Source organism: Phycodurus eques, chromosome 10 (assembly GCF_024500275.1).
Source record: "Phycodurus eques isolate BA_2022a chromosome 10, UOR_Pequ_1.1, whole genome shotgun sequence".
NCBI lineage: Eukaryota > Metazoa > Chordata > Actinopteri > Syngnathiformes > Syngnathidae > Phycodurus > Phycodurus eques.
Window position 1 is genome coordinate 3,834,138 of NC_084534.1, and position 120,236 is coordinate 3,954,373.

A 120,236-nucleotide genomic window follows, 5' to 3' on the forward strand; every position below is an offset into this window, starting at 1 on the left:
CAGCCCATTCAGTTATTGGTGTTGACATATTTAAAAACAGTTTAAAAAGCATGGTCAGAAACCCCAAGGGAGCAGTGAGCATACTTGCTCGGCATCTTCGGACGAATGGGTAGGCCGCGAGGTGTTCGCCAGTGTTTTTGTCCTCAGTTCATGACAGCTCAGAATCGTCATCTCTCCGCATCCACACACGTTTTCTAAGGGGAGTGCAATTTCCAGTTAAAGCATGCCTTTGTTCATGTTTATACTTAAAATACAGTTTATGAGATGGACTGCATGATATGTTTAACCTTGGGCACTTCTGCGAAACACCACCTGGATTTAAAACAACTTGAGAAAAAAAGCCCGCACGGCTCTTACAGTTATCACGCTCATCAGATGCTCAATGATGTATTATGAAGCACACGGCACACATAGCCCTCATGTTGAATATTGCCTTACTGTAAACCGCATGATAAAAGCAAAGGAGGGCAGAAGGGGATGGGCTTCGCTTTATTCCGAACAGGTAGCCATTCGTGCCAAGGCCAAAATGACAAGCAGCTGTGGTGGTTTGTGTGCCAACAAACACAGGCACACATGTGAAACTTCAACACACGTTGGGCTTTAGCCGTAAAATTAATCAATGTCTTCTTTTAGCGGGACTAACGGGTACAGCAACATCAAGCGACCTGATTTCACTTTCACTCCTGCTCACTCAAATCTCCCAGCAAACAACTTAAAACAGAACAGCTAATGATGTGATCAAAGCAGACTATATACTTTCATATTGTGTTGCATTTTTATCATGTTTGGTTAGTTTAAGGCATCCAAAACATCTCGGAGTGATTAGTCAGCATTTTTTTTCCTGATAAACTTAGCAGAAGCAGAAATTCGAAAACCCGAATCCAGGACAGAAATTCAGAGAGATGGCAACATGGTTTTGACCATGTTGCCATCTGGAAATGGAACTTCAACTTCAAAAGCACAAAGAAGCAAAAAAATCCATTTGTGCTAGTTTGTGTATAAAAGGTCAGAGTCTTTCTTTTTGTGTTGGTTCCCTATTTGTGTTTTGAGTACTGAGTTTGGTTAGCTTTAAAGAGACTAAATGTGAAAATATGCTCCGGTGAGATTTCAAGTGGGAAACCATCAAAATCACACCAAAATGAATATTAAAATAAAAATACACAAATCCCAATTGTGCTTATGTTCAATATGAATCATTTTACAATTCTATGCAGGGGAAAGTCCATGAAGAAAGTCAATTCCATTTGCAAATGAAATGATATTGCTCCGTTTTGCCGAAAAATGAGTAATCACAGTTTTGCTCTACTCATATCAACTGCAATGGCAAATTTGTTTGAAAATAAATAATGGCATGCTGTGGCGAGATGACGGGAAGATAGTTCCACTACCGTCAGAAGGTGGGAGAAAAATACGACTGCACATCTTTACGGTTTTTCTGGGAAGATGTCCATGCAACCATCAATCCATTTTCTATACAGCTTGTCCTCATTAGGGTCGCAGGTGAGCTGGAGCCAATCCTAGCTGGCAGTGGCCAAGAGACGGGGGCATAGCCTGGACTGGTTGGCAGCCAGTCGCAAGACACATATGCTGTAGACAAACAACCATTCACACATATGGACAAGATAAGAGCAAGAGTTTTCAATTCACCTAACATGCATGGAATGTGAAGAAAGAAAGCCCGGAGAAAACACTCGCAACCCCAGAAAGAAAATGCAAATTCTACACAGGAAGGCCAAAGACGAGATTTAAAACCGGAACCTATGGAACGTGAGGCAGACGTGCTAACCTCTACTGCAACGTGCTGCCCATTTCTGTACAACTGTTTGTTTAAAAAATATATGTATTTTTTTTGTGTTTGCAAATAGGATTATATGGGTAAAATCCCCATTATAGGGCAGGCATCCATGGTCCCGACCATGTTGAAGCCACCTATGGTTTTATGGAGATCTCAGAGATGATATCTTGTGAAGTTAAAACTTGACACTAGGGGCTGTTAGCATGCCTCAGTGGCAAATCCCTCAATGTTTGTGTGTGTTTGTCTCAACCTCAGATTGAATGAGTGGCCTGCCTGTCTCGCACAAACATCTTTTGAGTGCCAGTTTCATGCTGAACGCCATCAATTCACTTTATCAGTTAATTTGCCTAATGGGCCTCCTCACATTTCATGTTGAAGTATTTATCTGGCTCTCACCCAGCCAACTCTGCTCTTGCACGACAGAGCCGACAGTCAGCAAAATATGGCACGTTTGATGAGCTTTGCAATCGCTCTGAAAGGGATGTGTTATCATTTTTGCTATTCATTTGTTATGTTGTTATTATTATATTAGCTATAATTTTCAATGGTTTTGTGAATGCACATGCAAACATTTTATATGCTGAATGCCCAGTCAGGTCTGTGGTTCAGGTGAAAGCTGGGCCAAGAGAATCTGTCTGAAGCAGCTCCAAAGGAACCATGACTAACATGAACCACCTTAACCATTACTGAACTAGCAACCAGGAAATAAGACCATCAGGAGAAGACCGTGGGCCATATGTGTTTTAGTCCCATGCAAACATTTACGCTAACACGACCATCAAAATATATAATGAGTTCATAAAACGTTATGTGAGCGCGATAAAATTGTATTGCAGGTGACATAAGAAAAAAGATCCATCTTTTACAAAGTTGAACCACCAAAAGTCAAACATAGTCCGATCCAGGGTGCGGGTTGGCCTCCAAGTTGCGATTTCAAAACTATTTTTCCCATTGCAAATGACGGAAACAGACGCCATTGTAAAACCAGTATTAACTGAGAAGGCACCTATAACATGATATTATTCATAACTGTCAATTGTAAAAAAAAAAAATTTTTTTAAAGTTAGCCTCTATGTAATCACACGTAATTAAAAATAAATTAACCTAATGCATGCATCACTTTTTTTTAAACATAATTAGCTGACATTCAAGTATAACAATATTTTAACTGCTTCATAGTAAAACGTAACAAATTACGTACACATGATTAACCGTTTGAGGATGCAGGGACGATTACTGTGATTTCATGGGAGGTGAGTCTCTTCACATTCTTCACAGTATAGGCCTACACAGAGGATTTTGCCATAGAGCACAGGTGTCAAACTCAAGGCCTGGGGGCCAGATGCAGCCCGCCACATTGTTTTATGTGGCCCACAAAAGCAAATCATGTGCATCTACATCATGTTTCATGTGCTAAAATATTTTCCAAAATAGCAAATTGTCTTCACTTTTAATAACATTAAGATATTGTAAGCATTTCTTTGCTACCAAAACACTTTTAAAAATAAATCGAACTATAGTTGAAGCAATTGTTTACCTTCATATTTCGAAACTATCCATCAGTTTGGGTATATGTAATTATATGATGAGGTGTTCATACATTTATATGTTTTCATAGTCATAACGGCCCTCGAACTGAAACAATAACTACATTGTGACCCACGACAAAACTGAGTTTGACACCCATGGCATATATTGTCAACATTTAGCCATGCCAGATTGTCTCGCTTTTCTACATTGCGATAAGTTCAATTCTTCATTCTACGGTGAGAATCGCGTTTCCTCTTTGCCACAATCTGCGTAAAAGTCAAAAAGTAAAATTTGTGGAGTTAGTCTTAATAACTCTAAACAGTTAATATGCTGATGCCTCACATGATATTATATACTGTATGATGACTGTTGGACCTCCAAGTGTTTGTGCAATTTTTCAGGCACACTTTCACTGACAAACTATATTTTGAGACTTTTGAGGTTCCACTGTAAATCAAATCAATGAGTTGAATGGGGGTAAGGTTATTCAGGTCTCCACCCTTCATTATTTTGAACACTGTCACTAAGTTGAAAGACAGATCACAGTTTCATGCCAAAATGAGATTTTTGTTAGGACATCAGGTTTCTAAAGTGATTTATTAAACCTTTGCTAAATTATTCCGGCCTTTTTTGACCAATTGCTTCTCAGACATAAAAAATGGTGAAGGTGTTGAATTGTTGTACAAAATGGCAAAATACAGTGTCTGCATTAAATGTGCATTAACTAAAGATGCAATGTTACAATCAATTGAAACTTATATTCTTACAATTGTGTAGTAGTATCATATTTATCATGGTCTGTGTTTTTGTTTAGATGGGATAATTTTTGTTTCTTGTTTTCCTGTGTCCCATCGAGAGGTGGGTAGAGTAGCCCAATATTTGTACTCAAGTAAGAGTACTGTTACTTTAGAATCATATGACTCAATTAAAAGTAAAAAGTAGTCCTCCAAATACTTACTTGAGCAAGAGGAAGGAAAGTACACAGTGAAAAAACTACTCAAGTATCAAGTAACTAGTGAGTAACTTCAGATTTATTTTTCAAATCAGAGCCTGAATGTCAAATAAAACAAAAATAAATAAACCATTTAATCATAAAATATGAAACCGCTAATTCAGATATTGCTGAACAATATCACTTAATCTAAAACATAATAAAATCTTCATAAAAGAAAATATTTGTAAAATAACAAATTAAGGCAAATCTTCTTTCTACTTGTTGAACAGCACAATACTGTAGGCTGGAGGATACACATCCCTCTTCACATGCCAGGGTTTTGTGTTGTGTTGCAAAAGAATATTGACCAAGATAAATCATTTTATAACTTTTTCTACCATTAATGTGACCCAGAATTTGTACAACTCAACTGATTTATGTTTTTGTATCTTTTTGAGAGGGGAGGTGAAAATAAACAACTGAAATAAACTTGAATGTGATGATGACCTTCATGGCCAGGTCACACTTGCAAAGGGGATGTGTTTTAACTGGTCTTTTACCTGGTAAATAAAGTTTAAATAAAATGAAAATAAATCGTGTTGCACAGGGATGCACTCCCTCTTATAAATGGCATGTAGCTGTGTTCAGAAGTACCCAGTGTTACTCCAGGTGTTCCTCATTTTCTCGTCAGTTTGCTTGTATTTAGTTCTTTCAGTCTGTGTTGCTTCATTGTCGTCAGTTGTCATAGCTCGTGTTTCCTTATCCCATTATGTTTCTTAGTGGTCAGTATTTTGGTTTCTGTGTTTCTTTGTTACTTTGAATTAAGATTTTTGGACTTTGTTAATTGTCATGTTCAATGGGAGTCCACACACACCTGCCACCATTTCCATTTTTAAGTGGGGGGGAGAAAAAAAACACATGCATAGGGCTTTACAGAAACATTATTTGCTTTATCCACTAAAATGAATGAATGAAGAAGCTGTTTGCTGACCAGACTTATTGATAAAAATGTGTATGTGCGAGAGAGAGAGGGAGCGAGAGAGAGAGAAAGAGAGTACAGAACGTACCCCAGAAGATGCCTGTTTTACGCTTACTTGTGACAAAAAACAAGAGCTAATATTGCCATATGTGCAGTCAAAACAACAGAAAAAAGCTACTGCAACTTACCGCAAGGTGTTTTTTCAAGTTAGAAGTGGGCTGAAATGACCACGTTTGGGCAGTGACAAAACTACGCTGCATGTTAAAGCAGCTGTCACGACTCACCTTGATTGGCCCACAAAGCCGAATAGAAGACTTTGTGTGCGGACATGTGACATTCTTGTATGGTTTGATTGGTGAACTTGAGTCAAACATCACTGTGGTAATCACGGTGGATTGGAGCAACGGGCCCCCGATGTGAAAATCGAAAACGAAAGTCAAAATGTTTCTTGTGTTAATGTAACAGAGTAAATGTAACAACGCATTACTAACCACCTCTGGTCCAATGTTGTTCATGTCTTGTGTGCTTGTTTGGTTATTGTGTCCACCTGTGCCCATCAGCCCGCTACCTTGTGGCAACCAATCAGTTCCCTCCAGCCACTGGTTTTCTTCTCCAGGTTTTTCTCATTGTCTCATGAGTTTCCATGTATTTAGTTCTCGGCTTTCTTTCAGTCTGTGTTGGTTTATTGTCGTCAGTTGTCATAGTCCATGTTTCCTTATCCCTTCATCTTTCTTAGAGGTCACTATTTTGGTTTCTGTGTTTCTTTGTTACTTTGAATTAAGATCGTTGGACTTTGTTAATTTAGCGTTTGTACCATGACCCTTGTTTGCCTTTTTCGTTTTTGAAATTAAAATACCTTTTTTTTTTTAGATTTCTGCACTCCTGCATTGCCTCCCTATTTTCCTCCACTTGGGTCCTCCACATCGCCTACACCACAAAAAGCCCATAGCTTCACAATATTCACATTTAAAAAAAAAAAAAACACACAGCCACACAACAAATAATGAATGAGGCACGTCCAAACTGGGTCATATTCTGGCACTATTGAGCTGCTAGAAGTTAGTTATCACTTTACAATTCTTCCTGTCCCTCATGAAAGACATACAATGCATAAAAACTAAGGGCCTCTTTTACAAAAACAGTGGGCGATAAATTGCCTGTTCGCGCTAACAGATTGCAGGTGTTTTACTTTGCTTTTGATCTTTTACTAAGTTCCCAAAAAGCAGCCAGCCGCTAAATTGCATTCACTCACTCTGACAAATTGTTAGCAACAAGTTTAAAAAGGGGCTACAAAACTGAGCAGAGGACATGAGACCAGAGTTAATAATTGAAATGTTCCCACTGAACGACATCAACACAATGGTACTGCTTTTTTTCCTTCTTTCATGGTGAGTTCAAGTATACATAGCGCTTCAAACAAGTAGCAAGTTCTCCTGGGATGGCTGAGCCGTTTATGTCTGTACGGCCACTATATTAGGGAATTGTTTGTCTAGTTGTTTTTGTGATGATGGTTATTGCACACGAAACATCCTGAAAACTAATTTTGGCCAAGATGTAACATTTGGCCAAGATGTAACATTTGGTTACACACATTGTCAATCACAATCACATTGTGCCTTTTAAATGCATCTATTTGCACAGATTTATTGTGTAATTGTTTGTTTATTATTAATATTATTATTATTATTAATTTTGTTACATAAAAGAAAAAGCAGACATGTTTACATGAAAACACAACATTTTAATGAAAAGGAGCAGAGAGAAAAACAAAGCTGACATTTTCTGACCAGTTTTACAGGAAATATTTATATGTCACATTTAAATTTCCCTTTTAGCATCTCTATTTATTCAAATAAATTTACCATAATCTTCTAAATTATTTTAAACCATTGTCGCAGACCACTTATGTGAACTAACCCTTTCAGAATTATTTAATACCCTTGATTTAATGAGCTTTTAAAAAATTAATTGACATTGACTCTTGTTTCTTTGTGGAAATTGTTCCATAATTGCCCCTTTTCACTGCACCACACTCATTTCCATCACTTAAATTCTAAATCTTCTGTTCCTTTAAAACTGTCGTTTCTTTTTTAATATTTATTTTAATAATATCTAATATTTTTTAATTAGCCTTTTATTAACATTGTTCATAATACTTTAAAATCAACCTAAATACATTCTATTTTATAAATAATTATTTTTAAAACCCTTTTATGTTAAGGAGGTTGTTTATAAGTTTTGCAAGTTGATCCCCAGATTTCTACAGTTGGTTACGTATGGTTCAATCGTTGCATTGTATGATGTTAACAATGCATATGTGTTTCATGTAAATTTTACTTTTATTAATACCATGATGGTGTTTGCTATTTTCTTTATATAATTTAGATATGCCAGGTAAGATCTTCATCAATCATTATTCCTAAAAATGTGTTTCTTTTATACCTTGAGTAAACCAGGCCCATAATCTATAAACGTCAAGGACAGAATCTACATCAGAATCGGTAGTCAGGTTGAGACTGAGCCCGTCTAATCCACGGCCCATTTGCGCTGCCTGGTGGTGCCTAGGCCTGTGTTCCTGTGTTGTTCTCCGTGGGCAGAGCATAGACATTCCAGGATCTGTCACGCTCCCATCCTTAAGTAAACCCTGCTGGTGTACTCGTCCACTGGAAGCAGCAGCCAAAGGAGTTGCTGAATACACAGGAATCATGCACTTATAGTGCATAACAGAGCCTGCATTGAGCAATGTTCAGCGAGCAAAGCTGCCTGACGCAGATCTACTACACCTGCACCACCTGTGCCATTTCATAATCCAGTTTTTAAGTCAAATATGAGACTCCTGAAGACTTGAGCCTTTCTGAACCAGAAGAATTCTGGGTCTAGATATAACAAAACACTTTTACATATTTTGACATAAATAAAATAAAACAGGAAAATAAATATGTTGATCGTGTTCCTAGTCATTCTACAGCTTGTCAAAGACTTAATGGAAAAGCTGACTAAGTAGACCAAATACTGCTCAGGTATCGCATCAATGGGGATACATTCATGGATGGTGGATATCTCGTTGTGATCATCCTGTCGATAGATGTAACCAATTTAAACCACTTGATCGTTAACGTACATAATTGGTTTATTAGTTTCAATTTGTAATATCCTTCCATGTCGTTTTGTTTGAAAGTATAGGTTTGCTACAGATACTCTACTTTGGAACTAGTTTACCCCAGATAGGTCAGAAGAAAATAAAACTAAACTTAGCGAAAAACAGGGATAGGTTGATTCAAATTGCAGAACACAAAAAGGACATTGGAAACAAAACCATTCTGTGAGCTGAGCTTCAGTAAGAGTCTGAGAGTCTGATTTGCGAAGATCCCAAATAGTGTAGCATGTGCTAAATTGCATGTTCACTCTAACAGATTGCACACACAGCTGGTATGCATGATGTGCGTGATCTAAAATCAACAATCTTTTACTAAGATACCAAATAAACTGCGTGTTGACTCATTCTAACAGATTGCACCCATTGTTGGCAACAAGGTTTAGGGGTGGTGGAGACCATCATATTTAAAAAACGGTTTTGCGTGTTAGGTAGCTATGTAGGTTTTTACAATTTGGGATTGGCTCATTAAATAAAGTTTGAAGTGATAGAACTGAAAGTATTAAGAGAAGAAGTAAACAAACATGACTGACATGAGTGACAGCAAAGACATTTATCACTCTGATAATTTTGGGGAAGACAGCAACCACATAAAAGCCATGTTTTGTTTGAGTTACATGATTGAGTAAGTTGGATGTACTGTACTGCATGTCCCATCCTGCTAACATTGTGTCTAAAACAGCACATGGGCTAAAACTACTCTGGAGAGAGACTAGCACTAATTGTTACAATGTGCTGAAATGACCCAAATGCAAAGAAATACAGTGTTCAGAGTAGTTTTATTACAGGTGATATGGCCTGACTCCTTCTTGTGACTGGCTCTAAGTCAGCCCCTTAGATCTTTCGAAAGCTCCAAAATTGCATTGCTGAAAAGATGATATGATGCTAGAATTTTGGTTTTCAAACCAGTGACCTAGTGGCTATAAGACAAACCACTAGCCCACTGTAATCTTTTATGTTTACATTCTGCAATTAACTCTGGAAGGTCACTGAGGCATTTTTGACGGCATGTACCGTAGCGAGACTGAGTTCTCCTCATTTCACTAATTTACATCTAACTCACACTTTATCAATCTCTTCAACACACGCGCACACACACTCACACACACACACATGCACACACTCACACACACGCTCAGATAGAGGAGGGCCTGTAAGCATCCTACTCAATTAACTGTGCTTAGCTTCAGCAGTGTCGACATCACCTCCCTTGAGATCAGGCGGCCAATATAACTGAGCAGACGCATGCATACGCTGTCTGCTCAAGATAATGAGAGTGAGACTCAACAAAACAAAAAAACAGAGACAAGTACGGCTCAACTTGTAGAGGCAAAAATATGTCTTATCTTGCGAATGTGAGACATCATTGCCTACGCCGCCACCCCGTGCCCTCACTTCAGGTTATTGACTTGACTTGTTTGAATTATAAAATGAAATTAGTGACTGTGTGTTTATTCGTGTCTGTGTGTGCAGCTGGCTTATGCTACAGTCATTTATACAAAGACACCTGGTTGTCTTGGAGTACCTAGTTCTTTGTGTGTATGGTCGCGTGTACATGTTTTGACAGCTGGGTCGAACCAGGCAGGCCCGTGTCCTCAGACATCCTACAGACACCATAACCTTTTGACCTCACACTTCAATCTCCACAACACACTCCCAGCCACACACTGCTCTCAATTCAGCTGCAACTTTACCAACCCAAGCTAAAAAGTATACAACGGCTAGATTTAAGGAGCATGTGCGATGGAAGGAGCAGGACAATGCTGCTGCAACTAAAGGAATTCTGTTATGGTCAAACAAAAGGTATCAATAATGTGTCTTCATTGTTGATTTTCATCAGACAGCTGGAACTATTGGAAGCACTTAGAAATACATTTCAGAAGGTAGAGAATTAAGTTTCTTTAATTTTGAGTTTTCTCTTTTAACTGTCAACAAATCGATACAATTACTCGGGTCTGCACCGAAATGTAAAGAAAATACTCACTAACACGTAAACAGACATGAAAACACATGAAAACATAATAAGGTTGCGACTTTCAGCTTGTTGTTCCAGCAAGGGTTCCCACAACAAGTCACTCGTATGGTCTGTTGGCAGAGTATTTACGCCGGATACTCTTCCTGACGCAACTCACCCATTTTTCTATGTGGGCTTGGGACCAACAGTGGATCAGTTGTGGGGCAGGAACTGAACCCTAGCTGTTTGCACCAAAGGCTAAAGTGTGATGAAAACATGATACTTCCGTTCATTCTCAAATCAATTTCATTTTTATTTAATTCAGCTTTTTCCTCGTCAATTGCAATGTTTTTTGTTGTCCATTTAACATTCTTAACTGAGATACAACTTTAACAATAAATTACCCATTGTTAATATTAAGACTTAAAAACAATAAAACACTTGGGGGTCTATTTTCATGACAGGCGTAAATCCAGTGCTGCACCTGGCGTAACTCTGTGAGGAGGTGGGTCGGTAATTTCGTGGACCGGCATACATCAGCGCATTTAAAAGTGGAACGTCTGCGCTGGTCTGGGCGTGTTCACAGCCGACTTCAATACTGTCCAAGCAAAGCAACGCAATAGTCTCACATGGAGACATCTCTATATGCGGAAGAGAACGCAGCCATCTGTGTGTGACTGGAGGGTTGAACGTTAGCGGGTACCCTAATTAAACAGAGAATCAGCTGGTAAAAACTGTTGGCGACTTGAATATGTCCGCAGACCTCATGTATCGATATATCCTACCCAACGATCGTTGCCCCCCCCCCCCCCGACCCCAAGACCCCCCCCCCCCCCACACACACACACACACACCCCATAGCTGCATGCCCGCCAGTATGTGGTATTGAAAAAAATAGGATAATAATAATAAAAATCATGCGGCCGACTAGTGAGCACAGGCTGGCACGGTGGACTGCTGGTTAGCACATCTGCTTCACAGTTCTGGGGTTCAAATCCCGGCTCTGCCTGTGTGGGGTTTGCATGTTTTCTCCGTGCCTGCGTGGGCTTTCTCCTGTTTCCGCCCACATCCCAAAAATGTGTGTGGTAGTTTGATTGAAGACTCTAAATTGCCCGTAGGTGTGAAAGTGAGTGCAAATGGTTGTTTGTTTATGTGTGCCCTGCGATTGGCTGGCAACCAGTTCAGCGTGTACCCCGCCTCTCGTCCGAAGATAGCTGGGATAGGCTCCAGCACGCCCGCGACCCCAGTGAGGATAAGCGGTACAGAAAATGGATGGATGGATGGATTATAATAATAATAATGCGGGGTACACGCTGAACTGGTTGCCAGCCATTAATAATAATTAATCATTGATGCCCCCTGTTGAAATCAGTCTTTCATCCACCACACCTGTCTTCCTGTATGTGCGGCATCTATTAAAATAGAGCCTGCCTGTCTTTAATCATAAAGTTGTTCTTCTTGTCTTAATTCTCCCTTGTTGAGACTGGTCCTTCTTTTAGGAATAAGTGCATCCGTAACTGGAAATTTGGATTGTGCTCAGAATGTGGTAGTTTAGTTTCAAATGGTCAGACATAACCAAGTGTGCCTTGAGGCAGGTGCACACAAGAAGATTCACATGGTTTTCAGTAATGCTAACCTGTCTATTTTGGTTTTAGCTTGTGGTGGCCAATGATGGTGCCTTGAGGGGGCCCATCACACCTGCAAAATTATAATAATATAAAAAAGAGGCCATCCTTTTTACAGTTTATAAAAATTATCACTCGTTGTAGAATATGCGCTGGTAAATTACACTTACTTCTGACAACAGATCCTATTGTCATATTTCTGTATCGTTTGCTTTAGAGAGCCGAGTGAGCGCCATCGATAAATATTTGTTTACAATCACAGTGATGCTGTGCCTGTGGCAAAAAGTGCTGAATAACCAGTATGCTGCAAAACTGCATTGCACAGCCAGCTCTCAGGCCTTATACTGCCTGTATGTGTCTGTGAATGTGTGCATGTGCCAGGTACTGAGAATACATGTATTGTTTATCACATCCCTGGTGTGTGTAGGGAAGCAAGCAGGGAAACTTAAGCCTAGCACGGCTGTAAGCTTGCTGTTTTCCACAGGCTGTCCCAGACAGAAAATTGGGGAGAGGAGGGTCCAAATTGCACTCGCTGAGAGAAGAGAACGCTGCATTTGTCTCCTGCAGTGTGTGTTAGGCATGTGTACAGTAATGAGAGTGTGTGTTGTGCAGTGGAAGGGCTGTGTGGCATATGTTTTCTCTGACTTGGCCCACTGTGGGCTAGAGCAGCCTCACAGTGACAAGCTCTTTAAGGGTTATTATTGATTCTATCTAGACTAAACGGGTTTCACTGTTCAGTGGAACATAAACACAAGAAACACTGGCTCTGTGTGCATTTGTGAATGTGTGAGAGTGCGTGCCTGTGTGTGTATTAGGATTTTCACTTCAAGGTGAGGATAGACGATAGTTGAAGTTAAAATGCTTTACAACCTTTCTTGTCCTTTAAAAATATTTAGTCTTCTTGCTCTGACATAAAATAGAAATGAATATAAATCAATGAAAAATAGAAAGATCCTGGGACAAAAGGGAATACATAAATGGCATCTTGTTTTGCATAACATTCATTCATCACAGAGATAAATGTATTGGTCCTTCTTTCAATTCAATTCAAGAGAGAGAGCGGGAGAGAGAGAGAGAGAGAGAGAGAGAGAGAGAGAGAACCTTCTGTAATATGTACTGGAAAAAATACACTACCGGTAATTACATAAAAACATTATGTTGTTTTAAACTGAGTGTATTTTACTAAATTGATCCATCCATCCATCCATCCATTTTCTTCCGCTTATCCGAGGTCAGGTCACGGGGGCAGTAGCTTCAGCAGGGAAGCCCAGACTTCCCTCTCACCAGCCACTTCATCCAGCTCTTCCGGGGGGATCCCGATGCGTTCCCAGGCCAGCCGAAAGACATAGTCTCTCCAGTGTGTCCTGGGTCGTCCCCAGGGTCTCCCCCCATTGGGACGTGCCCGGAACACCTCACCAGGGAGGCATCCAGGAGGCATCCTAAACAGATAACCGAGCCACCACATCTGGCTCCTCTCAATGCGGAGGAGCAGCGGCTCTACTCTGATTCCCTCCCGGATGACCGAGCTTCTCACCCTTCTCACTCATCTCTAAGGGAGAGCCCGGACACCCTACGCAGGAAACTCATTTTGGCCGCTTGTATCTAGGATCTTGTTCTTTCGCACAGGACCCACAGCTCGTGACCATAAGTGAGGAAAGGAATGCAGATCGACCGGTAAATAGAGAGCTTCACCTTTCGGCTTAGCTCCTTCTTCACCACAATGGACCGATACAAGGTCTGCATCAATGCAGACGGTGCACCGATCCGCCTGTCGATCTCCCGTTCCATTCTTCCCTCCCTCGTGAACAAGACCACAGGATGAACTCCTCCACTTGGGGCAAGATCTCATCCCCGACGTGGAGAAGGCGCTCCACTCTTTTCTGACTGAGGACCACGGTCTCAGATTTGGAGTTGCTGATTCTCATCCTGGCCGCTCCACATTCGGCTGCAAACCGCTCCAGTGAGAGTTGGAGATCACGGATTGAGGAAGCCAACAGAACCACATCATTTGCAAAAAGCAAAGATGCAATCCTGAGGCCACCAAACCAGACCCCCTCTATTCCTAGGCTGCACCTAGAAATTCTGTCCATAAAGGTTATGAACAGAATCGGTGACAAATGGCAGCCTTGGCTGAGTCCAACAAAGCAAACAAACGACAAAGAAAAAGGCACTGTAGCAAAATAAGATTAGTTAAACTTTGACCATTACTTACATTGGTTTTCCCCTTGTATTATGAGTGTCGGGTAAGGTTAGCAGGCTGTATGTGCATTTAATTTCATAAAACCATGTTTGTGGATTGTATGGAAAACAATGATTTCTTGAGCATGCTCACCAAAATATGAAGGAAAAAAGCAGAGATTGTGTGTGTGTAGGCATCCCACTGGTTGGCCAGTTGAGTCTTTCTGTAAGTCTTTTGACACTGCACTTGCTTTTAAAGACTTGACACTGCCAAAATAGGCAGACTTGCATCAGTGAAATAGGTATACAACGAGAAAACGTGGATGTTGAGGAACACAACGTATATAAACTATAATGTGGGCGTCACATGCATGGCTGTCATCCAGAAGAAGCCTTTTCTAGAGCTGATGCACAAGACAGCCCGCAAGCAGTTTGCTGAAGACAAGACGACTAAGGACATATGGAACCATCTTCTGTGACCAGACCTAAACCCTGTTGAGCATATGTATGGTATCCTCAAATGGAAGTGGGAGGAGCACAAGGTCTATATATCTTCCAGCAGCTCTGTGATGTCGTCATGGAGGAGTGAAAGAGGATTCCAGTGGTAATCTGTGAAGCCGTAGAGAGTTAAGGCAGCGCTGGAAAATAATGATGGTCACACAAAATACTGACACTTTGGGCACAATTTGGACATTTTCACAAAGGGGTGTACTCACTTTTGCGGTTTAGACATTAATATTTGTGTGATGAGTTATTTTGAGGTGGCACGGTGGACGACTACCTCACAGTTCTGAGGACAGGGGTTCAATCCCCGGCCCCGCCTGTGTGGAGTTTGCATGTTCTCCCCGTCCCTGCGTGGGTTTTCTCCGGGCACTACGGTTTCCTCCCACATCCCTAAAACATACATGCTAGGTTAATTGACGACTCTAAATTGCCCGTAGGTGTGAATATGAGTGTGAATGGTTGTTTGTTTGTATGTGCCCTGCGATTGGCTGGCAACCAGTTCAGGGTGTGCCCCGCCTCCTGCCCGATGTTAGCTGGAATAGGCTCCAACACGCCTGCAACCCTAGTGAGAAGCGGCTCGGAAAATGGATGGATGGATGGATGGAGTTATTTTGAGAGGACAGTAAATTTACAGTTCTAGAAGCTGTACATTGACTCTTTTACATTGTAGCAGTGTTATTTCTTCAATGTTGTCCTGTGAAAAAGCATATAAAATACAAAAATGTGTGATGTATACTCACTTCTGTGAGATATTGTATAAATTATACAAGCGTACGTTTCAAAAAAAAGATTAAAAACGCACTTAAGCACATGAACATCAGATCACTTTTAATATTGTGACTTAAATGGATTTTATAAAGGCTCAGTATCACGAGAGAGCGAAGACATGTACAGTATGGCTTTCTGGGGGACATTTTAAAATGTTTGCAATATTTTAACTTTCATCTCATCTTTTTTTTATAAATCTGACAATATTCTTGTTAGATTACGTTTGTTTTCTAAAACAAATATGACCTTAGTCCCATTGTATTTATTTGTGTCCTTTCCATCGCGTGATGGAGCCTACCACATGACGTGAGAGAATAGGTAACACAGCAGTGTTGGGGGCAAATGCATTCCAAAAGTAATGCAATTAGATTAAAATAATGAATGTAGATTACGTATTACAGACCCCAGGTCATATTATTGTGTATACGGGACTCCCAATGCCTCCGCTGTAACTTGAACCCTGAACACTGATGTTTAGAGGCTCTTCTAAGTGGTACCTGATCAGTGCCAAAACAAAATACTGTGTGTGCCTGTGCTATGCGTGTACTCGTTACTTGCCATGTTGTTGCATAGTGCCGCTGTGTGGTGGCCAAAACAAATAGGCTTAATGAGAAGCAACACTTGGGACAGAGAGTGAGAAAGAGAAATGGCGGCAAAAACGAGCAGGCTAAACACACTGACCCTGCTGTTTGTCACACGTGGGCTTAAAGGATCCACTGTTCCCCTCTGTCCTATAGCATGGCCATCACCTTCATCAGCCTGCCCTCCTTCCTGTCACAGACGTTTTACCCCTCTTTTCACTGTGGCTCCCAGTGGTGGGTGAGGGGTTGAACGAGGTGACTGACAGCAATTAGAGGTCAATTTGTAACTGTGGGGACAAAACAGTGCATTTATAATGAAAGCAAGCTCTTTATTAGAGGCGTAAGCTTGATCCCAGATGAGAAAATGAGAGAACCCACAAGTGAGCTTGGATAGCCTAGGATCTATCTATTCACTAATAGTTCTATAGATCCGTGTGGGCTGGTCATTCCTCCTCCATCTGGTTATTCAGAGACCACACGCAGTATGTGCATTTTTTTTTTTTTTCTTACCAATGATTAAATTTGCTGATTCAACACATTCTAAACAGCCCAATTTGTTACAGTGTACTGGTAGAGTATACTTTGTGTTCCGCCTCTGATTGATATACACGTACAATTCGTGTCCTTATATTATTAGATTCTTAGGCCTTGTTCACACTCTAGGCAAACTTTAATACACACAACCTACAGTCACGGTTTGATAATGACATAGTCGTGCTTCATAAATCAACTATAAATGTGACTGGTCAATAAGACACACATTCAACTACTGGTAACATAAACTCCCATTAACAACAAAAAATGAATGTCTTAATTACAGCAATAATTCAAATTTGCATGTCACAATAAATTGTGGGAATCACGTAGCTTTACCGTCATTATGCTAGCGGCTAGCCCAAACTGGAGCGTCCCTATTGTCGCCCAACCTCGCTGGTTTCTGCTGTTCGGCTACTAAGGTCGTATGCTTGTTGCATGCTATTTATTTGCGCTGGCCCAGCTATCTAGGAGCTACAGCTAATGCGACTAAATACGATGCCGAACCACGAAAGCGAATGTGCGTCTCACGTCCATGGTCAACGCAGCTTCAGTCACTAATCGTCGCCTCCATGACAGCAAATAAACTACATTTTGACAAGTATTGTTGTAACGAAGGGCGATGGGAGGATAAGACAGGAGACAGATGGCGGGGATGCCAATTGCTAAGCTATCGTGACATGAAGTCGGAAAACACCAAAATAAGTGATTGAGTCATACAGTGCACTTGTCACATAGGTCTGGCTAGAACTGCATTATAGCTGAGATTAGCCAACTTTGAAGAGAAAAACAGCAGGAAAATTACTACATGTCTATAGAGGACACTGAAATACACGATAAATACACAGGGACCGGAAACTGGAAATTAATTAGTACGTCACTGGAGAAAATGTGCCTATAAATTTAAAAGTACATTAACATAATACATATTTAATAAAAGTCAACCCATTTTAGTGCCACAATGGGGAATCTGCATTGTGCACACAGGAAATACAAAAAGAGCATGCCAGAGAAGACATTTGGCTGCAAATGTGTCCGCAATTACATGGTCGATGCAGTAAATCCATTAAAATAACAAATATGGAAGCCATATTTGATTAAGAATTGGAGAATAATTGCAAAATAACAATAAAATGAATCAGATTGAACAATAAATATCTTGTCATTGTATACTGGTCACATAAACTCACCTATATATACCTCATATACCTCATATTTAAATGAGTATAGGTTGGAAAAGATTTGCAAATCATTGTCATCATCATTGTCATAATTTTTATTTCCGTTTTCCACAATGTCCCAAATTCATAGGAATGGGTGTTTGTACAAATTGCACGTAATGACCAGCAAGCACACAAACAGCTGTGTCAGAATACTTTGTCACACGGCCCACAATGGCAGGCTCAGATATAAAATATAATATAAATATATGAATATTGAAAATAATTATGACTTTGCTACTGCATAAGTGAAGGTCAGTGTTACATAGCCTGGAGCATGTTCCAACTTAAGTACAAATTCGAGTTATGCTGCTGCCATAAGAATGTCGTTGTGGTGACCCGTCCAGGTATGCCGAGTATCAGCTGGCATTGGCCCCAGCTCACCTGTGACCCTAATGAGGAAAAACAGTATAGAAAATGGATGGATAATCTTAAGGGAGTAATGTTTCTGTCATTTCCACGGTGTACAGTAAGCATATATTTACCCATGTGGGTCTGTCCAGTTATTTTAGGCACAGTCACCATGGTCACTTATTTTTAGTTCTGAACGACTTAGATACTTGTAAATGTCTATGGGGATTTGTACACCGCACTTGCGTATGAGTATGAATGCTGTGTGTGTCTGTTTTGGTGGTGGATTGGCGAGCGGAGTCGGAGATTGTGGTGAGTTTGTGTGTTTAGGACTGCTGGTGTGAAAGAGCAGTCAGAGCTTAGCTTCCCCCGGCAGCAAGAGTTTAATTTAGAAGGATAAAGGTCCTAACTCACACGCTGCCATCCACATGGCCCGACTCCACACACCTCATCCCTCCCCTCACCAGAATGTCTCTACCACTTCCCCTACCAACAAATCATCACTCTACTTTCTCATCACCTTCCCTTAAGTCGGAACAACTGACAATAGAGAGACTCATTGGCCACATCTGCAGAATCTAATTAGATCTAATACAAGGGGTGTTGATCTCATTTGTGACAGCAGTAGCCATCTATGTAGTGCCAAGTGGAGACCTGTGTGTTGCATGCTTAAGTCCCAATGCACCCTATAATCTAGAGCACAGGTTGCTGGAGATATGCCAGTTCCATTTCCAGAGGATTGTTGGTCCCGTCTTAAGATAGACAATCAATTGTTAATTTTTAAATTCTTGAACTGTTCATTCATGAACATTTAAATTCATGAATTTTTAAATTCATGAATGTAAATGATCTATTTCAAGGTGAATTCTCTCAATTTAGGTCCCTTGCTCCAAAAGCTCCAGAAAGAACAGAGATAATAAGGATTTACTGTATGTCCTTTGCTCTTGGGAAAGTGACACAATTCCAATGTTTATCTATCTAGTGGCACAATGTGGATATGGGTAATGGCAGTGTTAATACGTTACAATCGGAGCAGGCCTCTTGCGATTGTAGATAAAAATCTGATCGGTAACTCATATCTGCCAATGCAAGTGCAGCGTAAACAAGCAGATCTGATATACCCAGTCAATACAAGCTGTATACGTCATGGAAATACATCGGTAGGTGATGTCTGCCCAAACAACAGAAATAGACACGATAAGAAACACTCACTATTAATTTAAACTACAGCGAAATCATAGCGCGTTAAATATTATGTAAATATGATACAGTACATTACATTCACATCCATCATTAAATAAGCAACATAGTTACTGACAGTGACTGGTGGAGTAATGTGAAAGTTAACATTTAAAATAACTGGGGGAAGAGTTATCTCAGGCCAACTAAACATTCTGTGACATTTAAAATTTGTTTTATTCATTATTGTTTACTTCCGTGTTGTCATTGCCCGGTGTGGAGACTTTGGTAGTTATGTACGTACAATTTGGGCATCTACACATCTGAGTTGTTTCATGTGTTCCGTCAGTGTAAACACAACCATATTGGATATGTGTACGGTGAATCCAGCAATTGGGACGAAGCCCTGACAAAAGTAACTGACGCCCACCCAAAAACTTTTGCAATTACCACAAGATAGCTGCAAAACATTATTTTCAATTAGAGAAGGCTATAATGTGACTAAATGAAGCTCCTCCCGTCACTTCAACATAGTTCCTTGGCACTAATATCCCACAAGGTGGCGCCAAAGCAATATTTTATATCAGACATGGCTTTGACCTGAATGTAAAAACAGTTAATAGGTGCGTTTTTAAGATAATAACAGAGGATAGCCCCCCACCCAAAAAAAAAAAAAAAAACTAAACTGTAATAGGCGAATAAGCAAATGACGAGCCACCAGTATGCAGGGGCTGAAAATTACAATTGGGCACTTGGTCCTGCAGTGTAAATCCTTACTAAGTGGTACCAAAATGCATGTTTCTTTCATTGAAATAAATTAATTAACCTTCACCCCACTACCTGAGGGAAAACAGTAGTAGTAGACTGTTTTATCTACAACCACAATTCCAATGAAGTTGGGACGTTGTGTTAAACATAAATAAAAACAGAATACAATGATTTGCAAATCATGTTCAACCTACATTTCATTGAATACACTACAAAGACAAGATATTTAATGTTCAAACTGATTAACTATTGTTTTTAGCAAATAATAATTCACTTAGAATTTTATGGCTGTAACACGTTCCAAAAAAGCTGGGACAGGTGGCAAAAAAAACTGAGAAAGTGGAGGAATGCTCATCAAACACCTGTTTGGAACATCCCACAGGTGAACAGGCAAATTGGGAACAGGTGGGTGCCATGATTGGGTATAAAAGGAGCTTCCCTGAATTGCTCAGTCATTCACAAGCAAAGATGGGCGAGATTCACCTCTTTGTGAACAAGTATAAATAGTCGTACATTTTAAGGATAATGTTCCTCAATGTACAGTTGCAAGGAATTTAGGGATTTCATCATATACGGTCCATAATATCATCAAAAGGTTAGAGAAACTGGAGAAATCACTGCATGTAAGCGGCAAGGCCGAAAACCAACATTGAATGCCCGTGACCTTCGATCCCTCAGGCGGCACTGCATCAAAAACCGACATCAATGTGTAAAGGATATCACCACATGGGCTCAGGAACACTTCAGAAAACCAATGTCAGTAAACACAGTTCGATGCTACATCCGTAAGTGCAACTTGAAACTCTACTATGGAAAGCAGAAGCCATTTCTCAAAAACACCCAGAAACACCGCCGGTTTCTCTGGGCCCGAGCTCATCCAAGATTGACTGATGCAAAGTGGAAAAGTGTTCTGTAGTCCGACGAGTCCACATTTCAAATTGTTTTTGGAAATTGTAGACGTCGTGTCCTCTGGGCCAAAGAGGAAAAGATCCATCCAGACTGTTATGGATGCAAAGTTCAAAAGCCAGCATCTGTGATGGTATGGGGCTGTGTTAGTGCCAATGGCATGGGTAACTTGCACATCTGTGAAGGCACCATTAATGCTGAAAGGTAGATACAGGTTTTGGAGAAACATATGCTGCCATCCAAGCAACGTCTTTTTTTGTGGATGCCCCTGCTTATTTCAGCAAGACAATGCCAAACCACATTCTGCACGTGTTACAACAGCCTGGCTTCATAGTAAACGAGTGCGTGTACTACACTGGCCTACTGCAGTCCAGACCTGTCTCCCATTGAAAATGTGTGGCGCATTATGAAGCGTAAAATACGACAACGGAGACCCCTGACTGTTGAACAGCTGAAGCTGTACATCAAGCAAGAATAGGAACGAATTCCACCTACAAAGCTTCAACAATTAGTGTCCTCAATTCCCAAACATTTATTGAATGTTGTTAAAAGAAAAGGTGATCTAACACAGTGGTAAACATGACCCTGTCCCAGCCTTTTTGGAACGTGTCGCAGCCATAAAATTCTAAGTAAATGATTATTTGCCAAAAACAATAAAGTTTATCAGTTTGAACATTAAATATCTTGTCTTTTTAGTGTATTCAAGTAAATATAGGTCGAACATGATCTGTAAATCATTGTGTTCTGTTTTTATTTATGTTTAACACAACATCCCAACTTCATTTGGAATTGGGGTTGTAATGTAATGTGATGAAAAGTTGAGACGCACATTTGCATTGACTGTAATCAACTGTGAATGTATGTACGTAAGTCCACTTGAGCCATCCATGGGGAGTTAAGAAATAACAGTACCTCTTTTGCTTAGTATCAGTTTCTTTAAAAACATTTTAAACAAATACAATTATTTACAGTAAGTAACTGGTTTCATAGGACAGCACTGTGGTATTTCAACATTGCTCTTCCACGAAACTGCTTGTCGATCAAACACAGTGGTCGACACAGTGACGTCTTTCACTTTGGATTTTCTGAGTGTGAGGCTTTTCTGACCACGAAAACCTGCAATTACCCAGCAGTTAGTTTTGCGACTGAACTTTGCTCCATGCCACATTTTACAACCAATGGATGCATTCACTCAATCTTCAGTTTATGAACTTGATCAAGTCTTTTAATCACAGATAAACAGAGAAAGCCATTTATATTATTACCTCCAGAAATGTGTCTTTGATGTATATGTAATATAAAATTTAATACACTATAAGATTACTTGCATATATACTGCTCAGTAGACACATTTGCTGCTCATGAAAGTTTTGCCTTTATGTTGATAATACATAAATGCTTCAGGGGCACTTGTTGGCCTGACAGTTGTTGGTTGGCAATGCATTTTTCAGGATATTATTCCAAAGCAGCGCACTCTCCTGCAGTCAGAGGATAAATCCAGGTAAACCTTTGGTATGCTGCACCATAAATCCTATTGTGGTACAGCACTGCCAGATGGCACATATGCACACATTCAGACTTCAACAACAAAAAAATATCAGCTCAGTTCGTCCTGAGAAGACATTTTTAGTTGTTCTGTACCCTATAATGACTGTTTTTATTTCTGAAGCGATAATTATGCTGCGGACCACTGTGGCTGGTGTCAGGCCCACTCCATATTCCGGTGATACAGCTTACTGTACACACTAAAAACACTGTATGTGTACTTTATGTGAGTGTGTGCGTGTGAGCGTACTTGTGTGGAATAAAACAATCTGTACTTAAATGGTAAAATTTAAGGAAGGACACACAGCGCATTAAAAAAACAAAGTTAAACCTATAAACTGAAGTCAACTGCAGCCATCAGGTTCAAATGACGTCACCAAGACTAACTTTTCCGTGGATAATGATGTGAGGCTGACATCTTGTGGTCAATCGTAGGCCGGCATTTAATCAAACGAGATTAATAGAATATGTAGACTATTATATAATTCAAATTATATTATCTGCGTTCAGTTTGTGCGCGCGCGCGTGTGTGTGTGTGTGTGTTACTAAAAAACAACAAGGATATACGTTTGACAACTGACCTATTTTTGTTTAACCTCCACCACCGATAATAGAAGCCATATGACAATATTTAGTCTTGCATTTGTTTTCGTTTATTCGTTTTTTTCCTTTATTTAAGGTCGGCCGTGTTCAAATATCTAATAAATAATGCCGACAGTGTATTGTTAACGATGAGAAGACAAGCAGCAGTACGTGGAACTTTGTGTCGCGCTCGAACAAACTAGTAGACGGACCTGTTTATTTGTAACACCCATGTAACAGTTGTTTTTCATTCATGGGCTAATAGCTAGCGTCACTCTTTATTGTCGTTTCAGCAACTGTCTGTATACTTTTACGTTATTCTCGCCATTAAGTATATACGCGTTAATATATATGTTTCTCAGTAAGCCGTGTCCTGTCATAATCATAGCCTTGTCCTCCATTAGGGTCAGCAATTGAATGGTAGCTGGCTAAGATTCGCGTTCGCTTACCTGACAAATAGTAAGTAAACGCCACCATCGTGAGACGTGTTTAATATTTGTTTAGTTGATGGGACAAATGTATTTCCATCAACAGATGCTGAATTTATCGTGTATAATGGACTTTTTCAGTGGTTTTCATTTAACTGGCATGTGTGTCAAATTTCAAAGGGTAATATTACTAATATACCTGTGACTTAGGAAAGTTATGGCTCTTTAATATTGGTGAAAAGACACCAATCTCTGGCCGGCATCTTAATACAAAGTCAATGGCGGTCGAGGTTTTAGGGATGACTTTTTTGTTGTTGTTGTTGAATCAGAGTTTCAAATTTTAGTAACTTTCTTAATCTTCATCCAATTTTGAAAAGCCTGGTATCATTGGAAAGTTACTAAACGCAGAAACGTATACAAGTAATTTGTAATTAACTAATTAACTGTGAGAAACAATTGGTAAATCCCGAGATAACAATATATCATAATTTGAAAAGTACAATGAATATGCAGTTCAATTTTCAACACAAAATCATCTGAAAGCCTCTTTTTAGTAAAGCAATAAACTGTACCAATGTAAAATAATATAAATGGAGTCAAATACAGCAAATAAGGCTAAATAACATTTTGTTATAATCAGTGCCATGCTTTAAAAAAAATTAGTCAAGAATGAACAAACACTCCGTAAATTGATAAAATACATATATGAGCCATCATGGCAGGTTGGAGTGATATCACAAGGAACCTGGCCAGCTGTTCATTTAAAAATATCTCTGTTGACCAATTTACATCAAATTTGGCAGAAGCATAGAAAATAAATAATAAAGACGGACATGTATGGAGTTAAAAATGGCCTCACCAAAAATGGTTTGAAGGGGGTTTGTCAACTACGAATTCGGAAAAAGTTGTGGTTGTGGAAAGTGGGGAAATTATGCAAAAAGATCAGAATTTGAGAAGGGGGACAATATTTTTTCATGGCACTGTAACGACATATATCTTATAAATGCGAAATAACATTATTTACGGGTTAGGTTGTTTGAGCAGAGAACAATCACAATGGAACCCGCCTGCCGTAAGGACAAGCCAAAGCTGAACTCTACTCCAACCAGAGGAGACAGATCAAAACAGAAGTCTGCACAGCAGGAACTCAAACAGCGGCAGAGAGCAGAGGTAACGGAGATCAGTGGATCTATTTTTCATGTAGTTATAAGTAGTACAGATGTGTCTTGTTATTAACTGTCCACTGTGTCACCTATCTTCACATATAGATATATGCTTTGAACAAGGTGATGACGGAACTGGAACATCAGCAGTTTGAGGCCTTTTGTAAACAGATGCAGCCACAAGGAGAATGAATATGCTGTCGTTGCTGCCTTCATCAGGGTTTTTCATGGCTCAAACTGAGGCAGAGGTTGTAGCATTCTTATCACTTGCACATATGCGTATGCCGCGCCCCCCACTGGCTTGAACAAATACATTTTTCTGTTAAGTATTTGCATGTATTGTTTGACTTTTCTTAAATCATATATTATACAGTACTACACCTCTTCAATGGTTTTAGGACCGACTTCCAACTGTTTCTGGGACAGTGCCCTATAATACTACAGTAGCTATCAGTATTTGTTTGTCCGCCATGTTGGTGTTTGAGATCAGGAGGATTCTCTTTTCAAACATTTAATAAGCATCAGAATAAGACAGTGTGTTGACCTCCAACATGGTGGTGTGTGACGGCACGGGAAACCTGTCTATTGCAGTTTAAAATGACACCCAACGAGTACAGGGCTGGTCAGATAGCAGTTTTTATGATAGCATGTGCTTTATAGACTTCCCCACTTCTAACACACATGGTGAAAGACAAACTTATACAGGTTGAGGTTGTCTATATTGAATCATGTTATCATGCTATTAAATTTGTAGTCTTGAATATGCCATAGAGTATTACTAGTCTAAGTGTTATCAATGCACTGTTAGCATGGTGCGGAACATATTTGAGGAAGCAGAATAGATTAGCAGAATAGAATATTTGGTACACAACCATCAAATATGTGTTCATGTGTCCTTTATTAATGTCATGAATTGGTTACATTGAGCCTGAATGCTCATTTCAGTCACGTCATAAATCATTTGTGTTTAGTATGTAAAGTATGTCTACTCTGAGCAGGAGACTTTGTGACAGTTCCCATTGTAGTGTAAACTGTATTGTGTATTATTTGACCACTTGAACTACCGAGTAAACCTTTGCCAAGAGAAAAGACATCTTATTGAATCCCTCCTCTGCATTTGAAAGTGTCCAGTATTGTTTCAGACTCTTCTAATACAGTATATCTAGTTTTGTTTCTTCTCATGAACACACTATGTGCACCAGATATGTTGCGTGTTCATGTAAAACTTTGCAATCAAATGTTTTTTTCCTGTTGGATTAATTGATTTAACACATTCACTGCCATTGACGGCTTTAGAAGTCAAATGTCCATGTTAACTGGGAAGGCTGGCAGTGATTGAGTTAATGTGTGTGTATCCACACGCACGGGCCTCAGCTGGCACAATCTATTGAGATATATAAATAATATAAATATCTTACCTGTAAAAAAGGTACTAATGCTATTTTTTTAATGACAAAAATGTGTGGATAATAGGGCTTTACGATACTGGGAAAAAAGACAGATTTTTATTTTTATTTTTTTAAACCTGCAATATACCAGTATATTGCAATGTGAAAATACAGGATCAGTGTTGGGAAAGTTAATTTTCTACGCAAACTAGTTCAAAGTTCAGTTCACCATTCCAAAAATGAACCAGTTTAGTTAGTCAGTCATACATTTACTAAATTTTGAAGTTCACTGGTTCAAAAATGAACTAGTTCATTGTCCACCATGCCACCCCAATTCTATCTAGAGGTGGCTAAAGTATTTGAAACAACTCTTGTTAATGTGCATTTCAACACCCCTGTAATCTACAACACATAAGCCTGTTATCAATTTATTGATAGAAGATTTGTATCAGAGTTCTGCATTTGCTTTCATTATGTTGTACATAGTATGGTGCAGTGAGTATCAGTAACTTCCAGTCAATGTGGGAAAACGGCTAAACCTCAGCACATTAGCTACAGCAATGCATAAAATTTCACCAAACATTCAACCACTCAATCAATTCATCATTCAATTCTACAATCTTAATCATTTCATACACTGCACTTGCCAGAGATGATGCACTTTATCGTTAATTCAGTCTACTTGTAGTGGTCCATTTGTATTTCATATTTATTACTGCTTGGAACCCCACAAAAATAGGGGCAAGTTTTTCCCAACTAGCTTGCAACATGTACAGTATGATGTGCAGTACTCCGGTTTAGTGGTGGATACGACAAGTGGTCATCTTGAAACCATCACACGTTCTCTCCATTTTTTTATTCTTGCCTAGAGCTGAAGAGTAACAGAGCTCCCAGTAACCCGCACTCCAAACCACCCCTCCCAGTACTTTGTGTCTTGCCCTCCATGTTCAAAGGAGATGAAACGCAGACCAGGGCCATACTCCGAAAATGTGTGGTTGACCTGGAGATGAGACCGAATTACAATACATTTGGGCAAATGCAAACACTTAACATACTCAGCATACTAACATACTTTCTTGTCATGTTCACCTGTTTCCATGAACAGTCGTCACACTCTGGGTCGAGAGTCACAGGTTCTGGTCTGAACTCCTGCATGACCACATGATTTTCATCCAGCAGATATACTGTTATTTGGTAGGTGCAGCCACAGTCCTGCCTCCCACAGTACCTGTGGGATGTGTACAATACTAGTTTGTGGTGGGCACAAGCCAGTTAGAGGTTGAGTGAGTGTATTTGCTTTTTCTCACCAGTCCTCCACTGATACGACAGGTTGGGCATCGAGCTGTTCAGAAGTGAAACCTTCCTCAAATAAGTCAATCACCTGTCTCTTCAGACAGAGCCTAGGATGCAAAAAGACTTAATTTGATATTGACAAAATATATTTTTCAAAGAGGGGCATCATTGCGGTGCATGTACTGTAGGTAGCAGGTCTACCCCACTGGGCTTGAAATTCAGCTCTGACATTTTTTTTTTGCATGTTTCAGTTGTACATATTTTTTCTGGGTACTCCAGTTTTCCTTTTACAATTCCGAGTGTGCTAGGTTAATTGATGACTTTAAATTGACCATACCAAAGATGTGAAATGGCCATATTCATTAAACATTAAAGTTTGTGGAAGAAAAAAAATAAAACATTTGAACAGCCATCATGTTTTTCATTATTTTAGTTTTAATATACGATGGGAGTCGCAAGTGGTATAGTTGGATACCTAACTTCCATGCAGACATATTGGGTTCAGTTATAGTGACGATGTGAATGTTCACGTGAATGGTTGTCTGTCTCTAAATGTGTTGGAGAATTGACTGGCGAGCGGTCAAGGGTGTAGTTCGCCATTCTCCCAAAGTTAGATGGGATAGGCTCCCTGAAACCCTATACAGGATAAGTGGAATAGAAGATGGGTGGATTGATAATTTACAGTGTTGAACTTTTCTTGTATAACAGTTGGGAATGTATAAATGTGCGTCCATTTCTTACACCACTGGTCCTCATTAGGGTCGGAGTTGCAGTTGAACTGAAGCCTATGAAATTCGGAGAGGGGCGGGGTATACCCTGCGCTGGTCAACAGTCAATCACAGCTTACATATTGAGAAACATGCAGTCACGCTCACATTCACACCTATGGACAGTTAAGAGTCTTCAATTAACCTAACAAGCATAGTTTCGAATATTGGAGGATACCGGAGTAAATAGAAAAAAAACGAAAAAAAATAGAAAACAAACGAGAGCAAGAACGCTCACACAGGAAGGCAGGAGGTGAGATTCGAACCTCTAATTCTGAGAACTGTGAAGCAGACAAACTAACCAATATCACACCGCAATGCCCATGTTAAATATTTATTAAAAATGTATCTGGATCACTAATCAAGGTTTTATCTGGGAATAAATTGATTCACTTTACATTCTATTTATGGACAATTTGTTTGGAAACTGAACTAGTTGGAATAGCATGTCAACCAGCGTCATGGAACTAATTGTATTCGACAATGGGGATTCCACTGTATTGTGATAAGCTCCTCAGGCCTCTTGTTGGAAGCTGAAAATGCATTCTCAACGAGTCATGCTTATGGAGACAATTGTGTAATTTATACTCACTCAAAGGAGGTTGCAAAGTATTTCATCACAGCTGCATCACTGAAGTCATGGCCACAGTCCCCTGGCATGTCCTCCACCATCCACTCGCTCCCACCATTCTCTGTCAGCTCCCAGAAATTCAGTTGCTCTGGGAGGGAAACTCAGTCTTAGGATGCTCACTACAGTATTATTTCATGCATATTTCAATGTTATTGACCTCACGCCCACAAGATCAAGTTGAACCAGTTCTAATCCATCACAATTTTATTGTATATGGACATAATTACCACTATGGATATAATTTCAGTATTGTAAATTGAAGACTGAATTGTTACATGGGAAATTATGATTGCAAAGCTAATAAGGTATTAAGAATATATACTATTGTAAGTGTATATATATCCATCCAGTCATTTTCCGTACCGCTTATCCCTACTAGGGTCGCGGGCATGCTGGAGCCTATCTCAGCTATCGCTGAGCGAGGGGCGGGGTACACCCTGAACTGGTCACCAGCCAATCAGAGAGCACATATAAACAAACAACCATTCACACTCACATTCAAACCTATGGGCAATTTAGAGTCTGCAATTAAGCGCTTATGCATGTTTTGGGGATGTGGGAGGAAACCGGAGTACCCGGAGAAAACCCACGCGGGCACAGGGAGAGCATGCAAACTCCACACAGGCGAGGCCGGATTTGAACCCGGATCCTCAGAACTGTGAGCCAGATGTGCTAACCAGTCGTCCACGGTTCCGCCATACACAGCGGCTGAAATCAGCAATTAACACGTCACCATTTTTCTCAATAAATATATTTCCAAAGGTGCTATTGACATGAAAATTTCACCAGATATTGGGAACAAGTCAAGTAATCCATACATACAAAGAAAATGGAACAAACTCAGAAATTAAGTTGTGTGTAATAATGTGAAATGAGACAGGGAAAAAGTATTGAACACGCTAACTGGTATTTATTTTATACTTTGTACAAAAGCCTTTGTTTGCAATACAGCTTCAAGACACCTCCTGTATGGAGAAACTAGTCGCATGCATTCCATTGCATTTGCCCAGTCATCTTTTTTTTTTTTTTTTTTTTAGAGGGGAGTCAGAAAAGAAGACAAAAGACAGAGCACTAATTGTAAACAAGATGAGAAAAGTAAATCATTATTTATCTAGAACAATTAAACTTTAGATATGTGTTGTATGGGGCAGTAGTGCTACACCCTGTAAGGGAAGGACAGGACAAGATAGGGCAGGAGAAGAAGCATGGAGTACAATGCTGTACAACTCAAGTGTGGTGGGAGTGACAATGTAAATTACAAACGTCTTTAGGACGAGAGTGTGTGTCAGGGGTTACCCAAGCAATTCACATATTCATGAGTTATTTGTCGCAATAACTACACCCAGCGAAAAAGTCCTAGAGTTTGTGCCTGCGGACACATGGAAGTGAATTGACACAGTTTCGCATGCACAGTGACTGACAGAAGTGTCCCGTAATTGCTGTGCCTGCACCACTGTGGCTGAGGACCCCACCCAATCAATCGAGGGGCGGGATCAGGCCCAGGAGTCCAGCCGAGAGCAGCTCGGCAGACGGGACACGTCCCATACCAAGGGACCCATGGTAGGTCACCGGCCCCACCGAGGCGCCATGGCATCCTCCCTTCAATAATTTGAAATTTACCAGTACCATTTGCTGAAAAGCAGCCCCACACCATCATGTTCCCACCTCTGAACTTTATTGTTGGTATAGTGTTTTTAGGGTGATGTGCAGTGCCATTACTCCTCCAAACATGTTGTACACTATGGTATCCAAACAGTTCAATTTTGCTCTCATCTGACCAGACTATATTCTCCCAGTATTTAACTGGCTTGTCCAAATGTTGTTCAGCAAACTTTAAACAAGCTTTGACATGCTTTTTTTTTTTTTTTCCAGCAATGGGGTCTTGCGTGGTGAGCGTGTATACAGGCCATGATGGCGGAGTACATTACTCACTGTTTTCCTTGCGAGAACAGTACCTGCTAATTCCAGGTCTTTTTGAAGCTATCCACGTCGTGCTTGACTCTACGACAATTCTTCTGATAATTCCTTTCACTCCGCTGTCAGAAATCTTGTGAGGAGCACCTGATCGAGGCAAATTTATGGTGGCATGATTGGCTTTCCACTTACGTATTAGGGCCCCAACTGTGCTCCAGGGAACGTTCAGAAGCTTAGATATGCACCTGGAACCAATGCCATCGTTATGTTTTGCAACAATTACTTTGCGATGGTCTTGAGACAGCTCTTTGCTCTTACTCATCATAAGATGTGTCTTGACTCACACCTTGGCAATGAGACCTTTTTGTAGGCCATTAATTAGGACTGAACCAACTGATATTCATTTGCACTGACAAGGGGCTGGATTGCTGTTTGATTATTGATAGATTTTAGGTGTTGTCTTGGCTTTCCATGCGTCGCCTCCAAACGTATTTGAACGGGAAGGTCAACACCTGACCATCTGGAAACAACCATCAGTCACATGTTCCAATACTTTTGCTCACTTGAATAGTGGGTGGCTTCAAACAAAAGGTGCTCAGTCCTGAGTTGTTTAATATGGGGAGAGATATGTCTCAAAATTATTGGCGCGTGTGTTTTTCAAATACATCCGCGGTTTACACGTGTTTTTCAAATCCACAAATATATCCGCAATTTACACGTTTTTTTTTTTTTATCTTGTGTGGACATTTATCCTAATTTATTTTTTTAAATATTCCATTTTGCTTGTGAATTGTCGTTTGTGGATCAGAGGGCACGTGCAATTATTTTTTTGGAGACCAACAACACAGCAAGACTCACACATGTAGGAAGGCCCTCCCTACATCCGGAATCACCTTCCTCATCTGTCAGCAAGATACAAAAAAACAGCTTATTATTACAGTGTTTAAATAATAACAGTGGCTCGCTCTCAAACATTATATATATATATATATATATATATATATATATATATATATAAACCTTTAGCCACACTCAGGCGACTGCGAGGATCAAATCCGGCTTCGACTGTGTGGAGTTTTAGTGTTCTCCCCGCGCCTGCATGGGTTTTCTCCGGGTACTCCAGTTTGCTCCCACATGCCAAAAACATGCATGGTAGGTTAATGGAAGACTCTAAATTGCCCGTAGGTGTGAATGTGAGTGCGAATGGTTGTTTGTTTATACAGTAGGCGCCCTGCGATTGGCTGGCAGCCAGTTCGGGGTGTATCCCGCCTCTCGCCCGAAGATAGGTGGGATGGGCTCCGGCATGCCCCGCAACCCTAGTGAGGAGAAGCGATATGGAAAATGAATGAATGAATATATATATATATATATTTTCTGACCCAGAACCTTCTATCACCGATAATACATTGCAGTCTTTGAGACTTGGGAAATGTTCTTGTGTTGTTTCTAGCCAGAATATCCAATCACTAAATAGAAATGGATTTTAAATTTGGAGCTTAACTGACAATTTCTGGGGTAAATCAAACCAGGGGCCCTTTGTTGACTTTCTGACAATATCATCCCCACCTTATAGCAGCAGACAACTTACCTTCACCATTGGGATTCTTTATCAGATTATTGGTCATGATTACAGCGCACTTAGTATGCAGCGCCTGGACAAAATAAAAAGCAATTTAGAGGATACATTGCATTTGCCTAACTTTATAATCCCATCTCGTACTGTTTATGAATCTCGAGCAGCCTTTCGCAGTTGTACCTGAAGTACAGCCTCAAATCAAATCGAATCAAAATTGCCTGTGTCAAAACTCCAAAAGGCCTTCCTGATGAAAGTTAAAGTGAGCACGCTCATTCTGCGGTGTGTGAACAGTGTTAATTGTTTAGTTCCCCCCCCCCCCCGCTTTGTAAAATTAGTCAATCCGCTATCCAGTGTAAGCAGTCAGGCTCAAGGTCTTCCTCGGGGAAGACAAGACCCGATGCCTCTTGGCGGCGAATTGAAGCACGCATATTTATTACCCCAACGTACGTTTAAAGAGTCAGTGGTGCGTAATTAGAATTCACACATCGTTTCCAGGCAGGACACGCCGCCGGTGCAACACGATTGGGAAGGACAGGCTGTGCAGATTTAATGAGATGACCATCCCAAACATGTATGACATTTGTACGAAAAAAAAACAAAGAGGTTTGATCTGGTTAGGTTTAGGGCTAGGCTGGATTAGGGTTAGTGGGAAACATATTAACACTGCTAAATGTAAGTTATGTCATGTTTTCCCGGGATACGGCGCTTGTCCTGGAGCCAGTAATATTCGAGGAGGGCGTGTCCTGCCTGGAAACTATGTGAGAATCCTAATAACGCGTCGATGGTCAATGTGTCCTGCAATTCGCATTCGTTCTAGCAGCTAGCTAACTGCCTTTTTCATCAATGCATGAGCGGGCTCCAACCAGGGCCGTACGTAGGGGCCCACGGCAAACATAGTCAGGACCTCCCCCTTTGCCCCCTTAATGTAATTGAGAGAAATTTGTCCTACTTTTGAAGTCCGTTACAATTATCTACTTACCAATATTTACCACCAAAGAATATTGTTTATCTTCAACTAAAAAGTTTGAATTTGTGAAAATTCTACATCAAGTTCTTACGATCCTTCTTAAGCATTAGCAAATAACAGGGGAATCAATTTAACAGTTTTACTGGAATTGATAAGAAGATTAATCAAGATTGAGCATAGTTTACCATTTGAACCGCTTTTATACTCACATCTTGGTGATGAAAAGCGCACTCGTGTCTCCACTTTATCTCCACACTTGGCTGACACTGACAGCAGTGCTACTGCTACTGACAAGCGCATCATTATGCATTGCTACATTTTTACAAGACACGAAGTTTAATCAATGTCCATATTGTAATGTGATTGAAGATTTTTTTTTTTTTTTACAATTCAATAGTAAAATAAATAATTGTTCTTAATATAAATTCATTGTAACATTTAGGCAGGGGTTACAGGAAAGAGTTATTTTTTGGCTATATCGATAGCTGATGATGATTAGGTCGTTTTAATTGGGCACACATCATTAAAGCTTATTGGCTTCCCAGAGACGAGGACTGGCTGAGTGTGGCTAAAGGTTTAGCCACATAAAAACATGATTTTGTGACCAACTACACATAAATGTCGTTAGAAGATTTCTATACTGTTTAGCCACATTTGGTAAGAGGTTTCATGATGCAGTGGCAACCCTGTAACCCTACGACATTTTGAGAATCACTGCTGTAAACTATTTTAACAAAATTTCACAAAAAAAGACACACTTTCTCGGCAAAGGTCTTTGTAATGAATGTTTGTTCTGTTAAATCCATGTCTGTTATGTCCTTCAACATTGCATGTACTGTATTTTAGTAAATTTGCATGAAAGGGAGTAATTATTAAGTTTTCTGATGTGGGCCTTGAGCTGAAAAAGTATAGTTAATACACTACTACATACAGTGCTACTTGGATGGGTTTACTGAAAGCTGAAAAGGTGACTTAACAAAAAAAAAAACAAAAAAAAAACATTGAACGTCTGCAATACGTGGACACAATATTTGGTCCTGCATTGATGAAAGCACTAATACCCGGTCTGCTGACTCACTACACAACACATGGAGCAAATGCAAAGCCAGCCTCATTCCGTGCTGAATAGAGAGTATCACAGAGGATCAGTCATCCATCAAGATCAAGCTGACAGAAGAGCGATCAGCAAAAAAAATCGCCTCCGATGAGTCATCGGAACCGGTGTAGAGTACATACTGTATATTTATTTTTACTTTACCTCAACATTACCTCTCTTTGGATTGCTGTTGATAATAGTCTCCCTCCTTCACTCATGTTCTCTCGGACTAAAAAATACAGTTGAGTAATCCACCCTTGCTCACTCAATGTTATATGCACATGCATGCATACTAAAATATACTTCAGAACTCATCAATTTCTGTCATAACATGTACAACAGCATGTTACTCACAGCTCCAAAGGGAAAAGCTGGTGTTCCGTCTATTTCTCAGGACACTTGAGCCCCTCTGCAGTGACGCGCCCTTGTGCCAGCTGGGTTTTTATTGCAAGGGTGGGGAGGGAGCATGCATGCAGTCAAACTCAACAGAAACACACATGCACACACTCAGCAGAAATGCCAAACACCAATGATGGAAGAAATCACAAGTACGGTTTAATGAATAAGAATAAGTCCAGGCAATAAGAAATGCCTGGACTTAAAGATGTTGACATCAACACATCAACTCAATAGAGCAAAAGAAAACAAGACAAGTTGCTAAGACACTTTTACAGGTCAGAATACTGCTAATTTAATTAGTACTCACAAAATATTGCCAATATACATTTATGAATCGTTTAAAAACTAGAAATACATGTATCTCAATGGGCACCTTTTAATGGTCTATATACAGTATAGTACGCTTGTAAAATGTAAACTCAATTTGAGACTTTTGTAATTCGTTGTTTTTCGATTTAATTGCACCTTGCTGACTGAGAAGATAAAGTTTTTGTTACCTCCCCATCTCAAAATCCACTCTACTGCTGCCTGCTATTCAAATGAAGGTGTCTTTTCAAGAGAAACAATCTCATAACTTCACCAAAATTAAAGTTTACAGGTTCGGCTACGAGACTTTGAGAACTCTTGATTTGAAGCCAAACAGTACGAAACCGAACTGGAAGCGACGTCTGCATTACTTCCGGTTTAGCATAATTTTAAGTTTGATCGTTAAAATCAAACTAATATGTCTCGAAAAGGGACACTATGTCACTTATGTGGCTAAAATTTAGGGAAAGGGACGAAAAACCTTTTTATCAGTCTCGTAATCTGAAGGTTGCGACACTTTATGAAATTTTGAGTTCTAGATGACAGAGGTTTACTTAAACTCAGAACACACACAAAATTCAACCAAGAGTGGAATTTTATAGTATATTTAATGACATCTACAAGGGATCTAGAAGGAAACACACAAAGAGGGGTCACGCTAAAGAAATAAAATAACACTAATAATGATAAAAAGAAGGAAAATAGGCATACGAAAAGGGATATAGAACATCGTGTGGACTAAAGTTGGAAACGTGAGCGTTTACTGCGTCCAGCGCGGGCGGGAGAGAGAGAGGACAAAGTTGAGATTTTGTCAGAAGCTAGTAATTTCCCCGAAATTATTAGGCACTAATATTGTACAGTCTGGCAAAAGCTTGCCGTGTCTACTCACGAGCATAGGTTCAAGCTGGTGGGTGGTAGTCTCTCTCTGGGCACGTCTCAGGGAGCAAGGAGACAGATTTGGTTGAAGACGAAAAAGATGCAGAAAAATAAAACAAGAAACAAAAGAGGCAGAAGACGAAAGATGGTTGGTCCTCACACCTCATAAGGGGAAAATGACCATGTCTCTTCCTGCCTTTTTTTGTGGCTCGCTGGCAATATCAGAGCGATGACGCTTGGCTGGTACCTGAGGAGCAGCTGCTCTGATCGCCTAGCGGTGGCCCACGGATAGGCTGGAAAGACGAGTCTCCATCCTCAAGGTTCGCGGTTTCCGAGCCGTGTGCCCGAACAAAACAAAGAGGCGGGCCACCCCGTGGCTGGGAAGGAGAAGACCATAACCCTCAGCTTGAATCTTGTCTACAAATTTGATAAAATTGGGTTAAAATCATATATTCATATAAAATAATCTCAACTTGCTTCTCTCTTTACTCAGAGGTCAAGCATATCAGTTTATACTTTAGTATGTTTATACTTTAGTTTTGGCAAATCAACTGCTTGTGGTTCAAATCACATTTCATGCTGCTTGGAGTCAAATCAAGACAAACAATTGTCAAATCCTCAAACTTGCACTTGTTAAGTTGACACACTGTCACAGACATCAAGGCATACATTTGGAAAAATTCTGCAGTTTGTGAAATATCAAAACAGACATTTATCCTTGGTTAAACTTCAAATGAGAGTTCCCGCCAGTTCGACTTTGCAGTTCCTCTCGACGCCAGCGGGTGTCACCTTGTCCCAGCAATTGTTCCTATTCCCATATAGGTGGTCCGGTGGGAACATCTGGCTTTTGCTGCTTGGTACTAAAGACTTCAAGGGTAAATGTTAATTAGTTTTGGGTCCACGAGGAGTCTCCTTGGGGGCAGTCTAACAGCAGGGCCGCTTGGAAGAATGCAGTTTATCACGCCACTGTGTAACCTCAGTTTGCGGGGAGCATGTCCGCTTCACATTGAACAATTAGTTGATTTGCCAAGACTAAAGTTTAGACAATCCTTCTATGTGCTTGATCTATGAGTTAGAGTACAAAGTTGGGACTATTTTAGATTAATATGTGATTTGTGAACCCATTTCTTTTATGAGCCAAATTGTAGACTAAATTCGAGTCGATGGCCGTGGTCTTCTTCACTTCCCCTGTCCCTTAGACACGCCCCCCGAGTATTTAACCCTTTGACTTCCACCTTCTTCTCTCTTGTCTCTTCTTGGTTCTTGGCTCTCTGTTCCTCCTAGCTAACATCTCTTCAACTGTGGAGCGGCGGATGGCGACTCGACTTCCCGGCCTCTACTTAACCACCGCCAGGCAATCAGAGAAGCTGCTGATAAAAGTTAGTTACGCTTCCAGCCAAGCGTGAACTCTCTGATCTACCAGCGGGTCCATGAAAAAGCCAGGAAGAGAAACGGTCGTATTCTCCCACCGAATGCGTGAAGAACAACTAATTTTTCCCTTTTTTGTTTTTACTTTTTGTGCATCTTCTCCTTCAACTAAACCTGCTTCCTTTCCTCCTGTGATGCTCGGAGACAGACCATCCCCAGAGCCAACTGATCTACGGTCGTAAGTAGACTATGGCAATCGTTGCCAGAATGTACAAAATTAGTGCCTAATAATTTTGGGTTAAAATATCAGCTTCACCCAAGTTCCAACTTTTTACTTCCGCTACACGCTGTAATCTATTCACGCTACTTTTTAGTCCAGCAACACACAATATCCTATTTTTCTTTAAGTATGACTATTTTCTTTCTATTACCATTATTCTTTTTTTCATTTTTTTTCATTACATTTTTTTTTTTAAATTCCACTTCCTATTGTGTTTTGTGTGTGTTTAAGTTTAATATTGAAACCGCTGTAATCGAAAACTCGTATTTCATTCATGTAGCGAGCCTTCTAAATTACTGAGATTGATCCAGGTTTTTCATCGCTTTTCCTAAAGTTTACACAAATAAAAAGAGGCGTGGTGACTCTTTTCGAGACAAAGATAGTTTGATTGTAACATTAAAACGTATGTCAAAGGACACCGGAAGTAAACCCAGGTGTTCTCTACCGGCGTATTCTTTTCCAAAATTAATTACGCTTTTATCCAAAACCAATGTACGCTACAATAGATAGATCGATACAGGTGTGGCATATCAAGATGCTGATTAGACAGCCTGATTATTACACAGGTGTGCCTTAGGCTGGCCAAAATAAAGGCCACTCTGAAATATGCAGTTTTATCACACAGCACAATGCCTCAGATGTCGCAAGTTCTGAGAGAGCGTGCAATTGGCAGGCTGACTGCAGGAATGTCCAACAGAGCTGTTGCTCGTGAATTGAATGTTCATTTCTCTACCATAAGCCGTCTCCAAAGGCTTTTCAGACAATTTGGCAGTACATCTAGCCGGCCACAAAACCGCAGACCACGTGTAACCACGCCAGCGCAGGACCTCCACATCCAGCATGTTCACCTCCAAGATCGTCTGAGACCAGCCAGACAGCTGCTGCAACAATCGGTTTGCATAACCAAAGAATTTATGCACAAACTGTCAGAAACCATCTCAGGGAAGCTCATCTGCATACTCGTCGTCCTCATCGGGGTCTCGACTTGACTGCAGTTCGTCGTCGTAACCGAGTGTGGGGGAATGCTCACATTTGATGGCGTCTGGCACGTTGGAAAGGTGTTTTCTTCACGGATGAATCCCGGGTTGCAGTGTTCAGGGCAGATGGCAGACTGCATAAGTGGCTTCATTTGGGGGAGCGGTTTGCTGATGTCAACGTTGTGGATCGAGTGGACCATGGTGACGGTGGGGTTATAGTATGGGCAGGCGTATATTGCGGGCAACGAATACAGGTGCATTTTATTGATGGCATTTTGAATGCACAGATATACCGTGACGAGATCCTGAGGCCCATTTTTGTGCCATTCATCCACGACCATCACCTCCTGTTGCAGCATGATAATGCACAGCCCCATGTTGCAAGGATCTGTACACAATTCCTGGAAGCCGAAAACATCCCAGTTCTTGCATGGCCAGCATACTCCCCGGACATGTCACCCATTGAGCATGTTTGGGATGCTCTGGCACAGCCATTGAAGAGGAGTGGACCAACATTCCACTGGCCACAATCAACAACCTGATCAACTCTATGCGAAAGACATGTTTTGCACTGCGTGAGGTAAAGATACTGACTGGTTTTCTGACCCCCCAGACCACCACAATAAAGCAAAACTGCACATTTCAGAGCGGCCTTTTATTGTGGCCAGCCTAAGGCAGACCTGTGCAATTATCATGCTATGGTATATACAATGGTATATACCGGTAATTATACAATGATGAGTTATAACACACCCTATACGTACAGTACATTTAGTCATTTATATTTATTTCAGCTTAACCCTCCAACCCAAGACATCATGTCAAATTAGGATGGGTATAGAAAATTAGGCTTTATTCTGAGTCAAGATATAAACATCATACAAATACAATTACAATACACACATAGTACCCCCCAATATGGGAGAGGACATTTTCAAGTTAGAAATTGCAGTTTGATCAGGATTGTCCTGCAGGCAGTACAGTACATTTCACAATCAACATAATGACACCGTGGCATAAATAACGACAGCGCCATTATTGGTATGAAATTCTTTTACAAGTAACACCAGTGACATCAAAGAAATACCAAACTGAAACTTAAATTAAAAATTGGACTTAATCTTTTCAGAGAGAAGAAATACCAGAGCATTAGTGCCTTTTGTTTGTGTTTCCTGGACTGAAACAGGCCTGTAAAGGACCAGTGTGTATCATTGGTTGAGCAGGAAAAACAGAAGAAAATGCTCTTATCGGCCATTTACTGTAGCTTGGTTTATGAAGCTAGTTGTGACTGTAATTGGATTTTTAAGCTGTTGATATGTATGCAACATCCAGCCATCCATTTCTTTTTTCTTATTCAGGCCGCCACTGAGCTGATGGGGTATACACCCTGGACTGGACACCAGCCAATCACAAGGCATATACTGTATAAACAAAAAAAAACACTTCCACTCGCATTCTCACCTGTGGACAATTTTGAAGCTTCAATTAACCCAACATGCATGTTTTTGGACTGTGGGAGGAAGCCCGAGCACGGGAAGATCATGCAAAACTGCTGAACCACGGAATGAATCCAGAACTTCTCAACTGTGACCACGTGCAACACGTATATTTGTTAACAGGCAGACCGGGGAGATTTACCATTAAATAGCCTTGTAACATTTATTATTTAAGCTTCCTTTTTTTTTTCCACACTCCTGACATGGAGCACCACCCACTGCATTCACTAATTACTCCCTTAGCAAACATCTGAAGACTATCCATTATGTAACAAACTCAAAGCTGTATGCAATGTAACCACACGGTCAGACAAAAAAGTTCTCAATGCAACACACTGATACTTTTAAATTCTTCCTATTCTCTCTTGTGTGACACAGACAAAATTTAGTATCCTTTCAGAAGTGGTTTTCTCTGAAGAATATCCATATCACATGTTCATATTCTGATTGAACAAAATGAATGTCAACAACAGCTGTGCCTCGTTAACTGCACGGCCTCCTCATCTTTGTGGTTTAGATTTTAGTGCAGCACCAGGTCATCCGTAGTCCAGTGATCCAACACCCAAAAATGTCCACCACCAACTACTGCTCATCATTAGTAAGTCTCATAATAATTTAGGTACTGCATGTGATAATATCCCAGTGGCGTTGAATAGCTGCTCCATTTTGGATTTAGGCTTCCGATGACGCCTGGGGTCTGAGCTGGGCCTTCTCCATGGTGGTACCATATGGATCTGACCTTTTGAAGAAGCCCATCTGGAGGAATAAATAATGACAACAAATTAACACATTTCTTTAATTTGAAACAAAATATTGCCTTTATAATTAGTAATACTGCCTATAATGTAAATGGTGTTATGTTACAGTACAGCTGTAGTGGGTAACAATAAAAACATTCAATATACTGTACTTCTGAAAAGTATACATCATTACTATTGCCGATCATTAATTCAGTCAGTCCGTGCGTTCAGAGTAAAAACAACACTTTATACACTGTACTGTTGAAATTTTTTTTTAAATTATTATTATTGCCCATTGTGTCAGTTATGTTTGTTTACCATCTTAGCTCCTGTTGAAAAGTAGTATTTGGAAGAGATATGTTTCGGTCACAAGCACATTAGCATTTGTACAGTATGCACCTGTACTTCAAAACCCTAAATTCAAAATAAAGTTAGCTTTGGATGTTTTAAAATGTAAGCGTTTTAACAATATTCTATATGAGCCATGAAGTGGCAGTTAAGCGCAAATACAGTAATTATGTAGCAACACAAAAGAGTTGACAGTGTGATCTTGAAAATTGAGTCCAAAGACCGCGCAGGAAAGAATCTAGGGGTTTGGGCCCCTTAATAAAAACATTGATGCCCAGATATGATTTGGAAGATTGTTACCTTGTACAACAGATATATTAGCAGTGAGAGTAAAAGCATCCCAGCCAGAACAGCGAGGATGATAATCCACACAGGAACATAGAACAAGCTGTCTGCTTTGTTCCACAGCACAGCTGTCACCACCTGAACAACAGAAAGCCATCCCTCTTTGACTTCCGTATGTCTTCACAAATAAACTGAACAATCTCACAACAGTAAGTGAAAGGAGCTGCCAAAATGAGTTACCTTTTTCGATCCAGATTGTTTGGATTTTGGAGCAATGGAGTGGGGCATCTTGTCGACAGTGAACTCAACAGAACACTCCAAAACATACTGTTTGTAAGCACTCTGGTGACAAGGAGAAAAAAGGATGCACATGAACACCTAAACTATACTGTATACTAATAAATCTAAACACAATCATGTCATATGATATGAAACTGAATGATAGTGATTAGTCATCATTACTGACTGCGTATCTCTGGAACTTAACAATGAGTAGGTGGTTCAACTTACTCCAGAATGATGGGAGAAGAGTGTTTGTTTGCAAAGTGTTTAAGAATATATTAGAAGGATGTTTGCTCAGTTATATATTATTTAATTAATCATTTAATACATAAAATTATTATTGAAAGTACAAGTTGTATGATGAAAAAGAATCCTCTCTGAATTTTTATGTTGGTTTGCTGCACAACCTTTTAAAATTGCACGCTGAATTTGGGTCAAAAGACAAAAGCGACTTAAATTGTTTAGCTTTTTCAACTTAGCTTTAGAATGAGCCTGGATTGCACACTGTGAATTACTATTTATAGGATAGAAGGGTAAACGTATTAAAAAGGCATACTAGAGGTGTGTTTATGTGTCATAGTGGTGCATTACATCTGGGGTGAGAGTTCACATTCTCCACCAAAGGGCAGTATAAATAAGTGGGCTTTGGGTTTTCCTCATACTGTAGTATGTACACATGAAGGAATACGATTAGGTTACCATGCTGAGGAAATTGTAGACTCACCTCGAGGAAAGTCTCTGCCCAAAGTCTGGAGTGAACACTCAAGATAACGCTGGCTCCTCTCTCCAGCAGTCCAATGTTACACTCAAGTCGCCAGCACTCCACAGTTGCTGAGCACGTCTGAGAAGGCACAAAGAACACAGTTCATGTGGCATTCAACAACACTGTACTGTATTTATTTTGTCACATAACTGAATGACTTCCTTGGCTTCTCGTCACACAACTGAATTATGGAAATGTGTTTTTTCTCCTTGCTGGGATCTTTAATGTGGTTGAACAACACAACAGACGGACAGTTTAAAAACAGATGTGATGTAAGCTGTGCAACAAACAGCCCAGTAAACCACAAAGATAATTAACTTCCTCTTTTCAACACAGCAGACAGCAGCCCGTGTGGACCAGTGCTCATTATATTCCCATTTCCTCTGTTAATTGCAATGATCTCATGCAAATTCAAATACAACCCCAATTCAAATGAAGTTGGGACGTTGTGTTAAACATAAATAAAAACAAAATACAATGATGTGAAAATCATGTTCAACCTATATTGAATTGAATACATTACAAAGACAAGATATTTAATGTTCAAACTGATCAACTGTATTGTTTTTAGCAAATAATCATTAACTTAGAATTTTATGGCTGCAACACGTTCCAAAAAAGCTGCGACAGGTGGCAAAAAAGACTGTGAAAGTTGAGGAATGCTCATCAAACACGTGTTTGGAACATCCCACAGGTGAACAGGCTAATTGGGAACAGCTGGGTGCCATGATTGGCTATAAAAGGAGCTTCTCTGAATTGCTCAGTCATTCACAAGCAAAGATGGGGCGAGGTTCACCTCTTTGTGAACAAGTGTGTGAGAAAAATAGTCGAACAGTTTAAGAACAATGTTCCTCAACATACAATTGAATTTGAACAATTGAACAAGGAATTTAGGGATTTCATCATCTACGGTCCATAATATCATCAAAAGGTTCAGAGAATCTGGAGAAATCACTGCATGTAAGCGGCAAGGCCAAAAACCAACATTGAATGTTCGTGACCTTCGATCCCTCAGGCGGCACTGCATCAAAAACTGACATCAATGTGTAAAGGATATCACCACATGGGCTCAGGAACACTTCAGAAAACCAATTTCAGTAAATATAGTTCGGCGCTACATCCATAAGTGCAACTTGAAACTCGACTATGCAAAGCAAAAGCCATTTATCAACAACACCCAGAAACGCCGCCGGCTTCTCTGGGCCCGAGCTCATCTAAGATGGACTGATGCAAAGTGAAAAAGTGTTCTGTGGTCCATTTCAAATTGTTTTTGGAAATTGTGGATGTCGTGTCCTCTGGGCCAAGGAAGAAAAGAACCATCCGGACTGCAATGTGTGCAAAGTTCAAAAGCCAGCATCTGTGATGGTATGGGGCTGTGTTAGTGCCAATGGCATGGGTAACTTACACATCTGTGAAGGCACCATTAATGCTGAAAGGTGCATACAGGTTTTGGAGAAACACATGCTGCCATCCCAGCTTTTTTGGAACGTGTTACAGCCATAAAATTCTAAGTTAATGATTATTTGCTAAAAACAATAAAGTTCATCAGTTTGAACATTAAATATCTTGTCTTTGTAGTGTATTCAATTAAATATAGGTTGAACATGATTTGCAAATCATTGTATTCTGTTTATGTTTATGTTTAACCCAACATCCCAACTTAATTGGAATTGGGGTTGTACTTTGCGAGCACAGAAGCTTGCAGTGGGGCTCAACTACCCTACTTTATATTTAAGTGAATGTATTTATGTGAAAAACACACTCAGGAGGAAAAAGGCCACAGGCTGATAAAACAAGAACTATGCAGACTTACAATTTCTTTTTCATTTTAAAACAGTTCTCAGGTGTCTTAATAAAATGTGTTTGATGTTATTCTGTCAAAATACACAAAAGGATAAATATTTGCAGCGCATTATGATCTACATGGCACATTGGTTGAAATCACTCGGTTTTGTTCTGTCTCATGCTAACCTCATGTTGAAGCAAGCAGCTATTCAATGTTGCCAACTTAAAGACTTTGTTACTTTGTTACTAGTGATTACCCGATGCTTCTAGCGACGAGTTTTCAAAAAAAAGAAACAAATCTAGCATGTTTTTGTGGTTTCTTCTAGAGACTCAGACTCCTCCCAGAGAAGCAGATCCATTTCCACTCATGAAGGCAGCATCGACAAACACAAATACCCCAGACCTCAAGTTGACAACTTAGCCGCACATTCAAGCTATGTCACATATCACACAAAGCAAAATCACGCACGGGCGTTAATATGATACAACGCGCTTACATCACCAAGGTGGAAGTGAGGTGAAGCTCGGTTGGTGCCGCGGGAAGACGGCAAAAAAATAAGTAAAAATGCAAGAGCAAAAGACAGGAAATGGCAAAAGTATAGGACATTTCATACTGAAATGAAAGGCGAGCACCCATGAAGTGTAACACATTGTAACACGGACCTTCCTCTCCGCCAAAAATGCAGAGTATGAAGCCACGTCATGGGACCCGAGACAAGCAAAATTAACATACCGCACATCAGTGAGATTAACGTTCTACCTTACAAAACATTAGCACTGCACAGGGCTGTCTCTGTCAATTATGACTACCGTTGAATTTGTGGCTTGTTTATTACTGTAGTGACTCTGACCCAGTTGCCAAAACCTCCCCCACAACTTGATAAGGTGCATTCTTCCAGGCCGCCCTTCTGTGAGATTGCTACTGAGAGGACGCCTGGCGGAGATCAAGTGGACTCAAAAGTAATTAGCAGGTCGCCTCGAAATCTTGGTTTGCAGTCATCAAGGAGTCCTGCTCTTTGTTTCAACTGACAGCAGCCAGGGGTTTGGGGATCCTCTCTGCGAGAAGGCCAAACTAGGACAGATCGACAATGGAACGCAAATACAGCAATGAACTATTTGCTTAATATTCAAACATGCACGCAAGGCGCCATTTACTGGCGTTTGAAAGTACTGCAACCCATGGACTTCAATTCAGGGTTGTTTTTAACTGAAGATAAAATGTCCCTTTTGATATTTCACGAACTCTGCAGAAATATTCCAATTGTATGCCTTGATTTCTGTGTCAGTGTGTCAACTTTAAAGGTGTAGCTGTGAGACTTTGAGAACTGTTTGTCTTGATTTGAAGCCCAAACAGCAGGAAAAGTGATTGAACCATAAACAGTTGATTTGCCAAGACTAAAATGTAAACAGTCATTCTATATGCTTGATCTATGAGTAAATAGTACAAAGTTGGGAGCATTTTATATTAAGATATGATTTTTACACAACTTTTATGGAAATTTGTAGACTAAATTCAAGTCGACGGTCGTGGTCTTGTCCGGTCCTCCGTCCTCTGGGACACGCCACTTGGGTATTTAACCTCTGACTCCCGCCTCTTCTGCCTCTTTCGTGTCTGGCTCTCTTGTTTTGACAGTGGCCGCCCCTCCCCCCTTTCTTGTCCTTGTCCTTTGTCCTCCGGCAACACGTGCGCAAACGCCCGCCTCAACTAAGCCGGCAGCATTTTCGATAGAGGAAGCTGGCCATGCGGCTTCGATCACTTTCCCTAGCCGCGATCGGCTCAGCAAGCAACTACTTGCATCCCGTACCGGTCACCCACGCACCTGACACCAGGAGGTTGGCCCACCACCAGTTCAATCGGCAGGAAAGTTAAGGGCGCACCCTGAGGTGGTAACAATCGTTCGTCTTCCGCCTCTTTTGTTTTTGCTTTATTTTTCTCCACATTTTTCTACAACTAAACCTGGTTCGTTTTCCTCCTGAGATGTCCGGAGAAAGACCACACCCACTGACCAGATGACCTACGGTAGTGAGTACCACGCAATAAGCGTTGCTAAGATGTACATTATTCGTGCCTATTAATTTTGGGCAAATTACTAGCTTCGCACAAAATCCCAACTTTGCTCTCGCTTTGACTCAGCGCATTAAACGATCAGTTTCATCTTTAGCCCTGCAACACACGATGTTCTATTTCCCTTTTCGTATGCCTATTTTTCTTTCTTTCACCATTGTTCGTGTTTCCTTGTTGGAGTTTGACCACTCTTTGTGTGTCCCGATAGATCCCTTGTAGATTAAATATTCTATAAAATTCCACTCCTTGTTGTGTTTTGAGTTTAATAAGGAGACCTCTGTCATCTAGGACTTGTATTTAATAAAATGTAGCAACCTTTAGATTATGAGACTAAGAAAAGGTTTGTCATTGCTTTTGCTAATTTTTATACATATTAAAAGTGATGTGGTGCACTTTACGAGACAAAATTAGTTTGATCTTAACGGTAAAAACGTAAATCGGACTAACCAGGAAGTGAACGCAGGCGTTCAACTTCTACGAATTTATTTCTTAAATAAATTACATTTTATCCAAAAACCAATATATGCGACATTACGAAGGTGACAAGTACAGAATAACGCAACCACAGCAACCATAACGTTCATACAGGGTGCGTGTAAGTTTTGCTGAGTGTAGGCACTGTGTGACATATGGCCAGTATAGTACCATCTGTAAGGTGCTAAACTTTGAGTTATGTAGGTGAAAAACGTGGCAAAGGTGGTCAGAGAGGAAATAGAGTAAAATGGATAATTTACCCAATCAAAAGAGGGTTTTCGTGATGTCAAATGAAGGAAATATTTGTTTCCTCTTTCGGTCTCTTCATTTTAGTTTGAATAAATTGAACACTTCCAAAACTTCTAGCAGTGTAAAAAAATATTTGTCTTACTCCTAGTCAGCTGGTCTAAAACTCATAAATGCACAGCCATGACTTTAATGTGTATTCCGATACCACCGCTTTATCTTGTTTTATCATACACTGTCAGGGGGGCGTGACCAGAAATTGTGTCACCTTTCACCGCATCCGGATACAACCATTACCATGGCAACAACAAGTTGTTGTCAACCCATAGATTGCTGCGGCATCTATCCATCCATCCATTCTCAACACCGCTTATCCTATTCAGGGTCGCGGGGCACTGGAGCCTATCCCAGCTTACTTCAGGCGAAAGACAGACTACACTGTGAACTGATCGCCAGTCAGTCGCAGGGCACACATAGAGACAGACAATCGTTGAGACTCACATTCACACCGTCACTGAGTGAGAACCAAACCCACACTGTCTGCACAAAAGTCAGGCGAATGTACCACTAAACCATCAGTGACTTATCGCTGTGGCAATATTGGAAAAAAGGAACAAAAGGAGGGGGGAAAAAATGGCGGTGTCACCGGGTGCTTGGGAGACGATGTTTTGGGCTATCCATTCAAGCATTGCTTGAGGTATTTTCAAGTACTTTTAATACGATACGGCTCGCAGGCAGGCAACAAAACGTGATGTAGTCTAGCAAGCTAGTGCTAGGACAAATGTTTGTCTGTTGTTTGTCTGTCAAATCATGCTCTAAAGCTTTGGTAAACATTGGATAGTGTGCATAAATAATTGTTCACAACGGGAATCAATTATGTTGACAAAAGCAAGCACGGGAGGTGATGCCCCGGTCTATTGGTCGATGTCAAAGAGCAATATCGGAGAGTTGTCGTTAATATGTCACACTACACGGAAGATATCCCAAAAAATTAAACATGCTCGACTTTTCATTTTAGTGTCGTAGGGCTATCGTAGGGCCAAATTGATGGTCGTGGATTATGCCACACTACAAGAAGTTTTAAGTATTTATTTGTTTAATTGTACATAATTTGGGGTTCCAGCTCATAAAACCCTCAAAATCAGGAATTAAAAAAATTAGAACACTGTGAAGACATCACCATTCACTTCTCAGTTTTTGTCGAAAAAAAAAAGAAAGAAATTAGGGTCAAATTAAATCAATCAAAATATGGTACTTGCAAAGCGATATGCTAATCTTCATTACTTGGTTGGGAATCCCGTTCCTTTAATCATTGCCTCGAAATTCTGGTAGACTGTTGTGGTGATCTTGGATTTAAAAAAGCAGAGTTTACCAACACCTGCACTGGACATTGCAACCCAAATCATGACTGACTGTGGATATTTCACACTGCACCTCAACCAGCTTGGGTTTTGCTCTTCACCCGTCGTCCTCCAAACACTTGGTCCTTGATTCCCGGAAGAAAGGCACACTTTAGTTTCATCGGAAAACTTGGCCCAGTTGAGACGCTTCCAACGTTGGCTTAGGCTCAGAAGTGACTTGACCCGAGGACACCCGACAGTTGTAGCCCATCTGCTGGATGTGTCAATGTGGTGGTTTTTGAAGCTGTGACGCCCGCCTCATTCCACTCTTTCTGGATCTCTGCTAGATTCTTGAATCTTATCAGTTTGATCTTCAGCTGAAGCCCACGGTCATCTACTTTGCTGGTGCGTCTTCTCCTGCCACATTTTGACCTTCCAGTAGACTGCATTGCTATGCTTGGACACAGCACACTGTGAACAGCCAGCCTCCTTAGCTGTGAACTTTTGTGTCTTACCCATCCTATAGAGGGTATCAATGATGGTCTTCTGGCCTGTTGCCAAGTCTGCAGTCTTCCCCATATTGAACCCAACTGAGACAATTGAAGCAAACTGAAGCAATTCAATGACACCTGGGGAAACCTGTCCAGGTGCTTTAAGTTTAGTAGATGGTTAGTGTGTGACACAGCTTAAAACATTTATGGCCTGCAAAAATAGGGCTGATTTCTTCACAGTATTCTAATTTTTGGAATTCCTGATTTCGTGGGTTTTATGAACTGGAAGCCCAAATTATGTAAAAATAAACAAATAAATACTTGAAATTGTTTAAATTGTGGGCCCTGAATCTATAATCTATGAAATTTAAACTTTTTGAATGGAATTATGGAAATAAACATTTCCATGATATTTTAATGTTTGGGAAAGGGTTGGTACTTGATTATTCGATGGAATTTTCAGTAGGATACTTGAGTACTAAAATAATGGATAGCTGCAGCCCTACATTCAACTTCTTTATATTGTCATATTGTTTATTGTTTAATCAAATCCTTGCTTCGTGTCCCTGTGGGATTAACTTGCAAAAAATTGCTCCTCAAAATTAGAAAGTTGCTCCTCAAATGAAGAAATGATTAGCAAACCTGATACTCAAAGAAAAAAACAAGTATTTCAAGCCTTGTTATGCTATATTTATCCCTTACTATTAACTTGCGGAATGCGTGTTCATTCTCAGCACATTTTTTTTTCTATGCATGTTTTGTGTGCAGAATTCTCCAATTTAACTTTGGAATGAATGAAAAGTGATTAACATACTATTTTGTCAGTTTCTGTGTCTACCAAGCTTTTTGATGATACAAACCTTTTGAAAATAGGATAAAGATGAAGAAAGTTATGATTGTTTTTGGGGCCATGTCTCGCAAGTTCCAACCTTCATGTATTGGCTGAAATGCAGACGCCCTTTTATAGGAAAATGGGGGTGGGGGATTTATACAGATTGGAGCACCACTTGCATGAGCCCATCATTTAGAATGAATTCTGATAAAGTAACATACACACAGTGGTGTGACGAAAATTGCCCGAAACCCACGTGTCACGAATCCGACGGTGATTTTGTGTATACTATATGGTCAACTAGTGCGCAGATTTCTTTGCATTTATTAGTGAATGAGGCCCAATGTCTCTAACTGCTGCAGAACAAATGTCCCCCAGATGAGGCATAATTTAAAACAAACAAAAAACAAACAAAACAAAAAGAAAACCCACAGTGGGCTCCATTTTCGTGCATTGTGCAACTGTAGCGGAGTGCCAAAACTTTTCATGCAAGGCTTGCTGCGCATTTGCGAATTTGGCAGGCCAGTCTATACCAAGATGGATGTACTGGCACAGCAAAGGTGTGTCCTTTGACTTGCCAAACGGCACATTGACAATTTGGTGGAAGAATGTCATTCTAAACTTACTTCTGAGACCAAGTCTAACTATTGGTGCAGTTAGTCTAACGCGGCTGGAGCAATGGCAGATAGAAACACGAGCACATTGAACATGTATGGTGGATGACAGAAGTCACCCGCAGTTATCACCAGCTCAAACGTTGCCTGTTGCCACACCGGCCAAATAGAGCCCAATGTCTTGATAATTTGTCTTACTGTCAAATATTTTATACATCCCTTGGAAAACTTGTGGTAAATGAAATGACCACAGATAGGAAAAGGTTTCCCCACTCTTATTTTTAAGGGTTACACAAGTAATAAAATTTTTAATCACCAAGTTTCCTTGTCCAATCATGGGACCTTTGGCCTCCCTCTTCTGGATATGATGCTCCATGCTGGACTTCAGAGTTGAGGGACTTCTTGAAGCTGGAGACTGAAGCTGTGTGCATGAATACATGAAGAGTCATTAGCAGACATAGGAAAGGACTACTGAACATACAGTATACAGTAGTTCAAGTCCGAAGTATACATTTATTACAGTAGTCTTGCCATTCCTGACCTTGAGTTTCAGAGAATTCAGGACATGTTTGGAGGAGCATCTGAGTGGCCCCTCAGTAACCACGTCGACAGGGTAGAGCAGGTCGTGGCCTTGAGCCCTGAGAGGACATCTCACCTCTAATGTGGACTGACTCACAGTACTGGGGCCATTGTTGACAAACTGAGAGTGAGAAAGTCAGTTTGAACCTGTCTGCATGTGACTACAGTAAAAGATCATTATTACCATCTCTAAGGTTTCAGATTCAGATTAGCCTAGCTCCCCTCTGAAAGTAGTAGAAAGGAGAGGTCACTTTATTACATTTTGGCTAGAGACTGAAAACGTAAAAATAAGACAAGAGATCAACATTTTAGCTTTGATTTTGAGACATTTAAATTGGGATCTGACAGTGCCTATTGTTTGAACCCTGCCATTTTTCATTTGAACAAAAGCGTATGACTAACAGGTGCGTTTTGTTGCCCTGATTTGCCCTATTACATCCATCTTCTTCAAGTTGTGGTGGCCCTGTCAGAACCTGTACTGCCCCTGTATATTCATGATATAATACATTAAGGTTTTGTGATTAGTTCATATTAATGTCTTTATACAGTATTATTTCAGCCCCTTTAAGAAATTATTTGTACAAGCGCATTCATGGCGATGACTCTGGAGTCATCTCACTTCAATAAAGGCATTGCAATAGCACAAATTAATAATAAATCCATCCATCCATCCATTTTCTACCGCTTATCCGAGGTCGGGTCGTGGGGGCAGTAGCTTTAGCAGGGACACCCAGACTTCCCTCTCCCCAGCCACTTCATCCAGCTCTTCTGGGGTATCCTGAGGTGTTCCCAGGCCAGCCGAAGGACGTAGTTAAAGTTCTCTCCAGCGTGTCCTGGGTCATCCCCAGGGTCTCCTCCTAGTGGCATGTGCCCGGAACACCTCACCAGGGAGGCGTCCGGGAGGCTTCCGAATCAGATGCCCCAGCCACCTCATCTGGCTCCTCTCGATGTGAAGGAGCAGCGGCTCTACTCTGAGATCCTCCCGGATGACTGAGCTTCTCACCCTATCTCTAAGGGAGAGACACAGTGCAGAGGAAACTAATTTCGCCCGCTTGTATCCTGGATCTTGTTCTTTCGGTCACGACCCAGAGCTCGTGACCATAGGTGAGGGTAGGAACGTAGATCGACCGGTAAATCGAGAGCTTCGCCTTTCGGCTTAGCTCCTTCTTTACCACAACGGATCGATACAAAGTCTGCATCACTGCAGACGCTGCACCGGTCCGCCTGTCAATATCCCGTTCCATTCTTCCCTCACTCGTGAACAAGACCCCAAGATACTTAAACTCCTCCACTTGGGGCAGGATCTCATCCCCGACCTGGAGAGGGCACGCCCCCCTTTTCCGACTGAGGACCATGGTCTCAGATTTGGAGGTGCTGATTCTCATCCAAGCCACTTCACACTCGGCTGCGAACTGCTCCAGTGAGAGTTGGAGGTCACGGCTTGATAAAGCCAACAGAACCACATCATCAGCAAAAAGCAGAGATGCAATACTGAGGCCACCAAACCGGACCCCCTCTATGCCTCGGCTGCGCCTAGAAATTCTGTCCATAAAAGTTATGAACAGAATCGGTGACAAAGGGCAGCCTTGGCGGAGTCCAACTCTCACCGGAAACGAGTCCCACTTACTGCCGGATATGCGGACCAAACTCTGATTCCGGTCGTACAGGGACCGAATAGCCCGTATCAGGGGGTTCGGTACCCCATACTCCCGAAGCACCCCCCACAGGACCCCCCGAGGGACACGGTCAAACGCCTTCTCCAAGTCCACAAAACACATGTAGACTGGTTGGGCGAACTCCCATACACCCTCGAGGACCCTCCCAAGGGTGTAGAGCTGGTCCACTGTTCCACGGCCAGGACGAAAATCACACTGCTCCTCCTGAATCTGAGATTCAACTTCCCGACGTTGACCTTACCAGGGAGGCTGAGGAGTGTGATCCCCCTGTAGTTGGAACACACCCTCCGGTCCCCCTTCTTAAAAAGGGGGACCACCACCCCAGTCGGCCAATCCAGAGGCACTGTCCCCGGTGTTCATGCGATGTTGCAGAGGCGTGTCAACCAGGACAGCCCTACAACATCCAGAGCCTTGAGGAACTCCAGGCGAATCTCATCCGCCCCCGGGGCCTTGCCACCGAGGAGCTTTTTAACCACCTCGGTGACCTCAATCCCAGAGATAGGAGAGCCCGCCTCAGAGAACCCAGACTCTGCTCCCTCATGGGAAGGCGTGTCGGTGGAATTGAGGAGGTCTTCGAAGTATTCTCCCCACCGGCTCACAACGTCCCGGGTCGAGGTCAGCAGCGCCTCATCCCCACTATACACAGTGTTGATGGTGCACTGCTTCCCCCTCCTGAGACGCCGAATGGTGGACAAGAATTTCTTCAAAGTCGTCCGGAAGTCTTTCTCCATGGCCTCACCGAACTCCTCCCATACCCGAGTTTTTGCTTCAACGACCATCAAAGCTGCATTCCGGTTGACCAGCCGGTACCCATCAGCTGCCTCAGGAGTCCCACATGCCAAAAAGGCCCGAAAGGACTCCTTCTTCAGCTTGACGGCATCCCTCACCGTTGGTTTCCACCAACAGGTTCGGGGATTGCCGCCACGACAGGCACCAACCACAGCTCCGGTCGGCTGCCTCAGCAATGGAGGCGCAGAACCTGGTCCAATAGGACTCGATGTCCCCCGCCCCCCCCGGAACATGAGCAAAGTTCTGTCGGAGGTGGGAGTTGAAAGTCTTTCTGACAGGGGATTCCACCAGACGTTCCCAGCAGACCCTCACAATACGTTTGGGCCTGCCATGTCGGACCGGCATCTTCCCCCACCATCGGAGCCAACTCACCACCAGGTGGTGATCAGTTGACAGCTCCGCCGCTCTCTTTACCCGAGTGTCCAAGACATGCGGCCGCAAGTCCGATGACACGACCACAAAGTCGACCACAAAGTCGATCATCGAACTGCGACCTGGTGCACGTGTGGACACCCTTATGCTTGAACATGGTGTTCGCTATAGACAATCCGTGATGAGCACAGAAGTCCAATAACAGAACAACGCTCGGGTTGTGATCGGGGGGGGGGGCGTTCCTCCCAATCACGCCCTTCCAGGTCTCACTGTCATTGCCCACGTGAGCATTGAAGTCCCCCAAGCAGAAAGATGGAGCCCCCTGCGGGAGCGCTCTCCAGCACCCCCTCCAAGGACTCCAAAATGGGTGGGTACTCTGAACTGCTGTTTGGTGCATAGGCAGAAAAAAAACAGTCAGGACCCCTCCCCCCACCCGAAGGCGGAGGGAGGCTACCCTCTCGAGAGGACTGGTACCAGAGACCAAGCTGTGCTTGGAGGCGAGTCCGACTATATCTAGTTGGAACTTCTCGACCTCACACACCAGCTCGGGCTCCTTCCCTGCCAGAGAGGTGACATTCCACGTCCCTAGAGCCAGCTTCTGTAGCCGGGGATCGGACCGCCAAGGTCCCTGCCTTTGGCCACCGCCCAGCTCGCACTGCACCCGACCCCTATGGCCCCTCCCACAGGTGATGAGCCCATAGGAAGGGAGACCCACGTTACCCTTTCGGACTGTGCCCGGCCAGGCCCCATGGGTGCAGGCCTGGCCACCAGGTGCTCGCCTTCGAGCCACACCTCCGGGCCTGGCTCCAGAGGGGGGCCCCGGTGACCCATGTCCGGGCAAGGGAGACCTGAATTTATTTCATTTATATGAATGATGATTTATATGAATATTCATTTTTATGAATTTATCATTTATTGTACTCGTCATATAGGTTTTTGGAGCCGTGCTTTGTCTGGTCCCTCACCTAGGACCTGTTTGCCATGGGTGACCCTGTCAGGGGCATAAAGCACCAGACAACTCAGCTCCTAGGATCATTGGGACACACAAACCCCTCCACCACGATAAGGTGACGGCTCAAGGAGGGGTAATAATAAATCCATTACCAAAAATATTAAAATATTTACTTAGCACTGACATTCCATTCTTGTGCCTTGATGTTGTGCACTACTGTATTTGCGTGTATTATATTTTTATATACATGTACATTCATATCGTAAAATATTGCCTGGTTGGCAAGAGGCTAAGCTTCGGGGAACATTGTGTGTCATTTTTCTCTGTGTGTGTGTGTGCGTAAAGATTTTTATTTACCTTAAATTATTATTTTATATATTGGTGATTATCTCTATGTGTTGAAAGGACCCTCTTGAAAATTAGTTGATACATTCAAAGTGGCTCTCCTTGAAATAAATAAATACGGGTGAATAAACAAATAATGCACAATATAAAATATTTTTTTTTAGCACCGTTCCCCAAAGTTTTTACTGGCTTTGACCGTTTTCATGTGAAGGCATTATTGGGTGTTTTACACCATAGAGAAAAATAACCACGTTGTTACAATATCTATGTTTTACACACGCCCACAATCCGGACGTATGCCGTATTTCGACAAGTGCTACAAGAGCCCATCTGAAAAAAATCTGGAATAAATGATTATGGACTGAAGAGACAAATATAAACCTTTACCAAAGTGATACAAAGAAAAGCATAATCTAGTAATGGCATGGCATTGGCTTTTTTTTAAACAATAAAGAGGTTATTCAGTGGCAAGAAGTGGAAGGTTTTAGCAGGTTTCTCTAGATTTAAACCCGATAGAGCATGCATTTCACCTGCTTAAGAGGAGACTGAAGGAGTAAACCAATAACAAACAACTGAAGCATCACAAAGAAAGAATGCAAGTTTGGTGATGTTATAAAATATTAAGTTGGCCTATAACCTTAATCTATTTTATATCTAACTGTTCCAAGACTTTTGCTGAAAAAAAAATTTGTGTTTTGTTCCAAATAAGGCAGTCTTATAAATTGAGCATCGGATCCAGATGAAAAATACCTGATTATAAAATCTTAAATGATGATCTCTTGTCCCATATTCCTCTTTTGATGTCAAAACCAAATGTTTGTCTCCAGCAAAAAATAAATAAATAAATAAAAAATTAAAAAGGCATTTTCCCCATTGTTCCAATACTTTGGCAGAGGAGTGTACTAGGCCAAAAATGCTTTATGAAAAATAGCATTTCCTTAGTGATTAGTAGAAAATTGTATCAGGCGTTTAGCACATTACATGAAGAATTGGATGTTACAGCAGTATATCTGTGTGTTGGGCTATTTTTCTGAATGGATCATAGACTTGAAAACAAAACATTTTAAAATAAGACCAGAAATAATTTTGTTTTGTACTTATTACAATGCATTACTTTTGGGATAAAATTCTGCCAATTTTTTTGTGAGAAGAGGCTGGAAATTGTGGCGTACTTCATAGACCTGTTGAAGCTCAGGGCCGATGTCCTGCTCATCTGTCAGACTGTGACTAACACCCCAGTTGGGGGGAGGGAGGAAGATTTTGTCTGGCCGAGAAACACTGAAACAAATGATGTAAAAGTTCAGTGGCAGTCCAGAGGAAGAATGAATGCATGATGCATGATGAGGGTATAAAATAATCACTTGTCTCACCCCTGCAGAATGATATTAGCCATCGCAGCTACCTCCAACTCGAACACAACTACTTCACTCTCTGAGTTATTTGCATTTTTACTACAAGACACATAAGCAGAGGAACATTTCAGGGATTAAGATATATTAATTGCAGTGAACAAATGGCTATCAATGTAATGTATCCTGGTGGGATGCAACTAACTCACAACAGAACATTGGCAATTCACTCACTCTGGACAGATCATATAAGAGTAACTGATTACAATATGGATAATGAATATGCAATAATTCTTGTGATGCTTTGAGTAATGGAATTGATTGCAAACAGTATATTTCTAGAAGTAAAGCACAGAAATGTGCATTTATCAGAATCAGAATCAGAATCAGAATCATCTTTATTTGCCAAGTATGTCCAAAACACACAAGGAATTTGTCTCCGGTAGTTGGAGCCGCTCTAATACAACAGACAGTCAATTTACAGAACACTTTGGGGACATAAAGACATTGACAAAAAACAATTGTGCAAAAAGATGCAGAGTCCTCTAGCACTTAGAGCAGTTCGAATGACTAATATTGCAATAGTCCGTTGCAATGATCATTGTGCAAAGGGCGCTGAGACTTCAAGGAATGTATGCGGTTTAAAGTGACGAGTAGTGCGATCATCTGGGAGAATGTTGGTTGTGCAAATGTTACAGATACTCCTCAATCAGTGTGCAAATGGAGCAGATGCTACTCTGGCATGAGTGGCCAGTATATGCAAATAGTGCAGCATGGCGAGACAACTACAGTGAGTGCACGAGTAATACATAATTGGCCCCACAGAAATGTGACAACGAACTCAAGTCAAAAAATGTCCAGCTTGTTGTAATGGAATTATAGGTTAGGTGTTTAAGAAGTTGATCGCAAGAGGGAATAAGCTGTTGGAATGCAATAATAATTGCAATGGCAACGATTTGCCGACTTTACGACTCCACAATGATGTTTAGAGTGTGACATCAACTAGTCGCTAATCACTTATTTAATAAGATAAGTGAACTGAATGAAATGTCCATCACCTTAATTGATTTAAATTTTGTTGTATTTCGAAATGTGCAGCTTTGGTAAGTACGGAAGAACCAGTGAAGGGGAAAAAAGCCAAGCTCGAGCAGAACAATTTTTCAACCCACGCTATCAAAGTGGAAGGAAAGTAGTGTATTATTCCACCTCTAACTAAGAGGTTCGTGATTATTTGAAACACCACAAATTCAAACCATGCAGTTTTGGTGGGCCCAGAACAAGGACCAGGTTCAGCATTTAGCCAAATTGTGCAAACGCAAACTGGCTGTACCAGTGGCAAGCACACTGTGCAAGAGGCCCCCCCCCCTGATTTTAGCTTTACATGTTTCATCACACAGTGGTTAACTTCTATGTATGATCCGGTATCTGACCAACCTACTTCCACATTCAGCAAACCAGGAAAAAGCACTTCCTCCTCAATCGGGTGAATGAGAAAGGGGACCGTTTCAAAGCACCCAAAGGAACTTTAAATGTCTACAATGTCTTTTTTAAGCACAAGATGTCGCCACAGACCCACCAAAGATGACAACAGGCGGTGTTTAGGCTTTGTTTGTGTTTTATAAATAAACGATGTACATGTTTTTAACTTTTGTCCGAAGACACTGACCATAAAGAAAACCAAATTTTAGCAAGTTCATCTTCAACATTCATGTCATCAATCATAGTTACTATGCTCGTTAGCTTTTCATACAAGTGACGAGTGTATCGATTCCGTGGTATCAATATATCGATACTCTCACGAGTATCATTTGGGTCTTGGTTACGCCCATAAAGTATCGATACTAAATAATAAATGAAAAAAGTGCATGTATCACTTGTACGATTCTTAGGATAACTTACTACATAGAAGCTTTTGTGCTAATATCTCAAGACTGCACATCCAGAGGCTCATGACATAAAAAGTGAGAAAGTGGAGAAGGCAGCATCAACTGCACCATCAACTGCACCATCTGCACCCAAACAGAGGTTTCTTCTGGAAGGTTTTAGTCAAGGCAGCGTGTACCCAGGTATGAGGAATGTGCTTGTGACCGTTCCAAAATACAGACAATTTTAACATAAGTCGTAATGGACACTATAGTCTCTTTTAAACCTTTCCACACACTATATATTATTTAAATAAAGTGTGTGCATGTGCATGCATGCGTGCGTGTGTGTGAATAGAGAGAGGGGCATCATGCTCGATGCCATTTTAGCAATATGATGAAGAGGCTTGACATGCATGACGCAGATAGCAGATAGATAATATTATTTATGTCATATAAGTAAATGGCTAAAGCTGAGTTTTTTTTTTTTTTTATTATTATTATTGGGTTAAAAAAAAAAGTATCGGAATTGGCATCGGAAAAAAAATGCCCAAATAGTAATTAGTATTGTATCGAATCAAAATTGTCTGGTATCGCCCATCACTAACAGGAAGTTTGCTATCCTGTGTTCTGCGTTGGTCACATGACATTCCGTATATAGCGGATTGTATGACAGCTAAAAGTAGTTGAGACGGAGATAGATGGAGGCTTGAACTGATTATTTAACTTTTAATTTTGGTTCCTAAGGGTGGGGAAAACAATATTTAGGAATTTGAACTAATTGGAGTTTTACCACCATGTTGATCAAAATCAAGATGGAGGTCAATCTTGAAAAAGGCACCTACCTTCTCAATTGGAGCTCAAATTGGATAGTGTTATGTGTGTCTGTGAGTCTGGGAACAGTGAACCGGAGACCTGCCCAAAACTAGGAAAGAAATGTATGTGATTAGGCCTAAGCAAAAATGACACACAGTTTAAAAAATGGATGCTTTTCACTTTCATATGTTGCATTAGTTCATTACCAGGCACCAGAAACTGTTTTACACTTCCTTAAAGTCCCTATAAAGTGAAAAGCAAGAATGCATGAAACCACGACCTGCCAAAAAATGGATACTACTGTACTTCGTCGAACAATTGATGCATACACATTCCTACATGTATTAGCTACAAAAATATAGCCACTTAAAGCCTCTCGTGGCTGGAATATATCCCACCAAGTCACCAAGACGAGTGGTGCTAGCCAATGGCAAGCTTGCAAGCTAACAGACTTCCGGGGCTCCCTCGTTCGGCATGTAACTCGCAATTGCGCCGGATAGCCGGTGACACGAGAGAAGGCGTCTTTTACAGGGTGCCACGTCCCAAAAAAAAAAAAAGAAAACTGAAATGCGGAAAAACTGTTTAATGCTGTTTAATTTAATTTACCTCCACAATTCAATACTTCATTGTTCTCAGTCTTTACACGTTTTCAGCAATTATCTTTAAACATGTATAATGTATTTAGAAACAAATGCATCTTTAACAGCGTGCACCCAATCATGAAAGGAGACTGGCTCTTTTTCCTGTTTTTTTTTTATTCTATTCTTTCTATTCTTTCTTCTTTCTTTCTTTTTTAAATATCCTATGCAGATGAAAGTTTGAAGTATGTTATGTCACAACAGTATACAGTGTGAGTTCTCTCTGCTGTATGTTGGAGAAGAACAACTTTTTTTTAACTTAATTGTTGTGAAAGAAAAAAATGTAGAATATGCTGAAAGACATTGTGTGGACGACATCAGTTCTTACACTCGTGCCAGGTTTCATGGGGTTTCCCAGATCGCATTTGAGGAAGCACGTCTCGTTTTCTGCCTCGTAGCTGCATGTTAGCTGAGTCAGACTCTGGAAGACAAACAGGAAACTGAATGTTTAGTGTAAAAGAACGAAAGAAACACAAGACAGTGCATAAAAGAAGTACAAGGAGTTACATAAAATAATGAATTACTCAATGCAGTATAATCATCCACAAATATACTTATCTGAATGTTCTTAATATAATCGGCACTACTTAAAAGTACGTAACACTGAAACACCACAGTTTTTTTTTAAGGTAAAAACAACCAAAAATATAACAACAGTGATGAGTTCTTGAGACATAATTATTCCTGTATTCTGACTTTTTCACTTTTCTTTATGTCTCCTCCTTATATTTATAAACTGTATTTGTTGTTAAAGATGCCATAATGACCACATTGCATTAAATTGCAAAGTTAGAGTTGAATTTCATCTATTCTAGGTTGACCAAACATGCGGACTCTGCCACAAAGTGATGTAGATTCAACACTTAGTTACCGAAGTGTCTTTCTCACCTCATTGTTGCGAGTGATCCCACTGTAGTCAGCCTCTTTGGGAAGCAGTACGTAGAGCTCAGCCTCGTAGGCACCGCCTTCTCCTTCGTTTCTGGCATTGAAGGTGAGGCTCAGGGAGTTTTCATCACCCAGGTAAACTTCTTTTTTGTCACTGGGTGATGGAAAAACAACATCAACATCATGCTCATTGTAATTATTTTCTCTTCGCTTTTTTTAAAAGAATGGGGACAGCTAATCATTTCATAATTTCATGGTTTTGGGCACTAAGTTTTTCTTTCTTGCTGAAACCCAGTCAATAATTTTATATCTTATTGAAAAGGTGAAGCATTGCTGCCGTTGGATGGGCCCTTGTGGGATCCCTTTTAGAAATGAACGTGATAATTTAATATAGCAAAGCAAAGCAAAGCAAAGGAAATGTATTTATATAGTGCATTTCATACACAAGGTAACACAATGTGCTTTACATGATTAAAAGCATTTTAAAACAAAGAAAAATGAACAGCTTATAAACAGTTAAAACAAAGAGAATACAATACAATTAAAACAGCGTACAGTGCAAGAAATATAATTTCAAAGTGGAAAAGCTCTAAAAATCATGGGAAAAAAGAAGAGGATTTAAGCTGGACATAAAAACATTCACACTTGGGGCTGACGTCACTTCTGTTGGCAACTTATTCCATTTGTGTGCAGCATAATAGCTAAATGCTGCTTCACCATGTTTGCTTTGGACTCTGTGATCTACTATTTGACCTGAGTCTGGCGATCTCAGAGCCCTACTGGGTTTATATTCCATTAGCATTTCATTCATGTATTCAGGACCTAAACTATTTTGTGATTTATAGACCAGTAGCAGAACATTGAAATCTATTCTAAAGCTTACTGGAAGCCAGGGTAAATACTTTAGAATTGGAGTAATATGCTCTGACCTCTTTGTTCTGGTTAGAACTCGAGATGCAGTATTCTGAATGGGGTGCAGCTGTTTAATGCTCTTTTTAGGGAGTCCAGTCAGAAGACCATTACAATAGTCAAGTCTACTTGAGATAAAAGCATGGATGAGCTTCTCCTGGGGCCTCATGTACAAAAGGTACAGAAACGTGGCGTACGTCAGATGTATCAAGAGGGAAATGACCGTGGAAATGTGCGGTGCCTCACGCCAACTTCATGGCTGCCGTACGAATGTTTCTATAGCTTTTGGTGCTTTGGCGACACTTAGAGGTGATGCTGGGAAACTGTTATCATAAAACTGTACATCAGAGACACATGAAAAATTAGCACTGATGAACAATTAATGCCCGGCAACATTTGATTTCAACAATGTAATTGAGGCAAGGACTCAGAATTCATTTGTTAACCAGTGTATTTAATGAACCACTGATATTTGTGAGGACACCTCTTAATTGATCGAGGCGATCGTTTATGCCACCTATTGCCCTCACAATCGTTTCGTAACTCCAGCACATGCACTGAAAAAAAGAGTCCTTTGAATGTTCTTAATTTGAACATGTACATTGGTTGCACATGATTAAAATGTGTTAAAATTAGATTTTTGGGGGGGAGAAGAGGGGTAAATCATGTAATTTTAACACATTTTAATCACATGCAACCGATGTACGTTCAAATTAAGTACATTCAAAGGACTCTTTTTATCAGTCAGTTTGACACCCTTGATTTAAGCAGACTTGGTGTAATAGAAGAAATGTAATGCTATATCTCTGAGTCCCCAGCACCAACACCAAAGCGGTTATTGGAGTATTGTGGGGTCCAAAACCTGGAAAAAATTTTTTTTAAATCTGGGTATTTAGGTTACCGCATGGCTGAGGCTGAGCACAGCAGTAACAGTTTCATACCAAGGTTTTCTGTCCTAATGTGAAAGCCTACGCATCAATGGTTGGAGAGGATAAGAAGGAAGGAGGCAGAGAAACAGAAAATGGTTCTATGATATAAAATGTCATGTTTGGTTTTTAGCAGATTCTGCTAAAATCTGCAGATCCTGCTAAAATCTGTGGTTGTTACTCCACAAATAGCAAAGAGTTAAGATAAATATAAACCAGACAAAGATCAAAATAGTCTTTTAAAAAAACTGCACATCAGATTTACTGTTTGAGTTGATGTGGATTTTGCTTTTTGAACTGACTGAAAAATAAAACCTCTTGCCTCACCACAACATATTTCAGAGAGGAAAACATGATCATTTGATAATTATTTCATCTTTACTATATTATTCATTCATTCATTTTCTGAGCCGCTTTTCCTCACTAGTGTCGCGGGCGTGCTGGAGCCAATCCCAGCTGTCATCGGGCAGGAGGCGGGGTACACCCTGAACTGGTTGCCAGCCAATCGCAGGGCACATAGGAACAAACAACCATTCGCACTCACAGTCATGGCTACGGGCAATTTAGTCTCCAATTTATGCATGTTTTTGGGATGTGGGAGGAGTGCCCGGAGAAAACCCACGCAGGCACGGGGTGAACATGCAAACTCCACACAGGCCTTGCCGGGGATTGAACCCGGGTCCTCAGAACTGTGAGGCTGACGCTCTAGCCAGTCGGCCACCGTGCCGCCTTTACTATATTAGTTTATACTAATTTCAAAAATGATAAATTGTGGTTAATCTAAAATGCTGTAGCCCTAATTTGTTGTTATTGTGTTTTATTATGTTGGTGTCTGCTTTGGAACTTTTTTGTTTGTTTTGTAATGAATGTACAGCTTTTTTATTTCTTAAGTAAAGAGTTAATTATGATGTACTGTATATGATACTATGGTTTGTAATAACTGTATATTGTCAATGGTTGTTAATATATTTCATTGTTATAGTTTTTATAGGCGGTACGGTGGACGACTGGTTAGCACATCTGCGCTACAGTTCTGATCCGGCCTCGCCTGTGTACAGTTTGGATGCGTGGATTTTCTCCGGGTACTCCGGTTTGCTTCCATATCCCAAAAACATGCATCGTAGGTTAATTGAAGACTCTAAATTGCCCGTAGGTGTGAATCTGAGTGCAAATGGTTGTTTGTTTCTATGTGCCCTGCGATTGGCCGGCAACCAGTTCAGGGTGTACCCCGCCTCTCGCCCAGAGTTAGCTAGGTGCCAGGACGCCTGCGACCCTAGTGAGGATAAGCGGTTCAGAAAATGGATGATGGATGGATAGTTTTATATATTCCATGTAAATATTTTATAGACATTAAGGTTCCAAAACTGATTCGTGAGTAAACACAGACACAACCAAAAAGATCAGTGGTTAAAAAGGATGTACCCTTGTGTTAAACTCCTCCTTTTTTGAGTTAGTGGTACCCCTCAACAACCACTGCATCCTCCTCCACTGCTGTGTTCTTTTGAAGCCACTTTTTGTACGAAGCATGACCCAAAGTAGTTATTGTAAAATGTAATAAAAAGCAGGGTTCCAAAGTCCTCACAATTGGTCTTTGTGAGGAGCGATTCCCAGAGACCACATATATGCATAACTGACCATGACCGACCAGGGAAATGATCCACATCTGATCACATTTGTCTCAGGAAACTCACTCCACCTTCTTGTGCATGTGAAAAACTGTGACCTCCCTGTGTGCAAACACACATTTCAGTTTCATGATAAATCCCATAGCCTGGTCAAACCCTGCCCCAACAGCACATTAATGTTTCTATTGAGTCGCCAGACCAGAAAGAAAGTCTGGTTGAGGCTCAATATCAGGGTTCCTCTTTGATTTTACATTTCCTTCATCCCTTCCCCCTCTCTACAGAAGGTCTGAATGGAGCAGCCCCTTGCAAGGTAAGACCACCAGCTGAATTGAATTAGGCAATGCAAAAGAACTAACACTGATTCTATCACACCATATAGATGCTGAGAATGGGCAAATTTCTGCAGCAGAGATTTTCACTTTACAATAAAGCATTACTGAAGCCACAGGGTTACTGTGATTTGTTTGTATGCTGCATAACCTTTAGGTGAAGGGAGGTTGTATTCCATGAAACTGCTGAATCATTTCAGTGTGGTCCCATGGCAGCCACGATAGATGATATACGGTCTTCGTGGGAACATTTTTGAAAGTGATTGTGTTTCTTTTGCTAAGAGAAATGGCGTGACCATGTAATGATCCTCATAACTGACCTGAATGAGACAAGAGTGTGTTTGTTTGCCTTGTGAGATTCCTGGCTCAGAGACTGCCAAATGTATGGCTGGAGGACAGTCACAAGCCAAGTTAATTAATGAACAATATGGGCCTGTCATGTGCGTGCGTGCGTGCATTCGCGTGTGTGCGTGTGTCTCCAGCTATCAACTGTACATCATCTTCTCCATTCATCCATTCATTTTCTATCGTGCTTGTCCTCATTCAGCCAAGGGAGCCAATAGCAGGGCACATCATCTTATCCTTAGTCAAAAAAATATTTCTCCGCTTTTTTTCCTTTGCTCATTTAAAATGTGTATCACAGTGATTTACCTCTATACTCCTCACAAACTCAATCTTATTTTAACCCTTGTACTTAGTCGACTTGCATGGTTTACTGTTAAATAATTTTTACATGTGGTGCTCCCAAGCAAAAAAAAAAAAAGCACTGTGTGCATGCATCCTTCAAGTCTGGGGTATTTGCTGAATGTGTTTTCTTGGCCATTCAGCCATGTTTGAATTACTATTCTTTGCCGTGCACTGCCAGTGCAAGTGGAGCATGACTTTGTTAAGTGTTAAAGCCATTAACTTTCTCCTACACATGGGAGTGTAAAATAATACACATGGCCAAGGCTTCCGTTAAAAAGTGTAAAGCCACAGGCAAATATGTGATGCGAATATCAAACACCATTAATATACACAATTTTGATACTATGAGGCATGCATCCATCCATCCATTAGCTACTGTATAATGTCTTCACTTGGGTCATGGGTGAGCCTGTCCCAGTTAGCTTTTGTTTGCGAGGCGGCGTACACTATGGACTGGTTACCAGCAAATCGCAGGCCACAAAAAGACAAACAACCATTCACACTGATATTCACATCTAAGGACAATTTAGAGCCTTCAATTCACCAAAGATACGTTTTTAGAATGTGGGAGGAAGCAGGAGTACCTGAAGAAAACCCACGCAAACCCCACACAGGATGAATTCAAACCCTCAATCACAGAACTGTGTGGTGAATGTGCTAACCACTCAGACACTGTGCTGCCTAATATGAGCCACATTATGAATAAAAAGTTTGAAGAAAAATACAAATATTCTCTTTGAATGACATTTTGATGTGAGGATTCCTGATACCAAAGTGCTAGTACGGGATTTCTTCAGGCACAACAGTTCCCTCCAACAATCCTCTTATGACAGTGTAACTACAATGGAATCGCTGAGATCAAAACGACAATCTTTTACGGAATACTGGTTGAAGTTGATTCGAGTCATGCATCTAAGTTTGTAATTTTAGTCAAATTTGTAATTGTCACAAAGGATGTTAACCACAATAGCAATACACTTGAGTCTTGGTGCTTTGAATCTGAGTGTATTTGCTTGTATGTATGGATGGATGGATGGATGGAGGTGTCAAGAGTGGTTATCTCCCAACCCAAATGTTGTGGGTTCAATCCTGAGCCCCTGTAGTCATGCCACAGTGTCCTTATACAAGACACTGAACCACGAGTTGCTCCTGATGCAGCGTCATTAGTAGCTCAATGACAGACGGCGTTTAGTACCTTGAAGGCAGAAAAGTGCTATACATAATCACATATACAGTATATTCATATTCATCATATATTCACTGGATCAGAACATTATACAACTCACCCAAAGCAACTGTCACCACGAATGGGGTCACATCACAAAGTTTCTCTTTACAAAGAGGAACTAGACAAGGATGCCCACTTTCGCCTCTGGTATACGCACAATTTATTGAAGCACTGGCAATAGCAATACGGCAGAACACTAATATTAAAGGTATCTGTACTCCTGTGTCAGAACAAAAAATTCAACCGTTACACAAACGATATCCTTCTTTATTTACAAGAACCCAAGGTATCACTTCAAACAGTTTTGAAACTCATTAAGACATTTTCGCAATTATCAGAATATGCTATCAATTGGTCAAAATCAACAATACTTCCTATAATGACTATCTCATGGACCAAAATCCAAACTTTCCTATTTGGACTAGGAATATCAAATATCTAGGCAATAATATATTAGCAAAACGTACCTCTAATGGAAAAAAACATTGTGATGACTTAAAACGTTGGAACGGCCTACCTATCTCACTTTTAGGGCATATAGCTACAGTAAAAACAAAACATTACCACAAATTAACTATTTATTTTCAATGATCCCATACCAAGCCACATTAAAATGGTTCCAAATGCTAGAGTCTGCCAGAGAGAAAAATAGAATCAGCCTAGCTACCCTTCAGAAAGGTAAAACAGAAGGGTGCCTTGACGCACCCAACTTCAACCAATATTACTTAGCTAGCCAAATACAGTACCTCATTAAATGGTTACATCCAAATGTTGAACAACAATCTTGGCTGGAATTAGAGCAGATAGACTGCAATGGCACCAAACTTTCAGACTTCCCATTTATCAGCACAAGTCTCAAACACCACAATTGTTTGAAGAATCCGATTCTTGCAGCCACTTTATCAGCTTGGTGGAAAAGTCTAGAAACCACACTATCTCAGTCAGCACCATATCATTGCTCCCCAATCTGGCACAATCCTGATTTTGAGATGAACAAAATATCCTTTTACTGCAGCACATGGGAACAAAGTGGAATCGACCACCAACATCACTTTTTCAAAAATAATGCATTCATGTCACGTGAACGCTTATTCCAAGAATTTCAAATTAGAGATGGTAAATTCCTTCAATACTATAAATTTATAACAACAATCCTAAAAAGATTCTCAACATACGTGAATACTTTAGAAATACCCATTTTTGTTCAGAAAATAGAACTACTCCCACAAAACAAAAAATTCGTTTCAAAAGTATATAAATTAATCTCAAGTACTAATTCAGTACACTTACAAATCAGAAAATGGGAAAAATACCTCTCAGTGTCTACTGACAATGATTACTGGGCACAAATCTGTAGAAATACATTCTCAATGACAGCTGTAATTTACAGCTAATCACAATTACACAATAGAGTATGCATAAAATGGGATATTCAAAAACAGACTTAGAATTTTATGGCTGCAATTACATTCCAAAAAAGCTGGGAAAGGTGGTAAAAAAGACTGAGAAAGTTGAGGAATACTCATCAAACACCTGTTTGGAACATCCCACAGGTGATTCACAAGCAAAGATGGGGCGAGCTTCACCTCTATGTGAACAAGTGCGTGAGGAAATAGTCGAACAGTTCAAGGACAATGTTCCTCAACGTATGATTGCAAGGAATTTAGGGATTTCATCATCTACGGTCCATAATATTATTAAAAGGTTCAAAGAATCTGGAGAAACCACACCATATAAGCGGCAAGGCCGAAAATCAACATTGAATGCCGTGACCTTCATCAATGTGTAAAGGATAACACCACACTTCAGAAAACCAATGTCAGTAAATCCTGTTCGGTGCTACATCCGTAAGTGCAACTTGAAACTCTACTATGCAAAGCAAAAGGCATTTATCAACAACACCCAGAAACGCCGCCGGCTTCTCTGGGCTCGACCTCATCTTAGATGGACTGATGCAAAGTAGAAAAGTGTTCTGTGGCCCGACGAGTCCACATTTAAAATTGTTTTTGGAAATTGTGGACGTCGTGTCCTCCGGGCGAAAGAGGAAAATAACCGTCTGGACTGTGACGGATGCAAAGTTCAAAAGCCAGCATCTGTGATGGTATGGGGCTGTGTTAGTGCCAATGACATGGGTATCTTACACATCTGTGAAGGCACCATTAATGCTGAAAGGTACATACAGCCTTTGGAGAAACATAGGCTGCCATCCAAGCAACGTCTTTTTCATGGACGCCCCTGCTTATTTCAGCAAGACAATGCCAAACCACATTCTGCACGTGTTACAACAGCATGGCTTCGTAGTAAAAGAGTCCGGGTACTAGACTGGCCTGCCTGCAGTCCAGACCTGTCTCCCATTGAAAATGTCTGGCGCATTATGAACCATAAAATACGACAACAGAGACCCCGGACTGTTGAACAGCTGAGCTGTACATCAAGCAACAATGGGAAAGAATTCCACCGACAAAGCTTCAGCAATTAGTGTCTTCAGTTCCCAAACGTTTATTGAATGTTGTTAAAAGAAAAGGTGATGTAACACAGTGGTAAACATGACCCTGTCCTAGCTTTTTGGGAACGTGTTGCAGCCATAAAATTCTAAGTTAATGATTATTTGCTAAAAACAAGAAAGTTTATCAGTTTGAACATTAAATATCTTGTCTTTGTAGTGTATTCAATTAAATATAGGTCGAACATGATTTACAAATAATTTTATTCTGTTTTTATTTATGTTTAACACCAAGTCCCAACTTAATTGGAATTGGGGGTTGTAAATGCCATGTAATGTGACCAAATCATATCTTGTCATTTTAGACCCCTGTGCACGCCATAGGGTCACTTGCATACACTTGAACCCTTATCCTTCTGGATCTGGGAGGCGGGCCTCTGGGGATGCTGGGCCTGTTTCTCCCTCCTCCTCTTGGGACTCGTTGTGTCCGTGTTGCCCTCCTGGGGTATGTTAGTGCTGGGGCTGCTCTCCCACTCCGGGGATCTCGTCCTGGTCTCCGGGTGGGGGGTTGTGGGCCGTGATTCTGCATCCGGGTCTGTGTCCTCCTCTTCCCTCTCCTCGGGGTGCTCCGCCATGCTCGTCGCCCGTCTCTCCCTCGGGCAGTGTGGAGTCCCCGGCTGAATTTGGACTCATGGTAGAGCGCCTCCTGCCTCGGTCAGTCCCGCCTTATGGGCTCTTTTCTGGTCACTGGGCTATCGTCGATATTTGGGGGGGGGGGTGATTAGCCGTAGTGTGGGGAGGGGCTTCCCCCATTTTCTCTGTGGTCTGCCAGTCAATCGGGCCGGGCTGACTGAGTTTAGCCTCTTACTTCATACACACTGCACATTTTTAGTACTCACACTGTACATAGTCCGCACATTGGGCACACTCACATCTCATTCAGGGTCCCCTGGGGGACTGGCAATAGGCATGGTGGGGTAGGCGCCGGGCCGGGTGTTGGCACATCTGTGATGGTTTCCGGTCTGGTCGCCCCCAACCCACCCCTTCTCTGTTCTGCCGGTCCTCCAGCTTTAATGCATCATACACCCGTCTGTGGGGGGAGGGGAGTGTCGGACACTCGGTCAGATGTCCCGGCACTACAGCCTGCTCTCTGGCCTGCCATGATCCCCCCACCCACCCCCCGGATTTTTAATGCACAACATACATTTGCACATCCTTTGGGGAGCTGGTTGGCCTGAGTGGGGGTGACGATTATGGGTGATTATTGCCCTGTAACCGTCTCGCCTCACTACCAGCAGTCTCCCCCCCCCCCCCCCCCCCCCCATTTGGTTGTCGGGCCTTGGAGAGATGGGGGTCCGCCCCGTCTTTTGGGCCCCACCTTCCTCTCCCCTCTCTTGGCACCCTCGCCCCTCCTTGCTTACGACGAGCACTTAACATGGGATCGCTTTGGCGGGCTATAAGCGTTTTTTGGGGGGTGGCGGCTAACTCCTGCATTTGGCTCTCTTGGTGGCGTGCTCTATGGGGGTTATGAGGGTGATGGCAGTGGTGGGGCTCGCTGGTGGCTGGTGGTCCGGTGACCGTGCCCCTCCCTTTGGGTTCGGCTCGGGACCTCCCTGGGTCCTGGGGGGTTGGTGGCGTCCCCCTGGTTGGGTACCCTGCTGGACGGGCTTGCTGGCTTGCCCCCCTCCCCCCCTCTTGTGGGTGACCCACCCTTCCAGTTGTTGCAGAACCATCTGGACTGTTATGAGTTGTGCCGGCAACTCCATACACCAGTTGACGAACAAAAAAGGACAAACTCCGACTGCAACGGACAATCAAAACTGCTGAAAAGATTGTCGGTACCCTTCTACCAAGCCTTGAGGACTTGCATGCTGCCAGAACTAACACAAGAGCATTCAACATCCTCTTGGACCCTCCACATCCTGTTCCCCAGCTCTTCCAGCTCCTTCCCTCAGGTAGGCACTATCGATCAATCCAAACTAAAACAAGCAGACATTCCAACAGCTTCTTCCCTCTTGCCATTAACTTCTTAAACAGTTAACTTACAATTCCATTGTCACATGCTGCCAATTTTGTCTTGAGATTATTGTCACATCTCTGTCGGGCCAATTATACATTATTCGTGCACTCACTGCAGTCGTCTCGCCACCCTGCACGACTTGCATATCTGTTGTTGACAAATACTGGCCACTCATGTGCTTGAGAAGTCTCTGCTCCATTTGCACAATTGTCACTGCACCAGACAATTGTTCTATTAGTCATTTCAAACTGCTCTAATTGCGAGAGGACTCAGCATCATTTTGTGGATGTACTGGCATTACCACATTACTGATAAGCTTTTCTTGCTAAGTGACTGTGTTTTTATGTTTTTATGTCTCAAATGTATTCTCGGTCAATTGGTCAATCGTTGGCTCTAGTATTGCCGTACTAGAGCCAACGACCGCAGACAAATTCCTTGTGTGTTTTTGACATATTTGGCAAATAAAGATGATTCTGATTCTGATGTGATATGGTGTTCATTCACTAATAAGTTTGATAGACACGCTATAGGCTTTAATTGCTTTTGGTGAGACCACAAATAACAACACAGGTTATACTAACATATCAACTCACAGGTTCTTACAGGTGTTTCGACATTAAAAAAGAATCCCACCGCACCACTCGGCAGAAGCACTGCCTTGCTCATTTCCCACATCCTGTCCTGCCCTTTACTGTCCTCTGTCATGTTGTAATGTTAGTTGTGTTCAAATATCGAGACTGTCTCATTATTGTTCTGCTGTGGTTCTCACCCCTATTCTCCTTGTCCACTGTGTCCCTCTGTCTGTCCCCTGAAACCCTTTTCTGTCCATCTGAATTTTCACTAAACATCAGAATAATAAAAAAATTAAAAAATAAGCAGAGGGAGTACTTCAACCTCCCCTGTTGCACAGCAAAACTGTTCCAGCACAAAGGCATACAGATCCACCATTCTCTATGGCCATGCAGCTGAACAGGACAGGTTAAAAGAAAAGGAAAAAAAAAAAAAAAAAGTAAAGAAAACTGTGATACAATTGAAAGCCAATTGCCATTACTTTATGGTCAAATTCAATGACACATGACAACAAATAAATTCGTCCTCTGGGTGGCAACCTAAAAGCGTACCTGAACCCACATAGTTTTATAAAGATTAAATTAACTACACATATGGATTGGCGACTGAAATATGTAGCTGGAACAAAACATGCTCTTGGTTACAAGAAAATTAAAAACATGTCTCTTAATTGCAATTAAAAATAGGAACAATTATGTAATTAAGTCAACAGAACTGACATTTACTGCACTGAAATTTAGGTACGGCATGCTGGATTTGAATAATGTGGTTGCTTCATGAAGTAACTGGCAGTAAGAAAACTAATGAAAACACAATGTGTTTGCCACTTGTTTAATTGTCCTCATGTTGTCAAAACATAATTCAAACTAGACAGTTTTAGCATCACAATTATTGCCTCTCTTTGATTCCTGTAAGTGATACTGTTTCATTTGTGTTGTGGTTATTCAATTTCTTTGACATTTTCATGGTAATCAGGAAAAAATGAAGCACTAAGTGCAACAGAGCAACTACAGTGTGTGCTCCACATGTCTATTAAAGAGATCTCTGAGGGACAGTGTGAATCTGTCAAGCAGGAGCACAACAGCCACAGTCACCCAGAGGCTTATTTTAAATTTGTCATATCAGCCAAAGTAATAGAAAGGTGATTTCCTCTCACCCGTAAACAGACAACTTCAGGTCAGGGACACAGATGTTGTCTTCTCCACAATCCAGTTGAATCTGGGCCTGAGAAAGCAGGGGTATGAACAAATGGGATGAGAAGGGGTTAGATATATGCAAGAGAACAGAGGTCAAACGTTTCATCCTTCTCAAGGGCAAAGAAAACCTTTCGAGGAAGTGGATATTTACAGACACAGGGACAGTAGAATCATAATTTAATGAAAGGAAAAATGAGGATAAAGGCAACCCACAATCAGCTAAATACTACATGCAACAGCCACAATCCAAAATGCTGTTGGGAGGCATAAGTCTTCCATGTTGACACAATAAGGGTGACGTGCTTTTGTGGGAAACACAATTTGAAGAATAGAGGCAATATGACCAAGGGTAAGGAGAATGAAAGATGATTGCAATCTAAACAATTATTAAAGTTTTGAGGGAAAGATAATCTTAACCATAACGTTCAAATTAATTAATTAATAAATAGCGTTAAAGGATTAATTTGTTTCAAGGTCTTAAATGACAGATTGCTGGGCAAAAACTAAACTAAGATGAATGTCATTTCATTTGACTATAGTGTGCCATATGGACTTTCATTCCTTGTTCTTTATTTTCCTGTTTTTCTGCCAACCATCCGTCTCTGTGCCGGACCATACTGTTATTGTTACCCTCTTCTCTCCAACATATGGGAGACATTAGATTCCAAAAGAATGTTACAGACGCCAAAGAATTAGACTGGCAATAGTTAAAATTGTCTCAGGGAAGATTCACTTTCAAGTCCCTGGTTTTATTTACGCTCAAGGATATTGGCCATTTAACACCAAACACACAGGGCTGCAAATATGCTCACCATAGTCTCAATTTTAATCATTCCTTGTTGACATTCACCCCTTCATCTTTGCAGGCGAGCCATTTTTCCCAGCTCAACAGACTGATGTACAGTATATGACAAAACAATGTGGATTGCTTGTCCTGCTCTTTCATTATTGTATTATTTTCAAGGGCGAGTATTCACATTTCACACAATGTGATCAGTCTCTGGCTGCATGAATGTGTCTAAGATTGTTGGAAAAAAAACAATTACAGTATGTCTGTGACGCTATGAGAAACAGGTTTGCTGATCCCCAAAATACTGACAATTATTAGATGAAAAAAGTGTTTGGTCTTATACAACCCCAATTCCAATGAAGTTGGGATGTTGTCTTAAACATAAATAAAAACAGAATACAATGATTTGAAAATCATGTTCAACCTATATTTAATTTACTACACTACAAAGACAAGATATTTAATGTTCAAACTTAAAAACTTTATTGTTTTTCGCAAATAATAATTAACTTAGAATTTTATGGCTGCAACACGTTCCAAAAAAAGCTCAGACAGGTGTCATAAAGAGGAATGCTCATTAAACACCTGTTTGGAACATCCCACAGGTGAACAAGCTAATTGGGAACAGGTGGGTGCCATGATTGGGTATAAAAGGAGCTTCCCTGAATTGCTCAGTCATTCACAAGTAAAGATGAGGCGAGGTTCACCTCTTTGTGAACAAGTGTGTGAGAAAATAGTCGAACAGTTTAAGGACAATGTTCCTCAACGTACAATTGCAAGGAATTGAGGGATTTCGTCATATACGGTCCATAATATCATCAAAAAGTACAGAAAATCTGGAAAAATCACTGCATATAAGCGGAAAGGCCGAAAACCAACATTGAATGCCCGTGACCTACATCAATGCGTAAAGGATATCACCACATGGGCTCAGGAACACTTCAGAAAACCAATGTCAGTAAATACAGTTCGGCGCTACATCCGTAAGTGTAACTTGAAACTATACGATGCAAAGCAAAAGCCATTTATCAACAAAATCCAGAAACGCCGCCGGCTTCTCTGGGCCCGAGCTCATCTAAGCTGGACTGATGTAAAGTGGAAAAGTGTTCTGTGGTCCGACAAGTCCACATTTCAAATTGTTTTTAGAAATTGTGGACTTCGTGTCCTCCGGGACAAAGAGGAAAAGAAACATCCGGACTGTTATGGATGCAAAGTTCAAAATCCAGCATCTGTGATGCTATGGGGCTGTGTTAGTGCCAATGGCATGGGTAACTTACACATCTGTGAAGGCACCATGGGTGGACAGGCAAACAGACATAAATGGCAGTAGAAAACTACACATTCCAAAACCATGTATTTGTGTCCTTGGGAGCATTACTGCATATGTGACTGGGCCTGGTGGACGTCAAGTGGACCTTAACCTAATTAGCAGCTTCCCGTCAAATCTTGATTCCTATCTTCGAAAGACCCCTTCCCGGACCAAATGGTCGGGGAAGACTATGTAGTTACTATCCACCGATGCGCGTGAGGCTCCACCCACTGGCGTTGAGAGGAACTGCAAACGCCAGAATTTGTGGATGTGCCGCTGATGTTTGTTAACAGAAGATAAAATGTCCGTTTTTATATCTTGAAAACTCTGTAGAAATATTCCAAATGTATAACTTGGTGTCTGTGACCCCATTCTCACTTTGACAGGTCCTCTGCATGATTTTGAAAGCTGGTCATGATTTGAAATCAAACAGTACGAAATGTTGTATTGAACAATAAGCAACCCATCTGCCACGACCAAAATGTAAACAATGATTCTATGCGTGAGAGTACAAAGTTGGGAGTGTTTGAGAATATAGTTTTAAAATCCATTTACTCAAATTTGTAGACAAGATTCAGGCTCATGGGTGTGGTCTTCTCCAAGTCCCTCCCCCGTTTCCCCTTTTTGTGCGGATCGAACGGACATGGCTTCCCAGCCTAAACCTGGGCCTCCGCTCAGCAATCAGAGCCGCTACTACGAAGGTACCGGGTCCGCTCCCAGCCAAGCGGGATCGCTCTGAAATTGCCCAAAAAGGCGTGATGACCAGCCATTTTTCTTCTCCCTCCTCTCTTGTTCTTTTTATTTTTCGTCTGCAACCAAATCTGTCGCCTTGCTTCCGGAGCCGCTTCCAAAGGAAGACCATCCCCAAAGACCAGCTGATCAGCGTTCGTGAGTCGACACTGCAATCCTTACTATGATGTACAACATCAGTGCATAATAATTGTGGGGACATTACTAGCTTCATACGAAATCCCAACTTTGCCTTCTCTCGCTCTGACTCATATCATTCATATCACTTTGTCCTTCTTACGCATATGCTGGTACTTGGTTCTCTCTGGTCTTGTGCCAGTTGTTTTCTCAAACATGACATATTTTTCCAAATGTGACCTTGAAGCGCCACCTTGTGTTGCAATCTTTTAGTTTGTCTGAGATTTTGAAAAGGTTATTCTCATATTTTCACTTCTGAACAAATAAAATAACATTGATTTTTGAACAGTTCCATCTTTACAATTTTGGACTCATGGAACAGTATTTTGAGGCGCTATTGTCTCAATTTTGCACATTTGTCATTAGGTCAGCATGGTATGGCAAGGTGGTTTCGCACATGTTAAGAATCAGAATCATCTTTATTTGCCAAGTATGTCCAAAAACACACAAGGAATTTGTCTCTGTTGTACACATATAATCCAACAAACATATTTTTATTATCTGTTTACATTTCACCATGTTTTGTTATTAGTTTATTATTTGTGTCAAGAAACAACATGTTTTTAATTCTAAAATCTATGGTTTTAATCCACTTTCTTGGAGGAAACATCTAAGGGTCGTGTTGATGCATTAATTCATAATTACGATAAGTCATCAAAATGTATTCAAATGTAATTAGTTTTATTATTTTGAGAAAGTCATTTAATTAGATACACAACTAGTGCATTTTCAACAGAGTAACTTGTAATTGTAATTACAACAACTACATTTCCATCACTGGAAATAAGACTATAGCCATCCATCCATTTTCTGAGCCGCTTCTCCTCACTAGGGTGGTGGGCGTGCTGGAGCTTATCCCAGCTATTATCGGGCAGGAGGCGGGGTACACCCTGAACTGGGTGCCAGCCAATCGCAGGGCACATACAAGCAAACAACCATTCGCACTCACATTCGCACCTACGGGCAATTTAGAGTCCCCAATTTATGCATGTTTTTGGGATGTGGGAGAAAACCGGAGTGGCCGGAGAAAACCCGCGTGGGTCCGAGGAGAACGTGCAAACTCCACACAGGCGGGGCCGGGGATTGAACCCAGGTCCTCAGAACTGTGAGGCAGACGCTCTAACCAGCCGCCCACCGTGCCATCTAAGACTATATCAAATTTTTAAAAAAGACAAATACCTGGCTGAAGATATTGTAATTTTCATCCTTCTCAAGGGCAAACAGGCCTTTTTGTACATTTTATAAGAAACATATGTGCAGTTATATTCTTAGATGTGAATTCCTGATTCTATGTCCAAATGGAGATGTAATTCCACAATGCAATGATTTCAAATGGCGTGACGTTCATTAATTTTGGTAAAACGCAGCCCAACTCAAAATCTGTGTGGTCACTTTTGCACTGTGCCATTTGTGTCATCTGCAAAACCAACATTGATGTTAAGTGCATCTTGTATACTACAATACAGGTATGACATGGTATGATTAGTCAAATAAGTGCATTGATACACCATTGTCACAATGTTTAAATGCTTAGATGGTGTGAGCATGTACAATAGTTTCATCCACAAACTTGATTTTTTGAAATTTTATTTTACTGACAATACAATGCTGTGCAGTCAAGCATCATGCTGCAAAGTGCAGTAGTATTGGCTCTCTATTAAGAAAATGAGACCATAGAGGGGATGCGTGCTTCTGCTCAATGATAAATGGATCAGAAAGCTGTCATGCCTTTTTAAGTGAAGCGCAACAACAAATGACTTTGACTGTATTTCCTTGAAGGTTTCCATGGATTATTCTGCTCAACTGTAAAGTAACAAGGCTATGATGTGATTTACAAATTTACATATGCACATCACATGCACAGATCACCTTATATCACATGTGTTACATGTTTCACGTGCTGACACTCAGCCTATTGCCTCATGGAGGAGAGCACTGGCAAGATGTACAAGCAAACCACATCCAGAGGTCGGAAATCAGAGCGTCACCCCACCCAAACACAACGTTCAGTTTTCCTTGTGTGTTTTTGTACATCCAAAGCTCACCAGTCCTCCATAAACCTTCATCATATGTGGAGAGGGACAAAAACTACTAATGGAGAGTTGGAGACCAAAGTCCGGTAATCAGCTCTTGCTCTATTGGGGTTGACCCTAAACCTCGCACCATATGGACTTTAAAACTATAAAGGGAGCTGTATGTTTAATGTCAGATTCAAAATGGTTGCCTATAACTGCCTGTAAATTTGCACGTTACTAAGTGCAAACAGTGGGAGATGAGCTTCAGTGTTGCTAAGGTACCCATCAGACCATCTGCTTCAGATTGTCTCTCTCGCTAGTGGAAATAATTTTGAAGGCCATATGCTTAGATTATAGAACACAAGGTATGCGGCCATATGGGAAGCATAGTATTGCAGAGATGTTTAGTGTGGTTATGCAATATATAGATACCCTCTACAATTTACACAGACGTATTTCTACGTCATGCTCAAATAGACCACACTGTAATGAACTATAAAGTAAACATTACAGTGTCCCAGATCATTTCATGTTTTTTATATACAATTCAACTTCAACTTGACTAGAATTATGCATCTTATGCACACAATGATGCATGTTCCTCTTAATATCTTGGACAATAGGAGAAAGCAGTGCATACCTTCTTCTCTATTAGTTGTTGAGTCTGATAATTCAAGATTGGTCTGAGGCCATGTCGGTCTACTGGGGCTTGGGGATCCAGGCTGAAGGTCAGACTGATGAATATGGGGGAGAGTTTATCCCGAAACTCCTCTTCTGCCTGAAATCAGTAGAGATGTACTTGCATGAGTAACAGATGACAAGAAAATGAAAAAAAACAACATAACACCCAGAGTTTCCCTTCAGTTTCCTATGCATTAACACTACGCCAGCATTTCCACAATGAGGTTCACTCCAGGTGTGTTGTGCAGTGACATAAATGGTTCAGGGAAGGCCCTTTTCTGCTCCCGTGGGCAAAGCAAGGGCTTTAAAAGCTTGTTTGGATGAATTTGGTGAGGAAGAACTTGACAGAGAGCACTGACCTCAACCACAAAAAACACACAAACACAACAAACAGAACAGAGATTATGAGTAAGGCACTCTCATCCAATATCAGTGACCTCACACAGGCACACTACAAAAATATGCAAAGGAGATAGTGCAATGAGGTTTTTTTTGTGTTTTTTTATTTGTTGGCTTGTTTTTTCCGTTTCCTGACACTTCACAATCTTTCCAGACGTAGGTACATGCAAGTATAATGGCCAGCTGTCCAAATACAGCATATAGTTATCCTGTATATCAACGTTTTTTTTTGTCACATCAGATATAAGGAAAGGTGCCATACTTCAAACATAGTTTGTTTTTTAGAAGGTATTCAGTTCCTCCATATGCAGGCATGTATGTAACAAAGAAAAGTGCACGAAGAGATACATGTTGACTGACAGTAAGAGGGGATGGATGCCAGTTCCAGGTCAAACCATCTCTTATGCTGTCAAAGAGCAAAAAAACATGCCGTTGATTGCTTTTGTCAGTGATGCCGTTTGATCAGACCACCAATGAGTGATGAGATGATTGGTACTGTAGTCGTTTTAGCTCGGTAATAAGTGCCTCTAAAAACAGCGCTTCAAACAAACTTCAAAACCCCTCTATTAGGAAATGACTTTAACCTTTGTCCTATACCAGAAAGGTAATTGCATTCACCTGGTGCTGCAGGTGCAGTCTGATTACATGACAAGATAGAAAAGGCCTATGGGCCTGCAGAATGGTTACAGCTTATTGCACACTACGTCTATTTATCAAACAAAATCGACTTCATTGAAAACAATTGTTTTTGTCAAATATTTTACTTGGCTGAAATTATATTAATTAATTGCATGACTTCATATTTTAAGAGTCCCAACACTATTAAATATATCACTGGTCTTTTAAGTAAATTTCATGGGGTTTTACATACATGAAAATTACTGTCACTTTGGTTGTTGTTGTTTGCAATGTATAAAATCCAAAAGTATGGAGGATTTCTGATTTTGTATTTTTGGTATTTAAAATCAAATGTGTTGCACTGTTTTGGGCGTGTGATTTTTCTTTGTTTATATGTCTTTCATATCATAGCAATATTGTGACACAACCAATAATCATGATCCTTTTGGCCACGATAACCATGATATGACCTTTCCATACAATTTCATCTCTGTATAATGGGTGGTGTTCTGATAAATTTGTAAAGCATTGTACATGTACAAAACTATTATGAACAACTTTTATATCAGAATGTACTATGCAAATAAAAAGTGAACAAATATGAATGGGACAACACTGCCTATTTCAATTTAGGATTAATATACACTGCATAAAGTCCCTGCGTAAAGTTCCTGCAATAAGGAAGGGCCTTTTTGAGAAGAGGCTGGTTCATATCCTCTGTTGACTCAAGTCACGTCACCTATTAGTTTTGTTTGGGTATTTTTCCAACGTAAAACTTTGAAGACTTGAGTGCCATACGGCATGTCTTCTTTGTCCTTCGTGAGGACAGGACGGCATAGCAACAAGCAGCATATCATGCATCAATGAACTACTCAGTGATGATAAAAATCACTGATAAACAATGACAGAAAGAAAACCATTAAAGCACACCTATCCATCTATATCCAATTTTTCTACCAATTATCCTGTTCAGTGTTGCAAGAGTCTAAGCCTTTCCCCGTTGACTTCGGCAAAAGGCGGATTACACCCAGGACAGGTCAATGCATACCTATCCATATGTTCTATATTTTCCTCTAATGAACAATGTTCCAATCTCAACTACTAAATTCAGACAGGAGACAGGAGATGGACTTCAAGTAAAATTTGATGCTGATCCAAAAAGGATTGTTTGACCTTGGTGGAGGTCTGCAGTCGATTGAGAACAAATTCCATTTTATGAGTTAGTTTGCTTGCTGGCAATCTTTGTCCTGACCTGTACCAGACCTTTCCCATATTTCTTGGAGTGTCACCAACAACAATAACAGTCAAAACTGTTTGTTGAGCTTTGTATGCATTCACTGCACACCATGAAACATTATTTCTTGACAACATTGCTTTGTGGTATGTTTCTCTGGGGTCCAGCCAAGCAAATCTACTGTGCCCCACAGGAGTTTGACCCTGTGGTTTAATGTTGTTTTATTCAAGGTGGTTGGAATACATTGGACCTTCAATACATTCTAGAGGTGAGGTCTTTTCCACACTGTGCACGCTGATTTTTCCATTTGTTAAGAATATGTCAGGAAACCCTCAGATTGTGTAACAACAGAATAACCTCAGTTAGTACATAAACAAATAAAATTCCTGGCACACATCCATCCATTTTCTGAGCCGCTTCTCCTCACTAGGGTCACAGGCATGCTGGAGCCTATCCCAGCTGTCATCGGGCAGGAGGCAGGGTACACCCTGAACTGGTTGCCAGCCAATCGCAGGGCACATAGAAACAAACAACCATTCACACTCTCAGTCATGCCTACGGGCAATTTAGAGTCTCCAATTAATGCATGTTTTTGGGATGTGGGAGGAAACCGGAGTGCCCGGAGAAAACCCACGCAGGCACGGGGAGAACATGCAAACTCCACACAGGTGGGGCCGGGGATTGAACCCGGGTCCTCAGAACTGTGAGGCTGACGCTCTAACCAGTCGGCCACCGTGCCGCCCCTGACACACATATTCAAATAAATACTGAATTATTACCTTGCAAATTAGTATAAACAGGCACACCAATTTATTTGTACAAAAGATCTAGAACCTGTCACTTATGTGAGACAATATTTCAACATAGTCATACTGAAATGCTTAACAAAATGACTACTCCTATGATCCAGTGCTTGTCTGTTTGGATGACAATGTAATATGGTATTTTATCATATTCCGTTTTGTCAATGTCGCCCAATTGGGGAAAAAGGAAAAAAAGATGCTCGTGACTGACTGACTCGTAGATAGATCCTGGTGTCATGGCACAGACGTTGTCCATCGGCGAGGCTGAAAGTCTTCACCAAACTGGGCTGCTGACTATTCAGAAACAGAGTCCTCCTGACAGATTCCTTCTGGTTCTGCTTCATACTGTCCAACTGAATTTCCACCAGAAAGTCTAAAAATATACACATGCAAACAAGGCCAGACAGGGTAAATCTGCATACAATGTCTCTATATGCAAGTACAGTATTACACACAAAAAGTGTGTTCAAAAACACTTACATGCGTGTCTCTGCACATGTAAAAATAATCGTGTTACAGTAAACATGCTTTTCGTGTTCTGCTACAGTATGTTGAATCACAACGCACTCATGCAGCCAAGATGACAACGACAATGAGTACAAAGACAATACATGCCTGCAACAAACACACATTTCTTAAACGTTGGAGCCCAACTGGGTACCCTCTGTTTACACAATTGCCCTTTTATCTTCTTGTGAGCAGCCAATTTGACCACAGTTAAGTCCAGCATACTTGTGGGCACACAAAGAAAGCAAAGTACTGTAATAGGGACCATCTGTGTGCGTACGTGTGTGTGTGTGTCTGTGTGTGCATGTTTCACCTAGATGAGATGGGAGGTGCTTTCCTTGAGCCAGCAAGCAGAAGGTGATGCTGACACTGAAAGTTGGAGAAAATATTATCAATAAATGTAACACATGCATACAAAGATGAGAAACACACTGACGCGTTTATATTTTTAGAACGTAGCCAAAACATTGTGTGCATTCTTATTTACTTTCTTCTAGCCATAAAAAGAATATATTAAAAAATATATTTCTTTAATCCACCTGTTTGAAAAACACTAGGCAGCTGGCTAATGCTTCCTAGTCTAAAATACTACATGTTTAATAAGGCTTAAACATGACTTTTTGGAAAGCTCAATGTATTTCCCCCTTTTTCCTCTTTGGTCTCAGCATTCTGCGTTTCTAGTTAAGAACAGCTTGGACAGGAAACTGGCAAACATGAAGTCATTTGACATTCTCATGAGGGAAACTTTAAAGAGCTGAAATAGAACTGTGATAGCTGTTACATAACAACAGGCATATTTTCCATGTTTGGTTATTTTCAGACAGCTATTTAAACACTTAACTTTTTTGCGTTGAAGAAGTAACGATATTTCCACAACAGAGGAAAAAACATAATAATGTGTAATCATCCTATTACTATATTAGCAGCAACTCGAGGTTGTACATGAAAGGAGTGGGCGGTCATACCAAGACACGACAGTGGTTCCATTCCTCGTGGGAAGCTCACAAGGCTTCTCTTCTTGGTTGAACATCGTTGGCTGTACTGTGAGAGATGCGCTTGCAGTTACTATAGGTCGAGACCTGAGTGAAGACACAGCAGAATGATGAACCAAATAAAAAAAGTAGTTATCTGCTACTATATATCTATTACACTGCTATATGCCTTAAACACACCTATACAGCACAGATTTGTCAGCCCCAAATGCACCAACAATAAGGTCTGCAAGAGAGGAAATTTGAGAATTAAAGTACGTTATCAAAGAAGGAAATTATGTTTAATAGCTCCCTGAGATTGGAATGCAGTACCTGGGTAGCCATTTAGATCCAGATCTGTGTTGCCTCGTAGCGCAAAACCAAAGTTGGCAGGGAAAGAGCTGGAAGCCCAGTGGCCAGAGAGAATCTGAGTGGGCGTGTCCTTCAATCCCTGAGGATAACCATTGTAAATAAGAACCAGTCCCTGTTGGTCTTCTCCTCCATAAGGACAGCCGATGGCCATATCTGATTGTAAACACGAACAGCACACAATATCAGAATCAGAATCATCTTTATTTGCCAAGTATGTCCAAAAAAAACACACAAGGAATTTGTCTCCGGCAGTTGGAGCCGCTCTAGTACGACAACAGACAGTCAATTGACAGAGAACACTTTTGAGACATAAAGACATTGACAAAAAAAAAAAAAACAGTCACTGAGCAATAAAGGGTTGTAGTTGTCTGGTAATTCCGGTTCATTTTATTTTATTTTTTTAAGCAGATTGTGTGTTTTGGTTGTTTTACAAAATTTACATTCTCAACAGAACAGCAATTTGCAGAACAGTTTCCAGTGAGCAGCAGAATCAATGCCATGCATTAGAAGTTGAAGTTATGCAAAAAAAAAAAAAGAAAAAAAAAAAAAAACAGTTTTGATCATTTGCTGTATTGCATGTGTATGATGTATTTTATTTGACTTTCTGTCATGTCACTGGAACAAACTGTATAATGATCTAAAACCAGCAAGCAAATTATTGCACGACTAGTAAACAGAGAGAAGCTTTCCACATTGAGTAGATGACATAAAAACTATTGAATCATAATCCAATGGCAATTCTACAGTGCTCTATTAGATTGCACAGTGGCTCCAACATCTATTTAAATACAAAGTAGTGCTTCAACTGAAAAATGAATGTCGAATATAGTTTATATTTCCTCCATTTGTGAATCTTCTTACCAGCACTTTAGGGGCACATTCAAACAGCATAGTGGGCAGTCTAGCCTATGCCGATATACTGTATAAGGTGTGGTTTTGACAGAGCCCAAATGAAAATTAAGATCAAGTGGCCAGACAAGTGTGTGTAAATGATGGTTAGACAAAGCACTGTAGTTTTTCTGGTTGCTGCTTGAGGTATTTTTGCAGCAGACTTTAACAGCCAAGTCCAAGAGCCAGTAGAGCAATCACCCACAGAGAGTCTATGAGCCCTATCGTCACATCACTCATTACAACAGTTTGCTTCGTATAGTACCCTTCGCACCAACAATGACACTTTTTGACACCTGTTAATGACCTCCCACTCAAAGGTGACAGTCAAACTTCTCCATAAAGATCAATCACATTTGTGGTCCATCATTTTACACTCATACCATTGAATCCATCCTGGTTCAGATCACCCAAAGGCGCCAGTGATGTGCCAAATCGACCGAAAGGCTGCTGGCCGAGTAAATGCTGTAGGCTGGGCTCGAGCTGAAAAGGTTCCTTCTGGAGGTACACGTAAACTTTCCCAAGCTCCTCCAGGCGCCCAGTGGAACCTCGAAACATGAACATTGGAGCTCCCACCACTAGGTCATCCAGTCTGGAGAGGAAGTCAGAGCAAACATATACACATACAAAAGACGTGGGTAATAATATTAAAAATATAAGACCTGTAACAAAGAGGGCGGCACAGTGGGCGACTGGTTAGCACATCTGCCTCACAGTTCTGAGGACCCGGGTTCAAATCCGGCCTCGCCTGTGTGCAGTTTGCATGTTCTCCCCGTGCCTGCGTGGGTTTTCTCCGGGTACTCGGGTTTCCTCCTACATCCCAAAAACATGCGTAGTAGGTTGATTGAGGACTCTACATTGCCCGTAGGTGTGAATGTGTGCGCGAATGGTTGCTTGTTTATATGTGCCCTGCAATTGGCTGGCAACCAGTTCAGGGTGTACCCTGCCTCTCGCCCGAAGATAGCTTGGATAGGCTCCAGCACTCCCGCGACCCTTGTGAGGATGAAGCGGTACAGACAGACATTGAAATGAGTGACAGCATAAAGTGAATCAGCGTGGGAAATTCCAACATGCGTGACCTCGGTTATAATGACAAAGGTCTTAATTTATATTTCTAATCCCATCTTAAATTTCTCTCCCTTCCCTCATTTCCCCTTTTTTTCTCCGCTTACCCATGTTTCCGTCATCTGTGCACAGTCACTCCATGTACTCACCCGTCATTGTTGATGTCGGTGGCTGCCACTGCATAGCCAAAGTAAGACCCCATCTGGAACACATTAAAAACAAGACTCAGTTAGTCTCTAATTACATCACTCTGCATAGATTTCTTTATTTTCTTTCCATGTCCTCTCTTTTGTACCCTCCAACTTCAACGCAAGAGGTTTCCCTCTAAATCTCTCAATCCCACAATCCCGTAGGGTGCCCATGTCTCCATTTTCAACGAGCTTCTGTAAAGCTCGTTGAAAATGGAAAGATGGGAAAAGGTGGGGGTGTCCTTACGCTCTTAACTCATTTAACTCTGCTCTTCTGGTTCAATTTCACACTACACATGATAAATAAGGGTTACATTACATCCCTCTGTGACTCAACTCAAGGTGATTTGTAGTATTAGTACACACAAATCAGATTAGGGGCCCCAGGGAAAGACAAGCCTTAACACGAGAGATTGTCTTATTGTAGTAAATATGCAGAGCATCTTATAGTAGTCGAAATGAAAAATGGCAAAGGGCAAAGTTCAAATCTACTGAGACATCATATGAGCACTGTTTACCTATTCAAACTCACTCAGTGAAATATCAAAACCACTTTTCAGTTGTGTCATATTTATTGTCACAGTGAGACAGTATCACTTATTCAAATATCAGCTTCATCTATATTGTTCAAAGTCAGCTGGTACAAGCGGTAGAAAATTGAAAGATGGATGGAATATTGACCAAAAATTAAGTATTCTCTATCGAGTTCAATTAGGGCCCTCATTAATAGTAAGTAACCTCCATTGCACTGACCACAAAGCACTGCACTCAATCTGCTGGGGTTAACATGCTACACATCCATCAGTGCAAATGTGAGAAAAACACATCAGAAGCAGCACTTTGAAAGCTGAAGCCTGGACCTAAATAAACCAAAAATACTTCAAATGAATGCTTATAATACTGGAAAAACACCCATCTTTACTGTATGTCCCCCATATCAACAGCACAAAGTTGTTCTGTGACTGAAAATAAACCTTTTAATCAGTACGTAATACCAAAGCAGTTCAAATTCCCCAGCTCTTAGTTCAAAGGTGGTCATAACAACGGACACAATCTGAGGTTTCATTCGCCAACAGGGGCTCCTGCCTGAGGTATTTTTGCAGCTGACTTTAACAGTTCAGTCCAAGAGCCAACAGAGCAGAGCATTCGCCCACAGAGAGTCTATCAGCCCCAGCGTCACATCATTCATTACAGTTTACTCAGCACCGTTCGTGCTGAGACTGACACTTCTCGACACCCACTGATGACCTCCCACATACAGAAAACACACACATGTGGTCACATGGTCTTACGTTTGGCAAAATATTACCAGTAACAGTAATGTTAACCACCGGTGTAGCTGTCAATCTATTTCCCACGAATGTAACAGTCATGTTTATGGGACCTGTAATGTGAAGCCTTTATCCCTTTCACAGCATTAATTCATTTCCTGTCCAACTGTGCTATTTATGCCAGACCTGTGTGTAACGCTGGCACAGGAAGTCACCCAAAACACAGAACAAGAAGCCCCGAGATCTTAACAAACTCACAGCAATGATAATGAACACAAAGCGAGGAATAAAGGAGACATTTGTGTGGACTGAATTTACACAACTACAAAATTGTGTACTCTGAAAATATGTCTATATGTTGTACACATGGAAATGCGAGGGCAGCATTTTGAGATTCATCCACTTTGGAACCTGGTTTAAAAAAATGATCAGATTCAGCCTTGCAAAACGCCAGCTCCGTCTCGACAGAATGCAGAAATGTTAAAAAAAAAAAAAAAAAAAAAAAAACTTTTGCAGATACACTGAAAGGCGTTCCGAGACATGAGGTAGCAAACATGAGGTAATCAGGGGTAACGAAGTGTACGCAGAAATCCAGGTATTTCCAACTGGCTCACATATTTGATCTTGTATCCATCCATCCATTTTCAAACTGCTTATTTTGTTCATGGGCACAGGGGTTCTGGAGGACATATCAGCTGATTTTTGGTAAGAGGTAGGGTGCACCCACAATGATCATGAACACCAATTACAAGGCATATAGTGAATAAACAAGTTTATTTGTGAAACATCCACACCAGCTAGACCGAGAAGAGAAGCAGTCAGTGTTGGTTAATGTAAGCTCAGGCTATGACCTGGTAAAGGCCACCTCTGTGCAGGGCAAAGTTCTTCCTTGTCAACCCCTAAACTATTGTCAAACGTGTGACATATGAAAGACATACAGTATGGAAACTCAAGTTCTGCCAAAATTGTACATACTTGCTCTCCTGTCACGTTGAGCAGTGATTTCAGATCCCTTGCATTAAATATGGATACCTGTGGGACAGTTACTGATTACAAATCATTGTTCATGAAGCCACAATAATTAATAATTAATCAATTTACTCCTTACTAAACCATACAGCATGAGTCCTTTTGGAACTCCGGTGATGAAATCTGCAACAAAGACAGCGAGTAGCAAAAGGTTAGAGCTGATAACGAAAGACTGAAACAATGCTTACACTTTTCTGAAGTCTTTTATTTCCCCTCCTGTATGTCAAAACTGGAGTAGACATACTCAGTCATGTGTGTGGAGACTAAGTAGTTTTAGGGCTGAGGGGGTCAACAAACCCCACACCCATATGTGTTTTGAGACTCTGCACTGTCAACATAACCCTCACCTTCCTCATCATCCCCACTGAACTCGCCACCAGCCACGGAATAACCTGTAGCGAGATGAGTCAGATTTGAAAGGGTTGGAAAACATGCAGCACAGTTCCATTTATCCAACAGCTCATATACAGGGGTACTACTCAAAGATGCACTTCGATTAAGAGGAAAAAACAGTGTTGCAATGTTCATGAAAACTCGAATGATATATGGGTCTTTTCCATATAATTTGATCAATGACAGTAAAGACACTTTAAAAATAAATTCCAATGTAATATTTTTTTTTTATGCCACCTTGGTTTTATATGGGTAAATGTCTCCCTTGCTGAAACAACCAAGCTTGAAGTCCTATTTTCAAAAATATATTGATCATTTAAAATTCTAGGCATTTATGGTAAAGGAAATCCTTATTGACAAAGCAGATGGTGGTGGCCCACTGAAGTCAACTTCTTTTTATAATGGTAAAGACAAAAGTGCATAATGGTAAAGTCATAAACAGCTTCATAAAAAAATCTTGTGAGTTGCACAATTTACACGTGTTGCCCTTCAAACTGTTGATACAAGTGCATCAATTATCCAAACTACTCTTTACAGCCATTACACTCTTGTCTTTATACAATCATAACAACAGTAAAGACATGTAGTCGTTAAGACACTTTCACAAATTCATACATATTCATTCATAGTTCAGTAAGAACATCATTTATTTTACTGTCTGCTACTGTGTGAATGCAAAATGGCTGTTTCATTCTGGCACTTCAGCTCACAGATACCTCTGGTGTATTGCAACACCATAATGATGCTCTCTCAGGTGGCATTAACGGTAAAGACAGCTTGTAAAAGAAACAAAAAAAGGAACTCTGAACACACGAAGATGAATTTAAGTTGGTTTTTCATGGAAAAGCCATATCAACCAATAGGAGAAAAATCCTATATAGTACATCAAAAACTGAAAAATTAAGCTACTCGATAAATAATGACTGTACAGAGATCCGAACCAACAGATGCCAGAAAAAGTTTGCCTTTATGATAATACAGTTAAATTTTTTATAATGATTGTTTTAAAATAGTAATGTTGTGTACTGGGGGGTGTTTCTAATTTTTTTGCTCAATGGATAAATAAACTCCTGTCAGTAAGATGCGCAACTACAACCAAAATAAAAATATAATATTGCTAATTTAATTGCTCTTTGGCATAGAAAAAAAAGAGTATTATAATCTTTGTAAAGACAGATTTTTTTTTTTAGACAGGCCTTGTATTGGAACTCATTAGATGCAGGTGTACCGAATGTTTCCTTTGAGTGCACAGTATGTGGAAACCCACAGCATTGGAATTTGCTGTGTGCACTGCTTGGTTTTACATTGAATACAATATTGACTCCTTACCCAAGTAACTGTCATCATAGCTCCCCTGCACCTGTCCTGTTTGAATCTGCCCAGCAACCGACAGTAAAAAATATGAAGGGTAGTAGGCCTTAACAATCTCATCTGGGGTGGCTGATATCAGCTGACCTATAAAGTTTGAGGGTAAAATGGGTTAGATGGCATTTAAATAATAAATGAGTTGTTTCACTCGCCATTGAAAATAGTGTACGATTTATTTCAGCTGACTTGCTTTAAAGATATCCACAATTGCGTGAGCTCACCTTGCCAGTAAAAGCTGCCTGGTCCACCAAGAAAAACCCTTCCGTCCTGAAACACAGAAGAGCAGGAATTTGTGTGAAACCAGTTTCTTCAAAAGTTACAATAAACTATTTGAGCCCGTTAAACACAGTTTAATTTCCAGTGCTTATTTCTTTCAAAACGCAACAATGGCTTTGGGATGAATTACAAATATTGCTCCTACCTTGGTGAAGTCAGCACTAAATCCTCCTTGACAATAACCCTGTCCTGCAGCTCCATGTCTTTCTGTAGTTAAAAACCACAAAATATAGAAAACACAAGATATATATATTTTTTGTTTGTTTTTTTTGTTAATAAAGATTAGGAGCATTGAAGTAATAAGTGACTACATCAGCTAGGTTTAAGTTAACATTAGAATTACAGTGACCAAGGGGGACAGAAATTACAACAATACACATCCCTGAGGGATGTGTGCATAGATAAGAAAACTAGTACTCTTGAGCCATTAATGTTCTTCTCAGCTTTTAACAATAAGTAGCAAAGTAAAATGATACACATTTACTTAAAGCTTGTAATGTTGTCAAATTATTGCATTGCATTTGTAATCAGCAACATTCATAGTTTCATGGCTAATTTATTTTGACACTCATCACACATCAGTCAAACTCTCATATATGCCTTTTGTCATGATCACCTCAAAACATTACATTAATTATAGAAGGAAGTAAGCAATATATCAAGATATATAGATATACTGTAAATATAAGATACATAAGATATCCAAGCAAGATAAATCATGGTGGTCAAGGTTCCTCCTCAGTGCCATTCAATACAAAGTGAATATGACAGGTTTGTGCTAAAAGTGTACAGTATGTACTATGACGGAAGGTTCTTTCAGCCAATGGATTTACTTGTTATAAACAATAAACAAGGCATTGTACAATGTTGAAGGTTTTCATTGGTTGCACAGTCACACAATTCTAACACTACAAGTAGGAAATACAAAAATCTCATTACATGAAAAATGAAATTCACACAAAGTTGACATTTCAGCTTTTCATCAAACAGCAATAATATAATAACACATGTTTTACCTAATTACAATGTAATTACAAGTACTAACACTGTAGTATCTCACCTGTTCGACAAGGAGCATATTCCACAAATGAATTCAGGCTGTCCACAGAGAGGTAACAAGTTCCTGTCACATCAGAGAAGGGTGTGTCATGTTCGGTCCTCCAATAATACCTGGGAGCACAAGCCTGAAAGGCACAGACACACACACACATATATATGCACCCTATGTTTAAAATAACTGTTTCCTGTTTTAGTATTCATACAGTGCATCCTGTTCATCAGTTACTTTCACATTCTGGAATATCAGAAGGCAGATTACAATATTATTCTAAGATAGTCATGAACAAAAGACCCAAATCCTTTGTTTAATTTGGATTTCAGTGTCTTGCTCAAGGACACTTCAACAGCGGACAGTCGGAGCCAGGATTCGAACCAGCGAAATATGTCTTCTGCGTGAATAGCCACTTTCACACTGTATTTCTTGGAAATAGGTGCATCAGAGGCAGAAGACTTGTAATAGAGCGGGGATTTATTCACCTGTCTATTTCAGACAGAACTCACCGAAGCCGGACATTGTTGAAGCGTGCGTTCATACATCCGCTGAAGTCCCGTGCAATTAGATAATATGGTGTGCCGCAACGGCACGGTGGACGACTGGTTAGAGCGTCAGCCTCACAGTTCTGAGGCCCTGGTTTCAATCCCCTGCCCCGCCTGTGTGGAGTTTGCATGTTCTCCCCGTGCCTGCGTGGGTTTTCTCCGGGCATTCCGGTTTCCTCCCACATCCCAAAAACATGCATGAATTGGAGACTCTAAATTGCCCGTAGGCATGACTGTGAGTGCGAATGGTGGTTTGTTTCTATGTGCCCTGCGATTGGCTGGCAACCAGTTCAGGGTGTACCCCGCCTCCTGCCCGATGACAGCTGGGATTGGCTCCAGCACGCGTGAGGAGAAGCGGCTCAGAAAATGGATGGATGGATGGGTGTGTCGCAACGTCAGCATAAATTGCTTTCCACACATAGAGGTGTACATACAGGACATACAAGACAACGCGTCAGTAGAAGGTGGAAAAAAGGTGGTGATGGTTGGTACATAAGGGAGGTAATGATAATGCTGATTTAACCTGGGCCTTGTTCATTTTTTCCTGTAAACGTTCTGATGAGTCAGAAGGATATCATACTGTAAATGTAGCTAATACAAGCAAAAGCTAAATCAATCAATCAGTTTTGAAAAGATGTTCGTCATGCAAAGACCCACAAAGCTCAGCAATCTAAGTAGACCAGCCACCAGGGGAGAATTCTTACCAGGACATTGTTGCCTTGGGAGCGCACAGTTGCTCCAAACCACTGATGGGACTTGAACTCAACCTGAGTGTTCACATCATTTACATAAAAATACTGATCACCTATAAAAAGACAGAGAATAAAATCATTCCAAAGAACTTGTACAAGCAATTTATCCATGAGACCAGGAGGAAAACATGTTTTATCAGAGTTTTATGTAGCGCTTACAAGGCTTCTCCATGCATGTTCCTGGGTTTTATGTTCTGTATGTATGCACTGTGTCTTCTCTTAATTCTAATTAAGTCAACTTAAAACCTTCCTTTTAGACCATATATGTCAAACTCAGGCCCGGGGGCCAAATTTGGCCCACGATGTAATTATATTTGGCCTGCAAGAAGACCATATTAAATATGTGTTAGAGCTGGCCCGCCAGTATATAGCACATGCGCCACTAATATTGGAAATCCCAGAATGCTTTGCTGTGTTGGCCCAACAGTCTAGACCGGTGAGCACACCTTCCCTTTCTGTTGCAGTCGTTAGCAACTATGCTACCAGTCTCCTCAGGCAAATTTACACTTCCACTTCCCGAAACTGGCCAAACGAAAGATGGAAAACAATTAACTTCCAACACAGGTGGGAGGCAGATTATCTGTTCACTAAAGTAACAGACAGACCTGTTTGTGGTGTGCGGAGCAACGTGGCTGTAACAAAGAATATAACAGATTTGAATAGGTTTTTTTTGCCCTTTATCAACTCCGAAGCAGGGACTGTTAATAGTTTGAAATTTGGCTTTTTATTGAAGGACATTCTTATTTTTGGGGGGTTGTTTTGTTGTTGGCCTTTGAAAAAAGATTTACATCAAAAAGAAAGGTAGTTGGAGATAGATAAATAGAAGATAGAGAGACAGAAGAATTCATGTTATCTATTTAAATACAAAACAACAAACAAATACCACTGATGTCTTTTATCGCAAATTTGATTTCTCATGTGTTTATAATATTAAAGTTTGTTTATTCCAGATTCAGTGTTGAAGCAAAATGTAAGTTTGTTGTCATATGATAAACTTTAATGTGACATTTCTGCAGAGAAGGGAAACATGCACATCGCAGTGATTTTTCATTAAATATTGAGTTTGGCCCGTGACATTGTCCCAATTTTTAATTTAATTTTTTTTAAATTTTTTAATTTAATTTGCCCACCGTGAAATTGAATTTCACTCCCCTGTTTTAGACAGTGCTTGTTGTCAGGATTGCTCTCCCAGTCCTCTCTGGCTCAACCTGTTGACATGCATGAACTGTCTTTGTACAGTATCTCACAGAAGTGAGTACACCCCTCATTTTTGTACATATTTAACTTGTTTTTTTGTTGGACAACACTGAAGAAATGAAGCTTTTCTACAATGTAGTCAGTGCACAGCTTGTATAACAGTGTTCATTTACTGTCCCCTCAAAATAATTCAACACACAGCCGTTAATGTCAAAACGCCTGTTAACAAAAGTGAGTACACTCCTCAGTAAAAATTTAGTAATTGTACCCAACTAGCCATTTTTCGTCCTCCGTGTCATGTGACTCGTTAATATTCCAACGTCTCAGGTGTGAATGGGGAGCAAGTGTGTTAAATTTATCTCTCACACGCTCCCTCCCCTGTTGTGGTCCTGCTCCCTGCACAGCAGATAAAATCACAACTGCATTTATAACTTTCAGCAGTGCGAGTAATACAAGCAGTTGTCATGTTGACATTTGTTGTATGTTGCTAACCTGTCTCACCCCTGTAGTAGTTGCTCCTGTTTCTAGAGGAGCAACCAACAACAACGGCATAGTTATGTCCATCCATCCATTTTCGCGGATCACGGGTCGCGGATGAGTTGAAGTCTTTCCCAGCTGACTTTGGGCGAGAGGCGGAGTAGACCCTGAACTGGCTGGCAGCCAATTGCAGGTGATAGTTATGTATTATGCTTAATTACAATTACATATCATCATTAAATGAATATTTGAGTTTTTGATGCTTTATTGTATACATTTTCTCCTGCCCTTTGTCTCCCTCTACCCTCCCCTCTTCTGTCTTGTAATTTCTGTTGTAAACGGAATTGAGTTGAATGATGGGAAATCAATTATGTTTTACAGAAAGGGATTCTCAAACTTTATGGGTCCAGGGATCTCTTACAGGGTAATTTTTTTTCCAAGGACTCCATCATTATCCTAAAATGAATTGAACAGAACTTGGATGAGTACCATGGGAATTATGTATTTTGGAAGAGTTCAACCTAAATATTCATGAACTCTTTAAAAGAAAGATAACAGAAGTCTGAAAATTCTTTATTTATCCATCATCGCTGGGTGTCGTGAACTGCTTCCATGAACAACATAGAGACGAATAGAGTAAGTCTTGCCAATTTAGTGATTTGATCACTGTCTTCAGTGACGTTTCGGACCGCTCCAGAGACCATTTTAAAAACATTTAAAATGACTAGTGAGACATCATGAGTGGAATCATTTTCACATTGTTTTCCATGACAAGAAAAGAGCAGTGGAAGGCAATCACTGAGTCATTTGCACCGAACATTGCCAAGGACATGGAGCTATTGGCATTGTATATTAAAAAAAAAGCAGGGATTAAATGGAAACTTTTGACCCGAGGTATGTGCTTCCAAGTATTTGGTCGCAGTCTCCTTGTCTCACCTGTACAACTCTACGTGAGAAAACAGTGTGAGAGATCTTGGAACGCATGCAGGGATGTCAGATTTACCAGCAGGCGATATGTCACAATCATGTCAGAGATTTTAATTGACCCATGGTTGAAGTAGGGAGGAGTAATTGCTTTAGCACTATAAGTTTTTGTTTGTTTGTTTGTTTGTTTGTTTGGTATGCCAGTTCCTATACTATACAATTTAAATATTTTTTGCAAATTATCTATGCCGACCCCCAAGTTACGGCTATCGGGCCCCAGTTTGAGAAACACTATTTTAAAGTGTATGAAAATTCCACTTCAAACACTGAATTGTTATGATCCAAAAGCTGTACAATATATCGAAATACCAATCTAGTTATTTTATAAATCAGGCAATGTTAGCCAGCCCAAGACCAATAAAGATAGACGAGTGGAGAAATTGTTGTGATTCAGTACATAACACATATTACTCAATTCCTTTTGGCCTTTTGTGTACATGAATCAAGCAAATCGGCTTAATGTTCCAGAAAGGTAGCATTTTGTGAATGTAAACTACGGCCAAGGTGAAGACTTTCCAAAATGCACTGTCAGTCAGGAAATACATACTGTATTTAATGTCAAAGTATCCCTGTAACTTCCTGATATGAGATGATTTTCTGCTAGTTGTGTGTTTTGTTTTGCGTGACTTCAGTCCATACACAATTTCCCTTTTCCTCAATTTAGAGTTCTCATTATTCTTTTTTTATTTCTTGTTGACATACCACAGTCTCCGTAGATACAGTAGCCATAAGATACCAGTAGTGTAAGTGAGCATGTAAAATAAGGGAGACCCTGTGATCCCCTTATCGCTTCCTGCCCTTCTGATGGGGGAAATGAACTTTTTAGGGGTTGTGGCAGGGCAGATCCTCTGGGGTACTTGTCCTACTGATGACTCTACCCTATTTTGAGCTCAACATGCACTCAGCCCAAGTCCAATTGGACTGGACAGTTCTGCGGAAACACTGCAAACATAATCCATTGCAGAAACTGAACAGCTTACTAAAGGGTGGACTAGAGGGGTGTTACAGCCCTTATCAAAACACACTCGACACATCAAAGGCTAGTTTCAATCCAAACAGAGAACTACTGGATTAGGGGCTTTAAAATGGCAGGGAGCCATACTTCTGACCTCCGGGTCATGCACAGGGGCAGCTAACTCAAGATGCCCCCATAACTCGTCTAATAAATTATAGCATGGATGGTTACACGAGCTGAGTTTACTATATAGACATGTCCAATCTTTTTAATAGTACCATTAAGGAACTGTACTTTTAAACGTAACCTACAACAGTGATTATGATGCTGGGTAAATAGTGTCCAGAAAATGCTAACAGTATTTTTCCACGTTGTAAGGTTAAGTCATGTAGACAGTCAACTTAGAATTTACAAAACACTCTTCTACCTTGCTTGTCAAAGTTGATAACGCTGCAGTTAGTTTGGGTCCAGTGGCAAAGGAAGACGGCTCCTCCTTCAGTAATTCCAGGCTGCCTCGTGTTGCCTTTTGGAGCCCCAATCAAAATGCTGACACTGGACAACAGAGAGGAAGTACAAAATCATCTCAAGTGCTGAAGAAATTATTCCAAAATGAAAAATATATTACATAAGGAACAATCATTTATAATATTTTGCCATTAAGAATGGGAGATATGGTAGGCGATCAATCACAGGTGTCCTTGGATTTGCTATGCCCACCCAGTGTTAATGGGAAGAAAAAAACATGAATGTACTGTATATCATGCAAATGTTTGATAAGTAATAAGTAAGTAAGTAATAAGTAAGAAATAAGAAATAAGGAGAATAGTAACCTCGTCATTTTCAATAGCCTTTTAAGACCAGTAGGTCGAAGGCATCACAAAGTCAAAGATATAACATCTAATTTATGAGGTGCAGTCAACACACAAAAAAAGAACCAAACAATACATTTGTTATGCACTCTAGCAAAGAAGTCCATATTGGGATTTAAAGTAAAGCTACAATTGAAGTGCAGTAAACAGGCATTATTTCAAATGGTGTGTGGTGGTGGGGGGGAAACAATGGAAAAGGATTAAACGTCCCATCAGATTTTCAAGTTTATAACTTCTGCCATGTTTTCCATTTTATACACAGCTTTTTATGTTCAGAGTCACAAAGAGCTCCTTCACCTGACTTTGGGTGAAAAGACAGGCTATACCCTGGATTGGTCGCCAGCCAATCACAGGCCACATCTAGAGAAAGACCATTCATTTTGTGACTGTTCCCAGAATAACAAACAGTGTTCCCCTGCAAATAGTGGGGAGCAAAGACTGAGCCATGCCACGACTAGCGAAAAGCCCCCCCCCAAAAAAAGTTTTATAATTTCCTTGGGATACCACAAGATGGTGACAAAGTACTACTTTTCTTTAAATGAAGCTCCTCAACTCACTTCAACTTAGTTCCTTGGCACAAAGATGCCACAAGATGGCGCCTAAGTAGTACTTTTATTGCTTTCTTTAGCTGAACAAAAAACAACTAATAGGGACGTTTTGCAGCAAATAATGGAGGATAAGTTCTAAAAAAAAAAAAAAAAAAGGTCGGTGAATACTGTAAGTAAATTTGTGCATGCCGAACCATTAATATGCAATGGCTTAACTGCACAATGAAACATCCAAGGCGAAGACCATCAAAGTCATTTGGAGTTTCTAATTTTCGTGAAAAATACCTCAAAAGCCAAAGGGCACAATTCATCATAAGTTCAAGAGACTTCAGACCACTGAATGGCTATAGCACAGGTGTCAAACTCAAGGCCCGGGGGCCAGATCCGGCCTGCCACATCATTTTATGTGGCACGTGAATGTAAATCACGTGTATTTACTTCAAGTTTCATGTGCTAAAATATTTTCAAAAATAGCAAATCGTTTTTTATTTTTTGATAACACTGAGAGATTGCAAGCATTTTTTGTTACCAAACAACTTTTAAAATCCATCCATCCATCCATTTTCTGAGCCGCTTCTCCTCACTAGGGTCGCGGGGGTGCTGGAGCCTATCCCAGCTATCATCGGCAGGTGGAGGGGTACACCCTGAATTGGATGCCAGCCAATCGCAGGGCATATCCGAACAAACAACCATTCGCACTCACATTCACACCTACGGGCAATTTTGAGTTGTCAATTAACCTACTATGCATGTTTTTGGGATGTGGGAGGAAACCGGAGTGCCCGGAGAAAACCCACGCAGGCACGGGGAGAACATGCAAACTCCACACAGGCGGGCCGGGGATTGCGTGTGTGTGTGTGTGTGTGTGTGTGTGCATGCGTGTGTGCGAGTTTGTGAGCATGAATGCGTGTGTGTGTGGAGAATGTGAGGAAAAGTGTGATGATAACCATGGAAATGGAACTGACTGCAACATAGGAATGTTGCAGTCATGGAGCAATACAACATGAACAATAAAATTCAATAAATATCAGTTACCTAAACAAATCAAATTTATTACACATCTTAGTAATTCCAGCATTGCCTATAAAACGTCACCAGGCAGCATTATCACTCAAACTCATTTTCAAATGGTGAATGGTTTTACTTTACATTAGTTTTATTTCACAGTTACTACTTCTTTTTACACTTGTATGGCATTTAAGAATGTTAAAATATTATTTAAAACATTGCCTGTCTAGTTAAGAAATGTGTTATGATTTATTGTATGATTTTCCACTGTTTCTGTGCCTGCAATAAGTCAAATTGCAGTCGGACAAAAACTCAAACCAGTTTTCATGTTAAGTTTCAACAATAGGTCATGGTGTAAATGCCCAATTGCTTGACTATGTTCAAATGCTTTGCTTCTTATTTAGTGCTCACTGCGGTTCCTCAGTCAAGATGATTAACTTCTCGTGGCTTGTTGACACTTTGGGGGTCAAAGGGATCACTTCACATGGTTTGATGTGACAGTCACAAGAGTTGTTACGATCACATGAGTTCAGGTGTGAAGGAATAAAGTGACAGAAGTGTATTTGCTGATAGCTGATGTTGCCGACTAGTGACCTTTACACAGATATCTTTGTCAATTCTCTATGGTACCGTACTGATTTTTGACCTCAGTATCTTCATCTGTTTTATTTGGGTAGATTTCAAAACAGAGACAACTGTTGCTGCATTTTATCATTGTTTTGTATTTGGGGTTGCCACGAAATTGAGGGGTTTCTTTGGATTGTTCACTGTACTTCTGGGTACCATGTTTCATATTTCTTAGCTTGTTTTAAAAAATGCATCAGATGAAAATCCTTATCTTCTTTTATAAGCAGTACAGTGCAAAAGTCAAAGCAGGGGTGTCCAAGCTACAGCCCAGAGGCCATTTGGGGCCCACGATCCATTTTTTGCTGCCTGCGGCATATAGGCCTACTAAAATTTACAATTGACATGGCCCATGTCATTTGCCTGCTTTCAACTACTTATTTTCTACACTCTGTGGCAAAGCAGAAGATAACTACCGGAGACAAATTCCTTGTGTGTTTTGGACATACTTGGCAAATAAAGATGATTCTGATTCTGATTCTGATTCTGATCACTAATGGCACATTGTTAAAATAGTAACACCTCTATCAATAAGGCTAATTCAGTTATAGCAGCAAATTGCGTGAATCACCAACAATGCTAGTTTTTGCGATGTGGAAGCAAACCGGAGTACCTGGAGAGAACCCGCACAGGCACGGACCCACGGGGAGAACAGGCAAACTCCACATGGGGGTGCAGATTTGAACCCGGGTCTTCAGAACTGTGAGGCAGATGTGCTAACTAGTCACGACCTTGACGCCCCCCCCCCCCCCCCCCCACACACACACACACACACACACATATATATATATATATATATACACACATGCATATTTTTTACCCACTGACAGATTCCCAAGTGAAGTTAAAATGCTGTTTTTAAATGGTGATTTAATTTATTAAGGAAATAAATATATTCAAAGTTACCTGGCCCTGTGTGAAAAACTAATTACCCTCCTTGTTAAATCATGAATTAATTGTGGCTAATCACAATTTTTTGTTAATTTTCACTGATCGAACCGAAGCCTGATTACCTCTAGACCTGTTCAGTCAAGAAATCACTTAAACAGAATCTGTCTTGACAAAATCAAGTCAGACAACAGATCTAAAAAGAAATACAGTAATTGACATCTATCAGTCTGGAAAGGGTTACAAAGGTTCGATTTTTCTGTACGTAACCATTGGAAGAAAACCTTTGCTCACCCCTGAGATAAGGCCTTTGCTACACTGTATGACTTCGGCACTCTGAGAAGTCTGAGATGAAAACAAGCCACACTGCACGACATGAAAAAGGGGTGTTTACCACACAGTGTGAAGGGGCTTGAATTGAATCTTGGCTATGACGGCGTGATCATCATCATTGTGCACCCAATCTATTTTTTTGGTGTCATGTCGCAGGTGAGATTAAATTTAGTGCTTGTGATGTTCATTGGTACTGAAAAGGAAACAAATAAAAGAAGGAAGAGAAAAATACAACAAAAAGGGTCCAACTTGGGGTACCACTAATACAAGCAGAACTGGAAGTGAATCGTGTTATTTACATACAGCTAGCTAATTTAACCACCTTATTGCAAATGAATTGAGCTTAAATAATTACTTAAATAATTACACAGCTTCCCAAGGACTAAATACGATAGCGTGTGTGGACACGGTGATATCATTCATGGCGTCTTCCTGTTACTTGGTAAAGGGCAACACTGTTAGTGGTCGTAGCAGCAGCGAGGCCGACACACTGTGAGAGGATTTCTCTGATACTGCTTGATATCCATCACAGCTCATCTCTCGTGATGGGTTCATCTTTCATCTTTGCCCCCATTTCACTGTGAGATGTACGATCCCTGTTTTGTTAGCCACTATAACCTGGTTGTAAATCCTTCATCTGAGACGGCCCAAATCGTACAGTGCAGCACGATCTATTTTCTAAGCAATCATTTCAACATGATACAACAGTAAATAATAGAGCAGTTAGAATTAGCATGATCACATTTACATTGTTCAAGTCACTATGACATCAGTGGAACCCCACAGAATCCTCCATGAACCAAGAAGTAGCCTGCTAACTGATGAACAAATGGACAAATGCAAATTTGATGCTCCACTGATTTTTTTGGGGTCACTCTTATACAATTCATTTTGCTGTGACAATCAGTGACAGTGGAACCCCGATTTAAACGGATATCGAATGTAACTGTCTGCACAGTACATGTGTCCAAAAACAGTTTCCAGTTGTCAATTAAACCGACATTGACAAAGTCTGTTAGTTCCAGAATTGGCCATTCTTGTTTACTGGCACAGTGGTGCAAAATAGGCAGAGACTGGTACACATTTATTTCCCGGTCACAGATATACAATATGACTAGATCCAACCAACATTTCCAGGTCATCCATTGACGTGGCGGCCATGACGCCAGGAGTTCTATCTATTGTTGCATAGAGCTCTGTACAGAAAGAGAGCAGCATGACGGCGGTTTTAAATTTAAGAGGAATAAACAACACAAGTCTCTGGATTATGGAACATGCTATATTTGGTACAGTAACCGTTTTTTGTCAAGCCGTTCGTCTAGGGCAACAGATTTGGAAATAAGAAGCACACTAATTCCTCGTTGCTCATGAAAGCGACCCACCATGACTCGCCTATGAGTTCATCAACAATGCAGTGTAAGCTTTACTTGGACGGGAAAATTAACAGCCGTTCAAGAAGATGAAAGTCCACATCCACCCCCACCCCAAAAAAGGCGTGCTCATACTGTACAGACACAGGAAAAGCTCCACTCTGTTTTTCTGCCTCACGACTCTGCACCATGATTAGCCAGGCTAGCTAGCTAGTCGGCAGATTATTACCTCCAATAATACATACAAAATGTCAGCGCAGCTGGGTTAGAAAAAAAAAATGTAAGAGTCGATGTGTCCTAGAAAAAAAAATGTCAGAGTCGATGCGCCCTATGCGACGCCTGTCCAGTGCTGGCGGAGATTTTGTTCTGGTTTATTTTTAAAACAGCAGAAACAGAAGTTCGAAGTGTATATGACGTGCGGCGTCAATTGCGCGCTTCTGGCCGATTGTCAACAGGGGAGAGTGCTGCGTGCTGCCCCCCACAGAATGTCGCCCTAGGCGGCTGCGCATATAACCAATATCATAAACCGTCACTGCCAACAATGCATGGACAACAAATGTGTGCAAACAAGAATTTTATTCAACATCAAAGTTGGGTGAGGAGGACACATTGGAATGATACAGGCAATGAGTAGGTATCTTCAAATACAATAAAAGCACAAGATAAATAGCAATAGTAAAACAGAAATGAATCATTGTTTGATGACGTTGTGCCATCTTACAACACGTTATCCATCCATCCATCCATTTTCTGAGCCGCTTCTCCCCACTAGGGTCGCGGACATGCTGGAGCCTATCCCAGCTGTCATCGGGCAGGAGGCGGGGTACACCCCGAACTGGTTGCCAGCCAATCGCAGGGCACATAGAAACAAACAACCATTCGCACTCACAATCATGCCTACGGGCAATTTAGAGTCTCCAATTAATGCATGTTTTTGGGATGTGGGAGGAAACCGGAGTGCCCAGAGAAAACCCACACAGGCACGGGAAGAACATGCAAACTCCACACAGGCGAGGCCAGGGATTGAACCCGGATCCTCAGAACTGTGAGGCTGACGCTCTAACCAGTCGGCCACCGTGCCGCTACAACACGTTATGTTGTGTTTTTGTTTCTATGCCGTACCTTCAAAATATGTCTTCAAGCAAAGCAAAGCAATTTTATTTATATCACGCATTTCATACACAAGGTAAATCAATGTGCTTTACATGATTAAAAGCATTTAAAAACAAAGAAAAAAACACCGTATAAACATTTAAAGCAAAGAATAAATAAAAATAAAAGTACAATTAAAACAGCATACAGTGCAAGAAATATAATTTAAAAGTGGAAATGCTCTAAAAAGCATTGGGGAAAAAAAGAACCTGGACTTAAAAACATGCACACTTGTCACTTCTGTTGGCAACTTATTCAATTTATGTGCAGCATAATAGCTAAATGCTGCTTTACCATGTTTACTTTGGACTCTGTGCTCCACAATTTGACCTGAGTCTGTCGATCTCAGAGCCCTACTGGGTTGATATTCCATTATACCTTTTTTCATGTATTCAGGACCTAAACCATTTAATGATTTATAGACCAGTAGCAGAACTTTAAAATCTATTCTAAAGCTGACTGGAAGCTAGTGTAAAGACTTTAGAATTGGAGTAATATGCTCTGAGCTCTTTGTTCTGGTCAGAACCCGAGCTGCAGCATTCTGAATGAGCTGTTTAATGTTCTTTTTTGGGAGTCCATTCAGAAGACCTTTACAATAGTCAAGTCTACGTGAGATAAAAGCATGGATGAGCTTCTTCTGGTCTGTTTGACACATGAAAGCCTTCACTCTGGATATGTTCTTCAAATGGTAGCAGTCAATTTTAGAAATTGATTTCATATGAACGTTGAAAGTTAGGTCGGAATCTATAAGAACACCAAGGTTTTGGACTTGATCTTTGGTTTTTAAAGAGCGAGACTCCAGGTATTTACTAACAGCAATCCTCTTTTCTTTATTCCCAAAAACAATTATCTCAGTTTTGTTGTTGTTTAATTGAAGAAAATTTTGGCTCATCCAGTTATTTATCTGTTTTAGACAGTGACACAACACCTCAATTGAACTACTGTCATCTGGACACACTGCTAGATATAACTGTGTGTCATCTGCATTGCTATGATAGTCAAAATTAAAGTTCTGAAGAATTTGACCCAAGGGTGGCATATTCGGGCTGAACAGGAGGGGTCCAAGAACTGACCCTTGAGGCACCCCATAGTTCATTGCCATTTGATGAGATTGAAGACTTCTAATGGTTACAAAATAACTCCTTTCCTCCAGGTAGGACCTGAACCATTTAAGGACCGTTCCATTTAGTCCTACCCACGTTTCCAACCTGTTCAGCAGTATATTATGATCTACTGTATTAAAAGCCACACTGAGGTCCAACAAGACCAGAATTGACACCTTTCCCGAGTCAGTATTCAACCTTATATCATTTAGCACTTTGATAAGAGCAGATTCTCTACTGTGATGAGTTCGGAAACCTGATTGAAATTTGTCAAAAAGTCCAATCAAGTCAAGTGAAGTCAAGTGAAAACGGTCACTGGCGCTGAAAATTTTGGGGACCGGTTTCATTTTATATTGTGGGCGATCACACTCCTCACCCTCTCTGATCAGGTCTATTTAGGGTTGCTGGAGAGGGGGTCCGTCGGGAAGTCGAATCTCAGATTCAGGAGGAGCAGTGTAGTTTTCGTCCTGGCCATGGAACAGTGGACCAGCTCTTCACCCTCGGCAGTGTCCTCGAGGGTGCATGGGAGTTCGGCCAACCAGTCTACATGTGTTTTGTGGACTTGGAGAAGGCGTTCGATCATGTCCCTCGGGGAGTCCTGTGGGGGGTGCTTCAGGAGTATGGGGTATCAAACCCCCTGATATGGGCTGTTCAGTCCCTGTATGATCAGTGTCAGAGTTTGGCCTGCATTGCCGGCAGTAAGTCTGATTCGTTTGAGGTGAGGGCTGGACTCCGCCAAGGCTGCCCTTTGTCACCGATTCTGTTCATAACTTTTCTGGACAGAATTTCTAGGCGCAGCCGAGGTGTAGAGGGGGTCCGGTTTGGTGGCCTCAGTATTGCATCTCTGCTTTTTGCTGATGATGTGGTTCTGTTGGCTTTATGAAGCCGTGATCTCCAACTCTCACTGGAGCGGTTCGCAGCCAAGTGCGAGCCGGCTGGGTTGAAAATGAACACCTCTAAATCGGAGACCATTGTCCTCAGTCAGAAAAGGTTGGAGTGCCCTCTCCAGGTCTGGGATGAGATCGTGCCCCAAGTGGAGGAATTCAAGTGTCTTGGGGTCTTGTTCACGAGTGAGGGATAAATGGAACAGAGGATCAACGGGCGGATTTGTGCAGCGTTTGCAGTGATGCAGACTTTGTATCAGTCCATTGTGGTGAAGAAGGCGCTAAGCTCTCAATTTACTGGTCGATCTACATTCATACCCCCACCTATGGTCACGAGATGTGGGCCGTGACCGAAAGAACAAGATCGCGGATACATGCGGCTGAAATAAATTTCCCCTGCAGGGTGTCCAGGGTCTCCCTTAGAGATAGGTGAGAAGCTCGGTCATCCGGTCCGGGCTAAGAGTAGAGCCACAGCTCTTCCGCATTGAGAGGAGCCAGATGAGGTGGCTCGGGCATCTAATTAGGATGAGGATCCCTACCACCTCCTGGACGCCTCCCTGGTGAGGTGCTCCGGGTATGTCTCACCGGGAGGGAGACCCAGGCAATGACCCAGAACGCGCTAGAGAGACTGTGTGGCCAGGGAATGAAGTTGAAGAGGAGAGGAAAGTCTGGGCGTCCCTGCTAAAGCTACTGCCCCTGCGACCCGACCTCGGCTAAGCGGAAGAAAATGGATGGATGGATGGATGGATTAATTATTGTATTGTTATTATTGTATTGTATATGCGCTTATCAAACACCTGCACCGCCCTGCCGACCACCACAAGTAAATTTTCAACCTTGGGGCAACATTGACAGTCACCATCAATCACACTAGTGTGGTAAGATTGGATGAAATTCTAAACTTTTCAAATATTTTCAAGCTTTTTTTATGGTTATTTTCAACTTACTGTTCTGGATGAGGCGGCACGGTGACCGACTGGTTAGAGCGTATGCCTCACAGTTCTGAGGATCGGGGTTCAATCCCCAGCCCCGCCTGTGTGGAGTTTGCATGTTCTCCCCGTGCCTGCGTGGGTTTTCTCCGGGCACTGCGGTTTCCTCCCACATCCCAAAAACATGTATGGTAGGTTAATGGAAGTCTCTAAATAGCCCCTAGGTGTGAATGTGAATGTGAGTGCGAATGGTTGTTTGTTTATGTGTGTTCTGCGATTGGCTGGCAGCCTGTTCTTGGTGTACCCTGCCTCCTGCCCAATGATAGCTGGGATAGGCTCCAGCGCTACCGCGACCCTTGTGAGGATAAGCGGCTCAGAAAATGGATGGATGTACTAGGTGATTTAGACTACAAAAAAAAGTACAAAATAATAATTTTGTCCTGTACAGTAATATGGGCGCATATGGTCACAAAAAAAAAAGTTCTTCAATACAATGGACAATCGGCTGTAACGGACGACCCCCACCCCCACCCTCGCATCTGTTAGTCCGTTTAATCGAGGTTCCACTGTATATGTCTTGCACTGTAGCCTATATTATATTGATTAACATCACTGTAACGTAACGTAGTTTTTAAAAAGGTTGTATAAAGGAAGTCAAAACATGAATTTGATGATTATTTATAGTTTTGTGCACTCAAAACGTGCTATACTGGGGAATTAAGTCATCTTTTGAAACCTCATTCATCCCACCTTTTGCTTGAATTTTTTTGTCGTTATTCTTAAACAGAACAATGTTTACCCCCACAATTATTATTTGTGACCTAATTCCAGCCCAGTGAAAATGCTGAAATTAAAGCTTTTACTCATTTCTTGCCCAGTCTATTTAGTCTTTTCTCCCTTATTACTACTCTGTACTTCAATATTATTATATATTTTGGTGAGAACAAAAATACAGAAATACATATAAAACATGAGTTGGGTATGTATAAAAAGATAGTATTGTGATCAACACAAAACACGCTAAACAGTTTTGCGATTGACAGAATGCATGACTCCAGCAGAAACCTCTTAACCTTTTTAGCAGAATGAAAACATTCTCGTCCTGGAAAGCATCCTTTTCCTGTTGTCTTGTTTATTTACCACACAGCAAGAATGATTTGATTTACATTGGTCTATCACGAGCTAAATCAGTCCACGTCAACAGACCAAATGCTTCTAATTCTGCATTCTTAGAAATTAGTCCACACTCTACCCTTCCAATTTCTACACGCTGAGGTCAACTGCCAGAGTTCGAAGAAAAAAGATCTATAAAAACAATCAGACCAACTTCACATTCTAGCTAAAAACCGCTCAAAGATAAATTCTAGGTATGAACCCTCAAAGATATGCTGTATACAAAGATAACAGATAATATCGCAGCAAGTATAGCTGTGTAAACGTATCCAGTGTCACTATGAAAGAACACTTCCCTTATAACATTGCTGTGATCATTTTTTAAATGAGTTGGGTTACCGTGAATAAAAACTTGAGATTCTTCTCGTCAACGATGTACAGTATAAAGTGCCTCCAGCTGACATAACATCCTCTTAGTTTCTTAAGTCCCAAGCAACATCTGAGGGTAGCTAACTTGGACAAGTCATCTTGCGCTTTGCTATCTGGGTTACATGTGATGAGTCGATGATAGTCATGTAATTTTGGGTCAGATGAAATGTGTCTGTTCAAGGCCTCCTACTTTCATGTTTGTATGGAGTCAGTTGTGGTCATCATAGGTGTTTCTAGCCCATTTTTGGGAGTGCACAAGCACACCTGATTGAATTCCAGCGCCCCTAAAATTCAAGAGATTATTTGGTTAGATTTTTACTGTATGTTCTCTTTAAACTAGCTAGTAACATGTATAGACATACAGTACTTGTTGAAACATTATATTTTAACAACAAAAATACAACGCCCAGAAATCAGAAGTTACAATGTTTTTCAAATCCAATCCATTCATATTTTGATGTGGCTCAACATTAAAACAACCCCTTTATTTTAATTCTCTCATTGCTTTTGTCTGTATTTATTTCATTTTATTTTATTTTATAAACTGGTATTTCTTCACTCAAAAGAGCTGACCGTAATATAGTGAGATGCTTCTTCTCCCTTTCTTATTTTACTTATTTCTTTTCATTCTCATGATTGATTGATTGATTGATTGACTTCTCACATTGATATTCATATTAATTAGTGTTTTATTGTTCCTGTTTGGTTCGAACGCACAGAGCCAATCTTGGTCCACCCATCCATTGATCCATTTTCCGTACCACTAATCCACACTAGGGTCGCGGGTGTGCTGGAGCCTATCCCAGCTGACTCTGGGCAGGAGGCGGGGTACACCCTGAACTGGTCGCCAGCCAATCGCAGGGTACATATAAACAAACAACCATTCGCACTCACAGTCAGACCTACGGGCAATTTAGAGTCTCCAATTAATGCATGTTTTTGGGATGTGGGAGGAAACCGGAGTGCCCGGAGAAAACCCACGCAGGCACGGGGAGAACATGCAGACACACACAGGCGAGGCTGGATTTGAACCCAGGTGCTCAGAACTGTGAGGCAGATGTGCTAAATCACACTCTGTGCCGCCCTCTTTGTCCACCTTTTTCATCCATTTATTTATTTATTTTGTTCTTTTTAGTTGTCTGTTTGCATAATTTGTTAATGTTGGCTATGTCCCATAGTCCACAGCACAAACAGTGAGTTGCATTGTCTAAATAAAATACTATAGTGAGCTCTTTCAGCTAAAAGAAGCTTCATATCAGCATAGAGACATAATCCACAACTGACCCAATATATACACTCACTAAACTGCCTTTATATAACAGTAATGCTAAAACATTCACTTTCAAGTTGTTCATCACACATTCATGTGTACCACATCTGTGGCAAAATGTCTGCCGAGACAAAGACAAGGTGACTCCTAAATAGTTATATCTTTATCCTGATGATCTACTAGAATATTTCCATGTCTTGTGTACATGCTTGTCGGAACTTTGCCTGTCTCATTAAGCTGATCTTGAGAAGAAGAAGAAATATTCCCCTAAAAGACATAAAATTGTGAAATATATTGTAAGAACTAAGTGAGCTGCTTCTCTGCAGTTTAAACCACTGCTCTTTGTACGACAACATTACTCACAGACAGACGTGCAATGTCTGTTTCCAATCACTCTTGGACAGAAATCCGGAGCGCGCGCGTGTGCGTGTGTTTCTGTGTGTGTGTGTGTGTGTGTGTGTGTGTGAGAGAGAGAGAGAGAGAGAGAGAGAGAAAGAGAGAGAGAGAGAGAGAGAAGTGCACGTGTGTGCACAAGAGGGATACATTTCCTTTCAGTTTACTTTATGATGCAACTGCTAAATTTAAATTCGCTGTATGTAATGAATGAAAAATGGTGAGGCAAAAAAAAAATGTAGCGATACAGGACAAAACAAAAACAACGCACGACCGGGTTATAAGAAGATGCAATAAATGGCCTTAATTCTTTTCAAATCGTTTAACACACTGTCAATCTTCTCCAAGTGATGAAATATTGAGACTAACCTGGATGAGTTGCTGAAGAAGTCCACAGAATAGCCAAAATAACTCCCCCGTGGTCCGGTGAAAACGACGCGTTTCTCCGTGTCCAGATTAAAAGAGTCGCAAAATGTGGTCAGAACCAGAACCACGACAGGTACTAGAAGCACGGCGAATGGACTTTTTCTCCCTGCCCGCCTAAATGGAGGTCCAGAAAAGGTGCCCATCTCTTCTTTTGTGCGTCTCGTCTTTCATTGAATTGCTGTTGCGCAAAACACATCATCCGTGCTGGTGTCTGCGCAGGACACTTTGAGTCTGACCATAAAGTTCTGTCTTGCGTGTAATTTTTATATTTTTTGTTGTTGTTGTTGTTGTTTTGCAGCTCAGTCAGACTGTGCAATGATCCACGGAGTGAATGGTGAAATGTGGAGAAGAGGAAAGTCAAAGAGGGAAGGGTTCAGCGCGATCTCATTTGGGGTGGAGCTTTTTCAACGACACCGGACTGGAGCCTACTGCATCCTCGCAAAACCAGCATAGCCAGCATAACACCTGGAAAAAGAATTAGACACTTTGAAATCAAATAGTCAATCAGGGGTTTGGCTACCTTTTAATCCCTGCTCAACCCTGTTCTTCAACATAGCAATACTTTTTTGATGTCTATGACTTATAAGTCTACGCCTCCAACTTTTTCAGAACATTTTGGGGAAGGGCCTTTTCTGTTCCCGTTCTGTGCATAAAGGCATGCTTTGGGTGAGTTTGTTATGGAGGAACTTGAAAGCTCTGACCTCAAACACCCACAGATGAACAACAAACTTGTCCATAGGTGAAAAAAAAAAAAAAAAAGATCAATCGCAGTTAATATTTTAGCTTTGATTCAATAAAAATGATTCATTTTATGCATTCTGATAGCTTAACCTGAACGTTTCTATTTCATGTAAACCATGTTTGAATGTTGGAACAAACTTTATCGGTGTTAGCCAAAACGTTAGCTCTTGCTAATTGAGCTTAGTTTAGTTTAGAAACACAAATGCTCAAATTCTTATAAGCTCCACACAGACAAGGCAACAGGCTTTTAACCGTTGTTATTTAACAGCATTTTATGGTGTCTTTCTGGTTTATATATATATGAAGTACCTTTAAGCAGCAACTCCTCCTAGCTTACTGGTGACATGCTACCGTCTACCTGGCCTTCACGCTCCGGAAAACAGTGGGCTGAATATTACATCCAGTCAAGGACAGACACATGTTTCAAAATATTACCAAAATGAAAATGTTATTAATTTGTCCTATTCATGTAAGCATCGCGCCTTCCATCCAAGTCCTGTCCATATAATGCATGCGCAAATAACATTCAGTTAAATAAAATCCTTTAGTCAAAATAAAACATTTCAGTTCGGTACTCAATGTAAATTGAAATTACAGTAAAATAAAGAAAATAGATTTATATCACATGAAACGAGCAAACTGATATTTTTCAGCAATTTGAATTTCTTCTTTTTTTTTTTAAATAAATGAATGCCGCCTCTGTTATACTCAAAACCTGTTCAGGACAAGTGCTAAAGAGGGACAATAATAATAATTGGTCTAAGAATTTTTGCAGAAAGAGCATAATGCAAAGGTTGAGTTCAGTTGCATTTTATTGGATGCTTTATTTTCATCCCCAATTTACTCTCCGGAAAATCATGACATACAAAAAAATGGGTCATTAATACAAGGGTGATTATGAAAAGTATTTTCTTGTTCAGCTTCTTATGAAAGCCTGCTGACTTGTTTTTGTTCAGCTTCTAACAGCTGGAGAGTAAAGGAATGGAAGAGAAAAGCAACAACATACTTCACATGTCCTGGCAGAAAGGATGGTGACTAAACCTGGAAAACCCAGCGGCATCTATCTATCAGCAGGTTTGTGTCATCCTGCTGGAGCTGAAGCTGCAATCTTGCAGACTGACAGGCTGCGATTGGCACGTCTGGTTATGTGAGTGTGTGGAAGGAGGGCTGTAGAATTGAAGAGCTGAGCATCATGTATTGCCTGCAAGGCAGGAGAACCTCAAAGAAAAGGTTTCTGACTTTATGATCGTTACTTTCCCTCATAAATTTGTACGTCTGAAGCTAGGTGTTACTGGATCAAGCTGATAGTTTGATAAAGATGTAAATACAACATTCTTAAATAATAATAGTGGAATTGTTTTTAAATCAGAATCAGAAATCAGAATCATCTTTATTTGCCAAGTATGTCCAAAACACACAAGGAATTTGTCTCCGGTAGTTGGAGCCACTCTAGTACAACAAACAGTCAATTTACAGAACACTTTGGGGACATAAAGACATTGACAAAAAAAAAACTGTGCAAAAAGATGCAGAGTCCTCTAGCACTTAGAGCAGTTCGAACGACTAATATTGCAATAGTCCGGTGCAATGACCATTGTGCAAAGGGCGCTGAGACTTCAAGGAGTGTATGCGGTTTAAAGTGACGAGTAGTGCGATCATCTGGGACAATGTTGGTTGTGCAAATGTTACAGATACTCCTCAATCAGTGTGCAAATGGAGCAGATGCTACTCTGGCATGAGTGGCCAGTATATGCAAATAGTGCAGCATGGCGAGACAACTACAGTGAGTGCACGAGTAAAACACACTTTCAGGGCTTCAATAAAATATATACTACATAGTGGGTTGATATTACTTTTAAGGGTGCTCAGGATTCATCCATATATCCATTTCCTACCTCTTTTAGAGTCACAGGTGAGCTGGAGCCTATCCCAGCTGACCCCCACATCCCATTTGCATGCCATTGTCCATCAGAACTATTTTCAAAGATCTTAGAGGCATTACTGTAGCAATCAATACAATATTGAGCTTTCAATTTAGGCGATATTTACACAGAACAGTAGTACAATGAGAACATGTCATCGCCTCTTGCTACTGACCTCTCAGGCTGACATGAACAAAATGTGGGTGGGCCAAAATCTGGCTGAAAATAAAATATTTCATCAGAAAACAAGGCTAATTCAAATTTTTGTATGCCACTTACCCTCACTAGGGTCACAGGTGGGCTGGAGCCTATCCCAGAGTTGGGGTACACACTGGACTGGTTGCAAGCCAATCACAGGGTACATACAGGCAAACAACCATTCACACTTAAGGACAATATAGTCTTCAATTAACCTAAGTTTTTACAGGGTACATACAGGCAAACAACCATTCACACTTAAGGACAATATAGTCTTCAATTAACCTAAGTTTTTTTAAATATGCGACGAAGGCGGGTTACCCTGGAGAAAACCCACACAAGCACGAGGAGAAGATGCAAATTCCACACAGGAAGGCCATAGCTGAGATGAGAAGCACTAACCACAGTCCTGTGAAGTGGATGTGCTAACCACTATGACCACTGTGCTGCCGACTTCAGTACATTACTTTTAAAATCAACCTTATTACACATCGAGCTGCATGAAATGTAATCAATGATCACATTATATTCTAAAGAGGTCATGCAATTCCTGACACACTGTGATACCAATACTGCATGTCAGAACTACTTTAGGCTGCTAGGCCCATCAATCTTTGTTGACATCTACTGGCACAATTGTAAACTGCAATACGAATGAGCATTTACAGTAACGATCATTCATGAAGCCCATGACATCCATCCATCCATCCATTTTCTGAGCCGCTTCTCCTCACTAGGGTCGCGGGCGTGCTGGAGCCTATCCCAGCTGTCATCGGGCAGGAGGCAGGGTACACCCTGAACTGGTTGCCAGCCAATCGCAGGGCACATACAAACAAACAACCATTCGCACTCACAGTCAGACCTACGGGCAATTTAGAGTCTCCAATTAATGCATGTTTTTGGGATGTGGGAGGAAACCGGAGTGCCCGGAGAAAACACACGCAGGCACGGGGAGAACATGCAAACTCCACACAGGCGGGGCCGGGGATTGAACCCGGGTCCTCAGAACTGTGAGGCTGACACTCTAACCAGTCGGCCACCGTGCCGCCGAAGCCCATGACAACGACCCAATTTAAGACTGAAACCGAAAACCAGGTGCAGTGCAGTTATTTGCAATGGTTTATATCATGTTCTTAAACTCTCATATTCTTGCATTTGCTACATATGCAATTTGCAATACTGTAAACCACAACAGAATAACCTAATACTGTAAACCACAACAGAATAACCTATGTTAGAGTTGTCACGATTTTATATATTTATATTGTGCATCAGCTAAATGATAAACAGGTCAATGTGATGTGTCTGTGAAAAGTTAAGAGTTTCAATATCTGTTTCTCACTGTGTTTATTTTAGGATTTAGGTTAACTTTCATCACTGCCATCAATCTCAAGAACCTGGGAGTCAAGCCTGATTTTGTGGTTTAAAGGGAATTTATTTTGAGTCATTTCCTGTCAAGATCTCTGACTGGATTCCAAGATCAAGTGAAAAAAAATATATTGACAAGGCAGCTACAAAAGGCAACAATTGATAGTGGTTTGTAGAAACATTTGGGCTCAGCAAAAATAATTGCCAACTCTGTTCTCAGGTACCAAGAGCAGAACTGAGCCAGAAGAACAGCCAGAAGTGCTGGGAACAGATTACAAAAATCACAGCTAAAACGAATCAATTTGTCAAAATGAGACTTGGGTGAATTTTGGACAAGGTGTCAACTTGGCTTGGGTTGTGTTTCTGGGAAGAAAATCCCAAGTCAGAGATAGACAAATTGTTGTGATTTATTTGAATTTTTTTTTTTAAAGTCACAAATGAGGTGGTTGCAGGCACTGTGAAGTCTCAAATGCATGAATGAAATGTAAAAGGAATAGAATCCAAAGTTGCTAACTGAATGACTGAAGACATGTCTAATACTCAAGATCTGGCAGAGGTACAAAACAGCAAAAATGGCTGGGCCACAAAACATGTCCAAAAATATACTGAAGATCACAATTTAAGAAATACTGGCTAATGACAAACTAAAAACAGTGGTGTTACAATAGTTCATGAAGCACAACCAACACTGGGCATAATTGCATAGCCTGTTATCGATTTTTTACAAGAAACTAAACCAAAACCTTTAAAATGACAGATCATGTTTCTTTTTCGATTACATGAATACTGTCATCGTATGAGCACTATTACAGTAACAAGACCCTCTCCAAGGTCAAAATCCCAGCTGTGCCGGTCCAAATAAACTACAGCATAGCAACAGTACATTAGTGCAGTTCTGCTATTAAGCCCAGACTGCATTTGAAGATCTTCCAATGTTGTCTGACATCATGTTGCTTTGTAAATGTATTTAAATATGATCCAAATTGTATATATGTTGGTGAGTGTATTCACATAATCTAGTAAGAACTTTTTCAACTTTTAACATGATTTAGCTGTTACTTCCAGAATCGGGTTGTGGTTGCAGCAGTAAAAATAACGCAACACAGATGTCACTCTCTGGCAATACAAAGTTCTCCTGTGGGACAGTAATTTAATCCCTGCAGTGTGTCGCGGATTCACCCGAGGGTCTCTTACCAGCTGGATTTGACCAAAAGACCTCCAGTTGGTATAGGGATACATGGCTACAAATAAACATTGTGTGGCTGTCATTCATCCATAGCTCTGATGTAACAGCTGTGTGAGATGCCCTCTATAACAAAATGTTTTAGTAGCAATTCAATAATGTTAGCAATGTATGTGTGTCTGTGTGTGTGTGTATTTCTGTATTGCTTATCCTTATTAGGTTTGCGGGTGAGCTGCAGTCTGATTTGGGGCAAGAGGTGGGGTACCATAAGACTTGATTTCAGATTTTTTTTGTATATTTATTGCAAAAGTGACACGAATAGAGAATGGCTGGATCCAAGAGCAGTCAGAGGCAGATGTGAAAGGATGAATAGTTTATTGACAAAAGGTAATGGCGGTGGTCTTAGGTGGGTTGCCAGGCGGCGGTGTGGACAGGTGGAAGGCAGTGGTGAGGACAGGCGGCTGGCATTGCGGCAGGAATTACATGGATCAGGAACACGGGGGGAAACACACTGGAACAAGGAGACACAGGAGTCAAAAAGGGAACGAGGAATAGGGTGACTTACGGGAGTTAAATGGGCCGTGGTACCACTGAAAGTAACTGCAATACTTCGGCGAGGATTTTCTGGAACAGGTAGGTTTATATACCGGTGTTGATAAGGCTGATTGGAGACAGGTGCTGAAAACAGAGAAGGGAGGGGAGTGAGAGAGAGAACGCAAAGTGCCCTCCTGGCTACAATAATGAAACTGCAGGCAGTATATGACAGTACCCCCCTCTCAACGGACGCCTCCAAGCGTTCTGCCAGGCTTCTCCGGGTGAGCCGCGTAGAAGTCGTCCAAAAGGGTATGATCGAGTATTAGTTTCCCGGAAATCCACAACCGCTCCTCCGGCCCACATCCTTCCCAGTTGACTAGGTATTGGAACCCCCTCCCCCTAGGCCTCACGTCAAGGATGCTCGACACCGTGAACGCCGGATGGTCGTCAATAATCTGGGTGGGTGGAGGGGGTTCGGCCAGAGGGCTCAGGGAGATAGGCTTAAGCAACGAGACTTGGAAGGTTAGGTGAATTTTCAAGGACAGTGGAAGCTTCAACAGGACAGAAGTGGGATTGATGGTTTTGGTAATCGGGAAAGGACCAATGAAACGAGGAGTGATCTTACGGGATGCAGTCTGAAGTGGGAGGTCGTGAGAAGAAAGCCAGACAGATTGTCCCACCTTCTATTAGCGCGTCGGGGAGCGATGACGGTCTGCGAGCGGTTTGTTGCATGCGGCGGACTGGGTCAATGCCGCACGGACGTCATTCCATACAGCCTGGATCCGCTGGAGATGATCCTTGACTGCGGGGACTGCCACTGCCCGCTCCTGCTCCTTGAACAATGGCGGTTGGTAACCATAGCAAGCCATGAATGGGGACATACTGGTAGCGGAACTGGTGAGGGAGTTGTGAGCGTACTCAATCCACGGGAGGAATGAGCTCCAGGAGGAGAGGTTGCGTGCGGCAACACAACAGAGGGCTGATTCCAGGGATTGGTTTGCCCGCTCCGTCTGGCCGTTGGTCTGCAGATGATATCCCGATGACAACCTGGCTGCTGTGCCCACCGCTTCACAGAATTCCTTCCACACCAGGGATGAGAACTGAGGACCTCTGTCAGAGACAATATCGATGGGAATACCATGGAGTCTAAATACATGCTGATACTCGAAGTGTCGGAGAGGGGTATTGAAGGCGGTCTTCCATTTGTCCCCCTCTCGGTTACGGCTGAGGTGGTAGGCGTTCCGTAGATCCAATTTGGTGAATACCTGGGCGTCACAGAGGGGTTCAAACGAGGGGTCGATGAGGGGAAGCAGAGATTTATTCTTCACGATGATATCATTGAGACCACAAAATGTCAATACATGGGCGGCGAGTGGTGTCTTTCTTTGGAACTAAAAAGCAGCCGTCCTCAACTGGAGAAGAGGAATGTCGAATAAGTCCGGAAGCCAGAAAGTCATGCATATAGTCCTCCATAGCAGTCTTCACAGGTCGGGAAAGGTTGTAGAGACGGCTGGAGGGAAGATGGGCCCCCGGCAGCAGATTAATAGCACAGTCATACAGGTGGAGGGGGGGTTGAGAAATGGCCAGGTCTTTACGAAATACCGGAGAGAGATCATGATATTCTCCAGGGACTCGAGAGAGGTCAAGGAGTGTGTCCAGTCTATGGTTGGGTTATTTCTTTTAAGCCAGGGAATTTCAAGGACTAATGGGGTATCAGGAGAAGGGATAACAAAAAGGGAAATGTTTTCGTGATGATTTCCTGAAATAAGCAAGGTGAATGGCACAGTTTGGTGGGTAACAGCGGAGATGATACGACCATCAAGGGCTGTGACCTTCATCGGAGACGGAAGCGGTTGGAGAGGAATTTGGAGCTGGTGAATTTCATGGATGAAATTGTCATCGGCACCGTAATCAATCCGGGTAGTGATGGGGGTGTTAAGAGCCGAAACTATAATGCAAGCGGGAACGGTCATGCGAGAAGGAGAGCTTGAGGGGATGGAGGTTTGGCTCACGACGACGCCTTCAGGTTGCGGTGAGCCTGGTCTTTTGACCGGAGGAGACATGAGGAAATAAGGTGTCCGCAGTAGATACACAGCCGCTGGGCGATACGACGCTGACGCTCCTGTGGATCTAACCGTCTCTTAGCAACTTGCATGGGCTCTTCAGTGGCTACGCGGAGTGACGGAAAGGCAGAAGACTGTGTGGGAGGCAGGTGTGAAGCTGATGTCGCAGCGCTCGGATAGGGAGTGTTTTTGTGCGAGCGAACCCCCCTCTCTCGTGTATGCTCTCTCAGTCTGTTATCCAGACAGCTGGAAAGGCCGATAAAGATTCTCGAGAGAGGAGGGTTCGTCCCGGACTGCTAGCTCATCCTTGACTGCTGGGAAAGGCCATTGGAAAAAAATCCCCAGAAGTGCCACGTCACCCCACCCACATTCACCCGCCAATATCCGTAACGCTACGGAATATTCCGCTGCAGAATTAGCGCCTTGCGTGAGTGTGCGGAGACGACGGGTGGCTTCTTTGTCCTGAACAGGGGGATCGAACACTTTACAAAGTTCATCGGAAAAGGAATTGAATGAGTGGAAGAGTTTAACCATAAGGAAGTGGACCATTTAGCTGCTTTGCCGCAGAGGAGGTTAGTGATATACATTGCTTTGGATTGTTCGGTGGGATAACTGTATGGTTGAAGGTTGAAAACGAGTGAGCAATTGAGTAGAAACTGGCTACATGCACCTAGGTCCCCGGAGTAGGGCTCGGGCGGCGGAACATTAAGTTCTTTATACAGGAGGCATGGTGGCGCTGAGGCTGCGGGCTCGGAAGGCGTGCTTACAGGTGGAGGGTTAGCTGGCATCGTCGCAGAAAGGAGGGATACCTGTTGTGTGAGGGAGTGTAGGGATTCCTTGAAGTCTTTTCTTGTTTTCCTATGTGGGCTCCTTGGAGAGTGAGTGCGTTCATCAGTGCCTCTGACTTGTAGCCTTGTACTGTATTATGACACGAATAGTGTGTGGCTGGATCCAAGAGCAGTCGGAGGCAGATGTGAAAGGATGAATAGTTTATTGATGAAAGGTAATGGCGGTGGTCCTAGGTGGGTTGGCAGGCGGCGGTGTGGACAGGTGCCAGGAAGTGGTAGGACAGGCGGCTGGCTTGGCGGCAGGAATTACGTGGGTCAGGAACACGGGGGGGAATACACACTGGAACAAGGAGACACAGGAGTCAAAAAGGGAATGAGGAATTGGGTGATTTATGGGAGTAAATGGGCCGTGGTATCTCTGAAAGTAACTGCAATACTTCGGCGAGGATTTCCTGGAACAGGCAGGTTTATATACCGACGGTGATATGGCTGATTGGAGACAGGTGCTGAAAACAGAGGAGGCAGAAGAGAGAGAACGCAAAGCGCCCTCCCGGCTACAATAATGGAACGGCAGGCTGTAGATGACAAAATGTTTACCTCCCGGCTACAATAATGGAACCGCAGGCAGTATATGACAAAAAGTTTATCAAGCTAATTTTAAAATGTCACAAAGACAACCCAGATAGATACAAAATGCAGTTTCTAAACAATTTTATCTTGTAAGGGAAATAATCCAAACCACTCAGACGCAAGGATTTGATTAACCACTTTCTATAAAGCAGAGTTCACTTTCACGAGCCTGATTTTTGCAGAGTTGTTAAATCAAAAAATTCCTTAAAAGAATACCTTTCAGACAAAGATATTAGACAAAAATCCCATCTGTGGGACAGTTCCAGCGTGAAAATCACTGCTGAAAAAAAAACACAAGAGGCTCATACATTTGCTAAGAAACATCTTAATGATCCCCATGATTTTTGGAGAAATATTCTGTGGACTTGGCAGACTGGGGTGGTGGTCCCCCTTTTTAAGAAAGGGGACCGGAGGGTGTGTTCCAACTACAGGGGGATCACACTCCTCAGCCTCCCTGGTAAGGTCTATTCAGGGGTGCTGGAGAGGACGGTCCGTCAGGAAGTCGAATCTCAGATTCAGGAGGAGCAGTGTGGTTTTCGTCCTGGCTGTGGAACAGTGGACCAGCTCTACACCCTTGGCAGGGTCCTCGAGGGTGCATGGGAGTTTGCCCAACCAGTCTACATGTGTTTTGTGGACTCGAGAAGGCGTTCGACCGTGTCCCTCGGGGGGTCCTGTGGGGGGTGCTTCGGGAGTATGAGGTACCGAACCCCCTGATACGGGCTGTTCGGTCCCTGTACGATCGGAGTCAGAGTTTGGTCCACATATCCGGCAGTAAGTCGGACTCGTTTCCGGTGAGGGTTGGACTCCGCCAAGGTTGCCCTTTGTCACCGATTCGGTTCATAACTTTTATGGACAGAATTTCTCGGCGCAGCCGAGGTCCGGTTTGGTGGCCTCAGTATTCAATCTCTGCTTTTTGCAGATGATGTGGTTCTATTGGCTTCATCAAGCCGTGACCTCCAACTCTCACTGGAGCAGTTCGCAGCCGAGTGTGAAGCGGCTGGGATGAGAATCAGCACCTCCAAATCTGAGACCATGGTCCTCAGTCGGAAAAGGGTGGCATGCCCTCTTCAGGTCGGGGATGAGATCCTGCCCCAAGTGGAGTAGTTCAAATATCTTGGGGTCTTGTTCACGAGTGAGGAAAGAATGGAACGGGAGATCGACAGGCGGATCGGTGCAGCGTCTGCAGTGATGCAGACTTTGTATCGATCCGTTGTGGTGGAGGAGGAGCTAAGCCGAAAGGCGAAGCTCTCGATTTACCGGTCGATCTACGTTCCTACCCTCACCTATGGTCACGAGCTGTGGGTCGTGACCGAAAGTACAAGATCCAGGATACAAGCGGCCGAAATGTGTTTCCTCCGCAGGGTGTCCGGGCTCTGCCTTAGAGATAGGGTGAGAAGCTCGGTCATCCGAGAGGATCTCAGAGTAGAGCCGCTGCTCCTTCACATCGAGAGGAGCCAGATGAGGTGGCTGAGGCATCTGATTCAGATGCCTCCCGGACGCTTCCATGGTGAGGTGTTCCGGGCACGGGGACGACCCAGGACACGCTGGAGAGACTCCATCCTTCGGTTGGCCTGGGAACGCCTCGGGATCCCCCCGGAAGAGCTGGATGAAGTGGCTGGGGAGAGTGAAGTCTGATCGTCCCTGCTAAAGATGCTGCCCCCGCAACCCGACCTCGTATAAGCGGTAGAAAATGGATGGATTCTGTGGACTGACAAAAGATTCCTTTTTGGAAGGTGTGTAGCTCGATAAGAGGTGGCGTGAAACCATTATCATGCCAGCAATCAAACATGGTGCTGGGAGGGTGATGGTCTGGGACTGCTTGCTTCTTCAGGACATGGACAAGTTCCTGTGTGATTAATGAAACAATGAATTCTGCTGTCTACCAAAAAATCCTGCAAGCGAACTCTGGCCATCAATTTGTTTCCCAACATA

At 41.3% G+C, this 120,236-nt stretch overlaps 3 protein-coding genes across 9 annotated transcripts; 1 reads left to right on the top strand and 2 right to left on the bottom strand.

Annotated features, from left to right (window-relative positions):
• The first annotated feature begins 23,292 nt into the window (after window positions 1-23,292).
• Window positions 23,293-26,053, top strand: svbp (small vasohibin binding protein). 2 transcript variants are annotated; one of them, XM_061687987.1, is made up of 3 exons: window positions 23,293-23,546; window positions 24,560-24,685; window positions 24,784-26,053. In XM_061687987.1, exons 2-3 carry the CDS (start codon window positions 24,572-24,574, stop codon window positions 24,868-24,870), a joined length of 201 nt encoding a protein of 66 aa, XP_061543971.1. In that variant the 5' UTR covers window positions 23,293-23,546; window positions 24,560-24,571; the 3' UTR covers window positions 24,871-26,053. The 2 variants fall into 2 exon arrangements, with proteins under 2 accessions (XP_061543971.1, XP_061543970.1); XM_061687986.1 differs by having other exon boundaries at window positions 24,547-24,685; window positions 24,784-25,790.
• Window positions 26,054-26,246: 193 nt separating this feature from the next.
• fbxo2 (F-box protein 2) lies at window positions 26,247-34,743 on the bottom strand. 4 transcript variants are annotated; one of them, XM_061688245.1, is made up of 7 exons: window positions 34,665-34,743; window positions 32,260-32,323; window positions 31,530-31,573; window positions 28,719-28,845; window positions 27,374-27,466; window positions 27,156-27,294; window positions 26,247-27,066 (listed from the first exon to the last, which is right to left on the bottom strand). In XM_061688245.1, the coding sequence occupies exons 4-7, from the start codon at window positions 28,796-28,798 to the stop codon at window positions 26,932-26,934; spliced, it is 447 nt and encodes a 148-aa protein (XP_061544229.1). In that variant the 5' UTR covers window positions 28,799-28,845; window positions 31,530-31,573; window positions 32,260-32,323; window positions 34,665-34,743; the 3' UTR covers window positions 26,247-26,931. The 4 variants fall into 4 exon arrangements, with proteins under 4 accessions (XP_061544229.1, XP_061544227.1, XP_061544226.1 ...); XM_061688243.1 differs by lacking the exon at window positions 31,530-31,573; XM_061688242.1 differs by lacking the exon at window positions 31,530-31,573 and having other exon boundaries at window positions 34,484-34,709.
• Window positions 34,744-39,171: 4,428 nt separating this feature from the next.
• On the bottom strand, window positions 39,172-109,306 carry LOC133408442 (integrin alpha-5-like). Of its 3 annotated transcripts, XM_061687400.1 has the most exons (30): window positions 108,821-109,306; window positions 95,966-96,090; window positions 91,878-91,978; window positions 90,638-90,761; window positions 89,723-89,784; window positions 89,523-89,568; window positions 89,263-89,388; window positions 87,888-87,932; window positions 87,620-87,663; window positions 87,487-87,543; window positions 85,202-85,254; window positions 84,371-84,579; window positions 83,061-83,252; window positions 82,929-82,974; window positions 82,722-82,835; window positions 82,070-82,125; window positions 81,465-81,622; window positions 78,155-78,292; window positions 72,434-72,501; window positions 60,544-60,694; window positions 59,984-60,076; window positions 59,047-59,126; window positions 56,361-56,441; window positions 56,163-56,268; window positions 50,819-50,977; window positions 50,594-50,698; window positions 42,392-42,508; window positions 41,626-41,727; window positions 41,401-41,523; window positions 39,172-40,768 (listed from the first exon to the last, which is right to left on the bottom strand). In XM_061687400.1, the coding sequence occupies exons 1-30, from the start codon at window positions 109,018-109,020 to the stop codon at window positions 40,685-40,687; spliced, it is 3,165 nt and encodes a 1,054-aa protein (XP_061543384.1). In that variant the 5' UTR covers window positions 109,021-109,306; the 3' UTR covers window positions 39,172-40,684. The 3 variants fall into 3 exon arrangements, with proteins under 3 accessions (XP_061543384.1, XP_061543385.1, XP_061543386.1); XM_061687401.1 differs by lacking the exon at window positions 87,888-87,932; XM_061687402.1 differs by lacking the exons at window positions 91,878-91,978; window positions 95,966-96,090; window positions 108,821-109,306 and having other exon boundaries at window positions 89,263-89,308; window positions 90,638-90,737.
• Between the last annotated feature and the right edge of the window lie 10,930 nt (window positions 109,307-120,236).

Excerpts from the sequence above, each read along its gene's own strand:
- svbp (XM_061687987.1), top strand. The coding sequence starts at position 24,572 with ATGGAACCCGCCTGCCGTAAGGACAAGCCAAAGCTGAACTCTACTCCA. Across the intron at positions 24,686-24,783 it reads AACAGCGGCAGAGAGCAGAG|ATATATGCTTTGAACAAGGT; the intron begins GTAACGGAGATC and ends CTTCACATATAG.
- fbxo2 (XM_061688242.1), bottom strand. The coding sequence starts at position 34,597 with ATGCATGTGCATATAACATTGAGTGAGCAAGGGTGGATTACTCAACTG. Across the intron at positions 32,324-34,483 it reads CAACAGCAATCCAAAGAGAG|GCGCTGCATACTAAGTGCGC; the intron begins GTAATGTTGAGG and ends TATTTTGTCCAG. Across the intron at positions 27,295-27,373 it reads GTCGTATCAGTGGAGGACTG|GTACTGTGGGAGGCAGGACT; the intron begins GTGAGAAAAAGC and ends CACATCCCACAG.
- LOC133408442 (XM_061687400.1), bottom strand. The coding sequence starts at position 109,020 with ATGGGCACCTTTTCTGGACCTCCATTTAGGCGGGCAGGGAGAAAAAGT. Across the intron at positions 89,569-89,722 it reads TTAGTGCTGACTTCACCAAG|GACGGAAGGGTTTTTCTTGG; the intron begins GTAGGAGCAATA and ends TCTGTGTTTCAG. Across the intron at positions 50,699-50,818 it reads TGAATTCTCTGAAACTCAAG|CTTCAGTCTCCAGCTTCAAG; the intron begins GTCAGGAATGGC and ends TCATGCACACAG.